Source organism: Arvicola amphibius, chromosome 14 (assembly GCF_903992535.2).
Source record: "Arvicola amphibius chromosome 14, mArvAmp1.2, whole genome shotgun sequence".
Classification (NCBI taxonomy): Eukaryota; Metazoa; Chordata; class Mammalia; order Rodentia; family Cricetidae; genus Arvicola; species Arvicola amphibius.
In genome coordinates this window covers 5,940,636-6,082,531 of record NC_052060.1, presented here as the reverse complement: position 1 = coordinate 6,082,531, position 141,896 = coordinate 5,940,636, and the positions used below count along the sequence as shown (strand labels likewise).

The 141,896-nt window shown below is 46.7% G+C and overlaps 4 protein-coding genes, 1 long non-coding RNA gene and 1 pseudogene across 14 annotated transcripts; 3 read left to right on the top strand and 3 right to left on the bottom strand.

Moving 5' to 3' along the window:
* The first annotated feature begins 1,735 nt into the window (after window positions 1–1,735).
* Window positions 1,736–2,132, top strand: LOC119801044 (annotated as a pseudogene).
* Window positions 2,133–27,458: 25,326 nt separating this feature from the next.
* Znf687 (zinc finger protein 687) lies at window positions 27,459–37,141 on the top strand. 4 transcript variants are annotated; one of them, XM_038311005.1, is made up of 10 exons: window positions 27,459–28,315; window positions 29,709–29,804; window positions 31,113–33,244; window positions 33,389–33,567; window positions 33,891–34,067; window positions 34,180–34,342; window positions 34,489–34,812; window positions 34,903–35,015; window positions 35,200–35,347; window positions 35,458–37,141. In XM_038311005.1, the coding sequence occupies exons 3-10, from the start codon at window positions 31,130–31,132 to the stop codon at window positions 35,950–35,952; spliced, it is 3,714 nt and encodes a 1,237-aa protein (XP_038166933.1). In that variant the 5' UTR covers window positions 27,459–28,315; window positions 29,709–29,804; window positions 31,113–31,129; the 3' UTR covers window positions 35,953–37,141. The 4 variants fall into 4 exon arrangements, with proteins under 4 accessions (XP_038166933.1, XP_038166935.1, XP_038166934.1 ...); XM_038311006.1 differs by lacking the exon at window positions 27,459–28,315 and adding an exon at window positions 28,404–28,520; XM_038311007.1 differs by lacking the exon at window positions 29,709–29,804.
* Window positions 36,782–73,146, bottom strand: Pi4kb (phosphatidylinositol 4-kinase beta). 4 transcript variants are annotated; one of them, XM_038311009.1, is made up of 13 exons: window positions 72,779–73,146; window positions 60,113–61,049; window positions 55,611–55,655; window positions 51,668–51,895; window positions 50,723–50,950; window positions 48,398–48,507; window positions 47,634–47,738; window positions 47,337–47,460; window positions 44,935–45,200; window positions 39,023–39,155; window positions 38,655–38,775; window positions 38,006–38,068; window positions 36,782–37,658 (listed from the first exon to the last, which is right to left on the bottom strand). In XM_038311009.1, exons 2-13 carry the CDS (start codon window positions 61,019–61,021, stop codon window positions 37,477–37,479), a joined length of 2,514 nt encoding a protein of 837 aa, XP_038166937.1. In that variant the 5' UTR covers window positions 61,022–61,049; window positions 72,779–73,146; the 3' UTR covers window positions 36,782–37,476. The 4 variants fall into 4 exon arrangements, with proteins under 4 accessions (XP_038166937.1, XP_038166939.1, XP_038166938.1 ...); XM_038311011.1 differs by lacking the exon at window positions 38,006–38,068; XM_038311010.1 differs by lacking the exon at window positions 55,611–55,655.
* Window positions 73,147–73,270: 124 nt separating this feature from the next.
* LOC119800772 lies at window positions 73,271–87,086 on the top strand. The gene is made up of 3 exons (XR_005283087.1): window positions 73,271–73,754; window positions 86,266–86,451; window positions 86,905–87,086. It is a non-coding gene; the product is annotated as an uncharacterized LOC119800772 (long non-coding RNA).
* Window positions 85,428–92,732, bottom strand: Rfx5 (regulatory factor X5). 4 transcript variants are annotated; one of them, XM_038311015.1, is made up of 11 exons: window positions 92,600–92,692; window positions 92,056–92,082; window positions 91,703–91,834; window positions 91,498–91,531; window positions 91,115–91,197; window positions 90,523–90,642; window positions 90,220–90,339; window positions 90,013–90,094; window positions 89,541–89,742; window positions 88,951–89,054; window positions 85,428–88,556 (listed from the first exon to the last, which is right to left on the bottom strand). In XM_038311015.1, exons 3-11 carry the CDS (start codon window positions 91,813–91,815, stop codon window positions 87,381–87,383), a joined length of 2,034 nt encoding a protein of 677 aa, XP_038166943.1. In that variant the 5' UTR covers window positions 91,816–91,834; window positions 92,056–92,082; window positions 92,600–92,692; the 3' UTR covers window positions 85,428–87,380. The 4 variants fall into 4 exon arrangements, with proteins under 4 accessions (XP_038166943.1, XP_038166942.1, XP_038166945.1 ...); XM_038311014.1 differs by lacking the exon at window positions 92,056–92,082 and having other exon boundaries at window positions 92,600–92,732; XM_038311017.1 differs by lacking the exon at window positions 92,600–92,692 and having other exon boundaries at window positions 91,498–91,527; window positions 91,703–92,592.
* A 16,133-nt stretch (window positions 92,733–108,865) lies between these two features.
* LOC119801192 (methanethiol oxidase) lies at window positions 108,866–118,169 on the bottom strand. Its single transcript, XM_038311673.2, has 11 exons — window positions 118,066–118,169; window positions 115,306–115,362; window positions 115,057–115,169; window positions 114,655–114,840; window positions 113,939–114,059; window positions 112,528–112,710; window positions 112,088–112,266; window positions 110,508–110,586; window positions 110,298–110,419; window positions 109,368–109,457; window positions 108,866–109,246 (listed from the first exon to the last, which is right to left on the bottom strand). The coding sequence occupies exons 1-11, from the start codon at window positions 118,067–118,069 to the stop codon at window positions 108,866–108,868; spliced, it is 1,515 nt and encodes a 504-aa protein (XP_038167601.2). The 5' UTR covers window positions 118,070–118,169.
* Between the last annotated feature and the right edge of the window lie 23,727 nt (window positions 118,170–141,896).

Here is a 141,896-nt window from a genome sequence, read left to right as displayed (position 1 = left end):
ATGGTTGAAAGTAAAGAACTTCCTTTGGGTGCTCTGTTTCTATTTAGCTTATCATGGCAGGCATCAACTTCCTACCTCCAGCTGTGGTAGCTCCCTGCTTGCAGCAGCTTGGCCAGCACCTGGCAATCTCCCCCTTGAGTTCCAGCTGGGGTCGTGCTTTCTCAAGGCTCTGCCCTCTGCACATTCCTGTGAGCTGTCCAGGTCTAGACCTCCGGTGTCAGCTCCCGCTGGAAGCTGACTGTTGTGAATGTTTGTACACTCTGTGAAGATGCATTGCTGTGATTGGTTTAATGAAGAGCGGCATGGCAAGAGAAAATAGGTGCGACTTGGGGGCAGGGGAAGAGGAATCGGGAAAGAAGAGTGGTTAAGATGCTAGCGAGACATTGAGGGAATTAGACATAGAGAATGGAAGAAAGGTGGGAAGACATTGGTAAACACAGCTGATTAACAGCAGGCTAATTTGAGCCTCAGGAGCTAAAGGCCAAGCTTGCATAACTAACAATGACTCTCCAGGCTGGGAAGTTTGATCTCAGCTGACTGTGCTAGAAGCACTAAGTCCCCTCTAGAAACCAGTAAATATGTCCATGTTGAACATGAGTCAAACTGGGTGTAGGTACATGTGCCTTGAATCACAGCACTCTGAGGCAGAAGCAGGTGGATCACTATGGGTTCAAGGCCAGGCTGGTCTACACAGTGAATTCCAGGCCCGCCAGAATTACAGTGACATCCTGTCTCGAAGCAAAGTATCAGAAGAAGGGAGTGGGGTGGATGGAGTGCTGACTCAGTGATTAAGAGCATTTGCTGGTTTTCCAGAGGACCTGAGTTCAATTCCCAGCACCTGTATAATGGTTCACAACCATTTATAACACCACGAGATTCGATGCCCTTTTCTGGCCTCCCTGGGTACACTGACATATATGCAGGCAAAATACCCATACACATAAAATAAATCAAAACAATCATGAAAGTCTGGTAGTACCTCCGTGGCTGGGCACAGAAAATGCATCAACTTTCTTACGAGGCTATAGATTCCATACTGGTATCTCCCCTAGGTATCCTGTTTCCAGGATCCTATGAGGCATCCAGGAAGGTGAACACTGAAAAAAGAAAAGGATTGGGACGTGCAGTTGAACGCCTGTGGTGGAAGAAAAGAAAAGGATTGGGGTGTGCGGTTGAACGCCTGTAGGTTGGTGTGTGTGGTTGAACGCCTGTAGGTTGGGATGTGTGGTTGAACACCTGTAGGTTGGGATGTGTGGTTGAACATCTGTGGATTGGGATGTGTGGCTGAACGCCTGCGGTGGAATAATTTGCTGGGCTGTGGTGATCTCCTGAGGGCTGAGGGGTACTGAAAAGTTTGGGGAAGTTTTAGGGGTGCAGTCATCTTGGTTTAGGCAACCACATGGTATGAACCAAGATGGCAATAAAGTCACAGAGCTCTTCCTACTTTGTTGATGTCATAGATCAAGATGGTGGCAAACCACATGGTTACTTTGGAGTGCTGTAAGCTCAGTTCCATATGAAAACAAGCCCATTCCCATCAGGGAACAGATCCCGCAGGATCCACGCATTTCAAAAATTCAATGTGGAAGTCAATACCTTTTTTTTTCTTTTCAAACAAACATCCAAGTTAGATTAGGATGGATATAACAAAAGAAATAACCCCTCTGACGGTGGCGGCATCCGGGACTGCGAGCAAGCGGGCCCCTCAGGAGAGGAAAGGCACAGAGCATGGAGAATGATGAACTTCCGTCAGCGGATGGGATGGATTGGAGTGGGACTGTATTTGCTGGCAAGTGCAGCAGCGTTTTACTATGTTTTTGAAATCAATGAGACTCACAACAGGTTGGCTTTGGAACACACTCAGCAGCACCCTGAGGAGCCTCGGGAAGGAACCACATGGACATACTCCTTGAAAGCTCGGTTACTCTCCCTGCCCTTTCGGTTGTGGACATTTATTTTTCTGATGCCATACTTACAGATGTTTTTGTTTCTTTATTCTTGTACAAGAACTGATCCCAAAACAGTGGGCTCCCTGTAACATACCCATATGCTTGGCAGTTCTCTGTAATCGCCACCAGGCATTCGTCAAGGCTTCTAATCAGATCAGCAGGCTACAACTGATTGACACCTAAAGCAGACACGGACTTCTCCTCCTGATGATCACAAGACTGCACTTTCCTCACAAATCTCAGGAGGTTGTGGTGGAACAGAGACTTAAAAAAATGTGACCAGAGGACTACTTTATCTGAATAATAATAATGACTTTTTAAGCCCGAGAAACTACTAAAGAATCATGTTGCTGACTTTAGATTTTGGAAGTGAAATAATGGCTTGTTATTTGCAGTCTTTAGAAACTTGAAAAAGTACCCGAATTTTTATTTCTAGGCTATGTGCAACATAGTATGATTCAGAAATTTTTTTCATTGGGGAAAACAATAATATTTCCATTGTGTTAAGTGTAAAAGGGTCTGGCTATGATCATAAAATTTAAATTTTATACATTCAAAAAAAAAGAAAAAGAAAGGAAAAAAAAGAAAGAAAAAGAAATAACCCTCCAGTAAGGCCAAAAATAACAAAGGAAAAAAAAATCAGAAAACCAGGTGATAGTGGTACACGCCTTTAATCCCATCACTGGGGAGGCAGGGGTAGGTGGATCTCTGTGAGTTCAAGGCCAGCCTGGTCTACAGAGCAAGTTCCAGGATAGCCAGGACTGCATGGAGAAACCCTGTCCCCAAAAATAATTAATCCTGATTTAAAACCTTAATAGCTATCTTGGTTTTCCATTGCTGTGAAGACACCATGACCAATACACCTTAGAGAACAAAGTTTCCTGGGTGAGTTTCAGAGGGTGAGTCTGTGATCATCATGGACGGAGCAAGGCAGCAGGCAGGCAGGCATGGTGCCCGAGCAGTAGCTGAGAACTTATACCTGACCCACAAGCACAAAACAGAGAGAGCTAACTAGGAATGACGGGACTGTGAAATCTCAAAGCCCACCCACCCCCACCGTGACACACCTCCTCCAACAAGGCTACTCCTAATCCTTCCCCCAAACAGTTCCACCAACTAGGGACCAAATGCTTAAACACATGAGCCTGTGGGACCATTATCATTCAAACCACCGCAGCAGCCTGTGGGATGCTTCTACACAGAGAAGCTATGACCATGGTCTAGAGCAGTGCTGAACTGAGCCACAGTAAATGGCTCTCTGTTCTCCCTTCCCCCACACCTGATCCAAAGCCTTCCAGTGTTCTCTGGGGGAACCTGGTGGAGGGGAAAGAAGGGAGACTCTCTGACACACAGTGAATATAGGGGACTAAACACAGGCTTTGGAAGTTTCATTCGCACTGTTCATGCTCTCTGAATTTAGGGCAGGAAAAGGCATACTGAATGGGATGGGAAGATGTTAGGTCAGCCAGGAGAGTGGGTTCCCCTTTCTATCTTGGGAAATTGTTTATTTTCTTTATTTTCCTTGACACTCATTTTGGCCTAACCATTTCCCATCCTGGTCAGAGTCAAATCCTCATCCTTGAGGAGGTTTCTGCACTACAAGACACTCATGCATTCAACCTGCAGAATGCCAACCACTAAGGAGTGATGCGGGATGTCTTCTGTATGTGTGTTGCTGTTATTGGTTGATGAATAAAGCTGTTTTGACCAATAGCTTAGCAGAGTAAAGACAGGTGGGAAATCAGAACAGAGATAGAGAGGGTAGGCAGAGTCAAGGAGATGTCATGTAGCTGCCAAAGGAAAAAGATGCAAGAATAGAATATTACTCAGTAAGCCATAGCCTTGTGGCAATATACACATTAACAGAAATGGGTTAATTTAATATGTAAGAGTTAATTAATAAGAAGCCTGAGCTAATAGGCCAAACAGTGTTGTAATTAATATAGTTTCAGTGTGATTATTTGGGTCTGGGAAACCAGGAATGAACAAGCAGTGTCCATTTACAAAGGAGTATTTTGTCATCCTCCACAGCAATTTTTAAAAACCTGTTCTATGCATAAAGTTGCATGGCCACCACAGAACTTTCTTTGATCCTTCCCCACACTGCCAAGAAACTCTCTTTTCTGGGATCATTACTGCTCAATCAAGACCTTGGGGGCCCCAACAGTAGGGCCATGGGACAAGTCTCCCCAAAGAGATGAGATAAAAAAAATCCCCCCAGATGGATTTGAAAACCCAGACAAGCCCCCAGTGTTGGAATAGTCTTGTACCACATGCGGAAACACAAACAAGGTGAAAATAACCTGGCAAGACAATTTCTTTGTGCAAAAAGGGTGTGCTATGATCCAAGCCAGGCTGCAGGACACTAGGGAAGAAAGTGAACTTAGTTTTTACTCTGATGCAGGTAGTAACTGTGGGAGCGAGACCTCACAATCTGACAGGACTGACTGGTTCATAGTTGGGGTAAAGGGGAAGCTGTGATAGCCAAGCCTCAGGATACCCAGAGACTGGACAGACAGGCACAGACACTAGGGACTCACAGGATGTGGGAGGTTCTCAGAACATTTCCCCTTGGTGAGCTAGCCACCTTTGACAGAAACAAAAAGTTCTCACAAGCCTGATACCCAGACAAATCACTTTAAACCATAACATTCCACTCCAGGACCATAAAGTCCAACGTGATCTCATAATACAGAATGCATGTTTACCTCTAAAACATCCTGAATTTCAATAGTGTTTTTATAATGTTAAAAATCCAAATTTAGAGTTGGGCATGGAATGCCAACACTCAGGAAGCTAAGGCAGGGGCATTTAAAGTCTTTTCTGAGTTCCGAAGTAAAAACAAGTTATATGTGTCACATACACAATGGCAAGGAACAAACATTTTCACTCCAAGAGAGAAGAGGAAGATTGCAATAAAAGATCTGACCAAAGTAAGAGCAAAGGCAGCCGGGAAGACACCAACCCCGAGTCCTATGTCTGTTGCCAAGAGCTCCAGGGCCCATGTGGCCTTGTCTGAGCTGCCACAGACATAGCCCCACCCTCACATTCTGTTACCTGTAGCACACATAGCTGCCCTCTTGGGTAGGCTCCACTCTGGGTTTACAGCTTCTCTTGGTAGATGATTCATGATCCTGGCACTGCTAACAAAACCTGGGGTTTGTCTTAGTCAGGGTCACTATTGCTGTGATAAAACACCATGACCACAGCAACACGGGGAGGAAGGGGTTAATTTTACCTACAGTTCCATTTAAGAGTTCATCATTGGGGCTGGAGATGTGGCTCAGAGGTTAAGAGCATTGGTTAAGAGTATTGATATATCATGTACAATGCAGGGATGGATCCAAGTAGCTCTCTTTGTTAGGCTAATCTATCGCTTTGGAGATAGTTTTTATTAATCTCTCCTAAAAAATTAGCACAAGTTCTTTGTCGGGGTTTATTGTTTTGCCATAATTTTTTAATTTCATCACTAGTAGAAAGTACTATTATCTCTGCTGGATTTATTCCTGGTAGTTTACGAAGTATCAATTTTCCTTTTATAATTAATTCATAGACTTTTTCCACATAAGATTTTAAATTTTTACTCAGTTTATGTGCTAAAAAAAAGAACATTCATTCTAAGCTAATATCTTCCCTCTGCATTAAAATTTCTGTAGGGTAAGTTCTGGAAGGCAGTATGACCAGAATGCACCAGAAACATGAGCTGGTTTATGGTCTGTTTCTGAGACTGCAGGAATGTTAATCTGGGTGCTCCATTGCAGCCACAAATCACAACCCCATAGAGCCAATGCTATATTAGCCCCATAAGGCCTCAGCCTTCCTCTCTGTCCTTCTGGTCCTATGCATTCAACCCATCTTGTGCTTTGTTTTACTTGAGATATGGTCCCAGTTCCTAGGAACTGAACATCTGTCTCCTGAAGAGGCCAATTCTGATGCCAAGATTCTGGCTAATGACAGTCACATCAGCACCCATGTCCTGTAAGCCTTCAATGACCATGTTATTTATTTGTACTCTCAGCTTTGGTCTTTGATCATTTTTTAGAAGTCTGCCAAAATATATGTTTCCTATTTTCTAATGGAATTTTTTTATTCATCTTTCATTTTTATTCCATCATCCAGAACAGTATGGTTTCGTTATTTTTTTCTTTTTACAATAGGCACTGGATTTTTTAATTTTCCTGGGGAGACAAGTCCTCTGCAGTGACTGGGAATGGCTAGACCTGGAGGCCTGTGAGGGGGACCCCCCCCCAGGAGTTTCCCAAAGGTAATGTGTTGCCTTGTTTGTCTTTTGTTGATCTACATTCACTGGTCCAATATCAGCCTTTGCCACATCTTTTTTGTTTTGTTTTGTTTTGTTTTGAGACAGGGTTTCTCAAGATAGCTTTGGAGCCTGTCCTGGAACTAGCTCTTGTAGGCCAGGCTGGCCTTGAACTCACCGAGATCTACCTGCCTCTGTCTCCTGAGATTAAAGAGAGCTGAGATTAAAGGCGTGCGCCACCACCGCCTGGCTTTTGTTACAACTTCTGCATAATCCAGAAGATTGAGACCTTCTATTTTTGTCATTCTGAGAGGAAACATTATTTCGAGGAACACCTTGTCTACAATCCCTTTTCAGATGTCCTATTCTACCACAATTAAAATATTTGGCATTTTGCTCCCTGGTACCACTTCTGTCTTTGACAGTGTTCTGTTGCTGTGAAGAGACACCGTGACCACAGCAACTTTTATAAAAGAAAGCATTTAATTGGGGCTGTCTGACATTTTCAGAGATTTAGTCCTTCATCCTCATGGTGGGGAGCATGGTGGCACTCAGATAGACATAAGGACTGAGAGTTCTACTTCCAGATCCAAAGGCAGCAAGAACAGACAGACACTGGGCCTGGCTTGAGCATTTGAAACCCCAAAGCCCATTCGCAGTGACCTACTTCCTCCAATAAGACCATACCTACTCCAACAAGGACATATTTCCTAATCTCTTTCAAGTATCCCCACCCCCTAATGAACACAAATTCAAATATATGAGCCTATGGGGCTATTCCTACTCAAACCACCACAGGTCTCCATTACAACTTAGGCTTCACCTTCACAGCTTCAACAAGATCATTTTAATTCTGTTTGGTTGCTTTGTTTTGTCTTCTACACAGGGTTTCTCTGTGTAGCCATAGCTGTCCTAGACTCACTCTGCAGACCAGGCTGGCCTTGAACTCCCAGAGATCCACCTGCTTCTGCTAAGCAGGTTCTGGGGTTAAAGGTGTGCACCACCACCTGGCTTGATTTTAAAATTTGTGTTTATTATTGTTTGTACCTATGATATGTGCATATGAGGGTAGATGTGTGAGTGTGTGTGTGTGTGCGTGTGCGTGAGTGTGTGTGTGTGTGTTTGTGCTTCTAAGTGCTGGTTCTCTCCTCTTGTGGTCCTGGGGATTGAGCTCAAGTTCTCAGGACTGCATGCTGCTTTTACCCCTTGAGCTGCCTTCACTGGCCCAGCTCAGTACCTCATGGAACCGCCTCTTGGGGTGTTCCTGCAGGGAATCCACCGTGCCACACACTGCCGGGCCTGGAGCAGCATTCTGAAACCCTGGTGCAAGGCACAATAACCCACAATCTTGTATTTAACATGTATGACAGAAAAGTACCACATGGGCAACAGAGTCACGTTCTTCTGGCAATCCTGGCATCTGAGGACACAGCTTGGCCATTTTTATCCCAGCTTTAGTGGCCTCTGGGTGCCCAGGTGGGAGGACCTGGGAAGATGTTCCACTAAGAAGTTGTAAGATGTTCCCACTATGAGTTGGGAACCCCTGCTGTGGCACAGAAGGTTAAGGCACTTTCCTTTGAAGTGATTTTGCATGTTCAAACCCTGCAACCTTCATGCCCTTAACGCTCCACTCCCATTATCCCAGGGCAGAAGGCAAGTTCTAGTCACGCTAATCTCTTTATCAAATGCCCGCCTGTCCACAACCTTTGCCTGCACTTGGAACTGGCCCACACCTCTCCTCAAGCCGCAAGTGAGCATTTCTCCCGTCTTCCTGTTCTGCTCTCCCGACCCCGCGCATAAGCATGGCTAAGAACACCGAGTAGTATCTGTAGCAAACAATACACCGTTTTGAAATTTCCTTCATCCAACATTTCGGTCCATTACTTTTGAATTCAGCCTCAGATTTTTAGGACGCGGGCTGGAACACAGCCAGATCCTATGGCCGAGAAAAATAAGAATGGCCTCTAACCTACTTCCTACAGAGGCTTTGTTCCCTCCAAAGTCTCAGGAGCACAGCCTTTACTGCCCACATTTTGACTGGCATTCTCTCTAGACCTGAACCCCATTAGAAGAGCCCATTAGCCCCTGCTTACAGCACTCCAGGGCTTCCCGAGCTCACAGCTCCAAACTCTTGTACAGTCCTCCACGAAACAGTTCTCAATGGAGCATACATACCTACCTACTGTGAGAGCCAAAGTTACATTTTAAGTTTTAATTATTATGCCTAAAAGATCCATGAAGCAAAAATGCCTCTGATCTGCAGCTCCTTGCCCAAGGACAGATAATTCCTGAAATGCTGGAGGCTGTCATTTATGGGAGATAACAAGTCACACGTTTTTCACTCCCCTAAATAAGTCTGTTTGACCCATCTGTACCGGATGTGCTTGATTACATGAGTACGGGATGGGGTGGGGGGGGAGATCTGTCGTGATGTGTCCTTGCCTCTGATTGAACCTCATGAGAAATGAGGTGAATTATGTTTTTGCCTTCTTAACCCCTGCAAAATGTGACTTGGGGCATTTCCTGGAAACTCAGGTATGGACCTGACCAGAGCCCATTTCCCTGACCAGTGTTTTATTAAAGCTTGTTTCAAATTTAGCTTTAAACTGTGGTGGTGGTCTTATCTCAACCAGTGGGATTAGGAATGCCACGAGGGCAGGAAGCCACACTAGAGACCCCATTCCCAGTACTAGTATTCTGTATTAGCTACTCTCTTGATGCTATAATGAAATACCTGACAAGAAGCAGTGCCTGTGGCTCAGGGCATGCAGCCCACCTTGGTGGGGAAGGCATGGGTGCAGAAGGCCATTGGCTCCTGTCTCAACAGAACGGAAAGCAGAGAAGGGGCAATGGTGGCGCTCAGTTGGCTTCTTTCTCCCTTTTTATTTGGTCCAGGACCCCATCCCCATGGCTGAGCCGAGGCTGCACCCTCAGTTCTCTCTGGAAGCTCCCATGCAGACACAGCCAAAGGACTGTAGCTCTGATGCCCTAGGGGTTTCTTAGTCTAGCTAAGCGACAGTCAAAGCAAGTGTCACTCTGTGCACATCCTGTTCAGTAGGACAGACTTGGGGACCTGTCACAGCAGAGAGGACGGAGACTCAGATGACTGGGGTCACATCTATGACACACTTGAGGAAAGACCTGCAGATAAAGTGCACGGAGAACTGGAAAAGTCACAGCTCAGTGCCAGACAAGCAAGCATTGCAAGCCAGGGCCTGACACACACCTGTATTCCCAGGGCTTGGGAAGCTGAGGCAGGAGGACGGTGAGCTCAAAACCCAAGACCACCCGTCCAGGGATGTGACCACCCACAAAGAGCTAGGTACTCCCAGACCAATCATTAAATCAAGAAAATATCTTACAGAGAGGCCCACAGTAGAGGTAATTCCCCAAGTGTGATAAATCCTCAACTGAGACCCCTTTTCCCAGGTAACTGTTGTTCTGGTCAAGGAGACAAAAATAACCAGAACAGCATGTGTGTGTGTACATGAGCAAATCCCATGGTTCAGGTACCTCCTCTATCTACCATATGGGTTCTGGGGTTTGAACTCAGTCTATCAGTCTTAGCAGGAGCTTTTTACCCACTAAACCATCTCACCAACCCAAGGGAATTACTTAGATTAAAAACACATACACACGGCCGGGCGGTGGTGGCGCACGCCTTTAATCCCAGCACTCGGGAGGCAGAGGCAGGCGGATCTCTGTGAGTTCGAGACCAGCCTGGTCTACAAGAGCTAGTTCCAGGACAGGCTCCAAAGTTACAGAGAAACCCTGTCTCGAAAAACCAAAAAAAAACCAAAAAAAAAAAAAAAAAAAAAAAAAAAACCACATACACACACACACACACAAAATCTTATTTGTGTGTGTATATAAGATAATTCTGATTATAAAACATCTTCAAAGGACAAAAATCATATAACCAGAGAACAGGTTAATGGTTGCCAGGGGTTAAATGTAACATTGGGTATCCTGTGGTGATTACTCTTCAGTCTTGCAATCTAAGTGGTGGTTATACAAATCTACAGAGTGATAAAATCGCAGAGATCTAAACACCTGTACACAAATGATCATGTGTAACACTGGGGGACTCTGATAAGCTTGGCTGATTGTATCAGAGCCAATTTCCTGGTTATTATATTATGCTATGCTTATATAAGTCATGCCGTTGACTAAAATGGGGTGAAGGGCACACGAAATCTTTTTGCAACTGTATATATGAACCTACAATTCTCTCCAAATAAAGACTAATGCAAGTGACAACTTGGAAGGGCATCCTCTGGAGCACTTTTGAGCATCAAGGGAGAGGGAGGGCTCAGTGGGTAAGGCCACCAAACATAACGACTGAGTTAGATTCAGGACCCATACAGTGAAAGGAAGAGCTGACTCCATGAGTCTCCTCTGACCTTCACACAGTGCTGTGACTTGGTGCTTGTGCTCACACTGTCTAAAAGAGAGAAAGGGTGATAATTATGTCTCTCCTGTGGCATACGGCTGTAGTCCCAGCACTTGGGTGATGTAGGCAGGAGATCAGAAGAACGCGGAGGTCTAGGTTAAACTGGGCTACATAAGACTCTATCTATCTTGGTGTTGGAGAAATGGCTCACAGGTTCCAGAGGTTCTGTGAGTTCAAGTCCCAGCAACCACAGGGTGGCTCATAATCATCTGTAATGAGATCTGGCGCCCTCTCCTGGCCTGCAGGTAGAACACTGTATATATAACAAATAAATCTTAAAAAAATCCTCTATCTCAAAATAAAAGAAAAATGTTTTGAAATTATAAAAGGAGAATAACCAGAGCTTATATATGTCCCAATAAAGATGCAATAGAAAGCACACAAAGCTACCTAAAATATCCTTGCTAGAAAAAGTAAGATCAGCTTGATAGCACTTCTAGATTTCAACTAGCTCAGGGAAAACACAAGAAGAACAAGTTTAAAAATACTTTGCATTCTATATTCCGTAGTGTCATTATCTGGTTCTGGTAACAAGGCCGCACGAGCCCCACAGAAGGAATTGAGTAGTATCCTTTCACCTTGTATTCCTGTTTGTTGTTTTGAGGAAAGGCGTCTCTATGCAGCTGTGACTGTCCTGGAACTCACTATGTAGACCAGGCTGCACCTCAAACTCACAGAGTTCTGCTTGCTTCTGTCTTCCACGTGCTAGGACTACAGGCGTGTGTCACCAAGCCCGGCTTTCACTTTCTGTCTTATGGAACAAGTTAAGAGGACTTGGTGGGAGGTCCTCCTTGGAAGGTTGATAAAAAAATCAGGGGGAGGAGGTGGAAATTTCTAATAAATAAATAATAAATCAGCAGTGAATCTGTTTGATATGGGGCTTTTCTGCAAGAAAGGTTTTATTCTATTTTATTTTAGTTTTTCTTTTTTCTTTTTTTAAAAGTTTTTCTAGGCATATGTACATAGCCCTGGCTGTCCTGGAACTCTCTGTAGACCAGGCTGGCCTCGAATTCACAAAAATCTACCTGTCTCTGCCTTCCAAGTTTTGGTATTAAAGGCACGTGCCTGGCTTGAGCAAAGGTTTTTATAAATAGCTTAATCTCACACTTGTAGGGTCTGTTTTGAGGGTTTTTTTTTTGTATCTTTAGGGCCTTAATCTTGGTAGATAGTATGAGTTGAGAAAATTTCCTGAGTTATCCAGCTTTTCAGAATCCAGTCTTTCATAGTAATTTCTAAGGATGCTCAGAATCATTGGAGGTCACTGTAGCAACACCCCTAGACCTCCAATTTTATTAACTTCTGTCTTCTCTTCTTGTCAGATTAGCTAAAAGTTGTCTATCTTACTAACTTTTTCAAAGGACCACCTCTCTGATTTTGTGTACTGTCCTTTTAATCCCAATTTCATTACCTTCTTCCCTAGTCTGCATTATTTCTTGCTGTCTACTATGTTTAGGGTTAGTAGCTTGCTTTCTGAAAGACTTGAGGGTTCATCATTACATTACTTCATGTCTCTTGGGGTTTTTTTTGTTTTGTCTTGTTTTTCTAGACAGGGTTTGTCCCTGTAGCTCTGGCTGTCCGGGAACTCACTCTATAGACCAGGTTGGCTTCGAACATACAGAGATCTGTTTCCCTCTGCTTCCCAAGTGCTGGGATTAAAGATATGTTCTACCACGGGCTATCTTTCGATTTTTAATTTGAGGATTTATTGCTATAAACTGTCCTCTTTGTACTTCCTTTGTTGCACCCCAGAGTTCTGAGAAGAGGTGCTTCATTTTTTATTTGTCTGTAGAATAGCATTTATTTGTACTTCCAGTCTATTATTGGAGAAAGAAATTAGAAAAAATTTTATTCAAATAACTCTGTTCCAAAACTAAGCATTTATGAATAATATATTTAACTGAATATTGAAAGAACTCAACAATGGGAACTCCAAGATAGTGAAAAAGTAAATCACAGAAGATATTATTTAAAGGGAAAATATTCCATATTCATAAATAAGCAAAATAAATAATGTGATGACATCTATAATAAAAATCAATATACAGAACAAATATAAAACCTATTAAAATTCCAGTGTCATATTTCATAGGTTAGAAAAAAACAATACAAGAACCATATGAAACTACAGAAGACCACAAATAGCTAAATTACTCCTAGGGATAACAACACTGCTGGCAGTATTACAACACCTGACTTCAAATTAAACCATTCAGCTGGAGTGATAAAGACAGCCTGGTCCTGGAACAGACAGATGATGTGGGATTCCCCACTGTATACTGTGAATATGTTTTATTACCTCTGGTTAATAAAGAAGATGCTTTGTCCTATGACAGGGCAGAATATTGCTAGGTGGGAAAACTAAATTGAACACAAGGAGAAAGAAGGCAGAGTCAGGCAGATACCATGTAGCTGCCTAAGGAAAAGGATTACCTTCTTACCAGTAAGCCACAGCCTCATGGCGATTAATAGAAATGGCTTAATTAAAGATGTAAGAGCTGGCTAGGAATATGCCTGAGTCATTGGCCAGCGTTGTAATTAATATAGCTTCTGTGTGATTATTCCAGTCTGGGTGGATGGGAAAAAAAGCGCAGTCTCCGTTTATAGACAGACAGACTACAGTAATGGATAGAGAGACCACAACTAAAATGACAAACTATGCTCACTTAATATTTGACAAAGAAGACAAAAACATGATTTGGAAAAAAGATAGCCTAGTCAACAAATGGAGCTGGCAAAACTGGCCTCACCTCTAATCCTAGCACTCAGGAGGCAGAGGCAGGCAGATTTCTTGTGAGTCTGAGGCCAGCCTGGTCTACATAGCAAGTTCCAGGACAGCCAGAGCTGTGCAGGCAGAACTCTTTTAAAATGACACCAGCAGTACAGGAACTAACCCCAAGTATCAACAAATGGAACTACAGAAGAATAAAGTTTATGTAAAGCAGAGGAAACAATTATCAGAATTAACAGATTGACAATCAGAATGGAAGAAAATCTTTACCAGCCACAGTTCAGACAAGGGGGCTGATTTCCAGAATTTACAAAGAATTGCAGAAATTAATTAACAAGGAAATAAAACTGCCAATCACTAAAGAGCAAATAGACAGTTTCCAAAAGGGAAATGCCAGCACGAATGGCCAGTACCTTAGAGATAAGGACTCACTGTGTAGCTTTGGCTAGAACTTACTATGTAGACTAAGCTGGTCATGAACTCACAGAGATTCATCTGCCTCAGCCTCACAAGTGTGTGCCACCATGCCTGGAAACCAAAAAACTATTTTTAAAAGTGTTCAATATCCCTAGCTATCAGGGAAACACAAATTAAACTACTCTGAGATACCAGCTCACCCCAGTGAGGATGACTGTCATCAAGAAATCTAACAACAAATGCTGGAGAAGCTGTGGACAGAGAGGAACCCTTATTTGCTGTTGGTGGGGCTGCAAATTAATACAGCCATTGTGGAAGTCAATCTGTAGATTCCTCGAAAAATGAAAAATAGAACTACCATATGACCCAGCTATTTCACTCCTGGGCACATATCCAGAGAAGTCTCTGCCTTACCATAGAGATATTGCACATTCATATTTATTGTTGCTTTATCAGTATTTCAAAAAAATCTGAATCAACCTGATTGTCAAGAGATGAATGGATAATGAAAATGTGGTATGAATACTACTCTGTTCTAAAGAAAAATGAAGTTGGGCTGGAGAGATGACTCAGAGGTTAAGTGTACTGGCTGCTCTTCCAGGGGTCATGAGTATAGTTCCTAGCAAGCACATGGTGGCTCACAACCATCTATAATGAGACCTGATGCCCTCTTTTGGTGTGCAAGCATACATGCAGGCAGAATATTGTACATAAATAAAGAAATCTTTTTTTTAAAAAAAAAAAAGAAAAATGAAGTTAAAAATTTTTAGGAAAATGGACCCAGACTGTATGATACTAAGCGAGATCACAATCTCAGAAATAAACAATCTAGCTGGGCAGTGGTGGCACACGTCTTTAATCCCAGCACTCGGGAGGCAGAGGCAGGTGTATTTCTGTGAGTTCGAGGCCAGCCTGGTCTACAAGAGCTAGTTCCAGGACAGGCGCCAAAGCTACAGAGAAACTCTGTTTCGAAAAACCAAATAAATAATTTCTCTCTCATATAAATAATGTTCTCTCTCATACTCAGAATCTAGCTGATGATGTGAGTATAGATGTAAATGAATGTGTATGTGGTTTCAGTATAACGTAAAAGAGAACAATAACAACAAAGAAACCCCTAAACATCAGGGGATGAGAGGGTCTGAGGGCAGGTAACGACAAGTCATAAGAGGACATAAAGCTAATTGTTTTTCTAGTTCTAATTGTGTCATGGATTTTTGGTTTGGGCGGGTGCAGCTGGACCCTAATGTCTTCCTCAGGGGAGGGATGAGAAGGTGTAACTCCAACCAACAGAGACACCAGGAGTCTGGCGGTGAGAGCGCCAGGGCAGACTCGTTTGTTAACAGAGGGAAAACACCTACACACCCTCCCAGCACCCGAGCGGCCATCAGTTGACATTGCATGGTTGCCCCTTATTGGCTAGGCATGAGCAGGACCTCTGACAGTGCCTGTTGCTAGGCCTTGACACACCTTAAAATAATATTCTACATTCCCCCCTCTTTGTCTAAAAAAAAAAAAAACACAAAAGGTTTTAACTTTAACATTATAAGACTGTACACAATAAGAATGATTATCAAATAAAGGTTACATTTACAATGTAATGAATTCCAGTTCATTTGTGCCTGGCAAATTAAAAGAAATGACTTCATTGTCTATCCTATCTTATTGAATCTAAAGTTTCATACCTAATTATTCTCTATCATAACAAAGTAAAACTACACCTGTCTGTTATCTGTTGTTGCCTTCTGTGTGATCCCCTGTTCCCGGGACACGTGTGTGTGTGTGTGTGTGTGTGTGTGTGTGTGTAGATGTGGAGGCAGGCTCCAGAAGTCTCCACTGCAGAAGCTCTTCATTATAAAAGGGTTGTGATTTGGTTTTGGTGTTAGGGAAATTAAGCTGCCACAGGAATGCCTCTGATTGGCTTCTTCTTGTGCTGGCAATCGGAGTTGGCGTGTTGTGATTGGCTAGGAGCGCGTGTCGTTAGTTACTGTGCTTTTGATCTGCTGACGGGTTGTCTTGGCCAATTTTGCTTATTCATTGTGAGTTTGCTTTTTTTCTGCCCTGTTTCAACCATCTAGCCTTCAGCTCCATCAAAGACCCCAGAAGGGTAATATTATTTGAGTAAACAAAAGGTACATTGCAAACAACTTCCAAAAAACTCTAGCAATGACAGAGACAGCTATCTGGCTGCCAGCATCCTTCTTCAGCCCACAGCCCCATAGCATCTGGCAGACTTTTCAGTGAAGCAGGAAATTTGAAAGACTATTCCATCACCTATATTAGGAGCTTGTCAGTCACTTTCCTCTGTGCCCTGCAGAATGTCTGGCAGTTTATTCTGTGAAGCAGAAACTTTGAAGGACTATCCTGCCTGTTTTGGGGGCAAAGTTCATAAGTCTGTGTGTCCTGCAAGTCCAATCTGCACAGCTCATTGTCAGTCAAAGGGAAAAGTTTCTTTGCCCAGTGGCTAACCTTGCCACAATAAAGCAAACCCCACAAAGAATTTCTTCAATGCCCATCATCTTTTCTGAAGTAAATTGGTATTACCAGTAGCAGATGAATCTCATTGTTATGAAATTTTTAAATTATCAAAACATTTTAAATGCCATATTCTATAGGCCTGTGAAGTACTTGAAGACCATCTATCTTAAATATATCTATTTAACCTAGGAAACATTCCTCGCATATCTCCAAATTTGATTGTTATAAATGACTAACTACTGACATATATTTCTTGATTGTCATATTTAGTTTGTAATAATAGTTTTCAAAAACTAGAATTTTACCTTACATATTTAAATGAGCTGCATAAGTACAATACCTTAAACAAGAGTAGAAACACATATACAATATCTGGTAACAGGGGTGGAGAGATGGCTCAGAGGTTAAGAGTACTGGCTACTCTTCCAGAGGTCCTGAGTTCAATTCCTCTGGCATGTTGGCATACACGAAGGCAGAATGTTTATACATAATAAACAAACAAACAAACCAATATCTGGTAACAAAACACCCTTAAATTTGTACCAATGTAGAAAAACCCTTTAGACAAGAGTAGAAACATATATACAGCATAATAAAATAACTTTAAACAAAAGTAGAAATATATACAGTGTGTTGTAATGAAATTGAACTTAAATTTGTATCAATCCTTACAAATACAAAATATTTGAGATCAATAGTTGTCCCTTGGTTTTAAATAGATTCAATAATCCACCCTATTATTTAAAGTAGATTCAACAATCTATCCTTTCGTTCTGAATCATTCCTATACACCCCCTCTCTTTCTTTTCTTTTTCCTCTCCTTTTTCAAAGAGGTCACTGAATGTAATATCATTTGCACAGTTTTCTCCCTTGCTAATACCAATAACAATAAACAGCTCCCATAAATGATGACAAACATCCATAATCCACCAACTGACTAAATTCCATTCTTCCCAACTCTTAGGAATGTGGGCATCATCCCCCAAATTACTTTCTGTTGTCTGGGGGGGCGATGAAACCCTGAAGAAACTGACATGTAGGCCAATGGCATTATTGTGATCCAAGTAGAATTGTTGTGGGCCCCATCATCCTTTTGGAGACTTCAGAGATTGCTGTTAGAAAAAATTATTATTCACTGTAGAAAACCTAAACATTATTAATATCAAAAGGGAAAGCTTAAATTTTAAGATAGTAAAATAAATTTAAGGGGAAAGAGATTTGTGACAGCAGTAGTCCCTAGATTCTGATTTTCTTTTGTCCCATACCAGGTGGCTCTTCTGTTATGACACAGAGACTCTGAATTGTCTTTTAACAACAGGCATATGATTATCTTAACTGTGGTCATACTCCCCACAGCAGGTCCATCGGGGCCTGAACTGTGTGTCTCACCTTTATCAGATGTAGAGGTCAGGCATGGAAGGGGTAGAAGTGAAGGAGAGGTTACCCATTTTGTAGAGGAAGACAATGGTCAACAGGGGTGGGAAAATGGGAAACTGTTTCTGACTTTTATGTCTTGTAATTAGTGGGGAACTCCTGTGGTTCTTTGGGTCACAGCTGTAGGCCCACATGGTGTCTCTGGACGAGGGATGGCATTTGGGAGTCGAGCCTTGGATCTGCCTCCTGTGGGATCAGCCCTTATATGGAGACACGGGGCAAACTGAAACAGAAAAAAAAGTGCCTTCCTAACCGGACGGGCAGACAAACATGACAGAGAGCACAGAGAGCACAGAAGATGGAAAGGCCGGGGATTTCACGCTTACCTGCGAAGGGACCAAGGGACCTTCACACAGACACCCCACTTTATTGGGGTGCTGTCCAGCACTGCGAGTGAGGAGAGGGAGCCGACCAGAATTGTTCCAGGATTCTAACCAGGCGAGCTCAAAACCTATGCTAGATGTCTCTGTCCTAGGTGCCGGATGAAGTTGTGCCCTAAGATCTTCCCCGGGGGAGGGGTGAGAAGGTATGACGCCAGCAAACACAGCCTCTGGGAGTCTGGTTAAAGGGAGAAAGCAGACTCCAGACTCATTTATTTAACAACGAAGTGTGGTATTGGGGGAGGGGGGTAGTCTGGCGGGGGCGGGGACTTATAAACCCTCCCAGCACCCAAGCATTCCAATCCATTGACATCGCATGGTTTCCCCTCATTGGCTAGCACAGTTAGGACCTTTAGCGCCTGTCGCTAGGCCCTCAAGCAGCATCACGTGGTTGCCCCTCATTGACTAGGCATGATCAGAACCTCCGACAGTGCCTGTTGCTGGCCCTAACAATCCAACAGGTGGTGGATGAGGGCATAAAACATACTTGATATTGAAAGTGTAAAATTTAATGTGAGGCTTCAGAGCTTCCATTCTGAGTGCCAATTCGAGTTCACTGAGTTCTACAGACTTGAGTTCTGGTTAATTTTGGTACATAGTGTTTTCCTTTATTTGCAAGTTTTTTAAATAATAAAGTTCATAAGATTAGAAAAGATAATAAAAACAAGGCTGGAGAGATGGCTCAGTAGTTAAGAACACTGGTTGCTCTTCCTGAGGACCCGGGTTCAACTCCCAGCACCCATGTGGCAGCTCACAGCTGTTTGTAACTTCAGTTGTGGAATCAGAGACCATCACACAGACATACATGCAGGCAACACACACACATACACACACACAAACCCACCCCATTAAATAACAAAGTAATCGATTAAAGAAAGACCACCATGAAGATGTGTGAGATCCAGTTTTCTGAGGAAGCCACATTCATCCTGTGGACTGCGTGGCCCCAGCTGACTAGACCATCACAGCTCTGGAGCATGGGGACTCATGCCTATAAACCAAACACCCAGAAGACTAAAGCAGGAGAATTGCAGTGAGTTCAGGGTGAACATGGGGTTCATGAAGGGTTCAAGGTCAGACTTTGCTAGAGTGAAACCATGTATTTAAAAAGAAAGGAAAAGACAAACAAAAATCACAGTTGTAAAAAATATGTCACCCAAATTATCTTGATCTATCTTAGGTCCTTAGGCCAATTACCTTCACTTTCTGTCTGACCTAACAATCTCCTGACTAATAAACCTCTCAAAATGTACCCACAGATCTAAGTTCAGCCTCTAGCACCCCTAAAGCTAAGAGTGGTGTAAATCACACTGTGAAAACCAAATAGAAAGCCTCCTGCCAGCAAATCCCACAGCACTTCTTTCCCCAGGACTAACAGAGTCTAGCAGTAGTGTTTAAAATGGGTCTGGGGGCTCAAGAAAATGGCCACATGTTCAGCTTGCTTTCTGCTGCTGTGTAGGACACTCTGACCAAAAGCACCTTGGAGAGGAAAAGGGCTTATTTCATCTTACCCTTTAGGTAACTATCTCTCTTATGAAAGCCAGGCCAAGAGCTTGAGGCAGGAGCAGAGCTGGAGCCATGCAGGGCAGGGGCGCACTTGTTGCCAGACTTTCTCTGACCTGCCAGCTCCCAAGTAACTACACAGAGACTTCTTGTTAATTATGAAAGGTCAGTCGATAGCTTAGGCTTGTTCCTAACTAGTTTTTATAACTTAAATTAACCAATTTCTCTTAATTTATGACCTGCAATGTGGCTCATGGCTGGTTACCGCATTTCCTACATGTTATGTTTTCTCCATGTCTCCTGGGGACTCTGCCCTTCTTCTTCCCAGCATCCCGTGTCTGGAAATTAAACCTAGCTATTGACTGCCCCAAACCAATCAGAGTGACACATCTTCACAGTGTACAAAAAGATTATTCTACAACATTCTCCCCTTTTGTCTAAATAAAAAAAGAAAAGGTTTTAACTCTAACATAAAAAACATATATATAGCCGGGCGGTGGTGGCGCACGCCTTTAATCCCAGCACTCGGGAGGCAGAGGCAGGTGGATCTCTGTGAGTTCGAGGCCAGCCTGGTCTACAAGAGCTAGTTCCAGGACAAGCTCTAAAAAAAAAAAGCTGCAGAGAAACCCTGTCTCAAAAAACCAAAACCAAAACAAAACAAAAAAAACACACACACAAAAAAACATATATATAGTAAGAACAATTATCAGGTAAGAATTACATTCACCATGTTAAGCCCATTTGTATTTGGCATATTCAGAGAAAATACTCTTATTATCTATCTTACCTTAATGAATTTAAAGTTTTATACCTAAACCATTTTTAATATAACTTGCATTACCATCCTAAAACTATCTTTTTTAAACCTCAAAACATGTTTTAGGCAAACAATTTAAGCTTTTATGTCTCCCAACCTTATAAACTTTACATCTTGTGAGGCAAGAGCACCAGAAGTTCAAGGCTAATCTTTTCTGTATATGAGACCTTGTCTGAGAGCAAAACCCCAGCCAAATCACTCATAATCAGTAAGAATAATAAAATCATGGGGAAAGACTTTAAAAAACACTTTGGAAATGAGGAGAACCAAATGGTTAATATAATGAGAGTCAGTCATAGTTAATTAATAAAAAATAAAGAAAACAGAAAAACGTAAAGTTGATTCACATAACATTAAAATTTCAGATTTATAGTTGGCAGTGGTGGCGCACACCTTTAATCCCACTACCTGGGAGGCAGAGGTAGCTGGATCTCTGAGTCTGAGGCCAGCCTGGTCTACAAAGTGAGTTCCAGGACAGCCAGGACTACACAGAAAAACTGTGACTCAAAAGAAACAAGCAAAAAATTAGATTTATTGGTTCAATGGTGTGTGTGTACATGTGCATGTGTGTGTTCTAGTGGCACATGGGAATGCCAGAGGTCAACATAAGGGAGTCAGTTCTCTCCCTCTAGTGTGTAGGTTTCATGGACCAAACTCACCTTTCCGGCTTGGCCTTAAGCTCCTTTACTTGCTGAGCCATCTCCCTGGTCCTTAACATAACTATAAATAAATCCAAATGAGATCCCCAAAATATCTTCTAGAAGATCTAAGTCTAAGAGTTCTAGTGAAAGTACCCAGTGTTGGTGTGGCTCCTGGAATTCATACAGGACACTGGTGGAGTGTCCACAGGAGTGCTAAAGCCAGTGCCACGTACTCACTTTGACTCAGCTACCTACCCAAGGGAAAGGAATGCCTTTTTCTATCAAAATAGACGTCTCACGTGTTGCTTACTCATAAAATTAAATATCCCACAGCAGTAACAACACGCTATTGTCAAGGAATTGTTAGCTCTCACAAATGGCGAAAGAGGCTAGATACACAAAAACCATACCTTTTATGATTCTTCATATGAAGCTCAAATGGTAAACAGTAGAGAGAATAGTGGCAACTACTGCCTGAGGGGAGGAAAAGGGACGCACACATGCACACCCCCCCATGCACGCACAGGAGGGGGTGTCATGCACACATGGCTATCTGTATATTCCCCCTCTTCTTCTTGATGCTGGGTTTCAAACCCTAAGCATGCACTCTATCACAAAACTATGATTTCAACACTGTTTTCTTAAACCACTGAGATAATAAAAATGAACAAAAAAATCAAAACACAATGGGGAGGAGGGGGTGCAGCCATGGCTTCCTTACCACACAGCCTTCGCTCTGTCTTCTCTCTAGTTATTGTTCATTTGTGAACTAGACCCATCCCTCACGTCCACCCATCCTTTATAAAAATAATTTACTTATTTTTATTTTATGTACATTGGTGTTTTGCCTGCATGTGTGTCTGTGTGAGGGTGTTGGATCCCCTGGAGGTGGAGTTACAGTTGTGAGCGCCTATGTGAGTGTTGGGAATTGAACCCAGGTCCCTTGGAAGAACAGCAAGTACTGTTAACTGCTGAGCTATCTCTCTATCCAGCCCAATCCTTTCTTTCTTTCATTTTTTCTTTTTTAAAGAACAAGGCACCAGGATCCTTTTTTTTTTTTTTTTTTTTTTTTTTTTTGACAGAGTCTAAAGCAGCACAGACCGCCTCAAACTTCCTATGTAACTATGAGGATGCCTTTAACTTCTGCTCTTCTTGTCTCCCTCTGAAATGCTGGGTTTACACACTGAGCCACCATGCCTGGCTTTATAGTGTTATAGTTTATAGTGTTCTAGGGCTCAAACCCATGGCTTCATGAATGCTCGGCAAGCATTCTACCTACTAAGTGAGCTATAACCCCAGGCTCAATTTCTTCATCTTAAAAGTCCTCCTCTCCCAGGTATGGTGGTCCAAGTCTGCCTGTAATTTCTGTGTTTGTGAGGCAGAAGCAGGGAGGATCACACATTCGAGGCCAATTTGGGATTCACAGGGGCGGGGAACCGCCTTGACCCCATCCCCCAACACACATACACACCAAGCTAGGGGCTGGAGTGATGGCTCAGCAGTTACTGGCTGAGGATCCTCTTCCAGAGGATCTGGGTCCTAGTCCCAGCATCTGGTGGCTCACAACCATCTGTAACTCCAGTCCCAGGGGATCTGGTGCCCTTTCCTGGTTTCCCATGGCACTGTATGCATGTGTAACACAGACATGTAGCACATGCAGGAGAAATATTTAGCTTATCGTGGCTGGCTCCTACATATACAAAATAAAATGAAACAAGTTATTTCTGGTGCTGGGGAGATGACCCAATTGGTAGTGGTTATTGCTCTTCCAGAGGACCTGTTTGGTTCCCAGCATCCATCTCACAACTGCCTGGTTAACTCTAGCTCTGGGGAATCCAACATTCTCTTCTGGCCCCAGAGCGCACTCTTTCACACAGTACACACACACACATAACTTTTTTAAAGTTATATTTTAGGCCGTGGATATAGCTCGGTGGTAAAGCGTATGCCTAATCTGTGGAGCTGAGCTCAGTCTCCAGCACTGCCAACAGCCCCACCCTCTCCGAAAGCTGCTTCTTCCATGTTTTCTCCTTTGGAGACCTGATCTCCCCTTTGAAATGGTTGCCTAGTCAACGTTCTCATCTGCTTCCTCCCTCCTCCTTCCTTTAAAAGTGTGTGTGTGTGTGTGTGTGTGTGTGTGTGTAAGCACGCATGTGCCACAGAGCACATGTGGTCAGAAGAGAATTCTTGGTTCTCTTCTGCCACCTTGTGGGATCACAGGGTCCATCAGAGTCATCTTGACAGCCCTTTCTCCATTTTTTGTTTTGTTTTGAGAAAGGGTCTCATGTACATCAGAATGGCTCAGCCTCACAAATACTGGGATTAAATGGTTACACTATCATGGTCTGGCATCCTACACACACACACACACACACACACACACACACACCCGGCCCCAAACCCACACCAGGGTTTCTTTGTGTGTAGCTCTGGCTGTCATGGAACTCACTCTCACTCTGTAGACCCGGCTGGCCTTGAATTCAAAGATCCACCTGCCTGTCTCCCAAGCCCTGGGATCAAAGGCAAGTGTCACCATTGCCCAGCCCCTTCTCCATTCTTTCTTCTTCTTTTTTTTTAATTAACATTTTTCCCTTTATTTTACATACCAACCAGTTTCCCCTCCCTCCTCTCCCATTCCCTTCCCTCAACTCCCATCTACAGCTCTCCGCATCCACCCCACTGCTCAGCCTCCATTCAGAAAGGGGCAGGTCTTCTATGGACTTGTACAAAGCATGGCACATCAAGTTTAGATAGGATTGAGCGCCTCCCTCGTATAAAGGCTGTGCAAGGTAATTTAGCATGGGGAACAGGCTCCCAAAAGTCACCTAAGCACTAGGGATGGATCCTGATCTCACTGCTAGGAGCCTTACAAACAGACTGAGCCACACAACTGTGGCCTACACATGCAGAGGGCCTAGGTCCCTCCTCCATTCTTATAAACTCATACTACGCAAGCTTTTGTCCCTGTTAACGTGCCATGTCTGTTCTCATCAAGATCACTAAAGACCTCTAATTTGCTTTATTGCATAGGGACAACTCTCATCCCACTAATGTGAATGGTACCTGTCAGTTACCACTTTCCTCCCCTCTCAGAACAGTGACTTTGGCTGTAACTTTTCAGAACTCTCTTGGTTCCCTCTTGCTCTTTTTGCTCTTCTTCCTCAGTCTCCTGGAAAGCTTGGAGCCCCTCTGGATGCTCCATGGACTTTACCTTCTTCCAATTTTCACATACACCCCGATTTTCTTCATTATCGTCTTCATCTGCTGAGACAAGGTCTCATGGAGACCAGGCTGTCCTGGATCATTTCTGATCCTCCTGCAGCCTCCTTCTATGTGCTGGGAAACTAGGTTACTATATTCAGCTCCCATTTCTTCCTGTTGTGCAGAATTGAAGCTAGGGCCTTACACATGTGTTGCAAATATGCGGGATGGTGAAATGAAGACTCAGAGACACTGAGACTGAACTTAGCCTCTGCGGCTGCAGGGGGCTCAGTCTCCATGAATTGAAGCTCCTTCCCTTCACCTCCCAGCATCTTTATTTTTTCCTATATTTACACTTTAGATGGTAGATTTCTATATCTCAAAACAAACTGACGGAAGCTTCTGACAATACAACGCCAGGTGCAAATACATGATTCATGAGGTGCCAGGGTTTTCCGGGTTTCTTCTAAACCAAGTTTTGCATAGGCTTTGTTTCCATGGGAAACTCTCAGTCAAGATTCACATGGGACAACAAAAGGTATTTGTAACACAAAGGAAGGCCTAGGGGCTGTGTGAAAACTCCGGAGTTGGGCCAGGTAAAACCCAGCGGGGGTTTCACGGCAGGCGGAGGTTGCTTTCTCTCCCTCTGGTGTCAGGCTAGAGGGACATTTTAATACACATCTCAGGAAAGCTACACTGCTGGGTTACATCCTCAGGCCAATCTGTCTCTGTGTGTCTCTTTTTTAAAATTTATTATTTTTGAGTGATGTCTGAACGTATGTAGGTGCACTGTGTGTGTGTCTGATGCATGAGGATAGAAGAGGGGGCTGGATCCCTCGGAGCTGGAGTTACAGACAGTTGTGAGTCACCATGTGGGTGCTGGGAACCAAACCTGGGTCTTCTACAAAAGCAGCAAGTGCTTTTAAACTTAGAGACCGGGTCTTACTGGATAGCCCAGGCTAGAATAAACTTGTGATCTTTCTGCTTCAGCCTTTCCAGTGGGCTTACAGATGTAATTTTGCCTTTTTTAAAATATACTTTAGACATATTTATATAGAAAATTTGGCAAAAAAAAGATAGTGCCATATATTTGTCTCTTTCTTCTTTCCTTCCTTTCTTTTTTTTCCCCTAAGTTTTTCCAGACAAGGGTTTCTTCTGTGTAGCCCTGGCCATCCTGGAACTCTCCTGGTAGATCAGACTGGTCTCAAACTCACAGAGATCTGCGTCTCTGGCAAGCAGGAAAGATCCTCTAAAGAGTCTTCAGATCACCCTCCTATCTACCGACCCCCCTCCCCCGCCAGCTCTTGACCCAGACAGCCGGCTCTTCTGGGACCCTTTAGCTGCAATCTTACCAGAGAAGTCTTCGCTCATCCACCCTATCTAAAACCACAGTCCTCACACACTTCCTGGCTTCCTTCCATGCTTTGAAATTTTGTTTTTGAATTTAAAAATATTCCTGGTTTTGAATTTCTTAAAAAATGGTTTATTGAGAAAGGATTTCTCTGTATAGCATTGGCCACCCAGGAACTTGCTCTGTAGACCAGGCTGGGTTCGAACTCAAGAGATGCATCTGTCTGTGCTTCTGGGATTAAAGGTGTGTGCCACCACTGCCTAGCTGAAATTTTGCTATTAAATATACTTTAGAGATGTTTATATTTATAGAAAAGTTGGGCAAAAAATAGTGCCCATATATTCCCTCTCACCAATTTCCCTTATTATATATATTTCTTATATATATTTCAGTTGATAAACTGATCAACCATATTGATGCATATAATGAATTATCTATTATATTATGCACATTGCGTTTCGTCTGCATGAATGTGTGTCAAGGTGTCAGATCCCCCGGCACTGGATTTATAGACAGTTGTGAGCAGTCATGTGGGTGCTGTGAATTGAACCTGGGTCCTCTGGAAGAGCTACTGAGTTATTTCTCCAGTCCCATATATCAATGCATTATTAACTAGAATTAACTAATTGATTTACATGATTTTTCACAAATGCAGGATGTCACGTGTCTATTATAGTGTTTCACCTAGAAGTTTCAGTGCATAAAGTCCCCTGTGCACTATCTACACTACCCATACGCCTACCTCCACCTCCCAAGTGCTGGGTCCTCAGCTCTCCAGTAAACTCTCAATTAGTTCTTCAGAGCGAGGAGCTGGGATCTGTGGCACCTGCCGAAAAGGACGGCAGGTGAGGTGGAGGCTGCATTCATCCGCTTGTTAGCATTTTATAAATAGCACTTCTGCACGCTACGCTTTTCATTCTTGCAAAACTAATCTTGGCAGGTGGATATTATGATTACCATTTTATTCATGAGACAATAGGTTCAGGGAGGTAGAACGACTTGCCTGACGCCATCATGTGGAATGTGGTGCTTCCAAGATTCCCATTTAGAGCTCGAATTCACACTTTGTGGTTGCAGCCTTAATAGTGAGTGACAAGTGACTCCTAGGCGGCGCCTGAGATTTCTGGGACCCAAGGGCAGGTAATAAGTCTCCTTTTAAAAGCTTTACCAAACTCTGGGCCTGGTGGCGCAGCAGTGTAACCCCAGTTACTATGCAGAAAGTGAAAGACAGGGTATGGATTTAGTAGTGTTGGCGCACTTGCCTAGCATGTGCGACTCTCTAGGTTCATTTCTCGGTGTCGCTAAAACAAAACAAAACAAAAATTGGACACGTTGCTAAGTTGGTGGATTGCTTGCCTGGAATGGGTGAAGCCCCGGGTTCCACTCCCAACAGCGCAAAATGTGAAAATAAACGCACAATCTTAAAAACAAAAACCAAAACCCCCTTGTTCGGAGCGGCTGCGTTCGCGGTGGGCGGCGGCGGCGCGCAGCCAGGCTGTAGCGTGTGAGCCAGGTGGCACACTGGGCTTGCAGATGGATCCTGCGAAAGCGTGCAGATGGGTGAGTGTCAAGGCAATTCATCGCCCCAGCAACCCCTCCCTTTTCCCCGCCTCCAGGGGGCGGGGCGTCAGAGCGCGGGAAAGCTCAACCTGGACCGAAACGCCAGCTCGTGCCGGGGGCGGGGAGAAAGCGCGCTCCGAACTGGGAAACAGGGCTGGCCTCCCTCCTCCGCTCGCGGAAGGGGCCTATCAGCAAACTACCTTGAGCTCTCGGGATGTGGCCCAGGCCACGCCAGCACTCCCGACATCACCTCCCCCACTTCCGGTCCGCAGCGCGTCTCAGGTCCCAGGTCCCGGGTTCCGGTTTCTTCTCTACTGAATCCCGCGGCCTGTCCGGCTCTCCCGCAGAGGGAGGAGCTGTGCGTGGTGCGTACGTCCAGAGGCTGACCCACGCGAGGACCGCATCCGTCTGGATGGTAGAGCAGTTTAGACACTGCGAGGATCGCGAGGGAACGGTCAGCCCGATGACGTAATGGTTGGGGGTGGCGCCCCGTTTTGTGACCCCGGCCCCGCATCCTTGCGACTGCGGCTTAGCCGGAGGAAACGGCACGAACACTTAGAACACGCAGGTTCCGCGGAGCCGACGAGATTCCCTCCGGCGTGCGCCGCACGGCTCGAGTTCCTAAGTTTACATACACGAGGCACAGCGTCCGGCTTCGAGCCACCTATAGCCAGGGGACGGCCACGCTTCGGGCTCGGCTCCCCTCGCGTCCCAGAGCGGAGACCGAGGCAGGCTTCCTGCTAAGCGACAGCGGCGCGGGCCAATGGCTATCGAGCTACGCAGATGGGGCAGGTGGACTCCGGAGCAGCCAATGAGGAGACGCTTCTCCACAGGGTCCAGGCCCTTCGTCCAATCACGGCGAGAAGATTATGAGGGGCCAGTTCCGAGGGGGGTCCGGAGGGCCAACCCCGTGCGGGGCTGGGTGGGGCTCAGGGCTGAACGACGGGGCCATTGGCCAATGGCGAGTATGAAAGCGGGCAGCCCGGACCAGGAGCGCGGAGGGAGCTGAGGGAGAGGGGAGGCCGAAGCGGAGAGAAGCAGGAAGTAGCGGCGGCCGCGGGGAGGGCGGCGGCGACGGCAGCAGCGGTGGCGGCTGGAACCGGGCGGAGGCCGCGGGGTCTCAGCCCGCACTAGGATCGGAACAAGTAAGCGTGCTCGCCACGAATACCCGCCCTTGGCTCCGCCCCCCGGGGGGGCGGGTAAATGCCCCTGCCCCTCCCCCACTTGGTCAACTACCCCCTTCTCCGCGCCGCCCCCTGGGGCGGCTGCTTGCCTGGCGGGGTCGCCGCCTCCGTGCCCGAGGACCGCTGGTGGGAACTCAAGACTGTTGAAAGCACTGCCCCTAGCCCGGTAACGTGGGAGGGGGGTCCGGGACCCCTAAGTCCTGGCTCTCCTAGACCGAGAGGCAGTCGGAGTGCGGCTGGGGGACTGGAGGCTGCGGGATGTCGCGACCTAAAATGGTGTCCGTGCCGGGCGGTGGGGGCGGGGGAGTTGGGCCCAGCCAGAGCGGAGCCTGCATCCCGACCGGGTGCAGGTCAGCGTCCGGGCCCCGGCAGGACTCGAGCTGGCGCTCCGAACCCGCTGCGCGCCTTGCAGTCACTCGAGTCTCGAGAGAGCCTCAGGGGATCGGAGCCGGGGCAGGCTGCGCGGTGCGCGGAGAAGGGGGACCAGGTTCGAGTTGGGTCTGACCTGGCTGCAGAGCCTCGAGTCACGCAGGGACCGCCCCCTCATGTGTCTCCACTCCCCTCATACCACTCCCCACTGCCGGGGAGTCCTGGCCCCCGACGTGCAGCGCCGCAGATCCTAAAGGGCTTGGCCTGGCCAAGGCCCTGCCGTGAGTTCTTAGCCGGTGAAAGTGAAAGAAGCACCACTCGCCTCAGTTTACCCTCCAGTTTTTGTTTTTTTTTTTTTTTTTAATGTACTTCTCGTCCCCTACCCGAAACCCCGGGCTTGCTTCCCGCTCCAGTCCCTGGCAGATGGCAGGGACTTAATGCTGCCCAGCTTGGCCGCAACCTAATCGCCCCCGGCCGGGCCCTGGTCCCTTGGCTTTGCTCTGCGCAGCAGGCCTTGGGCAAAGGGCAGTGGAGCCCCCACCCGACGCGGGTCTGTTCACCCTCTTCCTATTAGGCCCCTTCTTTCTGTTTTTGGGGGACAGAGGGAAAAGGGGGTAGGGAGATGGCAGCTCCAGAGGCCTGGCGGCTGAGTGGAGGATCTTCATCGGCCCTAAGCCACTCCGCTTGGCCCACTGTCTGCTCCAGGTGGCTATCGAATGACCTCCAAGTCACTTGCACGCCAGAGGGAGGTGGTTGGGAGAGGCCACTTAGCAGGTGTTTTCTTAGTTGGCTTTGTACTCCACTGACCCTCTCTGTTGGGAGCTTGAGTGGGAAGGTAGCCCAGGTCTCCCTACCTGAGGGAGCCGAACTGAAGAGGGACCTAGCGATTCATCTGGGCAGAACTAAGGGCTTTGGCTTTGTTAAACCCTGCGCGGAATTAAGTAAGGGGGTAAGGTGCAAGGAGGACTCCCCTTTCTTCCTCTAGTTGGTACCCTTGCCCCCCACCCCCACCTTGGTCCGTGCAATGCCAGCCGCCACCTGCTGGGACTATCTCCAGTTACAGTCTGAAGGCTGGAAAGAGGTGAGAGAATTGGCCCTGGGAAATGGCTTGCATCCTGGGCAGGGAACATATAAGGGGAGCGAATTTATCCTTTCTCCATTTCCTACAGAAATAGTTATGGTAAAGAACCGATGGAGGATAGAGCTTGGGTCTCCCATAGTCTCCGAGCTGGCCTCCTTGTTGCTTTAGTGACATAAATCTTATGGGACTTACCCCCCCCCCCCCATCCCTACTGGATCTGGTTAAGGTTGGGGGAGACTTCCTAGGCTATTGTTGCCCGAGAAGATGGAGTTTGAGTTAGGAGGTAGACTAGGTGAGGCTCGCAGAATAGCAATGACAGAGGGAAGGAGGAGCTTCCCCATTGTGGCAGCTGTGTGGATCAGCTTATACCCTGGAGTTTTAACCCTGAGAGAACAAGGTGGAGGAGGGAGGAGGAAAGACACTCTGGGGAAGGTAGGTGAGCAAGCAGCAGGTGTTTGTGACAAGAAAGGACACAGTAAGGACCTGTGTGACTCTGCCTCTCCCTTTCTTTGCCTCTTTCTGTGTCCTGTTCTTTTCCCTCTTGAATCTGTTTCTCCCTGCTGACCATGCTAGAGCTCCAGGTGCCAGGAGTGGCTCCAGGTCTTTCACAGATGACTTTAGATGACCCTTATCTCTGACCCTAGCCTTGTGTGGCCAGGGCATACTCCTTCTAGTGCAGTCAGCTTCTCTTTGACCTTACATGTGCTTAATTTGGCCCAGCTGCAATAATAAATTGTATTCTGGACTTGACACTCAAGCATCCAATCTTATGCTTCTAGAAGAACTTTGATAAGTGGGTTACTTGTCCCTCTTTGAAACAGCAAAAGTAAGGCAATGAAGTAACTTGTTGAACCACAGTGATAAAGCTAAAGGAAGAGCAATTTCAGTCTTAGCTTTGATCTCTGCTCCTTTGTGTAATGGTCTTCAGATCCCAAGCTGACACAAATAAGCCCAGAATCCTAGAGCATTTTGTATGTCATCCTCCTTAATATTCCTACTGTCTAATTGGTCCTGTGCCTGGAACAGATCTGGTTTCTGTGGAGATGTCTCTGAGAACCATTAACTTGTATTATCTTTGTATTTCTGAGACTCTCTTTCTGGTTTCCTCTGGGTTTTTATGCTGGCACTACCTGGTGTTTTCCCACTAACCTGACTTTAGTTACCTCCAACAGTTTTCCAGGATTCGCCATTCAGTGTGGTAGAGATTACCAAGCTGGAGGGGATAAATACAGAGTTACTGAGAGAGGGAGGTTCGAGGTCTCTATTTCAGACATCCCAGTTTCTCCTCAGTCTTACTGTTTCTATTAGGTCTGGGACCTGTCGCTATGGGGGACATGAAGACACCTGATTTTGATGACCTCCTTGCTGCTTTTGACATCCCTGACATTGATGCAAATGAAGCTATTCATTCTGGGCCAGAAGAAAACGAGGGACCAGGAGGCCAAGGGAAGCCAGAACCTAGTGTAGGAGGTGATTCTGAAGAGAGAGCGGTGGTGGCAGCTACTGCGGATGACCCTAAGAGTCTATCTGAGGCCTCTGACCATGGCCTTGCACAGCCACCAGATACCTCCACTGTTAGTGTCATTGTCAAGAACACAGTGTGTCCAGAGCAGGCTGAGACCCTGCCTGGGACTTCAGGAGAAGAGTCCACGGCTGGGGATATAACTAAGGAAGGACCTGTGGGGTCTTGTCTGATGCAGAATGGATTTGGGGGTCCTGAGCCATCCCTCTCAGAAACCCCCCATTCTCCAGCTGCTACCAGTGGGGATGCCTGGAAAGAAAAAGCTATGGAAGGCAAAACACCCCTGGACCTCTTTGCTCATTTTGGGTCTGAACCAGGGGACCACCCAGATCCCCAACCTCCTGAATCTTCCCCACCTCGGGATGGTGGCATGATCCCACCTCCTTTCTCCACTCCTTTTGTGCTGGCCCCAGAAAATGGCTCAGCCCTGCTGCCTCCTTGTTCTCTCCTGCCAGAAGGGGCCTTGAAACAGGAAAACTGCAGTCCCCACCATTCCCAGGGCCAAACTACTACAAGAAGCTCAGGTTCCAGCCCGGAGGCAGCAGGCATCCCTGCCAGTGCCTCACCTCCGCAGGTGGCTGGAATGTCCTTCAAGCAGTCTCCAGGACACCAGAGCCCTTCTGCTTCCCCTGAAAAGGCATCTAGCTGTAAACCTCTGAAGGAAGAAGATGAGGGAACAGTGGAGAAGTCTCCTCCAAGAAGTCCCCAGAGCCCCTCTAGTGGAGCTGAGGCTGCAGACGAGGACAGCAATGATTCCCCTACCTCTTCCAGCTCTTCTAGACCCCTCAAGGTGCGGATCAAGACTATTAAAACATCCTGTGGGAATATCACAAGAACTGTAACCCGGGTTCCCTCAGAACCTGATCCCCCCACCCCTTTGACTGAGGGAGCTTTCCTGGCTGAGGCTAGCTTCCTGAAACTGTCTCCTGTAACTACAGCCCCTGAGGGTCCAAAGGTGGTGAGTGTCCAACTGGGTGATGGCACGAGGCTGAAAGGCACAGTGCTGCCTGTGGCTACCATCCAAAATGCTAGCACTGCTATGTTAATGGCAGCTAGTGTTGCTCGCAAAGCTGTGGTTCTGCCAGGGGGGAATGCCACCAGCCCTAAGACTATGACTAAGAGTGTGTTAGGGCTGGTACCCCAAACTCTGCCCAAGGCTGAGGTGCGGACAGGGTTAGGCCTTGGGGGACAGAAGGTGAATGGTGCCTCAGTGGTGATGGTACAGCCTTCTAAGTCTGCTACCGGGCCAGGCATAGCAGGTGGCTCAGTGATCTCTCGGACCCAGTCCAGCCTGGTAGAGGCCTTCAACAAGATCCTCAACAGCAAGAATCTCCTGCCTGCTTATAGACCGAACCTGAGTCCACCAGCTGAGGCTGGGCTGGCCCTGCCTCCAACAGGCTACCGCTGCCTTGAGTGTGGGGATGCCTTCTCGCTGGAGAAGAGCCTGGCACGGCACTATGATCGCAGAAGCATGCGTATAGAGGTCACCTGTAACCACTGTGCCCGTCGCCTGGTCTTCTTCAACAAGTGTAGCCTACTCTTGCATGCCCGTGAACACAAGGACAAGGGGCTGGTCATGCAGTGCTCACATTTGGTCATGAGGCCTGTAGCCCTTGACCAGATGGTGGGCCAGCCAGACATCACTCCCCTGCTGCCTGTGGCTGTCCCACCTATTCCTGGACCTCTGACCTTGCCTGTTTTGGGCAAGGGGGAGGGGGCTGTCACCTCCTCAACCATTACTACAGTTGCCACTGAAGCCCCTGTGCTCCCACTCCCGACAGAACCACCTGCTCCCCCTGCTGCCTCTGTTTACACGTGCTTTCGCTGTCTGGAGTGCAAGGAGCAATGCCGGGACAAGGCTGGCATGGCAGCCCACTTCCAGCAGCTGGGCCCTCCTGCACTTGGGTCTACCAGCAATGTGAGTTGTCTATCATTTCTCTTGGGGAAGGGACAGCCAGACACTATCGAGATAAAATCCAGGAAGGTACTAAGAGCTTGCTTAAGCAAAATAATGGGGTACAGGGCACCCCTCATCAATTAACCTTGTTTAAACTCTTGACAGGTGTGCCCATCCTGCCCCATGATGCTCCCCAATCGTTGCAGCTACAGTGCCCACCAGCGCACACATAAGAATCGTCCCCCGCACGTCTGTCCTGAGTGTGGGGGCAACTTTCTTCAAGCCAATTTTCAGACCCATCTTCGAGAGGCCTGCCTGCACTTCTCCCGCCGTGTAGGATACAGGTGCCTCACACTCATCTCCCCGTAGGACTTTAAGTCTCCTTCTTACTGCAGCCTTTCCATGGTTTCTCAAGGAGAGCCGTTGTCTTTCCTGTCCCTGGGCTCTATTGTGTCATACTCTGCCTTCAGGTTATGCACCGTGAGAGCAGTGGAGAGCAGGGCTCCTGCTGGAGCTCCAGCTCGGCCACCTCAGACCTCTGAGGACAGTTGACCTCCTTCCTTTCTCTGCCTTGCTATGTCCTTCTGCAATCCACCTCATCCTCAGCAACAAGTGAGGTGCTGGAGATGCCCCTGCCTCACTGCACTTTCTCCCCTTCCTCTCTAAGGTGCCCCAGCTGTGCAGTGGTGTTTGGGGGTGTGAACTCCATCAAGTCCCACATACAGGCATCACACTGCGAAGTTTTCCACAAGTGCCCCATCTGCCCCATGGCCTTCAAGTCTGCACCCAGCGCCCATGCCCACCTCTACTCCCAGCATCCCAGCTTCCTCACCCAGCAAGCCAAGTGAGACCTGGGGAAGGAGCTTGAAAAGGAGGGGTGTGCTGGAGGGTGGGGTGCAGGGCAGGGCTCTGCTGCCCCATCGTGCTGTCTTACACTGCCTTTTCTGCTTCCACAGGCTGATCTATAAGTGTGCCATGTGTGACACAGTCTTCACTCACAAACCGCTTCTCTCCTCCCACTTTGACCAGCACTTGTTGCCCCAGCGTGTCAGTGTCTTTAAGTGTCCGTCTTGTCCTCTGCTTTTTGCCCAAAAAAGGACCATGCTGGAACATCTCAAGGTACAGGAGGAGCAGAGGGCTAGGGACCGGCTCCGTGGCTAGCTGTGCTGCATCACCCTCTGGAAGTGGGGAGTAGGGAGAAGCGAGGACTTTGGCAAAGCCAGGCTCTCCTCCACATAGCCACTCCTCTTGTCTTCCTCTTATAGAATACTCACCAGTCTGGATGCTTGGGGGAGGAGGCAGTTGGGAAAGGGGCTGGAGATGCCCTACTGACCCCCAAGACTGAGCCTGAGGAGCTGGCTGTGTCTCGGGCAGAGGCAGCCCCTGCTACTGAGGAATCCTCATCTGAAGAGGAACTGCCCAGCTCCCCTGAGCCTCCTCGCCCAACCAAACGACCCCGTCGGGACCTGGGAAGCAAAGGCATCAAAGGTGGGGGTGGTGGGCCTGGGGGCTGGACCTGTGGCCTTTGTCATTCCTGGTTTCCTGAGCGTGATGAGTATGTGACTCACATGAAGAAGGAACATGGCAAGGTGAGTTGGGTTTCCTCTGGGAAAGGTAGGCTGGAGGGTAACCTTGGGGTTGACCTGTGTGACTGAAATTTCCCACCCCTTGCTCTTTAGTCAGTGAAAAAGTTCCCCTGTCGCCTGTGTGAGCGCTCCTTCTGCTCTGCCCCCAGCCTGAGGCGCCATGTCAGGGTCAACCATGAGGGAATCAAGAGAGTTTACCCATGCAGGTAACCCTTACTCACCATTCCCTTTTCCTGCCTGGTAGATGACCCTTACTCCCAGAGTACCTGTTCACCTGCCTCCTTGAGGGAGCCAAAGGTTGAGGCCTCCGTCTGCTCTGGCAGCCTTCCTTCTCTCAGGAGCTCTGGGTTTTTGCCTCTGGTGCTAAGCTGCCCACTTTCCCTCTGCTAGGTACTGCACAGAGGGAAAGCGTACCTTCAGTAGTCGTCTGATCCTGGAGAAGCATGTCCAAGTCCGACATGGCTTGCCCCTTGGGACCCAGTCTCCTCCTAACAGAGGAGGAGGCACCCTGGTGCGAGGCTCTGGTGGCAGAGCTCAGGTAAGGCGAGGTCCTCCCTACGGTATGTTGTGGGAGTGAGAAACTGGTGAGGCCCTGGTCTCAGGAAGCCAGGGTGCTGGTGAGGCCCAGTTTCTTCCACTTTTCTCCAGGGCCCCGGACGGAAACGCCGCCAGTCTTCTGACTCATGCAGTGAGGAACCTGACAGTACAACGCCACCAGCCAAGTCCCTGCGGGGTGGCCCTGGGTCAGGAGGCCATGGGCCTCTGCGCTATAGGAGCAGTGGCTCAGCAGAACAGAGCGTTGTGGTGGGGCTGAAGGTGGATGGTGGCACGCAGCAGTGCCTTGACTGTGGCTTGTGCTTTGCTTCCCCAGGCTCCTTGAGCCGCCACCGATTTATTAGCCACAAGAAGAGACGGGCAGGGGGTAAAGCCAGTGCCCTGGGGGTAGGGGATGGGGAAGAAGAGGCTCCGCCATTACGCTCTGACCCAGAGGGTGGAGATTCACCTTTGCCTGCTTCTGGAGGCCCTCTGACTTGTAAGGTCTGTGGCAAGAGCTGTGATAGCCCTCTGAATCTCAAGACCCATTTCCGCACTCACGGCATGGCGTTCATCAGGGCCCGGCAGGGAGGCAGTGGGGACAACTAGGTCCCAGGCCTAGGATGGGCCTCTCCTCTTCCCTGAACTTTGGTTTCATTGCTGCTGTCTCCTCCCTGGGCTGGGAAGTTTAACATGTATTTTGTTTGATTCTTTTCGCCCCTGAGGAAAAGGCTTTTTGAGGATTCTATTAACTTGCACCCCCCTGCTCTTGGGTTTGGTCCCTGGGTTCTACTTAAGTGGACTCCCCTTTCTTCCTTTCTGAAGCCAACACTAATGTTCTGCTGCAGACCCCCAGTGTATAACTGGGTGGGAGGACAGGACCTTGGGAAGCCTGCTAGACAGGCACAGGGGAAACTGAAGGATGTACAGGGTCTAGCTTCTACCCCTCCGCTAGATTTCTTCCTCTGTGCTGGGTTCTGCCCTAGTATCCCCTCCTTTAACACTCATTGGCACTAACACCCCGCCCCAATCCCTGCAGTGCCTTCCATTTGTCTTTTCCCCCAGAAGTCTAGGGGTGGGGGGTTGGTGGGGATGAGTCCTGTCAAATGGGGTCCAGGGAGAGGAGAGGACAGGCTCTCAGGAATCCTTTATTCTTGTAGTAATAATACTAACTGGGAGAAATAAGAGGGAGAGAACCAGACTATTAAAACTGCTTGTGGTTTAATCCCCATCCAGGCTTTTCTTTTTCTGTGAGTTGGACAATGTGTACTGATAGGAGGGGTGAGTCCGAACTGGGGCAGCCCTTTTCAGGAAAGAGGGTATTGACCAAGACAGATGGAAAAAGTAGTCTTCATCTTGTGTGTTTGGTGCCTTTTGTATGCTGGATTTAGCCCCTTCCACCAACCCCAACCCCCAGAGGTAACTCAGACAATACACAGATGGCTAACTAAGGACTTTATTTCAAACAAAAATTAAAAATAAAAAAAATTGAGAGCTATTTCCCTGGGTGTGAGGAAAGGATCAGGGTAAGAAATTCCCCGTGGCTAGGCCAATACCCTCAGTACATTAGAGGGATTATGACAATTCCCTTCCTTAATCCCATGATGGGGAACCTCAGCAAGTGCAGGACCCTATGGCTAGAACCCACCGGCCAGGGGGAATGTGGGCTAGGGGTCAGCCCCTGGGAGGGGACAGAGTTGGGCAGCAGCATGGTCAAACAGGATTACATCCTTGGTACCAAGAACCCACTCCTCCCATCTTGATGAGACCCAGAGAAAATAAAAGTTTGCAGAAAGAACCTCTGAGACTCCGGAGAGGGGAAGAAGGGCCCCGTCCTCTTCATCTTCATCACCTCTGTTCTCTGGAGGGCAGTGAGTCCTGGAATCTTGTCAGGTGATAATACTGACAACAGCAGGAGGTGAGGGAGCCCCAGCAAGTCTGGACCCCGTGGTTGGCTCTCCTACCCTTTGGCAAGCTCTCATGGTTACCACATGATCCTTTGTATTTCTTGCCTTCCATTTCCCTTGGGTAGGTGGTTAGGTAGGTAGGGTTTTGTGATTTGGGGCTTCTTAGGCAAGCGTCCTCCTAGGAAGGGTGCCTTCAATCTCACCACTTCTGGGCCTGAGAAGGGTGTCACATGATGCCATTGGTGAGGTACTGGAAGCCGTCATAGAGTTTGGTGGTGATGGACCTCATGCTGCCATCCACCATCTGCTCCACCAGCAGCTGGAGCTGCTCCTCAGTCATGCTCATGTGGAATCTCTCTTTGAGATTGCGAATGGTGCTGGAGCCATGGAAGCAAGGAAGCTGTGAACCTGGGGGAAAGCAGTGACAATTAGGAAAGCAGGCTAGTAGTGGACAGGGAACAGAGCTACACGTATAATAAAGTACTCCTTCCCTCCCCACCACAGGGATTCCTGGTGGTACAGAACAACTCTGCTTGTGCAGAGAAAAGCATTGGGGAGGCCCTCCGTCCATTCTCATCCCATACGCCTTAGTTCCTCTATGTGGGCAGACCAGGGAAAGGCAAGCCCACAGTATCCCCCAATAAGCATTGGAGAGAAGTCTTAGGGCCCAGAGGGGAGGCTGGGAGAAATGTCTGGGAATGGGCCATGCACTTATCTGGTTGCAGGCCTCTGCCTATGCTAGGTCTGACACTCACAGATGACCTGGGCCACCGTCACCACGGGGCCAGACAGAGATGCTCCTGAGCAACGGCGGCAACCTGTGGGTTATGGGCAAGGATGGGGAGGAGACTGGCAGCTTAGCTGGGGTAAATATCTGCAAGGGTTTTTTTTTGGGGGGGGGGTAAGAGAGGGCCCAGAGGAATGGGGATAAGGGATCCTATGCAAATGACTGAGGGACTGGGGAAGCAGCAGAGTGAATGGTAAAAGATGAGAATCAGGAAGAACTCAGTTCAGAGTAGGACAGGTTTTAAGAAAAGGAAGGTAGCTTGAAGTGGTGGCTGAGGCCAGGGCAGTTATGTCAAGTGTGATGGGAGGTCAGTGGGTAGAAGCACCAGAATTAGCAGAGAAGGAGACAGAAATACAGTTGAATCTGAGGAAGACTGGAAATACCAGGAGGACAAAGATGGGTGTTTTCTCAATGAGAGCTTTCTGCTGTTCCTTTCCTCTTGCATCCCCCTCCCCCGCCCTTCCGCTAGGGTGAAGAAGAGTGTTCTAAAGGGGAAATGGAAACCCCTGAGAAGCCCTCCCCCACCTGAGTCTTGAGGTGGGATCAACTTCCTAAAATTCTAACTTCCAGGCAACTCAACCTGGGGCAGTCCAGGCCCTGGGCTCCCCCAGTCGCACCTTGCTGCATGATCTCCACAATCTGCACCACCTTGTCCATATGCTTCCGAGCAGCAATCAGCCCTTGCAGCATTAGCATCTTGTAGTAGTTGAACATGTCTCCATTCAGGCCGCCCATTACCTGGAAGTAGGATGAGTGTGTGCACAGAGGAATTCTGGTGGGTCCTTTCCCATGGGCCTCCCACAACTTCCTTAAGGCAATCATGGTAGATTTCACTATTTTCAGAAAAAAGCTCCCAGGAAATACTGCCTCATCCTGACTTACTGCCATTTCTGTTCTATTCCTTCCTGATTTGGGGGAGCCCATCAGCTCATCCTCACAGGAAGAACACAGTGAGCCATGGAGGCACCTCTCTTTTTTGACTCACATCTACAAACTCAGTGGTCAGCTTAAAGGCTGATGTCTCAAAGCCCAGGTTTCGGGGTGAGCTGGAGAGGATGAAGCCAAAGTCGATGTGGATGATGTGACCTTCTGCGTCGAGAAGAATGTTCCCATTGTGCCTGAGGAAGGGGAGGAGGAAGAGGCAGCAGTAAGTTTGGCTTGGGTGGGTCTCGAGCTGCAACACTGGCCTCACCATATCAGACCGCCGTGCTTCTGGTTCGGTCAATTTCTCAGGACCTAAAACTAGCAATGAAAAGAAGTCTCAAAACTACAAAGACTGGGGCATAAAATTCAATTATCAGCTTAATAAAAATAGTTTTAAGATTGTCACAGGGCTGAGGATGTAGCTCGGTTAGTGGAGTGTTTGCCTATCGTATAGGAAGCCCTGGGTTTCTAGCTTTGTACCCTAACACAGCATAAGCGGAATGTAAATAATGGCTCTTGCCTATAATCCTAGCACTTGGGAGGTAGAGGCTAGAAGATCTAAATTAATGGTCATTCTCAACTACAAAGAGTTTTAGGCCAGACTGCAATACATGCTAATTTCCCAAAAACTGCACTTCTAGTACCCAAATTTGAGCTAGATTTAGTAGTAAACACGGATTTAAGGGAAGAAGACCTCTGAATATCCAATAGCTAGCTGTCTAAATGAGGAGAGGCCCTCATTCATCAATTTACTTCTTTTATTTTATTTTTATTTTAGGTAGGGTTTCACTTAGCCCCAGCTGATCTGGTGGTACTTACTATGTCGACTAAATTGGCCTCAAACTCAGAGTCACCTGCCTCTGCCGCCTGAGTGCATGGATTTTAATTTTTAATCATCCCACTGTAGAACAAAAGCCCCATCAGTACAGAACAATTAGAAGCAAGCAGACTGAAGACAATTTATTATTTTGTATTTGTGTGTGTCCATGTTCATGTGGGTCTACATTCATGCACTCGTGTGGAGGCCAGAGTTCACCTTAAGTCATTGTTCCTAAGAAGCCATCTACAATTTTTTTTTTTTTTTTTTTTTTGAGACAGGGTCTTACTATGTAGTCCTGCCTGGCTGGTCTGCACTCACTAAATTGGCCTCAGACTTTTCAGAGATCCATCTACCTCGGCCTCTTGAATATTGGGGTTCCTAGAGCAGCTTGCCACCACATCTGGCTTTTTAATGTGGGTTCTGGGGATTAAACTCAGGTCCTCATGATTTTAAAGCAATAACTTCATGGACTGAACTACCTCCCCAACTTCCCCTCCCCCCCCCTTTCTTTTAAAGATATATTACACTGTAGCTTAGGCTGGCCTGGAACTTAATGTGGCCCAAGTCAGCCTCAAAGTCATGGCAGTCCTTCTGCCCTAGCCTCTCAAGTGCCAGGATTATACAAATGAGCCACATGTCTGTTTGAGAAGAGTTAAAGGCCATCTACAACAGTAGGGCAAATCACGTACATACAAACCTTAGGAGAGGTATACTACAGGCCAGCTGTAGAGGAAGAAGAGTTAACGGGAGATAAATCCCAGGTCTTGGTGAGTAGCACATTATGGCCAGGAAGAACAATTAACATGCTAAGCATGTGAGACCTGGCCTTTCAGTACAGCCAGCTCTCTCACTGGTGCTCCATCTGAGGGCCACCTTGTCTGAGCCAGGCTGGCTGAAAGAGGTGGGGTGGAAACCCACCTGAGTCCTTCCAGCTGTGGAGATGCACTAACAAAGAAACAGTGTCCACACAATCTAGAGAGCCAGCGCAAACAAATGACACTCCTACCCCCGCCCAGACTCCCAAAGCCAGTACAGGCACTTGTATTCTGTTAACTACCAGAGATAGCTTCTACCTGCAAAGTTGCCTTAAGACTCTCTTTTAAAGGAAGGATTTTGTTTTGTTTTTATTTGTCCTAATTTACTGTTTTCTTGTTTGTCTTGACAGTGACATTTTGGGGGATACACTTTACAATGTATTCATATTTCACCTTTTAAAACTCAGAACATAACAAATTCCACTTACTGGAAATTCATACTATTAGAAATCCCTGAAGTACACTTAATAAAAGGAGGTGAGTTTCTTGGTTGCACCAGAGCAATGGACAGCTTTCCCCCACAAGTGACAGTTTTGTCACTTTCCCTCCAAACCTGCTAAGATCTTAATGCAAGGATAACAGAGTGAACATTTTCTAGAAATAAAAGGAAGAAGTGAATTTTAACATTGGATCTGTCCAAGTAATGATATATAAAAATTATTATTTTGGTCCATCTTTGTTAACTCTTCCCTGATACACAGAGAAAACCCACAACAGTGCACAGGTGCCAAAAACTGGTTACCCTTTCGTAGCCTTAGCTATGAACGAAAAAAACTTTCCACAATCAAACTGTGAATATGGAATATGTGACATGAAAAATGAGTCCATATGCCTTTGATGTTATTTTTTTATTCTAAGACAGTCTCATGTACCCCAAGCTGGCCTGGAACATATGAAGATGGCCTTGAGCTTCTGATATTCCTCCAAGTGTGTGCCAGTATGCCCGGTCTTTTTTTTTTTTTTAATATTTATTTATTTATTTTAAGTATACAATATTCTGTCTGCATATATGCCTGCAGGCCAGAAGAGGGCACCAGATCTCATTACAAGATGGTTGTGAGCCACCATGTGGTTGCTGGGAATTGAACTCAGGACCTTCGGAAGAGCAGGCAATGCTCTTAACCACTGAGCCATCTCGCCAGCCCCAGTATGCCTAGTCTTAAGAGACACTGGAGACTGAACCCTGGCCTTTGTGCATTCTAGATACACACCACCACCTGAGCTACATCCTCTATATCCTCGGCCTTCCCCATTGGGGAGATGGGGAGATGAATAGTAAAGAATACTGGCTGCTCTTCCAAAGGACAAAGGTTTGGTTCTCAGCACCCACATGGCAGTTTACTGTAACTCCAATTTTAGGGTATCGGTCACTCTCTTCTGGCCTTCGTGGACACCAGGCACAAACATGGTGTGCAGACATACTTGCAAGCAAACATACATGGAAAATAAAAATGCAGTAGAAAATAAGCTCTGGCAAATTCCATTTAAACATCTGAAAGGTTTGCTCTTCCTGGGCTTGTTCTGGCAGGCTTGTGTTGATGCTCAAACCACCTGACTGGTGACAGTGCACACTCTAGCATATTCTGCATGCTAGGCCCGATTTGAAGTGACAGGCAACAGTTTTGGCCAACATGGCATTCTTCTTTATTTCAGACTTGCTTAAAGCAGGATAGTTGTTAGTGAGGATGACCAGTTTTGGTTTGCTTTATGTGACCATGTTGAGTATGTGTTACCTGTTTGGTTTTCGAGACGGTTTCTCTGTGTAACAGCTCTAGCTGTCCCGGAACTCCCTTTGTAAACCAGGCTGGCCTCAAGTTCACAGAGATGTGCTTACTTCTGCATCCCGAGTGCTGGCATTACTGGTGTGCAACACCACCACCCGGGGAGTGTGTGTGATTTTATAACAAGCTGAAGCCTAGACCTACAGTTGATCAAGTTGATCAACACCAATAACTTTCTTTTCTTTGTAACCACTATCTTGTGAGATGCTTCCCAGAAATTTTAAAAATGCTAGGATAATCTTGCACTTACTGCCTCTACCTCCCAGTGTTAATGGGGATCAAACCCAGAGCATTGTGCATGCTAAGCAAAGCACTCTTCAACCTGAGCTACATCACCAGCTCACATCTATTTTTTTTAGGTTATTAGGAATAATTCATCAGGGGCTGGAGAGATGGTTCGGCAGTAAAAAACACTGGCTGCTCTTCCAAAGGACCCAGGTTCAATTCCCAGCACCCACATAGTGGCTAAGAACCATCTGTAACTCTATTCCCAAGGGACCTGATGCTATCTGGCTCTGTTGGGCACACTATGCAGGTGGTGCACCGAAATATATGCAAGTAAAAACTCATACATTAATAAAAAAAAAATTGGTTATCAGCTCCCTGCTACACCAAAGGGAAAGACTTTCATCTTCCAAAAGTTTTCTTTTGGTGGTTTTATTTATTATTTATTTTATTATTTTTACATATCAGTTTCTAAAATGAAATTCCTGAGGTCTAACTAGTGCTAGTTTCTGCTGTAGGAAATCCTACAGTTAGTTACCTGGCCACTTGGGCGTGGCCTCATATACTATTTATGCTGATGTAAAGCGTACATCTGCTCTCTATCTCTGGCGGAGGATCCATGGCATCTCTCCGACTCCATCCTTCTTTTTCACAGCATTCAGCTGAGAACCTTAGGCAGAACTTTGGTAGGTAAGTTCTGCCTTGCTATAGGTCCAAAACAGTTCTTTATTCATTAACCAATAAAAGCAACACATAGACAGAAGGACCTCCCACACCCTGTTCTCACTTATTCAATCTTGTAGCTGAGCCCTGGGCTTCAAAAATCCTGGGTTCAAAATCCCAAAGCTCAGGGATAGTCTAAAACTTGCAATCCAGAGCCTACAGCTCTCTCACCCCAAGCCTTTGCTTGCTTGGGAGGCTAGCAGGGTGGAATGACTATAGTCTCCCAAAGCTACTACTGACCCTTATCTACCTCACGAGGTTGATGAGGTTCTCAGTTGATGTAATGAGGCCATGGTATTCTTATGTGGTATACAGTCACCAAATCAGTCTAGGGACTGATGCTAGTTTCTGAGAAGCTGCTCGACTGACTAATGTTAATTGGGTGCCATGTCATTGGGAGCCCTGGAAGCATAGGCTATCATTTCTTTTTAAAATTTATTTTTTTAGTGTTACTATGTGTGTATATGTCTATCTGTGCATATGCTACAGCTCCTGCCAGGGTGTGTGTGTATGGAGGTCAGATGACAACTTTGGAATTGGTTCTAGGGACTGAGCAATAGCTTTAATTCACTGAGCCAACATGCGAGGCCCCAGCCACGGTATTCTCAGGGAGAGGTACAACCAAAAGGAGCATTTAGGCCACAAACCTCAAATCACTTGAAGATATTCTTAAGACTGCAGAGCATAGGTATTATCAATGCTTCACCTATGTGAAATTAGGCCTCAGAAAAATCATGTGATATTGAGAGAAGTGACAGTCCAGACAAAACAAAGATGCTTAAAATTGTGGAAATTGGGGACTGGAGAGAGGACTCACTTTTAAGAGTACATGTACTCCCCTCTATGGCCTCCACTGGCACTAGGCATACACAGATATACATGCAGGGAAAATACCCATACACATAAAAGTTTGGGAAATCATGTTGGGATGAGAAGAAAGGAAAGTTTTTACTAGGAATTTCAAGCTTATCTCCATGGTATTTCCCATCCATTTCCTTTCTGTTTTCAGTCACTGACACTACCTTTGTGCCAGGTTCTAGTATCTTTTGCTTTCTTGCTAAGGACCCTGACCTTCACCCTACAGCATCATATGGCATCTACAGATCAGAACATATCATTCCTATCTTGCACAATAAAATTCTTGCTGATTGTGGTGACAAAGGCCTTTAATCCCAACACTCAGGAAGCAGAGGCAGGAAGATGTCTATGAGTTCAAGACCAGCCTCAAGTTCCAGGACAGCTAAGGTCACATAGTAAGACCCTGTCTCAAAAAACAACAAAATTCCCCAAACTCTTTAGTCGTATAATGAAAGACAAATGTCACTCCTTGCTACCCAAGGCTTGACCCCAATGAACATTTCCTCATCTTGTCTCCACAGTCCTCTGTCCTCGTTCTCCCTTACCCTCCGCTCTACCCACTCAAATCTCCCTTGCATCCTCTTGTTTCTTTTCTCTTTTCCTCCAGCACTTGTTAGTCTGCCTCTTTGGCTTAATGTCACACAAACAAATCTTTCCTAAAAATATGTTTTGCTTCATCAACTGAGGACTATATGTGAAGGGACAGAGAAGACCCTTGTGAAAGGGTAGGATGAGGGCACAAGTCACTTACCTGTCCTTGACTTGCAATAGATAGCAGACCAAGCAGTAGCCAGCACAACTTTGTACAAAATTGCGCTGGGCACTGAGGAATGCCTCAGTGGTATAACTGCCATGTTCCTGTAGGAAGTAATCGAGCAAGGAGAGCTGTGACTGTTTCTTCACCTGATGGATGGACACAGCATTGACTACTGGTTCAATCATGCCACTGTCGGCTGAAATCACAAGAATCTTATATGGCTTGATCCAAAGAGGCACTCGCTCCTGCTCCCAAATTGACTGTGAGGAGACACAAAGGTACCAAGAGTGGTTCATCTTTCTCCAAACTAGAGAATAATAATGTTTTCTTCTCAACCTCTCTCCCTTGATATCTTGGATTGAATGGCATTAAATAAGCAAAACTCACTGACCTACTAAGAACCAGGAAGTTTTTTGTTTGAGACAAGAGACTTATGTAGCCCAGGCTAGTCTTGGATTCATGATCCCTGTCTCCACTTTACACATTCTAAGATTACAGGTGTACACTACCACAAATAACAGAACCAGGAAGTTTGAAAAGGAAGTCCAGGGCCTGGCAAAGGGAGGAGACTACACATAGAGGTAGAAAACACAGAGAGAACAGGAAATCCCACTGTCACTCCTAAATAAGAGTAGGAGCTATTAATATAAGTTTGAATAATAATAATACGGGATTTAAGGGCAAAGAAAGCATCTCTAGAAAATGAAAATATGGGGCTGGAGACACGGCTCAGTGGTTGAGAGCACTGTCTGTTCTCCCAGAGGACCTGGGCTCAATTCCCAGCACCCACATGATAGTTCACACCTGTCTGTAACTCTATTTCCAGAGCTTCTGACACCCTCACACAGACATATATGCAGGCAAAAACACCAATGTACATAAAATAAAAATAAATTATAAAAATGAAAATACTACTGGATGTGGTGGCATAAGCCTGTGTTCCAAGCATGTGGAAGGCAGAGGCAGGAGGCTCAGGTGTTTGAGGTCAACATATTTATAAGTGAGAGTCAGAGGTCAGCCTGAGCTACACAAGATCCTGTCTCAAAAGCAAAACAAAATGCAAGCACTTAAGCCATGTGTCACTTACTATAACCCTAGTACTTGGGAAGCTGAGGTAGGAGGTAGGTGGGTGTGTCACAAGGACATACTGACATTTGCTGAGCGTAAAGAGGGTACAAAGCAAGTAACATTGTGCTGAGGCTATGAGATCCTTTCTAAAAACAAAACCAAAAATCAGGAGAAAGTGAAGGCCACCTCCAGTACTCAAAACACCTGCAAACAAGTCAGGCAGTGGTGTCGCACGCCTTTGATCCCAGCACTCGGGAGGCAGAGGCAGTGGATCTCTGAGTCTGAGGCCAGCCTGGTCTACAGAGTGAGTTCCAGGACAGCCAGGGCTACACTGAGAAACCCTGTCTGGAAAAAGAAAAACAAACAAAAACCAAAGAAAAACTACAAACAAGTATTATAAAGCACTGGATTGAACAGGTGAAGCCTTTTGCAGGTCACCAACCCAGGAGACCCAGTGATCTCAACACAGTGTAGCCAGGCACAGTAGTTTACACCTGTAATCCTAGTACTCAAGCGAAGGCATGAGGACTGTCATGAACTCAAGGCCAGCCTGAACTACTTCATGAGATCCAGGTAAACCTGAACTACAGAGTGAGACCCTGTCTCAAAAAGACAAAGCAAAGGCTAGAGAGATGGTCCAGGGGTTAAGAGCACTTACTTCCTATTCTTACATGGATTTGGGTTCCGTTTCTAGTACCCAGTTGGCTTTTCACAACTGTAACTCCAGTTCCGGGGGGATCTGATACCCTGCTCTGGCCTCTATGGACACTATACAGATACATGCATAGAAAACATCCATATACATAAATAAAAATGAACAGATCTTTAAAAAAAAGACAAAACAAAACCCAAATACCTCAGCACACAGTAAATGCATCCATCCCAGATAGATCATTTGGGAAGTTCTGATTTTAAAGACAAGCCTGGTGGTGCACACATATAATCCTAGCACTTGGGAGGTGAGGGCAGAAGAATTAAGAGTGCAAGGCTGCCTTTGGCTATAACTGGGTTTGAGGCTAGCTTGAACTATATAAGTCCCTATGTGAAATCACACTCTCAAAAAAAAGACAAACGTGGCACATTCAGTGGTCAGAGAGGGCAGATGTAGTTCTAGAAAACACCAGCAGAGGCCACCATAGAGCTGTTCATCATATGGCTGCGCTCTGGAGAAAGAAACCAGTTTGAGTTTAATCTTCCCATTCAGCCTGGGTAGAAGCAGGTGCTCAGCAGAGCTCCCTGAGAAAGCCTGTGTGGTCCTCAAGAGTGCTGGAGTTGCACTGAGTCTTTCCTTTCATTGCCCTTCCCCTGTGTTTTTTTCCTTTCCTTACCTGCAGTTGCTTCAACACCTGGAAAGCCAGCAGCTCCTGCCGAAGGTCATCTCCACACTTGACAATGACTGACAGGAGCCGCCAATTGGGAAGATGACCATACGGGGAGCCTTCTCTGATCCTCCTATGAAGACAGAAGTCACAGGGTGATGCCAGGGTAAGGACTCAGCCCGCAGTAAAGTCTGATGGAGTGTTTAGAGGTGGAAAGGCGCTGGAGAGGATGACGTGAGCACCTGAAGATGCCTTGGAGCACTGAGAGGAGTACCAAGACCACCTTCCACCCTCTACCCTCCTCACCGCACTTTCTCCTGCCAGGGCTCTTTGAGGGCAACTGCAGAAGGGTCTTCAGGGTCTCGTTTGAAGGCTGTGGGAGTGTGAGCCAGCTGTTCTGAAAGGCGCCGTCTAGTAGGAAGAAAATATATACACAATTTATTTGGAAGAGTTATCTCAGAGCTGCAATGCCTTTGCCCCTGTTTCCTTGCCACTGTTCCTAGACTCTGGGCACACAGAGGGGAACCTTGGCACTAGGAAATCCAGAAGAAGTATAATCAACAGCATTAGTTTGCTAACCTGGTGGCTTATGATCATGCAGAGAACCTGGGTTTCCTCATTATTCTACCCCAATACTGACTCAGAATGGGTGTGACTCCAGAATCTGAACCTTCAACAGGGCTCCTCTCTCCCCTCAAAGTTAAGGATACAATTTTGAGACCTCACTTTGATTCTTGGTTTTGGGTTTTCTCATGGTGCTGGGAACTGAACCCAGGGTCTGCACATGCTAGTCAAGGGCAACTTCAAGAGTGATGCTCAAATGCCCTCTGAGGCACTCGCTTCTTTTTGGAACTCTCTTAAAATGTCATTTCTTTTTGTAGTAGCTAAAGCAATGCCACTATTGCACCTTCATTGACTCAGGTATAGTGGCTTCAGGACAAGGACAGAGTAATGAGACAAAGGAGAAAGTTACAGGCTGACAGCTGGTGAGTAAACAAGGAAAGGGATAAAGAGACAAGCGGAGTGTGGAAGAAAAGGTGAAAATGAGGGATGATGGGATCTGGCCATACCGGATGTCTCCTGCTGCAATGAACACAGGCTCCTTGCTCTCCTGGCTGGTGATGCTGTCCACAGAGAACTGGGAGATGTTGTCACAGCTGTTGGTGTGGACTTCAGGGAGCTGGGAAGAGCAGGTCAGAGATGCTAAACACAGATCTCCCTCTTGCCCCCTGCTCACTTGGCATGCGGTTTTACCACTCCATTCCAGACTGCTCCCAAAGCCACCATGGTTCACACCATTATGGCCTTCTTGAGTTATGGATCCCACAGTGATGTTCTCAAAGTGTGAACTACTCCATCTGAATTCATGGAGATGCATAGGAAATGCAGCTTCTCAGACCCCAACAGCAGTCTAAACCGGAACTGCTGGGAATGAAATCTAGAAACTAGATTTTTAGCAAATTCTCCAGATTACCCTCACACCCACAACTTTTGCAGAAATCTGAATCTACAACCTTATACTGAAAGCCCCCTATGATTGGGGATGTAGTATTCTCCCCTAGATCCTTCCAGACTAGATTTCTTTGACTAGTCTTCAACTTTTTGTTTTGTTTGAGAAAGGGTTTCTCTGTGTGTAACCCTGGCTGTCCTGGTATTTGCTCTGTGAACCAGGCTGGCCTGTAACTCTGGTGTAGACTAGGCAAGCCTCAAACTCACAGATTTGCCTGTCTTTGCCTCCCAAGTGCTGGAATTAAAGGTGTGTACCATAACCACCTGGCTTCTTTCTTTTCTTTTTGAGACAGGAACTCTTGTATCTTAGCCTGGCCTCAAACTTACTATGTAACTGAGAATGGCCTCAAATTCCTACTCTCCCTGCTTCCAGGGATGTGCTGGGACATAGGTGAGCTGCCACAGCCAGCTTCATCTCTTCATCTAACCTCACTTGTTACTACAGCGCACCCTGTCAGCCCCAAGAGGTCTCCTGTCCTCCCTTGTAGCAGAGCGATCTCAGCTCCAGCCAATGCACAGTGACTTGTGCATCTTCATTTTTCTTCCTAAATGGCTATGTCTAACCTCAGCTTGACTGTAAAAAAGACAGAGATCTGTCTTTGTCACCAAATGTGCTACATAAAACGTTGCCCTGCTTACCTTCCTATAGCCTCAAACTAAAGCTTGAGTTTCTTCCCGTAGCTACCAGGACTGAATGAGTACATAGCTTGTCGGGTTGTGCTAACCTCTCCAGCCTCATTTGTCACTCACTGCCTCTTACCTCATACTACATATACAACGCATACTACTTTCTTCCAGTTCCTGTCATGGCCATGCTCCATTTTCTCCTCCAGTCTCTGGACACATTCCTCTATCTGAATGTTCTTTGTTCTGCCATTCCAAACATGCTTCAGGCCTCAGCTGAAAGGCTGCTGTCTCCTGGAAATCCTTTGACTCCCACCCCAAGTGTGGAGTAAGTACCAGCTCTGGGTGCTTCCATGATGTCTCATGTTCCTCACTACAGTGCAGGCCACACCACACTGCAACTACCAGTTGTCTGCTCTGATTCTGTTAAGTCATAAATTCCTTGCAGGTATAAGCTAACTCTTGTTCACTAGTGTACAGTACTCAGGTGTGGCACACAGAAAGCTCTCCATAAACATTTTTTTTTTAAAGTTTTTCAAGAAAGGTACAGACTGACCTCAAATTCGCTATGTAGCTGAGGCTGGCCTTGTGGCCTTGAACACCAAATCCTTTCAAAACACTCAACCTTTCAGCTGGAATTATAGCTGTGAGTCACTACATGCCAATATTAATATTTCTCTCTTTTTAAAATATTGATTTTATGCCTGCATGTGCATCATGAATGTGCAATGTCCACAGAGGCCAGAAGAGGGCAGCAGGTCTCTCTGGAACTAGAGTTAAGACAGTTGTGTGAGCCACAGCAAAGGAGCTGGGGACTGAACCCCGTCTCTATAAAAGCAGCAGAGCTCTTACTACTCACAGAGATCCCTTGGCTCTGCCCTGAGTGCTGGGATTAAAGGCCTGCACCACCACGGCCTAGCTCCCTTTATATATTTGACTGAATGCAGGTATGGCTTGTCAGTCTCTGCTGTCCTAAATCAACTTTATATAGTGGGTGTTCCATGAATATTTTATTACATTTCCCTCCTCCCCTAGTCTAGATGTTCCTTTTTATTTCCAATCTGAATTCCTGCTGCAGGAGAACAAGCGTGAGCCTATTCCAACCAGCTGTTCAGTGCTTTTCCTTCTCACACCCCTTACTACCTGCAACATTCATCTGGGCGCTTGTGCCATCTGCTAACAGGTGTGTTATTCCAAATGTATTAAAAGCTCCTAGAAAACAGATGTTGTACCCCCAGTATTGTCTCCTTGGTGCCCCTCACCTCCACCTGTAGCTCGCCTATATCATCCACCGACCAGGCTTCGTCATCATTGTCGTAATTGGGCACCGTGCTGAAGCTGCCAGCTCGCTGCTCATGAGTGATACCACATTCAGGCAGGTTCTCTACGGACCGTGTGCTGCGAATTCGGTTCTCAGGGATCCGAGCAGGAACACTAGTTGTGTCGAAGTTCTCACATTCCAGAACTTCCACGTAGATCAGGTAGGGAGCCTGGGGGAGTGGGGGGGGAATGACAGCATTTGCCACTACCGCCCATCTAAGTTCCATTGACACAGTTCTTTCTGTCCCAACCCTCAGCAGAGTCCCTTGTGACTGTGAGCATCATGCACAGGTAGGAACTTGTGCTATCACCTGCATAAAACATTGGGGAAAGGGCGCGAGGGCTCAAATGCATGTGTGCAGTCGGGAAAAATTGTTTCAACTATCAATGGCAGTTGAAGCTCGGTGGGCTTATGCTAAAGTCAGGGCCCAGGGAAGTAGATAGAAAAACTGGATAAAGCAACATGTGTCCCAAGGAGAATCCTAATTTTCAATCCTTCCTCTGAGAGGAGACTCATTCCTATAAGTAGACAAACACAGCTTGTTTTCTCTGGAATGAATGGGCATATTTCTTTCCTTTCTGCCCACTTTGATCAAAAAGAAATCTTACACTTCTGTCCCTTCACCCACAGGGGCTGTGCTCGGACAGCCTGAGAGCTGGAGAAGGCGAAGGCTACTCAAGGAGGGCAAGGGATGGGTGGAAGGCAAGCGGTAAACTGAAAATATGAGGCTGCTCTGGCCTATAAAACCAAAGCCCAACAAGTCTGGCAGGAGGGATCTGAGGTTCTGGGCACACACTACAAGGTCTCCAGCATGCAGGTAGGGAACAAGCCTGAGTAGTCACGGGTGGTCTGATGAGGGGAAGGGTCTAGGCCAGAGCCCACTTACCTTGTCCTTGGAATTGAGGACAACAGCTTGTGTATGGGGCACACGGACCACGTGGTGGTCAAAGCCAGCAGTGGGCAGCCAGACTCGGGCAGGGAGTTTATGGTTCAGCAGAGAGAGCTCTGAGATCAGCCTTTGTGTTTTCTGCTCTTTAGTGGGGAGTGTGGCCAGCCGTTTTCCGATTGCCATCAAGGATTTGATGAATTCTCGTTCAGGGGCCAGCCGGACAGGCTACAGACGGTTGGGATGAAACAAAAGATGGTGAAGAAGACATTGAAGAAAGTAGCCTTATTTGCTCCTGGCCAGGGCCCCAGTATTTAAAGAACCCCAGGAAAGGGGTTACTTTTGGCCATGGTAGGAATTTTCACCCTACTTCTCCAGCTTGAAAGGGGGAGAACACATCCCTTCTCTGAAAGCTACTTTCAGGGGGCTCAAGATGGCCTGAGCTCAGCTCACTGAGAAAGAATCCTTTTTTTTTTTTTTTCTTGGACTTGAGTTCCTCAAAGACTGCCCCAAGCCTTTAGTACAGGCAAGGGGACAAGGTCTAGAAAGGCCATCCAGGACCTCAGACAGAAGAGCTCACACTTGAAGTGCTTTACTCATCTCAAGAACAGGGTCATCCCTTCTCCCACTGGGCCCTCGGGCTGGCTCTGTGCTAAGAGGCTCTGGCCAGGCCTCATAGGACTAGGGAAATGGGGCCTGAATCAGTATTTCCCCTTTCAAAGAAGGAGATGCTCTTCATCCCTAAACTTTTGTTGTTCTCCATGGCACAAACCCCAACTACCCCCTAAGGGCTAAGTACACAAGCAGGGATGAGAAGAGAATGCGCAAACTGTGTTAATGAGGTCTAACCACTGGGAAAGAAAAGGCGGGTGGAGTGGTACTCATAGGTGGATGGAGTAAGCAATAGCTCCTGTTAGCCCTTGGTGGCCCTTCTGAAGGCCTGTCTCTAGCAATTCCTCCCTGGGTTCACAGACTTGACCCCCCAATTTTAGTTCCCTGTGGTAAGCTTGGTTCTTCATGCCAGCTATTTCAGCAGTTCCCAGAAAGGGCAAGGTAGAGTGGGGAGAAGATGGACTCAGACAGACATGATGAAGAGCTCTACTGGTCTAAGCCTGTCTACCACAGGGACCTTTGCTCAAGACAGCCACAATGCTTAGCAGAGAGGTGCACGACTCTAATCCGAGCACCTTGAAAGTCACGGCAAGGAAGATCACAAGATGGAGGCCAGCTTGGGCTATAACAAAGAACCTGACTCAAACAAACAAAACCCCATATGCTGGGCATGGTGAGTCACATTCTAGCACTTGGGAGGCTGAGGCAGGAGGATTGCCACAAATTTCAGGTTAGCCTAGATTAGACCATGAAAAATAGATATTTACTACACAATTCCATATCTTATCATGTCTCCTCAGCTATAGAACAATCTCTCTTCTTATTCTTTCTGCTCTTCTGATTGGAATAGTATTTCATTTACCAGACTTTTCTCTACACCCCCCTCCTTTTCTTTTTTTGGTTTTTCGAGACAGGGTGTAACAACCGACCTCAAACTCCCCCTCTGACTTCTAAGTGCTGGGACTAAAGGTGACCACCACTACCTGGCTTCTCCCCCCGGCCTTTTTTTGAGACAGGGTCTTTCTATGTAGCCCTGTTGGCCTGGAGCTCAAGCTATATAGATCAAGCTAGCTAGCCTTTAGCTCATAGAAATCCTCCTGCTTATACCTTCTCAGTGCTGGGATTAAAGATGTGCACCACTATACCAAGTCTGCTTATTTTTCTGATCGAGAATTTCTACCCTTACTGCTCATACATACTACATGAAAAAAAACAAAGAAGAACATCTTTTGTTTCCTTTTTTTGAGATTAAGAACAAACTTTATTCAAGACTTTTGTTAATGAAAAAATTTGTTTTGAAAATTTCATATGAGTTCACTGTATTTATATCATTTCCACCCTTCCCATATCCCCCCTACTCCCTTTTGAATTCATGATCTATAATAAAAATTATTTTTTTAAAAAGTATTCAGAGTTTGGATATACTGGAAGCAGAAAGAGCCACTTTCTTTCCACCTTTTCTGTAATAGTGTTACAACATTATAAAAAAGATGAAACTACTGGGCATGGATTTTTTTTTTTTTTTTTTTTTTTGGAGACAGGGTCTATGTAGCTTTAGCTGGCCTAGAGATTGCTATGTAGTCCAGGCTGGTCTCAAAATCACAGAGATCTGCCTGTATTTGCCTCCCAAATGCTGGTATTGAAGTCACATGCCACCAAACATAGATAATTTTTTTAAAAAATTATTTTATGTGTATGGATGTTCTAGCTACATATCTTTATATCTATGTGTGTAGTGCCCATGGAGTTACAGGTGGTTGTGAGCAATCATGTGAGTGTTGGGAATCAAAACCAAGTCCTCTGGAAAAGCAACCAGTATTCTTAACCATTAAGCTGTTTTTCCAGCTTTTATTTTGTTTTATACTTCTTTTACTAAGTCCAACTAGTGCTATGCATATGTGAAAGTTTTTATGACTGATCATTTAGGATTAGGAAACCTATCATGGGGTTCATTCCTGGAGAAAACTGATTCTCTCTCCCCCAGCAGCTACTGATGGCTGTGGCATTTCATCTAGGGGTGGACCTTGGTAAGTTTCCCCCATCCAGAAGCTTCTCCTGAGAACTGGATTCATCTGCATATGTGAGATAAGAGTCAGTGTGCAAAGGAACCACATAGCCTCTCCCCCATGATGGGAAGAGGTATGTTGGTTTAGAGCCCTGCACAGCAACAAAGAAGGGAAACTTTAGGGACGGGGTTGAAGGAAAAAAGAAAATAAAATGGAATTGGACTTCAAGGATCCTAGAAATATCCTGGGGGCCTAACACAGAAAAAAAAAAAAAGAAAGAAAAAAAAGAATGAGGCCCTGGGTTCCACCTGAGAAAAACGGGGTGGGGGGGGCTGAGACCTGAAGACTCATGCCTCTATCCTGATCCCTGAATCCATCACTCAGTGGCCAAGGGTCAGTGTCCACAGGACCCTCGACCCCAACCAATTCATTCATCTCATTAGAAAAGGCAGAATGCTTTTCCATCCTCAAGCCAGCCTTTCAGCTGTAGACCCCTGTGTTACCTAACCACACTGGATATGACCCCCAGGCCTCCAAAAAAGAGGCTCTGCCACATGAGAGGAGATGGGATCATGATTAAAAGGGGATCAGCACAGAAAATAGAAAACAGAGTGGGTAGACAAAGAATAAAATGTTAAAAAAAAAAAAATCCAAACTCCCAGAGGGTCCAGCATTTCCTCTCACGTCTTTGCCCAGGAACAAGGTCCAAGACCCTGTAGGACCAGGGGGTCATGGGTTAGTTCAGAGGGAGTAAGAAAGGAGAACAGGGATTAAGGGACATCCTGGGCAGTGGGCTGGGGAAAGGGAAGAACTCAGACCTGGAAGAAATGAAGTTAAAAAGGAAAACCAGTTATGGGAAGGTAAAACTTTCCCTCAGGCCAATTTGTTTTTGGAGTTGGCTCGGATAGCACAGAGCCTAACGCTTAGAAAACTGAATAAATATTTGATAGGCTGATGACAGAAGTCATGGGGAAAGGGTTCTTAGTGGGAGAAATGGGATCCTGGAGGTTTCTGCCAAGCAGTCCATGGCTCTAATCCAGGAATAAATTCTACCTGTCCCAGCTGTTTGCTCCAGAGACCTAGGGGCAGCATGACATTCCAGCTGCAGTCTTGGAGCAAAGGATCAGCTGAGCCTGACTGGGCTTGGGCTCAGGGCATTGGCAGCAAAGCTCAGGGGGAATGCCACCAGGTCTGGGAAGCCTGGCAGGGAGATGCTAATCTCCTGGAATTAAAGGGGCCTTCACTGGTCATAGACAACATGGGACGGAGAGGAAATGCGGCCACGTTGGGAGCCTGCCACCCAGTCCCAGCCTGGCCCCACTTACGGAACTGAATGAATTATCAACACTCTCGGTGCTGGAGGAGAGCTCCTGGGAAAGGGCCGGAGGGCAGGGGGAGGGGAGGTTGGGGAGGAAAGAGACAAAGGCAAAGAATTTAGCGCCAACTTGGATCATAACTGCTTCTTTTGTGCAGCTATATATTTCTGCTTTAGTGAAAGACTGCCAGCTTGGAAACACTACTTGCCCAGAGTCTAGATATTTGTGGAATGTTGAAAGGCTAGCTCAGACCTTGAGATCAAGAGCTGAAGGCCAAATACCTTATTTTCTATTTCATCTTTCATTCTTTCCTGAACACACCTTCCTTTTAGATCAGAACCCTGGAGCTGGATCCCTAGTGCAATGACTGCCTGGCCAAGGCTTATTTCTTTCATATAACCCACTCACATGCTTTCAACTAACCCCTTCTCCACCGGGACAGCCACCAACTGCACGAGCCTGTATTAGAAAGTTGATGTTCCTCTACCTTCTTGGCTTACCTTTCAGTACATATCCCCTCTTAGTCAGCCTCACGATCACCTTAGGAAGCCTAATCCCAGCCTTGAACCTATATGACAAAGGGCGCCCCAGATCCATGGACCGGAAACCTATGGCTGGATGGTCATACATGTGTCAGTCTCATACCCGCCCAGCTTCCTGTCAGGTACTGCGCATGACACTGAGTACTTCACAGTTTTGAACTGATGTTGGACAATGAGGTCCTAGCTAAAACCACCCGAGAAAGCTAATTAGCAGGGCAGTAGTCATCTGAATCCCAGTCCAAAGTCTAGACCTTAATAATCTAAACACCCCAGCTGAATGAAGTGGCACACACCTGTAATTTCAGTACTTGGGAGGCCGAGGCAGAAGGATCAAGAGTTCAAGGTTAGCCCAGGCTACATACTGAGAGTCATTCTTAGGAAACAAACAAAAAATTGAAAAAATAAACACCTTCCCCCTCCTTTGTTTGGCTGAAATCTGGGAACAAAGTGAGGAGCAGCTCACTCAGTAGTTGTGGAGTAGTACCATGCCCTGGGCCATCCTGGGTTCTGTCCACCGCTGTCTACTAGGACAGGCAGCAGGCACAGAATGCGTTCATTAAGGCAGGAGGGGAGGGGACTGGACTAAGAGGCAGAGTCTTTAGAGTTCCCAGAGCAAGAAGGCAGTAGGCAGAGTACTTCTCTATGGTCAGCATTTCAAGCATCTACTTAATTCAATTCTATGGCTGAAGTTCTCGATTGAGATACTAGGTTTTGGTTTTCCTTTATGAAACTGGGCAGGAGAGCATTTACAGGGTGTAGCCACTCTTGGAAACACCCTGCTAAGGCTGCAACTCGTCTACTTTGGGAAGAAGTGGGAGGAAGGATTGAGACAGTGAGGATGGCAGAATGTGTTAGAACCTACTGGTTCAATTTCTACACCTAAGCTAGTTGGGAAATAGTAATAGGCAGGAGATTGGCTCTAGCTGATACTCTCCCAGACGGAACCCAGTGGACTCATTAATGTCCACAGCGGACAGGAGGATATCATGATCTGTTCCTCTCCCACTTCCGAGGCCTGAGTCACTTGTACTGAGTCAGCTTCAGGGAGTAAAGCTGAAGCCAAGAGCTGACATCACACCCTTATCAAGCTGGAAGGACTTCCAGTGTGACATGCAGCAGATCTCTCTGTACAAAGGTTACAGTCCTGAAAAGACAAAGCTATCTAATTGGAGTGTCCGTATGTAGGAAGGATGGAACTAGGGGGTGGTACCTAATCACTCTTTGATCCTTGTGCAGCCCCCACCCCCAGCTCTATGCCAAAATATTTATCATTTGGCTACAAATAGAAAGGAAAATTGAGGCCAATTAAGAACTGCTTTGAAGGTTGGGCTTGGGTGTGTGTGTGTGTGTAGCAAATAGATATGAGAAACCAATGCTAGAACTCTCTGTGGGAGCATGAAGGAATCCTCTGAAGATAATGGAAACTTCTGAGATCTGGCCAGTGAAGAAGAGCTTTGTAGGGAGTTCCAGGCTGAAAGTAGCCCCAGGCCTCTTCCCTGAGGCCCCATCTCACTTCTCTAGAGCTTCTCCACAGTGCGAGAAACATGGGATTAGCCAGTACCCAAAGGAAAACTAACACTGTTATCAGAGAGTGTCAGTCCCACGCAGAGAGTGCAGAAGATCTTGCTTGACTCATTTTAATAAGATACAGATTTACCTACTGCTTCTGGAAACATTTCAAGACAGACACACACTGACTAGCTCCTCACACTGGGGCTTTGGTATTAGACTTTATGGGTTCTAGTCCAAAAGCAGAATTTTATCCTCCATCCTCTGCTGCCTTTGGGACAGAACTCTGCACACTGTACAAGCAACTAGTTGTTTAGTGGATCAGTGTTTCATGACAAGGAAGGAAGAAATGGAAGACCACTTCCCTTGGCACCTCAAACACAAAAGCTTTGATAGACATATCCTCAAAATGTCAAAAGGACTGGCAGAAACCCCTGAGTTTGGCTCCATGCCTATAAACCTAGTGGCATTTATGTTTGTGTTCTGTTTCTCTTTCATGCTCTCAAATTTCCCAAGGAGCCTCAGTGGATTCAAGTGTCTCACTCTGCCAGCATCAGACAGATAACCCAGGAGGACCTAGGGAAGTGCTACCTTCTTCCTTCTCTGGATCCAGTAACCCACGAATAGCCAGGTGGGGAAGAATGGCAACTGGAAAACCCATCCTAGAGATTTAAACACTCATAGAGTACCTGCCTCTCAGAGCCATCCATAATCCTGCAGGATAGAAGTTAGATGCATGGAAGAAGGACCCCAGACCAGCACAGGGTAAGAAAAACCCTAAGGCCTCTGCTTTTCTGGTCCTAAGATGCAGACTAAAAAATAGATACAGGGAAAAGTCAAGCTGGACAAGAGGCACCCATGAATTCCCTCCCAGCTGCGCACACTCCAACCAGATCTGATCTTAGATGAGGCAGCTCTCTCAGATAATCTCAAACCCTTCAGGATCTCAGTTCCACCAAGATCTGGAGGATTCTTCTTGCTCTGCAACAACCTCCCTTCCTAGACCCTCAACTGCTGCGACACTCAAACAGAAATGAAAACAGTCCACTCTAGTTCCCATCATAGCCTGGGCTTTGACTGTCCATGGATGTGGAAGTGTGAATTGTCACATCCTGGGCTCTTCTTCCCCAATGACCTCTTACAGCTGGGATCTGGGGAAGTAGATGCTGAGGAATAACCATGGCAGCTCAGCTGAGTGACTATGAGCATGAACTATGGACTGGGTTCCTGGTCTAACAGTAACTAGTTGAATGACCTTAGTGAAGCCATTTAACGTCTCTGAGCCCTGTTCCTCACTGGTAAAATAACACCAGTTTGAACTGTGAGGATCCACATACATTATCTGGCATGCTGCCTAGTATATCAGTGATCAATAAACACTGGCACATTTGGCTTCAATATTATTAAAATATCATAATGAAATACATTGCTAGGGAAAGCAGGCTATGAATCTCCCTTGCCGACTGCTTTTCTTTCTCTAACTACCCTGACTTCCCTCTACTTGAAAGAAACTTTACTGTATCAAAACTGTGGGTGGTTTACACCCCACAGAGACAGATGCCAGGGCCATAGGCATATGCATTCCAACAGTGTGTATTCTTCATTTTTTTCTTTTCTTTTTAAAAATTCCTTCTTTTCTAGGCTCATCTGGCAGCCAAGATGGGAGCCTGCCAACAAAGATGAAGACTGGAGCACCAATAGTCTGGCTGGGACACCTGGCCACTGAACTGGTTATCCATTGGGCATCTTTCCTCACTATCTGTCCAGATATATAGTAGATGGTGGTGCTAAGCTGCCAACCGCTTACCTCCTGCTCTGTCAACGTTAGATAGCCTGTTGCTGCCAAGCTTCCTTTTCTCAACCTCGGCTCCTCAACCAGCATTACACTTACTTTGCCACGGTTATGTCTCTCTTCCCTTTTTGTTATCTCAAATGAAGGCAGGACATTCTGTTGAGGCCCCACTGGTAGAGAATAAACTTTACCCTATGTTAACAAAAAGTAGGGTCTTTGGGGAGCGAGGAAAAGGATTTATGAGGAATGGAGGAGAAGCTGATGGGCTAGTTAGCATCCTTTCCTTTCCCTTGTGTGGCTGCTGTGATCTCACGTAGGCCAGGTTCCAACAGGGTGCATCAGGCCTGCGTCACAGTTCTTAGTATGTGATTAATGGAGTGACAGCTCAGTTTAGTGAAAGCCAACTCTGGACAATGTCAAGAGTATCAGCCTTGCCATTAGCTAGACGATCTGAGGCCAGTCACTTTATCTCTCTAGTCTCCCAATTGTTCCTCTGTAAAATGAGGCCACTGGAATACATGAATTCTAAGGTCTTTTTCCATTCTAACATTCCATGCTTCTATCAGTGACATGAGACAGAAGGGAGGACAGAAACAGAGTAACCCCATGTAAGACATCCTGTCTCCATGCAACCTTCACTTTGCCCATCAGTCTCTCCCCCAATTTACCTCATCCTCATTCTCCACTTTAGGGTTGCTGGCTGTTCGCTTCAGGTTGCTGCTGAGACTTATGCTGGCTGTAGCATCTGACTTAGAGCGCTGGTGAGTCCTTTTAGAGGGAGACAGCCCTGTGTCGGGGGCTGGGCTCAAAGATGGCAGCTCCCTCTTTCGGTGAGCTGGCTTCAGCTCATCTGAGAGGATCAGCTTCCGTAACTTGGTCCCTCGGGAGTGTCGTTGAGTGGAAATGTGCATGTCTGAAGAGTAGGCCCCAAGCAACAGGGCACACTGCAGGGAAAAGTTGATGCTCTGCCGACATCGGTGGACTATGTAGGGTTTAATGGCATCGCCCACATCCTCATCCATGTGAATATACATGTTAAGCAACTGGGGCAAATAGAAGTCCACATCCTCATTGCGAAAGCAGAAGAGGCGGTTGCCAATGTAGGCTTGCACTCCAGGCTCCTTGGAGTTATACAAGTATGAAATGGCCATAGAGATGTCAAATAGTTTTGACTCAAACAGTCTCAGGAGCCAAGACTGTTTGGCTGAGTTGTTCTGTCGCCGTCTTCTTGCTCCTTTGGCTGTGCCAGAGGCCACAGTGGCCCCCATCTCATCTTCTTCTTCCCTGATCTGGGCAGGTGGGTCATCTAGGCAACGGATCTCATTGTCCACACCATCCCCATTAACCAACTCCAGAGGGTTGTCTTTGCTAGAGACAGCTACACCTCCATGCAAAAGCTTGACTTTTTCCAGCACCTCCTGGCAGGCCTTCTGGGCCACCTCAGGGTCAATCACTGACAGTTCCCCGACCCCCTCTGTGATGACGCTTAGCAAGGAGCCCCCGTTATTCCCTGATGGGCTAGGAGTAGACTCAGAAGTTGGCTTCAGGGTAGCAGGCTCCACTACCATGTCTCCCATGGCTACAGCCAGACTTGGAGCGTCCAAGCTAAAGGAGGGAGGGAGACAAGAAAAGAAAGAGACATACACACGCTTGTTAGTGGTGTCACAGTCAGGGCTTTCCTTTACCATGAAGCTTGCCCAAGTACCTCCTCCTCTGTCTTCCTGCATCCTTCAACATCAGAAAAGTCATCTCAACAGAAATCTGTCCTCACTACCTCTACTTCTGGCCACTGCATAACCTTCATTCCTTCTGTACTTACCTTGGTTCTTTGCTTGGATGTGCGAAATGTTCTTTACATGTCGTATGGTCTTACAAATTTTTCAGTATGCTGGGGAGCAACTCGGGTCTTATTCTCTTTTCTTTAAGTCTAAATACTTTTTTCTTGTTCTTCCTGTGTCACCTTCAAATGCCTATGTGACACTTTTCCTACCTAAACTATTATCTCCTTATTCATAACATATTTCACACACAAGTTCTCTGCCTCTCTCTTTATTTAGTATCAAAGCTGTTACTGTCTTCTGAGACTATTATACTATAATCCGGGCTGGCCTAAAACCTACAGCAATTCTCCTGCCTCAGGCTTCTAAGCACTGGACTTATAGGTACTAGCTACCACTCTTGACTTTGCAGAAACTTTTCCTTCCCAACACATTAGTGTCAGGGAATAAGAGCCAGCAACTACTACTCTAAGCTTCACATAGTGGAGAGCATCTCTCAAACAGCCACTGTCAACCTTGCAGAAGCTGTACCATTTTTCTCTGTGTGTGGCTTCCTGATAACATACCCTCGCTCTATGTTTATAAGCCATAAAAACCCAAACACACCATGTATCTTCTGTTTCAGTTTCTTCAACTGCAAATTGAGAAAAAAAATTATTTCACATTGATGCTATATATAAGAAAGACATAAACTTATGTGGATGAAATGATTTAACATAATTCCTGGCATGAGGTAGTATTCAATAATGCTAGCTAAATTCTAACCCTGTAAAAGGTTAATAAACAGTGTGTGCATATATACTATTATTTTTATAAGGGGTGTGAATTGCCTTAGTCATTTGTGATCCTTTGAAAATGTATGGTCCCTACCCCTTACTACCTTCCCCACTATTATGTACTAACTCTAGGAACTGGAACGGTTGTATGAAAACAAAAAGAAATCAGGACTCATGGGTCTACAACTTCTAAAAAAAAAACAGGGATACACAAGAGTTGAAACTTGGATCTCTCTGGATGGGCTTGTAGAAGTAGTCAGAGAACACTGCTGGTGAAAGCCACTGCTTCCAAGAGCAGCCTTCAGAGCATCATCAAACCAGATCAGGAAAGTCTGCAAAAAGCAAGAAGGGAATATCAGAGTGGTCCAGATCAGAAGAATAAGTCTAGAATATTTTGTCAGATAATTATAACTTCAGAATCTGGATATTGGCCTCTTCCCAAATAAAGAGAGCATCTAATGTACACGTTAGAAAAAGGGAGAGGCTTCTGCAGAGCTAGAAAGGAAGTAATTTCTAGCTGGGTATGGTGGCGCACACCTTTGATCCCAGCACTCGGGAGGCAGAAGCAGGAGGATCTTTCTGAGTTCAAGGCCAGCCTGGTCTACAGAGGGAGTTCCAAATAGCCAGGGCTACACAGAGAAACCCCGTCTCCAAAAACCAAACCAAACCAAAACAAAAAAATAAATAAAATAAAGTAAGTAATTTCTAAGTGTTTAGAACATTATTCTTTTTTTCTAATGAGGCTGGGGTACCGATACCTTGAATGAATAGAAAAGAGGTGCTCAGTGTATGTTTTTCTGGTCACTCTGAAGAACTTTTATTTATTTTTTTCCCCAGACAGGAGTCTCATGAATTTCAGGCTGGCCTTGAACTCATTATATAGCTAAGGACGATCTTAAACTTCTGATATTTTTGCCTTCATTTCCCAGGTGCTAGCGTTAGAGACATGGACCACTATGCCTGGCTTGATTGAACCCAGGGCTTCATACATGTTAGGCGTGCATTCTACCAACTAAGCTACATCTCCAGCTGCAGAAGCCCTACTTTCTAACACCTTCCTTCCATTGTGCTTCTTTTACCTCTGAAGTGTTAAGTGGCAAGGTTACTTTCATTTGCCCAATATCACACAGTCCAGCTCTCTGCCTCCCAGCAGTTAGTACCAGAGCTTTCCAGAAAGACTGATGGGAAACTCTTCAACTCTCAGATACCAACAAAAAGGAATACTTGTTCATCTTTCTTCCAACTCTGTCAAGCAAGAAAAGTATCCCTGTCAAGAAACATACCTAAACATAATAAAGGCAATATACAGCAAGCTGACAGCCAGCATCAAACTAAATGGAGAGAAACTCAGTGATTCCACTAAAATCAGGAACAAGACAAGGTTGTCTACTCTCTCCTTATCTATTCAATACAGTTCTTGAGGTCCTAGCTAGAGCAATGAAACACCAAAGGGAGATCAAGGGGATACAAATAGGAAAATAAGAAGTCAAACTCTTACTATTTGCTGATGATATGATAGTTTATATACGTGACCCCAAAAATTCTACCAAAGAACTTCTACAACTCATAAACACTTTCTGTAATGTAGGATACAAGATTAACTCAAAAAAAAAATTCAGTAGCCCTCCTGTACACAGATGATAAATAGGCTGAGAAAGAAATCAGAGAAAAATCACCCTTCACAATAACCACAAATAGCATAAAATATCTTAGAGTAACTCTAACCAAACAAGAGGAAGATTTGTATAATGAGAACTTTAAATCTTTGAAGAAAAAAAATTGAAGAGGACACCAGAAAGTGGAAAGATCTCCCATGCTCTTGGGTAGGTAGAATTAACATAGTAAAAATGGCAATCTTACCAAAAGCAATCTACAGATTCAATGCAATGCCCATCAAAATCACAGAAAAATTCTTCACAGACTTTGAGAGAATGATACTCAACTTCATATGGAAAAGCAAAAAACCCAGGAAAGCCAAAACAATCCTGGGCAATAAAAGAACTTCTGGAGGCATCACAATCCCTGACTTCAAACTCTGCTACAGAGCTACAGTACTGAAAACAGCCTGGTAGGGCTAGAGAGATAGCTCAGAGGTTAAGAGCATTGCCTGCTCTTCCAAAGGTCTTGAGTTCAATTCCCAGCAACCACATGGTAGCTCACAACCTCTTCTGGCCTACAGGCATACACACAGACAGAATATTGTATACTAAATAAATAAATATTTAAAAAAAAAACAGCCTGAAGCCGGGTGGTGGTGGCGCACGCCTTTAATCCCAGCACTCGGGAGGCAGAGGCAGGCGGATCTCTGTGAGTTCGAGACCAGCCTGGTCTACAAGAGCTAGTTCCAGGACAGGCTCCAAAGCTACAGAGAAACCCTGTCTCGAAAAACAAAAAACAAAACAAAACAAAACAAAAAAACATAAAAACAGACAGGAGGACCAATGGAACTGAATCGAAGACACCGATATTAATCAACACACCTGATTTTTGGCAAAGAAGCAAAAAATACAAAATGGAAAAAAGAAAGCATATTTAACAAACGGTGCTGGCATAACTAGATATCAACATGTAGAAGAATGAAAATAGAGCCATATCTATCACTATGCACAAAAGTCAAGTCCAAATGGATCAAAGACCTCAACATAAAGCCAGCCACACTGAACCTCATAGAAGAGAAAGTGGGAAGTACACTTGAACGCATTGGCACAGGAGACCACTTCCTAAATATAACGCCAGCAACACAGACACTGAGAGAAACAATTAATAAATGGGACCTCCAGAAACTGAGAAGCTTCTGTAAAGCAAAGGACATGGTCAACAAGACAAAACACCAGCCTACATAGGATGGAAAAAGATCTTCACTAACCCCTCATCAGACAGAGATCTGATCTCCAAAATATACAAAGAACTCAAGAAATTGGTTATCAAAAGAACAAATAATCTGATAAAAAAAAATGGAATTCAGACCTAAACAGAGAACTCTCAACAGAGGAATCAAATGGCTGAAAGACACTTAAGGAAATGCTCAACATCCTTAGTCATCAGAGAAATGCAAATTAAAACAACTCTGAAATTCCATCTTACACCTGAAAGAATGGCCAAGATCAAAAACACTGATGACAACTTATGCTGGAGAGAATGGTGGGAAAAGGGAACACTTCTGCATTGCTGGTGGGAGTGAAAGCTGGTACAACCCCTTTGGATGTCAGTGTGGCGATTTCTCAGAAAATTCGGAAATAACCTTCCTCAAGACTCTGCAATACCACTTTTGGGTATATATCCAAAGGATGCTCAGTCGTGCCACAAGGACATGTGCTCAACTATGCTCATAGCAGCTTTGTCTGTCATAGCCAGAACCTAGAAACAACCCAAATATCCCTCGACTGAAGAATGGATAAGGAAAATGTGCTACATTTACACTACACAGCAGAAAAAAATAACAGTATCTTGAAATTTGCAGGCAAATGGATAGAGCTAGAAAACATTGTTTTGAGTGAGGTAACCCAGACACAGAAAGACAATTATCACATGTACTCACTCATAAGTGGTTTTTAAACATAAAGCAAAGAAAACTAGCCTACAAATCACAATCCCAGAGAACCTAGACAACAATGAGTACTCTAGGAGACATACATGGATCTAATCTACAGGGGAAGTATAAAAAGACAAGATCTGAGTAAATTGGGAGCATGGGAACCTTGGGAGTGGGTTGATGGGGAGGGGTGAGGTAGGGAGGGGAGCAGAGAAAAATGTAAAGCTCAATAAAAATCAATAAAAAAGTATTACTTTACTTCCTGATGAAGTCTGGACTTGGTATGAAGAAGGTGGCTCCTTTCACTACACTCTCCAGAGTTAGGCAGTGCCTCTGAGCAGTAGAACCAGCATGGCTGCCTATGTGGACCTGCCTCTAATCCATCCAACTGTGGGTTGCACAGGAATAATAAGGCAGCTTGAATCACTGCCTGCCACCCTTTGTAGGACACTCTCATGGTCTACCTTGATCAGCCCTGTCAACTGACCTACCCCAGTATCTGTATCCTTGGCTTGTCCTTTTCTACCCAGAGACTTCTAAATCACAAAGCTCCTAAGTCTGCTTTTCAAAATCTTAAAGCGGATATGGTATGGGGTGCAGAACTGTAATTCCTGAGAGTCGGAAGCAGGATGATCAAGAACACAAGGTCAACCTCAATTATACAGCAAGTTCAAGGCCCAGATTACATGGGATAATCTAAAAACAAAGCAAAACATTTTAAAGGGGTATTGGGAGTAAAGTTTAGGAGCAGAGTGCTTGTCTAACAGATACAAAGCCCTGTGTTTGATCCCCAGCACCATAAAAACAAAAGCAACCACCAGGCTATGGTGGCTCACACCCTTAATCTCAGCACTCCAGAGGTAGGCAGATTTGTGAGTTCAAGGCCAGCCTGGTCTACAAAGCAAGTTTCAGGGCAGTCAGAGCTGTTACACAGAGAAATCCTGTCTCAAAAACCAAAGTAACACAAAACAAAACAAAACAAAACAAAAAAAAACAACAAAACAAAAACAACCACCCCCAAACTTCCAAGGGAAATAAAGTTCAGTCATCCTCACATACAAGAGTGTCTTAGACTTCATAGGAAATTAATTTTCCTGTCCCAATTAATTAGAATTTTGCTTATTACTGGCACCAGGAAGGCAGGGAAAGATACCATTATTCTTTTATCCTGTAGGCAAAAGAAGAATCTCCCAGGGTTCAGCCCGGGATCCACAGTGACCAGACTTCCTAACCTGCCCAAGAACTGGATGATATCAACAGGTGCAGAAAAGGCAGGCACAGGGCAGGTGACATAGGCTGAGTAATGCAAGCACTTGTAATGCAAGCACTTGTAATGCAAGCTTGGTGGCCCAGCTTCCATCCCTTGAGCCCAAGGCAGAAGGAAACAATCAAATCATGAAAGGTTTCTTCTCACCTTCACATGCATGGTGTGGCATGTGTGTACCTGTGTGTAAACACACATGCACACACATACACACATACATGAGATACATAATTTTGTTAAAAAGTAGGGCATGGTGGTATATGCCTGTAATCTTAGCATTTGAATAGTAGAGGCAGGAGGATCAAGAGTTCAAGGTCATCTTCAGATACTTAGTGAGTAGAGCCTAGCATGGGGTACAAGAGACTACTGTCAAAACAAAACTGAAACTAAAATCAAAACATATAAAAAAAAAAACCCAAAACCAAACCAAACCAAAAAAAGTAAGGCAGATAAGCCCAACTTCTCTTTTATATAAGCATCTCTAACTGGCTATACAAGCATACCACCAGGCTTTTAGAAAAAGTTGACGGTCAGCATCTGATGAACAACCTCAAGTTGGGTTCTGCCCTCCACATGTATGCACGCAAACACTAATTAACATATATGGGCACACACACACATACACGAATAACAGAAATAAGGAATTCTCAAAAATCTAATTCAAATATGGTCTTCAACAGTAATTTCTTCATCTTTAAATGCAATGAAAAATAACCCTTGGAGCACAAACTATTCTAAAGAAAATAAAAGGATGAAAACGCAGTGACAAAAAGAGGAGGAAACAAGCCTTGCGTTTGCCACTCTTCCTCCTACAAACCGTGGCATCCACACAGCTGAGGATCAACACCACGCTGGGAGTCTAAACTCCTTCAGACAGACTGGAGGGAAAAAGAAGAGGCCTCCTTGTTTGAGCCTGGCAGCTTGACTACCAGGAAAGGACGGGGCTGGGAAAAGATCAGAGCTTAAAGTGTTGATAATTGTGCCCCATGAAACCAGGCAAGGCAGGCATGATCTTAAATCAACTTTATAGAATTTAGAGTCACCATGGAAATAAACTTCTGTATGCATGTCTGTGAGGGATTGTCTAGACTAGGTTAACTGAGGTGGGAAAACCCAAAATACTGGAGGCTCCAATCCATGGGGTGGGGACCCAGACTGAATCAAAAGGAGACAGTACGGTATGACCATTTACGGCTCTCTCGGTCCTTACTGCAGACGCAAAGTAACCAGCTGCCTCACTCCTGACATCACGCTCTGCCCACTGTGATGGACTGTAAGCAGAAACACTCTCCTTAAGTTGCTTTTGTCAGGTTTTGTGGTAGCAATGAGAAAAACACCTAATATAGCAGAGAAAGTCTGTGAATCAGGGTCGATCCAGGTTATGGTAGTACAGAGCAGTTTCTGCAGAGCAGAGAAGGTGGCCACATGTGTTCTGTATAAGGAACGGTGGGCTGTGTCCCGCCACCTGGCTAGCTTTACCCAAAATAATTACACGGAAACTGTATTCATTTAAACACTGCCTGGCCCATTAGTTCTAGCCTCATATCGGCTAATTCTCATATCTTGCTTAACCCATATTTAGTAATCTGTGTAGCACCATGAGGTGGTCGCTTACCAGGAGAGATCTTAACTTGCGTCTGTCTTGGAGAGGCATGGCGACTGACTATGGCGACTGCCTAAAGCGTCTGCCCGACTCTGCTTTCTCTCTCCCACAATTCTGCTCTGTCTACTCCGCTTACCTAATTTTCTGTCCTATTAAAGGGCCAAGGCAGTTTCTTTATTAACCAATAAAAGTAACTTATAGACAGATGACCCTCCTCCATCAGTATTTCATGGGCCTAAGCAGTTATGTCTACTCTGGAGGGAATGATAAATCTTTAATTAGGCTCTCTTCAACTGAGCACCTCAAAAATTCTGTGCAAGCAAAGTCACCTGCACAGAATTTTATGTAAACAGTCTTCATGAAAAGACTTACTAGACTGGACTGGACTTTCAGGAAAGACAGCAGCGTCCCAAATCAACGCCCTTTCCCAATCACCATTATTACTTCTCCAAATCTTTTACCATGCTTGATAAATATGAACTGGTTCACACCAGTCCTGATGCTTTAACATGCTCCTGCATTTTCACAGAATGACTTGTTTTGTTTTGTTTCGTTTGAGACAGGGTTTCTTCTCTGTTTAACAGCTTTGGCTGTCCTGGAACTGGGCTGGTCACAGAGATCCACCTGCCTCTGTCTCCCAAGTGCTGGGATTAAAGGTGTGTGTCACCATGCCTGGCACACAGAATGACGTCTTAGGAATCATCTGACCTAGGGCTCTTCCAAGCAGGCAGGCCAGCTCACTTTCCTCTCTTTGAAGGATCCTGTGAGATGAGTCACAAGAAGTGGAAACAAAGATAAAGGAGCCAGCATCTCACAGTATGAGGTGCAGCTAAAGTTTATGGAAAAGGCAGTCAAGGGTGTCGTGCACCAAGGGTCCAGTGCAGTGGTAGAGGGTTTACCTAACAGGAGCAAGGCTCTGACTTTCAATCCCCAGCAAAACCCAATCCATGTTAATGGAAAAGAAAGGCTCAGATGGAAACAAGAATAATGTCATAATTACCTAAACAAGTATGAATCCTCTATACTCAAACCCTCTTTTGCAACAAAGGGTCAAGAAACAAGCATTTAAGAGAAGCTACAGTAATAAGCTTTGGATAGAACTTTCTACTGAGATAACTGAAGAGGCTAGCTCTGATTTGAGGGAGTATAAGTACAGATGAAGGGAAAGGGGCTGTTAGTTTTGATCATGAATTCCTACAATACTATTGAATATTACCAAAGTCTGGAGAGATGGCTCAGTGGTTAAGAGCACTGCCTGCTCTTCCAAAGGTCCTGAGTTCCCAGCAACCACATGATGGCTCACAGCCATTTGTAATGAGATCTGGTGCCCTCTTGAGGAAGAGCCCTGGTCCGTTGCCCTCATCAACTTAGACCATGAAACCCAATATGGACAAGTTCAACACAACAGAACCGCCATATACAGGCTGCCCATGCATGCTTCAGTATTGCCAGGGCATACATTTCATTCATTTCAATTTGAAGTACATGTACTTTGACAGCAATTTTTAAAAATAAGCTGCTCTTCATAAGGGACTCTCTCTCATCCTAGACTGCTTGTTTTGCTGTTTAAGTTCCTTGCTGGGGCTGGAGAGATGGCTCAGCAGTTATGAGCACTACCTGCTCTTCCACAGGACCTGGGTTCAATTCCCAGCACCCACCTGGTGGCTTACAAACATCTTTAACCCCAGTTCCAAGGGAACAAACATCCTCTTCTGGTCTTTGCAGGCATAGGCACATCTGTGACCCATGGACATACAAGTAGGCAAAACATCCATGCACATAAAATTTTTCCTTAAAAAAGAAGTTCCTTTTCATGTTTTAAGGTCTATTACAAATCTTTAAGAACTCATCTTTCCCCTTTGACCTTAATAGTAAAGGAAAAATGATTTCTACATTTTTCCCTGTAGAGACTCTGAACTGAGCAGTCTAGCAAGCTCAAGCCCCACCAGGAACCAAGTAAGCTTGCCCAAGGTCTCAAAGGATGGTGGCATCAGGGAAGAGGGCATTCTCAGCTACAGCCTTGGGGAAAGGGCAGTGGTCTCACAGTAGTTAGGTCAATATTGATCAAGCTGAGAACTCTGTGCAAAGCCATGTATAAGCAGATTCCAGCCAGACAGCCCAAGCCTGCTGCAGGAGCCTGACGTGACTGGCAGATGGCAAAGACAGCAACCTGCACTGCTCCCCTTTCTCTGAACTAGTCCTCCTTGTTCAAGTCTAGCTGTGCTTAGACGAGACTCTCTTTGTCCCAAGCTGACTACTGAAGGGATCCTCCCAAACCTCTTCCCCACACCAAAGCAGCCCAGTTTGCTACCTTAGTGTTCAGCAGGCGTTCTTACGCAGTGTGACCCCATAGGAGAAGCAAGGACAACTAGGGGTATCATTTTTGGTTAAGGGTGAATCTAAGGAGGGAAGGTCTCTCATAAATGGATTACTAGATTGTACTCTGAGTAACTTCGAAGTAAGAAGTGGGCCAAATTGGCATAACTATTTTCTCTTTCTTTCTTTCTTTCTTTCTTTCTTTGGGGGGGGGGGGGGGGGACAATTTGAGACAGTTTTGGCTGTCCTAGAACTCCATCCATTTGTAGACCAGGCTGACCACGAACTCAGAGATCCGAATTCTGCCTCCCCAGTGCTGGGATTAAAGATGTTCACCACTACCGCCCCACTTGTGTAACTGAACGCCACTTGTGCGCCTTCCTCACTGGCTCAGGCCGAGAGAGGTGTGGAAGACAAAGCAGCATCTAGTCAGCGGCTGAGTCCAGCTGCTCCCGCTTCCCCAAGAGCTCTTCCGGAAACACATTTTCTGACTATAGAATCTGGAGTTACGGATCAGGTGGTGGAAGAGAAGAAGGCAGGCCAGGAGTCTCTGTGTCAAACTGACTTTATGCTCACAGTTAGAAACCAGAGAAATCAAAATATCAAGATAGAGGGAAATTCCCAAGATGATAAAATCACTAGCAATAAATTCCTTTTGCCTGAGAACCTGCAGTGTTTTATAAATTAAAAAAAGTATAATTCTTCTCTCAGCAGACATCCTGCTACTAGCTTATTACTGCAATACTGCTTACAGAATGAGCCATTTTCCTCACAAGAGCATTCTCAGGTTCAAGGGAGGAAGTTGCAAGCTGAACCAAGGGTCCTGATTCTGAATAGGCCACCTCTTCACATCATCTCATGTTCCTTTTCCCAGTCACACACAACTTCACCCCTTAGGCCCAAGTGCTTGTAAAACTAGCCAACATTATTCCACCGTGCTTCCGTCTGGACGGGAGTAGGAGACCCTATCCTGTGACCTAACAAAGTCCCAAATAAATAACCTGAAGCACAATTTCTCACAACCGCATTCAGTTTCCATGCAGGCCTGCTCATCCCTCCTAGTAGTTGCTTCGGAACAGTCAACGAGATGTAATGTGATTGACGGGGACTTCTTTAAAAGTCGCTCCATCCTTCAGAAACACACATCTGTCCAGAAAAGCCCAAGACAGCCGAGGCTCCCCTCCTCCCAACACATTTTCTTCTTCGTTCAAGGTTTAACAGATCTGAAATAGTGATGTGTGGGAGATAAAGTGTGACAGAGAACACTTAAAAGTTACCACAGGGAAGACAACCGAGGGAGTCAAAGATCGGCAAAATCCTGGAAACAGGGGTTGTGTGTATGTGTGTGTGAAAAGTTGGAAAGCACTAATCCGAAGGGGTGTTCACAGCAGAACTTTCTCCTTCAGGGACAGTCCAGGTATCCTCAGGCACCCCAGACAAGGGTTAAGCACTAAGGTCAAAGTAGATGGGATCTTGGGCATGATAACAACAACAACGGTCTGAGATCCTTTAAGAAGGCAATAGGCAATTCTTGGAAGCCAGGAGCTGGAGGAGTGGGTTACGGTGAGGTAATGGAATCAGAGGAGAAGAGAGGGATACGATCTTGAGCTGAGGGAAATGGGAACTCTGTGCTGAGGTTGCACAGACTTACGGAGGAGTTGGGCGAAATAGAAAACGGGATAAAGGCGGAGTCCATGGAAAAGGTTAGGGAGCAGAAACACAAACGGCGAGGAAGGGCAAACAAGGATGAACATTGTAGAAGGGGTCTAATGTGGAAAAGGTTCACGGCTTAGAGGGACAGAGGCAACAGGGGGAGTAAGTGTGTGGTGTGGGGGGGAGGTGGAATCCACGGGGCAGAGGGAGGGGCTAAACAGAAGAGGAAACCAGAAAGCAGAGAAAACGACCCCGGGCCCGAGGGAAAGGGTGAAGGACCTCAGGGTGCAGCTCCCACCAGGAAGGCAGTTTTGTAGTCGAACCCAGGTCGCGGTAGGCAGTGCGGGACAGGGTGGCAGAAGGACCCCCCTCCCCCGCGGCAAAGGCGACTCATGCGGGAGGAGTCGCTTACCTCCGGGGGACCCTCGCGGAGAGGGTGCAGGCGGTCGGGGTCGGACTGCCGACACCGCCGCCTCAGCAGCAGCGGCCGCTCCCGGGTTCCATTGGCCGCCCGTGCTTCCCTGACAGCGGCCGCGGCGGCTGCACCAGGCCCCGGCTGCGGGGCTGCCCGCGGCGCCGCCTGAAGGGGCCTTCACGCTGCCTCAAGTTGGCCCGGACCTCACACGCAGGACCCGAAATAACAATTCCTCTGCGGGCTTCGAGGTCAGAGTCTCCTGGGCCAGAGCTCTTCTTCCCGGGACTGGCCTTCCGGCTTCCCGGGCTGTCAGGACACTACCGATCCCATAGTAATCAGAGAGCGGTGAGCTGCCCGAGTCACGCCTGTTCAGAAATAAAAAGGGGGCGGGGAAGAGCTATTTGGAAGCTGGGGAAGGGGCGGGGGAGCAGGGAGGAGCTTACCGTGGAAGGAGGGCCCTGTGCTGGAGGGCGGGCCTGAGAGGCAGACTTTACTAAGGAAGCCGAGAGGGAAATACTGGAGGCTGGATACTCGGCGGGATGGGGATGTACTGAAGTTTTATGTACTTCCACGAGTACACCAGCATGCAAATTATATGTAAATAATTCCTTTGTATAAGCCACTGAGTTACTGTAATTGCCATCAGTGGTTTTTTTCCTCCTCCTTATCCTACAGGATTCCCTTCGTTTATCAGCCGGCGGGACCCATGCTGGATGAGAAAGAGAAGGGACCAGAGAGGAGGGCAGTCACCCTCACTTCCCTTTTCCGACTCATCTTTAAGGACGATGCCAAGAGTATGCCCCTGTAGCTTCAGGAATGGCGCAGTCCAACCGCCTCAATCTTTCACCGTTAGCAGCACTACTCTGGGCCAAGGTTCTGCTTCCGAGGTCACCCCCAGCTTGGGTAGCCTTTGGCCTCCAGCGTCCAGCTGCATAGACCTCAAACAGAGGCTGGACAAGCCCGGTTAGGAGAGGTGAGTGAACCGACAAAAGCTTAGAGGACATGCCACTTTTTCCAAACCAAACAAAATCATTTGAGACTAAACGGACATAAGCAGGCCCTGGAGACAGGCTTCTGGTGTTGGGTTTGTGATATTTGTTTGTTACATTATTGAAAGCCCTCCCCTTCCTCACAACAACTGCCCCAGTGCCTTTCTAGGACTTTTCTTAGTATCTGAGGCCCCTTGTAGGGGAAGGATCTTAATATCCTGCTGGAAGCTGGTTGAACTAGATCTTGGATGCCATCTTCACTGTGCTTACAAGTTGATTTGAGATCATTCGGTTTTCTTTTTCTTTCTTTCCTTCCCTTTCCCCTTTTCTTTCTTTACCCGCTCCCCCCCCCCCCCAACACCTTTCCCCTTTTTGGAGACAGTCTATTTTTCCCAGGCTCTTATTATATTCCTTGGTTTAAGCCACTGGCCTGTGGAGTAGCTAGGAATATATCCACATGTCCTCATTCTAGACTAAACTTCAGCTTCTGTATAATAATGACAATATTATTATAACAATATAGTAACAACAATATATGATGTAATAACATTTTCCAAGGTTGGGGGATTGGAGAATATGAAGAAAATACTACATGTCTGTTACTGGAACATTAATACAAGTGATGAATGTCCCAGCTTCAGTATTTAATTGGGAGGCAGATAAAGAGCTATAGCTTGAGCGGGCTGAAAAGATAGCTCATGGTTTAGACCGCTTATTACTCTTCAGAGGACCAACCTGGGCTCAATTCTCAGCACCCACAGGGTGGTTCACAACCATCCATAAGCCCACTTCCAAAGGGTTCAATACCTTCTTCTGATCCCTGTGGGCACCAGATACATACATACATACGTACGTACGTACATACATACATACATACATACATACATGGAGGCAAAACATTCATACAGATAAAATTAGAGCTGTAGCTTGAAATGCCTGCTCAACCTGCAGCAGGTACACAAGTGGAACAAATGGAGTTCTTACTTAGAACCTTGTTAAACTGGCACGAAGGCCTGGCCGCATGGGACATGGTACACAAATGGAAGGCTCTTAGGACTACTGCAAGGCAGAACTTAGGAGCGATATCAGATAGTATCCAGTGGGATTAAAAAAGAAAGAACATTCTGAGGGTAAAAAAATTATGTGCTGAACAATAGAGATGGGAATTTTTTCAGGTCATGAAAACAGGACAAACAGATAAAGGAGGCTAAAGGGGGAGCACAGAAATGGAAGGGAATCAAGGAGCAGCAGGGTGCCAGAGACACTTTACTGCTGTTACTGTGGTGGGCCATCACCATTCCTCCTGTCAGGACCCACAGTGCTCGGCAAGCTTCCAGTCATCAGCTCAAGAGGTTGGGGAGCCTGTGGTGGCCTAGAGTTTAAACTGTTACACATTCCTTAAAGACTAGGACTCCACGGGGGCCACAAAACTTTATTTTATTAGTCTTTATTTTATTTGGCTTTTGGAGGCATAAGCCCTGGCTATCCTGGAACTATGTAAACCAGGCTGGCCCCAAACTCAGAGATTTGCCAGTCTTGGTCTCCTTCGTGCTTGGATTAAAGGATGTGCCATCATGCTGGGCTCAAACTAGTCTTTAAATATTGTACAAAGAGATATGACAGGTTGGACATATTAAAAGAAACAACACAAAATGAGAATGAAAAAGCCCCTTTTGATTTTTGTTGTTTTTCAAGACAGGGTTTCTCTGTGTATCTCTAGCTGTCCTGGAACTCGATTTGTAGATCAGGCTGGCCGCAAACTCATAGACATCCACCTGCCTCTGCCTCCCAAATGCTGGGATTAAAGGTGTGCACCATCACTGCCTGGCTGAAAGCCCTTTTAATAGTAGGGTTTGTGTTCATTTGTGTTTGCTTTCTGAAATGGGGTCTCACTATAGCCCAAGTTAGTCTTTAACTATGTAACTCAGGTTAACTCTAAACTTGCATCAACTCAGCCTTCCAAATGCTAGTATTATAGGCCTGAGTCAGTACTTTTGGCAGGACAAAAATTTAAAGATAGGTCTCACTATGTAGCACTGCATGGCCTGGAACTCACTGTGTAGACCAGGACAGTCTCAGCTCACAGAAGTTGATCTTCATCTGCCTCCCAAATGCTGGCATTAAAGGTGTGCACCACCCTGCATAGGTAAGCTGAGTTTGCTTTTGGTAATATATTTGTTACATCTTAGTATACAAAATAATGGGTTTTATTTATGACATTTTAGTTTTGTTGGTTTTTTTGTTTGTTTGTTTCTTTGAGACAGGGTTTCTCTATGTAACCCTGGCTGTCCTGGAACTTGCACTGTAGACCAGGCTGGCCTCAAACTCACAGAGTACTGACTCTGCCTCCCAAGTACTGGAACTAAAGGTGTGCACCACCACCACCCGGCCCAGGCTACATATATACTGATCCCCCCTCCTCAACCTCCTGGGATTTTTTTCCATTGGCAGAAAAACAAGACTTCAGGGATAGAATATCTCTGTTCCAACTGAGGATTTTATTTCAAAGGTAGCAACTTTTTGGAGCTGGTGAGATGGCTCAGAGGGTAAAGGGCTTGCTTGCTACCAACGATGACTGAGTGTGATCCCCTACCTATATAGTGGAAGGACAGAACCGACTCCTGCAAACTGTTCTCGGACCTCCGTATGCACTCTGTAGCAGATGTGCATGTGTGTGCACACACACATAAATGTAAAAAGAGGTAGCATTTTTTATAGCTATAGTCAGTGGTAAATTCTTAACCAAATGAGGCCATTCCTTAATGTAACATAATCACATAGAATTAAGTCATAAGTAGAAAGTATACTTCAAGTTTTCTGTTTAGCTCTATGGCTCAGAGGTGTAAATGCTTTTGCGTTTATAGCTTTGTCTTTCTGCTTTTATCTGGAGAGTTTGGGGTTTTTGTTTTGTTTACTCTCTGCTACATACATTCCAGCCTTGTTCCTACTTATATTTTGACATTTTAATTTATTTATACGGTACTGGAGATTGAATCTAGAGCTCTTGCATGCTAAGAGAGTGCTCTACCACTGGGATGTCTCCCTTTTTGAGCTAGGTTTTCAATAAGTTGCCAGGCAGGCACTGAACCTGCAACCGCATTTCAGCCACCCAAGCAGCTAGGATTACAGGCCTAATTTTTAACCGGTCTTAGTCCTGTCAGGTCTGCGCTCCCATGGCAGTGACTCTCCACGCCCTTTAACACAGCTCCTCGTGCGGTGGTGACCCCGGCCATTGAGTTATTTTTGCTGCTACTTCATTACTATAATTTTGCTACTGTTATGAATCGTAGTGTACTTACTTTTGGAGACAGAAGTTTGCCTAAGAGATCATGACCCACAGGCTGAGAAGTGCTGTCCTAAAGGAAGAAAAGGATTTATCTTTGCATTCTAAGAATCCATAGGAAAAAGTTGTATTTGTTGCTACAGCATCAAGTTGAATGTAGAAGCAGATATGAGATTTAGTGGGGCATAAAGAAGATTTGTAAAATTGTAAGACAATGTGAATTATTTCACTGACGTTTTATTTAGGAATATCTATTTTTCAAAAGTGAATAATTTAAAATATTTTAAATCCATAGGTTTTACTAAATTAATTTTTCTATATTTCCTTTTTCCTTTATTTTTTTAAGCCTTAGTCCTATTTTGTTTTGTTTGGGAAAACAAACAAACAAAACAGGATTTAAGTTGGGTATGATGACTTCCCAGCAGAGGCTTTGTGAGTTCAAAGTTAGCCTGGTCTACATAGTGAGTTTTAGGATAGGTAGAGTTACATAAAGAGACCCTGTCTCAACAAAACAGGATCTCCCTGTGTAACCTAGCCTGGCCTCCTACCCTCATCTCCTGAATGCTGGGATCACGTGCCGGTTTCTTAGCTTCCCTTCAGTCTCTGTGTCAATCATAAAACCCTGAAAAGCACAGCACATTACATTTAAATCTGATTTTCAAATAGCAAAACCATGAGAAGTGTATCCAACATTGAAGTATAATATTTGCACTATTCTCTAAATTCCTCACCAGTGAACCTCTTTTTATGTGTATGTGCATGCATTTGCTGGTGTGCAAGTATGTGTGCGCACACACACACAGCTTGTGGAGGCTAGAGGATAACTTCCGGTGGTATTCCCTCAGGTGCCATACACTTTGGGCTTGTTGTTTTTTTGAGAGGTCTCAGGGACCCTCTGATCTTCGCCTCCCCAGTGTTGGGTTATAAGCAATACCACTGCACCTGAATTTTTATCATTTCTTTTTATAAGATTTATTTATTTATTTATTATGCACACAGTGTTCTGCCGGCATATATGTCTGCACACCAGAAGAGGATACCAGATCTCATTACAGATGTTTGTGCATCATTATGTGGGTGCTGGGAATTGAACTCTTACCACTGAGCCATCTCTCACCTAGCTTTTAAAATGTAGATTCTGGAGCTGGAGAGATGGCTCAGTGGTTAAGAGCACTCGTTGCTCTTGGAAAGGACCAAAGTTCAATTCCCATTATCCACATAGTGGCACACAACCATTCTAGTGCCAGAGGATCTGATGCTGTCTTCTGGGACCTGCACAGACATGATACACATAAGTACATGCAGGCAAAACACAAATACACATTTAAAAACAATCTCATTTAAAACGCCAATGCATTTTATACTGTGATCACTGAAAAAATAAATGAGCATATTTAATATGAAATAAGAGTTTCATGAACTAATATCTGTTTGCAGCATTCTCATACTTTGGGGCTTATTTTATTTCCCTTTTAGAAGCAATGTTTTGCATTCTTCTGAATAGATTTCATAGTTCACTAATGGGTTGCAATATAGAATTTCAAAAACTAGACAATAACTGTTGAGAATCATGTGGTGGAGCTAGACAGCTGGCCCAGCAGTTGAGAGCACAGGCCCTCAGCTCAGCTCCCAGCATTGGCAGCTCACGAGTTTTCATAACCCCAGTTCCAGGGGATTCAATGCCTTCTGACCTCTACAGGCAACAGTATGCACACTGTGCACAGACTTAGAGAGGCACAACATTCATAGACACAAAACAACATAAACAAAACAAAAACAACCGTATGGTGAGGATCTGGGGACAGCTCAGTGGTTCAGAGTGCTTGCTGTTCTTATGGAGGACCAGAGTTCAGTTCTTAGCGCCGACTTCAGGTGTTAGGTGGCTTAAAACCACATGTAACTTCAGCTCCAGAGGGAATCTGACACCCTTTTCTTGCATCCACAGGCACCCGCGCACACACACACAAATACACACACACACACAGACACGGTAAGTGGTAAACCTAAGGTTGGCATTCATGATCTTTCCAGTAAACAAATATCTCATCTTTACTAAGTCAATCTATATTTGTACATGTATGTTTGAGAATGTGTTTGAGACAGGTCTAACTAGACTGGTCAAACTTACTTTGTAGACCAGGCTGGTCTCAAACTCAGAGATCCACCTGTCTCTGTTTCCAAAGTGCTAGAATTAAAAGTTCATCACCATATGTAATTGATACATACGTACATACATACATACATACATACATACAGAGAGAGAGAAAGAGAGCACATTTATGTAAGTCCTAGAACTCACTTAGTAGTATTCTGGTACTTTTGTAGGAACTTCTCTATACTGATTTACATAGTGGGTAGCTTTCCTCTTCTCCTTTTGTGAGGGATTAGGGTCTGAACCCGAGGCTTTGTGCATGCTATGCAAGTGCTCTGCCCCTAACTGTATCCCCAGCCCTGTCCTCTATCCTTAAGAGATATTGTTAGCTCAGCCCTGTAGAAGGAGCAGCGGGATGCATTCCACCCGGATCCCGCTTTACACCCGAAATAACAACACACAAATTGTATTCATTTAAACACTGCCTGGCCCGTTAGTTTCAGCCTCTTATTGGCTAAATCTCACATCTTGCTTTAACCCATATTTAGTAATCTGTGTAGCACCACAAGGTGGTGGCTTACCAGAAAAGATCCTAACCTGCGTCTGTCTCGGAGAGGAGAGTCATGGCGACTGTCTGAGGCATCTGCCTGAGGCGTCTGTCTGACTCTGCCTTCTTCCCAGCACTCTGTTTACTCCACCTACCTAATTTTCTGTTCTATCAAAGGGACAAGGCAGTTTCTTTATTAACCAATGAAAGTAACACATAGACAGATGACCCTCCTCCATCACAGCCCTAACTGGGCTTCTTTTCCCTCAGAGCTCGGGGCTCCATGCTGAGGAGATAAGTGACTTTCAGGAACCTGTTTCCATAGCAGACACACAGACAGACTCAGAGGCTGTGACGGCACACACGAGACCTGCACGTTGGGAGAGGTGGGAATGTGGGCACAAAGTCTCACTCCTCACCAAGAAGCCATTCTCAAGTGACAGATGGCGGCTGGTAGAGGGAGACTCCTTCCTTCAGAGGAGTGGCACTGGTTCTACCAGCCACGCTCTGGGCAGGCCCCATTTTCAGCAGTGATCAGTCAAACTGGACTCCATGTGCTTTTAGCTTCAGAGAGAAAGAACATGAAATTGGGTGGTTATCAAGGTGGGGGAGGAGTTGAGGGCAAAGAATACAATATATTGTATAAAATTCTCAAAGAATAAATAAAACCATTATTGTTTTTGAAAAGATAAAGCTGGTCAGTGGTGTTGCACACCTTTAATCCCAGCACTCCAGAGGCAGAGGCAGGTGGATCTCTGTGAGTTTGAGGTCAGCCTGGTCTACAAAGCAAGTTCTAGGACAGCCAGAACTGTTACATAGAGAAACCCTGTCTCAAAAAGCCAAAAAATATAAATAAATAAATACAAATAAATAAATAAATAAATAAATGACAAAAGGGCTGGGGAGGGGGAGGGGGAGGCAGTGCAAATCTATAATCCAAGCATTTGGGATGCAGGCAAGGCCAACCTAGTCTACAAAGTGAGTTCAAGGACAACTGGGGTTACACAGAGAAACCCTGTCTCAAAAACACAAAAAACAAAAACAAACCAAAGGCAAAAAATTGTCATGCCACAAGATGGTTCAGAAGGCAGAGGCACTTGACACTGACCACTGAGTTGGACTCTTAGGACCCACATGGCGAAAGGGCAGAACTGATTCCCACGCTGTCCCCGACCTGTGCTCACACACTGCGGTATGTGTGCACTGACACAATTAAACATAAGCTGGTGGTGGTGGCGCATGCCTTTACTCCTAGCACTCAGGAGGCAGGGGCAGCCTGGTTGGTCTACAAGAGCTAGATGGATGGCAGAAGTCTGATTGCTTTCCATCTTTCAGATGCTCATCGATCCAGCTAGGCTGTTAGCCAGTGAGCTTCAGGGATCCCCCAGCTGTGAGGTTAGAGGTGTGCTACACTGCCTGGCTTTTAGGTGGGTGCCAGGGATCTAAGCACAGGCCCTTATGCTTCTAAAGGGTACTTAACTGGCTGAGCCATCTCTCCAGACCCCAGGGTACATCTGACAATAGGATAGACAAAGCAATTTTTAATAATCCATGCAAATCAGGCTAGTAAAATGGTTCAGCGGGCAAAGGCACTTGCCACCAAGCCTAACGACCTTAATTCACACATACATCTCTGTCCCCCCATGCCACGTGCCCTTGCTTCTACTGGAAGCTTCTGCTGTCTTCACCTTTATAGGTTTGACTAGCGCATGCTCGCTCGCTCCTTCATCGCTGCCTCTTCAGATCACCCAGTCCACTTGTCCTATATCTACCATCAGGAGCTTGCTTTCTGGTCCCTCTATGCCCCATGCTGTCCCCACTCTGTAAGTCAGCAGGGCTTCCCACTGCATCCTGCTTACTTCCTCTAGGAAGTCCTTGCTGATCCCCATCTGATCTGCATGCTGCCCCTTGGGCTGCGGGGGCTCTGTGCTCACCACTCAGAAAACTGACACTGTAGACATAATTGCTTGTCGGCCTTCCCAACTGGAATGGCTGAAGACAGAGTCTAAACAGACCAGTGCTAAGTGCCCAGCACTTCAAGAAACAAGGGGAGATACCAGAGTCACATTCACAGACACATACATGACAGCACAGGTAAAATCAAGAGCTCTCTCTCACCTAAGTTTAGCATGATGCCAAGTTCATTAGAAAGCAAGGGAGAGCACTAGAGGAGGAAAGTGTAAGACATTATGCTGAAAGCTACGCAAAAGGTGAGCGACAGCAACAAGGAGTGGCATGTAGGAGAACCAGGTTCCCAAGGACACCCACATGAGCTCTGTCAACAGCCAAAACCATAGGTCTAGTTAAATCCTGGGACTACTAATAAGCCTGGACTTCAACTCACTTCAACCCTGAGCCTCCCACATGGTGGGCATTCTGTACCACCAAGCTACAGCCCACTAACTCTGGTTTCTCGAAAGTGCCAGCTTGTGTCTAGGTTGGTGCATGCCCTGGTTCCTGGGAGAAGCCAATGGAGAATTATCTCTAGTTTAGGTCCTTAGGATTCCTGGAAACTGACAAAATATGCATCCCAAACCCCAAAGTACAAAATGTATGAGTAAATGAGCTATCTCGGACAAGGAAGCATCACAGATTTAGATACCCAGAGTAAGTCAGAAAACATAAAAATCCCAACAAATTTAAAAGAATTGGTACCAAAGACACTTTCTGTGTGTGTTTGTAGGTTTGTGAAGAAGAGGCTGTGTTTTAAAAAATATGTATCAGAGGACAGGAGAGATGGCTCGGTGGTCAAGAGCACTGGCTGCTCTTCCAGAGGACCCAAGTTCAATTCCCAGCACCCACATGGCAGCTCACAACTGTCTGTAACCCCAGCTTCAGGGGATCTGACACCTTTATACCAATGCATATAAAATAAAGTTAAGTAAATTATTTAAAAATATGTATCAGATTATTCTACCTATTAAAAATTCTTAAAAGTTATTTTGTGTGTGTGCACATGTGCAGGTACCTAAAGAGCCTGGAGATGTAGGATCCTCTGGAGCTGGAATTTAGGCAGTTGTGAGCCACAAAAGTGGGCGGCAGGAACTAACATGCTCCTGAACCATCTCTCTGTCCCCTCCTACTGCACCCTGCCCAACTCTTGCTTTGTGTGTATTTGAGACAGGGTCTCACATAGCTCTGACTAGCCTAAAATTCACTATGTAACTAAGGCTGGCCTTAAACTTCTGATCTTCCTGTATCTACCTCCTAAGCATGGGATTGCAGGCATGGACCCACACCTTGCTTTGTTTGGTTAATTTCTGAAATCGTCTCACACTTACAATATATAGCCCAGGCTGTCTTCAATCTTGTAATCCTTGCCTCAGCCTTCCAAGCACTGGAATTACAGGCATGAAGGCACCATATTCTCCTTCAGAGACATTATTTGAACATTAATGATAAAGTTGAAAATCAGTATCAAAATGTAAATTTTGGGTATTTGGAAATTTATAAACTTTTTGAAGTAACTCATAAAGCACTAGGGCCATAGCCAGCGGTAGAGCACTCGTGAAGCCCTAGGTGCGCTCACCCCACCACATACACCAAGAAACAAGTCATGAGGGGGCTGTGGAGATGGCAGCAGTGGGTAAAGTGCTTGCTTGTGTGTGAGAACTGGAGCAATCACTGGATGCTCTTCCGGAGGTCCTGAGTTCAATTCCCAGCAACCACATGGTTGCTTACAACCATCTATAGTGAGATCTGGTGCCTTCTTCTGGTCTGTGCAGAACACTGTATGCATAACAGGTAAAATTAAAACAGAGAGAGAGAGAGAGAGAGAGAGAGAGAGAGAGAGAGAGAGAACTGGAGCAATCAAAGCTTGGCGGGCATGAAAGCCTGCCTGTAATCCCAGCATGAAGGAGGCAGAATCAGGGATTCCCAGACTAGCTCAAAACAGGGAATGCTGGGCTCAACAGATATTCTCCCTTGTTATGTAGGGTGAGAGCCACTGAGGAAGACACCTAATTTCAAGCTCAGCCTTTTACATGTGTGCACATATATGTAATATACATACATACACAAAGTTATGAAGGTAATTTAAATATTTGAAAAATTAAATCGGAATGAAGGTATTATACAGCACAGAAAGCCTCATCAGTTGTGGGAAGTGGAGTTTTAAAATAGCTGGGTATGTGACACATACCCACAATCCCAGCCCTGTGGAAACTGAGGCAGGAGGATCACAAGTTAGGGGCTGGTCTAGGTTACACAGACTTCCAACATCATCCTGAGATATATACTATGCCCAGAACGTGTCTCAAAACAAAACAAAGCCTGAGTATGTACAGTATGTACCTCAGTGCTCTGAGTGCTTTGCATACCATGTGACCTCAGCCTTAGCTAAGGGTGGAGGTTCATAACACAGAAGAGCCTGAAAGCAGCATGACGGGGACAGCTGTAATTTCAGCACTCAAGACTGTCATGAGTTCTCTCCAAAAAGCCAAGCCAAACCAAAACAAAAAGCTATCCTGCAACCATAACAAGTTGTCTACATTAAGATATTATAAAAAAGGGGGCAGGGTATATATGTAGCTCAGTTGGTAGAGTTTGCCTAGCATGCATGGAGCCCTGGTTCCAGCCCAGTATTGCGTAAGTGGGCATAGTGGCACATGTCTGTAATCCTAGCACCTGTAAAGTAGTGGCAGATGGATCAAAAGGCCAAGGTGATCTTCAGCTACATAGTAATTTAGAGGTAGCCTGGTGTAGGAGGTCCTTCCGTTTGTGTGTTGCTTTCACTGGTTAACGAATAAAGAAACTGCCTTGGCCTAGTTGATAGGGCAGAACTTAGGTAGGCGGGGAAAACAGAACTGAATGCTGGGAGGAAGAAGAGCAGAGTCAGGGAGAAGCCATGGATCCTCCGCCTGAGATGGACGCAGGTTAGAATCTCTGGTAAGCCACTGCCACGTGGCGATACACAGACTAATGGAGATGGGTTAAACTAATATGTAAGAGTTAGCCAATAAGAAGTTAGAGCTAATGGCCAAGCAGTGTTTTAATTAATACAGTTTCTGTGTGGTTATTTCGGGTGTAAACTAGCTAGATGGCCAGGACAAACAAGCAGCCTCTCCATGTAACAGTAGCCTGGGCTACAAAAACAAAAATCCAAATGTGTCTTTAAAAAAAAGAGGATAATAACTATATGGAAACATAAAATTAAACTTTAAAAAATAGGAAACTATGGATAATTAGCAAAATGGAAAAATAAATGATAGGATCAACAGAGCCCATAGTAGCATCTGAAAATTTACAAGAAAACTCTCAGTTGATCATGGGTAGGGTGGGGCAATGACACAAGCAAACAGCACCAGTGGAAAGGAAACTAGAACACATTAACTGCATGTTTGACAAGAACAATAAGCTGGGCATGGTGAGGCACTCTGGAGAAAGAGGTGGAGGATCTCTGAGTTTGAGGCCAACCTTATCAGGCCAGCCAGGGCTGTATAGTGAGATTCTGTTTCAAAGAAAAGGAAAAAGAAAAAAATATAAAATGCGCACCAAAATGGAAAAATGACTCAGGAGGCAAAGTAGTTTATAGTTTTTAAGTAATTGGAACCAGTAGTTAAAATTATGTCTACAAAGAGCTGGGCACAGTGGTGAACACCTTTAACCTCAACACTTTGGAGACAGAGGCAGATGGAGCCACACAGTGAGGACTGCAGGGCTGCACCGTGGACTCTGGCATGAAACAAAACAAAACAAAGTAAAAAAATTATTCCCACAAAGAAACAAGGCTCAGATGGCATTATAAGTGAGTTTTATCAAACATTCAAGAACAGTTCATTTCAATATGATGTAAACTCTTCCATAAAGTAAGACAAGAGGCAACGGTCCCCAACACAGGGTACACAGACCAAAAGGACCGTCTAGGACCATCTTAGAAACCTCTTTAGAAATCTTACTAAAAACAAAGGCACTCATATACAAGAATGTTCATAGCAGCATCGTGTATAATAACAAAAACTTGGAAACAGCCCAAATGTTATTCAGTAGGTGAATGGTTAAGTTGTGTTCTATGTGCTTGCTGTGGTATTATACAGATGAAAATGAATGAATCATAGCTATTACAGCGTAGATGAATCTTAGAAACAATTTTAAGTGCAAAAGAGCAAACTTCAAGGGACTAAAAGAGTACAACTTTTTGTAAAGCTAAAATACAAGCAAAACAAAATAATAATACATTCTTAAAGAATATATACACACATGGCCAATATACATAAACAAGTGATTAATGAGAATAAAATTAAAGACAGTGGTTATCTCTAAGAAGAGGCCGGGAAGAGGGGCATAAACCTAATAGTATGTTTAATGTTTCAATGTATAAGTTGAATGACGGGTCATAGGTACTCATTTCATTTCATAATTTATAGTACATATTTCTTTATAGATATCAAATATTATTATAATTTTAAAAATCTGCTCTTGTGGAAATAAATGGACAGATGAATGATATCTCCCTGAAAGAAAATCTGTATTTCTTGGGGAAAAAAAAACCAAGATTCCCTGACAAGAAGCTATCCTGTGGAGAAGACAGAGTAGGTCCTCAATCACCATGGGCTGGCTTCTTGCTGTTCCCAGGATGCTCTGCAGTGTCTGGATCCTTCCCTGGTGCTCCCTGATTTGCAGAATTGGTACCACCTCCTCTGTTAACCTAGCCTAACCTGACAGTCCTGGCTAGGACCTGACACATGGATGACAAGAGACTGACACCTGGTGGATGAAGACTTGTCCTCGAGAACGTGACACCAGACTGGTGGGTGGGAGGTAGGACTGAGAACATAAAATACAGACCATAAAGGAGCGCTGCCTGTGAGGCAGAGGGGAAACGCTGTCATGTGAGAACGAAGAGACTCTGAAGAGAATGGCTTCCTCTCTGTCCTTCCCAGACTACAGTGAGATAGGAGTTACGGTGAGAGAAATGTAAGACTCGCAAAAGCAGCAGTCTAGCTCACCTCAGCCTAGCAAGCTAAAAGACACTCCCAGCAACTCTCCACCCCACCCTGTCTCCATCTGGAGAGTCTGTGGTGTGAGAAGGCCTATTCCACCCTTTTCTCCAAAGCTCGTCCATGATGTATAATAAACACATTAGCATAAATATCTTCCTGACCACACTAGTTGGTCAAGTATAGACCTGACCCAGGTTGGTTTAATCATGGTAAATCTTTGGGTTTTTGCTGGGATTCCTGACACAGTAATACCCTTTTTTTTTCTGCTTAGATATAATGGTCAAACACAACCCTTGGAGTGCTGGCAGCGGTTAAGTGGTCTGAACTAAGAATGATTTTACATTAGGTGAAGCAATGAGAAACATACTGAGCAACAAGATCAAGCCTCACCTGGAGCCAGTACCGCCTCTTGACTTTCCAATTTCATAAACCAATAAATAGCTTTTATCTTGAGTTCTGAGTTTTCTATGATTAGAAGCCAGGGTATCTCTACCCTACACTCACATTTACCCTCTCTCTATTGCCCCCAGGAGAGCACAGGGATCTAGGTGAGAAGGTCATTACAGATTTACTGCTTGTGCTAAAGTCAAGGACTGAGCCGGGAAGGTCTGAAGCAGCCACCAGGCACTACACAAGCCAGGCCAATGGGCTCCTTTAGGGAAAGACTAGTAGCTGAATGAGAAGCAGGTGCTGAAAAGGGTCTCCACCAGGCAGGCATGAACATAGCCATTCTTCCCCACACACCTGTCATGGGGGTGTTGCTTTGGGGTCTTTATGCTCATGGGTTAGGGAACTTTGAAGTACAGGACCCTTTAACCCTTTGTTAACCTGTGCTGCAGGGTCAGCCTCTCCCTTTATCAACGGGAGAGCATCCTTTTGAATTCTGCCTCTGATAACACTCACTTTTGAGGTGATGAGAGGCATCTTATCTCCTGCGTCTTTGGCTGGCTGGGCACTCAGGCTCCTCTCTCCTTTGGACACAGTGCCATCTTCCTGACCTCGAGGAGGCACTGCTTCCTTCTCAGCTTCACCCACTGGCCCTGGTCTTTCTTGTCTCCCAACTAAGTTGTTTTCCCCCTTTGAGCCCCACATCTCCCAGAGTGACCTTGGTGTTCGGGGAGAGTTCACAGCAGCTGCAGCTGGAGGCTTCTCCGGAGCAGGAGCAGCGTGTCTCTCCCCATTCCCAGCTGGCTTTTTCCGAGGGCGTCCCCGCTTCCTTTTCGCTTCACTTACTGTGTCCTCTGTCTCTTGCTTCACTTCTTTAACTGGCGGGTCCTGTCCACTGGCTTCCCTCAGAGGCACTTCAGCTGTCCTTTTGACACCCTTGTCATGGGGTCGTGTGTCACCACTTATGCCTCCCTCCCTGTTCTCTGTGCCTCGAGGCAGAATGAGTGCCCTAGGTGGAACTCGCCCAGCCCCAGCCCCAGGTCCAGGTCCAGGCGCAGGCCCAGCTCCGAGCCCGGGCCCAGCTCCGAGCCCAGGCCCAGCTCCGAGCCCAGGCGCAGCTCCGAGCCCAGGCGCAGCTCCAGGTCCAGGCCCGGGTCCGGGTCCAGATCCGGGTCCAGGTCCAGGCCCAGGCCCAGGCCCGGGCCCAGGCCCAGGCCCAAGTCCAGCCCCAGCACCTGATAAAGCAGGAACAGGTGGTAAGATCATGTTAATGATGGGCACCCCTGCCTGGGGTCCCCCAACTCCAGTGGGCAGAGGCAATGTAGCTACTTTGAGAGTGCCTGAAGGAAGCTTAGAAGCCAGGAAGGGTGTGATAAGTGATTGTGGTGCTCGGGGAAGGAGCACAGGCAGTCGGGCCACAAGGGCATTAACTTGAGGCTTACTGGCTGCTGGAGCTGAGCTGTCAATTACACTCTTCTTCCGTTCTCCACGTCCTGGGGCTTCAGTCCCAGCTCGGGCCTCTAGCTCCTTAGGAGGCTACCATGCAAACAGAATCGCAAGAAGTTATAAGGATTGTGGCAAATGCAGGGGCTGGAGAGATGGCTCGGGGCGAAGAGGATTTGTTGTTCCTGCAGGGGATCCAGATTCAAGTCCCTCACCCACAGAGTGGCCCACAACAGTAACTCTAGTTCCAGGGGCCCTGACACCCTCTTCTCCCCTCAGGCACCAGGCACACATGTGGTGCACATACATGCATGCAAGCAAAACATTCATGCACATAAAATAAATAAATCTAAAATTCACTAATAAAACAAACGCTGAATACAGAAGAAAAGGAAGGAGCTTGGTGTACTAGCCGTGAAAGGAGGTTCACGTTGGGAAGGGTACACTAAAACCCTAGGCCACAAAGTCAGAGGCATCAGCCGCTTACCTGGGCTGGTCTCTCTGGCTTCTTAGGACCTCCACCTTCCTGGTTCTCTACACCATTCTTGGATTTGCATGACGACCGTTCTCGAGGGGCTCTTTCATCCTCTTCTGCAGAGGCAGCCGATGGAGGTAAAGCAAGCGTGAGGAGAAAACTAAGGTATGGAAGTGAACCTGACTGCCTGGGACAGGTGGGGAAAGCGGCTTAAAGGATGTCTTAAGAAGCAGCTCCAGGAGGGGCGGGGCTGATAGTTCAACTGGTTACACACTGGCGTCGTAAGCATGACTGGATGCCACCTGGCCTGCACACCTATCCACCACATAAAAGGGATCCCCCGGAAGAGAAGGCAATCCACGCTGTGTCTACCAATGTATTCAGGAAGGCCTTCAGGGCTGAAAATGGTATCACTGTACAATGGTGTGTGCCTGTTCAGAGGTTGAGGCAGGACTGTTAGAGCCCGGGAGTTCTAGTCCATCTTTGGCAACAGTGAGACTCTGCACCACCCACCTCCGGAAAATTTAAAAAAAAAAAAAAAAAAAAAAAAAAAAAAGCTCAAAGTGGCTGAAGACTTTTCTGACAAAAGAGGGCCCACCCACCAGTGAGCCCGCCGGCCTTAAGCACATGAGCGTGTGCAGATCGGGCAGAGATGAGATGCTGCTGCAGCAGGTAGCGGGCAACCTGAACGATGGAACTGAAGGACCGTTTCAGGATCCGCTCTGCCCAGTCACATGTCAGGGCACAGGCTGCCTCGACCAGTTCATCCCGAGGTGCCGGGGTCACTTCTGGGCCCATTTCTGGCTGGGGTGGAGAAAGACATGCTCAGTTAAATAACCAAGCAAATGACTTGTCCCTTCCCTGGCCACTGACGAGAGCAGAACAACTGAGGTCACAAGTAGCTCCCACCTGTTCAGACCTAGAAACCCAAGCTCTCTTCCTCCCATGCTTCCGCCACAGGGAAGGTACACGGTCCCCCAGAAGCAATGCACAAATGACTGTGGTTTTCCCAGCCATCAAAACACGTCCTAAAGCCCCCGGTCTTTTACCTGGGAGGGAGAAGTCATTACTTACACCTTCAGAGCCCTTTAAGTCAAGTCCAGGCAATGGGGGCATAGATACCAAGGTCTTCCTTCGGATGCCACTGTAGCAATATCTGATGCAAGTTAAGGAGCAAACAAAACTGGGGGCTCTTCAAGCCTCTGAGGCAAGTTAGGCTGCTTCTGTGTCGCACCTTTCCCTCCCCAGGTCCTTCAGTCTTAATCTCTCAGTCAAGGATACTTGGATTGGCCGCGACCGCCGAGTCTTCGGGCCTTGATGTCTGGGAAGATCTCTCTGATGATTTTACCAAAGTTGGCTGTGCTGAGTGGGCGACAACAGGCAAGACTCTCACAGTACTTTCTGAGTGAGGAGGGGTAGAGTGAGAAGATATTCAGAGAAGGCTACTGGTGGGCTCCAGAGGGTTCCTAGGGACCAAGTGTGGGGAACCCTTTAAGAGCTCACACTCCAGTAAGGCAGGAGGAGCTTCTGGGGTAAGGGTCTAGTCCTGTGCCCAACAAGCCAGGCACCACCTTCTGTACGCACCGGTAGGCATCATAGACGCTCTGCTTTGGCAGACAGGTGTCCATGTGCTCTTCCAGGTGGTTGCGGATCCACCTATAGGCGTACATATACTCCTCATTGCTAAGTATACTTGGTTCTGAACTGTAGGACAGAGAAAGGGACATGCACACTTCAGTGATGCTGGACCAAATCAGCTAGTCCCAAATCCACCTCTCTCTGCTAAACCAGTCCAGGGCAGGACACCGGCTATGCATCTCCTACTTTCTTATTTTTTTTTTTAAAGATCATTGTATGTGTATGAGTGGTTTTTTTTTTTTGTATGTTTGTTTTGTTTTCGTTTGTTTTGGCCTGCATGTATATGTGTGTGTGCCACATACGTGCCTGATGCTCATGGAGGTTAGAAAGTGGTATCAAGATTCCCAGAAACTGGAGTTATGGATGGTTGTGAGCTACCATGTGGGTGCTGGGAAATGAACCTAGGTCTTATTCACATTAACAACCAGTGCTCTTAACCCCTGAGCCATCTCTCCAACCCCACGCCTACTTTTTGACTCATCACAGTGAGACTCAAAATCAGACCCTGTGACATTTAAAACACTAACACCCTGATTACCTTTTGTCTCCAGCGCTGGGCCCTGAAGGCAGCTGGAGGTAGAGGTACAGCTTGTCGTTGTCAGAGAACTTCTGTACTTCTTGCTGAGACAGAGGGAACAGAGGCGGGAGAGGTGAAGGACCCAGTGAGTAATCTTCTGACGTTGACCATAAAGTCCAGCGACTCTTAAGGTCAGGTTGTCAGAATAAGAAGGGACCCGAGAAATGCCTTACGGAAAGGCAGCCGAGGGGAGGGGGCGGGGTGTGATCTGACCTGCCTACAGAGGTCGCAGAAGAAGGAGGTCTGAATCTCAATGGTGGACAGCGCCTCCCCACATCATTGCCACCATCCCCACCACCACCCTCAGCAATTCTGCCTCCATTGCCCTTTCCCAACTTGCTTACCAGAATTCCCTCTACTTTGTTCTGCACGGCCTTGCTGTGGGGAAGAAGAAAAACTGGAGGTCACAAGCTTTTCCCATCCCTTTGATTGCTAGAGACAGAAAAAAGAACCCAACTGCTACCAAGACCACAGACCTTGCCTGAGGGAGGAGTGAAGGCTCACAAGGACCTACAGCTGGGTCTGAACAGGATTTGGAGGGTTACTTACGAAATGGTACCTCGGAGCCTCTGAAGAAGGGTGGTCGGTTCCCCAGTTTCAGCACCACCTTGGGGCCTTGCCCCGGTCTTGGGGCTCTTAGCATCAGGTTTATCTTCTGCCATTCCAGCATGAGGACTAACGCTGGGGGAAGACAAGACCTGAGAATTTAACTCCCACCAAGCTTCCTTTCCCCTGAACCCCAGGGCAATCCTGTTTCTACCCAGAAATGCAAACAGAAGCAAAGCTTCCCCCAGTGGTTTTCCTCACCACTTGCCCTCTCTAAAATTAGAATTATTCCGTTACTTTGTCAGACCCTTCTAGACCCAAAGAGATCTCTGACATCTCCATGCTATATGCCCCACCTTTTGAAGCCTCTCAAATCTGGCAAACTGTTATGGGAAGAGATAGGAGTGGGGGAATCCACATTAGAAAGAAATCTTATAATTTCTCTCAGTGCTGCAACCGTCCCCCCCCCCACGCCCCCGAGGGGGTTAACAATAACGACAAACCAAAGTTCTCCGAGATTAGACTCTTCGCCATTGATTTTGCCTGGGAGGTCAGAAGGGATACGAACATACTCGGCCCTTGCAGGTTTGAAAAAAACTGGGCCCAAGTTCTCATTACTGAGTCTCGCCACGGCTTCCCCCGCTGCCCCCCTCGCCGCGGCGCGGACCCTACGTCATCCCACGACATCCCACCCCGTGGCGTCCGTACTCCCCTCGAGCCCCTCCACCCCATCCCCTGGTGCTGGTCCGGGCGCGGGAGGGGGTCTCGGTCTCCGAACTCTCGAGACGCGGCGCAGGAAACCCTGCGGGGAACCGGGTCCCAGATTCGGGCACGTGCGCACGGGTGAGGAGCTGCGGAAAGCTGGTCCTGCTGGCACCCAAGTCCTGTCGCCCCTCCTACCTCGGAACTGTCACCTTCCAGCACGGACATTAGATAGGTGAGAGAGAAAGAGAAACTAGTCCCTTGGCTACCTCCGCTCCAGCCCAGCCCCACGGTGCCCGGCTGGCGGGCTCGTGCGTTGCTTTTATTTTCCTTTTTCTGAATGGTTGTGCCAGCCGCGATCTGCCTGGATACTCGCGCGGCCTATTCTGTGATTGGTCGTTGCTGCCACCAAGACGAAGGCAGTGAAAGTCTGCCTGGTAACAGAATCTGATTGGTCGAGAGGGGAGGGAAATCCAAAGTTAGTCTTATTTGAGTCAAGAGGGGGAAGTCCAGGGTTAGGTTTCGGTTATTAAAACTGGGGTCGGTTAGGCCTGCGGGTCCGGAGAGGGTTCCTTTCTTAAAGGGACCGCAGGATGAAAGCCCGAGTGCCCTCTGTCTCTGGAGCGTCTGCTCTTGTGCCCTCTGATCCTGCGCTGTAAGGTCATCGAGAAGACGGATAAGGGAACGAGCGAGGGCTTTACTCGGGAAAAGACCTGCGTAGAGGGTCCCAGAACCGCGGAAGGGAGTTACGGGGTAGGAAAGTGGTTGGCTAGGGGTAGCTGGGGAAAAGGTGAGTTTAAAATGTTCAGGAGGTTGGTAAAGATCCTCATTACTGGAGGGTCGTTAGGACACGGAGGGTAAGAATCTAGAAAAACAAGTTACTTTGGTTGTGCGAACCGAATTTCTTTGGTTCAGGAATTGACATTGTTACGCTAAAATTGGGGAGCTTTACAAAATGGAGTGCCCACAGCTACCATGTTTAATTTTTGCTTTTGGTGGTTAGAGCTGCCCAAAGGAAAGAATCACTGGGTGATTTTGTTTGTTTGTTTTTTGTTTAAAGCGTTGCTAGAAAATGATGACTAGTGACGGCAATTCATCATAAAATCCTGAAACTCCTTTTGGGTCGAAAACCAGGTGAACCGTTCTGTTTACCCCTCTTATTTTTCATTCCCTGTGGCGGACAACCTCAAACAGCAGGCTTCCTCCCTTCCACAGGGAAGCTTCAAACCCGTAGCAGCTGTACCACATTAAGTGAAAATGCTTTCTCTATTGTTAGTCATGCTCATGCCGTTTTCATAAAGCACCTCCATTTTAGTTAAGCAATGACAACTCCCAGAATTAAAGTAACTTACTGCCAATTCATCTCCCAGTTTCTTGCCTTTGTCCTCCTTTTTACCCAGTAGCCCACAAGAGATGTTTACTGGTGGCCTGACTCACCCACTACACACCCTCCTTCCCTAGTAACTGCTGACCACTAGCCACAGAAGGAAATTGTGTAGGCTCTTCCTCCTTTCCCTTCTCTGCCCTATAACCAGCCGGTTCAGGCCCTTACACTAACGACACCCCACCCCACCCCTTTGCAGTTCTTTTCCAGAACAAAGCCTGTCTGTTGAGCCTCTCTTTAGTCTACACTCCACACTCACCTCCTTCCTGGGAGTCGCAGTTCCCTAGTTGGTGAGCACTGGAACTTTGATTATGCCCCACATGAAGAAATTTAGTACTGTGGCACCTTTCCCTTCAGAGAAGACTGTGTGTGATAGCTCATGGGTCTTCAACCTCTGAGGGTCTGCCAGGATCCTGATGAAAAGAGGCACATGCCGAGTTTTGCACCTATCTTACGTGGTCACGCACACCATCCACATCAACAGTCTCTTAAATGAATGCATTTTGTTCTGCAGCAGAGATGGGACATCCCAAGTCCTTTTGTAAAGGAGGTAGTTCTTGTGATTCATTCCCCGCAGCCTGGGGCCCATTTCCTCACTGTAGAAAATGGGGATGAAATATTTTTTGGTTTTTCAAGACAGGGTTTGTCTTTGTAGCTTTGGAGCCTGTCCTGAAACTCGCTCCGTAGACCAGGCTGGCCTCGATCTCACAGAGACCCACCTGCCCTTTCTATGGAAGAGTTCATGAGAATGAGTAAATTCTATCTTTAAAGGAATTGGTAAAGATGTCATCAGATAGAACCCCCTCCCAATCAGTATTTTCCTAAGACTGAAGTAATGTGTTCAAAGCTGCTTTCTTTGTTAAGGTCAGTTCGGGTGCTGTGCTAGGGAGTTGCACTTTGCTACTTAACTGTGCTTCCAGCCGCTAAGTCCTCGAGGTGGCCTTCTGAGCACTCAGAATGGGCACAGCCTCTTTAGGAATAAACGCCTAACAGTGCTCTCCGTGTGCAGTGTGCTCACTTAAAAATGGCTACGCCCCTGTTTGCGGGAGTGAAGCCTCTTGTCTTGCTCAGACACTTTGGAGTGTGCGGTTTCCTAGTTAGACTTAGCTGTCAGTTTGACACCACCTAGAGGTATTTGAGGGAGTTTCAGTTGAGATTGGTCTGTGGGGCATTTTCTTGATTGCTAGTTGATGCCGAGCTCAGCCCTCTGTAGACAGTGCTTTCTCTAGGTTGGGGGGCCTGGGCCCTCTGAGAAAGGCAGAGAAAGTTAGGTAGGGGAGCAAGCCAGTGCGCCCCTACCCTGCATGGCTCCAGCTCTGCTCCTGCCTCAAGCTCCTGGCCTGGCTTTCATCAGAGAGACTGTTACCTAAAGTGTGAGATGAAATAAGCCCTTTTCCTCTCCAAGGTGCTTTTGGTCAGAGTGTCCTACACAGCAGGAGAAAGCAAGCTGAACATGTGGCCATTTTCTTGAGCCCCCAGACCCATTTTAAACACTACTGCTAGACTCTGTTAGTCCTGGGGAAAGAAGTGCTGTGGGATTTGCTGGCAGGAGGCTTTCTATTTGGTTTTCACAGTGTGATTTACACCACTCTTAGCTTTAGGGGTGCTAGAGGCTGGACTTAGATCTGTGGGTACATTTTGAGAAGTTTATTAGTCAGGAGATTGTTATGTCAGACAGAAAGTGAAGGTAATTGGCCTAAGGACCTATGATAGATCAAGATAATTTGGGTGACACATTGTTTACAACTGTGATTTTTGTTTGTCTTTCCTCCTTTCTTTTTAAATACCTGGTTTCACTCTAGCAAAGTCTGACCTTGACACCCTTCATGAACCCCATGTTCACCCTGAACTCCACTGCAATTCTCCTGCTTAGTCTTCTGGGTGTTTGGTTTATAGGCATGAGTCCCCATGCTCCAGAGCTGTGATGGTCTAGTCAGCTGGGGCCACGCTAGTCCACAGGATTGAATGTGGCTTCCTCAGAGAACTGGATCTCACACAACTTCATGGTGGTCTTTCTTTAATCGATTACTTTGTTATTTAATTTGTGTGTTGTGTGTTGCTGCATGTATTCTGTGTGATAGTGTCTGATTCCACAACTGAAGTTACAAACAGCTGTGAGCTGCCAACATGGGTGCTGGGAGTTGAACCCGGGTCCTCAGGAAGAGCAACCAGTGTTCTTAACTACTGAGCCATCTCTCCAGCCTTGTTTTTATTATCTTTTCTAATCTTATGAACTTTATTATTTAAAAAACTTGCAAATAAAGGAAAACACTATGTACCAAAATTAACCAGACCTGAAGTCTGTAAGACTCAGTGCCACTTGAATTGGCACTCAGAATGGAAGCTCTGAAGCCTCACATTAACTTTTACACTTTCAATATCAAATATGACAGAATTAGAACTAGAAAAACAGTTAGCTTTATGTCTTCTTATAACTTGTGATTATTATCTGTAGGTGGAGACTGCTCGTTCGTTTCCCAGCTGCCCAGACTCTAAATTAATCACACAGAAACTGTATTAATTAAAACACTGTTTTGGCCTATTGCTTAGGCTTCTTATTAACTAACTCTTACATCTTAAATTAACCCATCCTATTATTTATATTTTTACCATGAGTCTCATGGTTTACCCGTAAGGTTCCTGGGCATCTGTCTCCTTCAGTGGCTACATGGCATCGGCATTCTCTCTGACTCCACCTTCTCTTCTCTATATTTCCCTCTTCCAGCCTGGCTATATCTTCGCTCTGCTATAGGCCACCAATGGAGGTAAACATTCATAGCATTACATTACTGCCCCTTTTCTGTCTAAATAAAAGGAAGGTTTTAACTTTAACATAGCAAGGTTACATTATACAAGCAAAGAATTATAGTTACATGTTTATATCTACTTTGTCTTTTATTGTACTAGGAAAGCTATGATTATAACTATTCTTCAACTCCATCAAAAACTCCAAAAGGATATAATATACCTAAGTAACAGGAAGTGCATTTTAAGCAATTTCCAAAACCTAGAACTGACAGAGACATCTCGCTGGCCTGGACAGCCCCCAGAGTTCCTCTGCAACCGCTGCGGCCACCCATCTTCAGCCTGCAGGCCCCACATTATCCAGCAGACTTTTCCACGAAGCAGGAAATTTGGAGATCTCTATGCCTTATACTGGCAAGTCATCAGTTGCTTTCTTCTGTGCCTGGAAAATGTCTGGCAGTTCTCTCATGAAGCAGGAACCCTGAGGACTGTCTCACCTCTTTAGGCAACTTCAGCCGTCATTTCTCTGTGGGTCCCTGCATGTCCAGTTCATATAGCATACATCAAGCAGTAAAGGCAAGAGCAGTTTCTTGTCCAAATGACTAACCAATGCCATAAGGAACCTCTTCCAGCCACCATGCTCTGAAGTAGATTGGTGCTGCCAGGAGCAGATGTGTCTTATTGTCGAGAAAAGTCCTATTTCTTAAAAACATTTTAAATTGCATATTCTGTTAGTCTTTGAACGGTTTGAAGAATACAATCCATCTGAAATATATCTCTGTACATCTAGAAAACCTAACATGACTACAAGCTTGACTATTACAGATGACTATTAACCTATATTCTTAATTATACATTACATTTTAAATGATCTACACAAGCAAATACATTAATCAAGAGTAGAAAAAATACATATAACAAAATTGACCTTAAATTTGTATTATGAATTCAAAGCCCATACCAATGCAACTATTAATCTTTATATAATAGCTCTTCCCTCCTTTAAATGTAACCAAACATTTTATACACGATATTTGGGAATTTGGGCATAGTTCTCTATAAACGCTTCCTGCTTTTTGTTGGGTGAAGTATTTTTGGGTGTTCATGGCAGTCTTTCAGTCGGGGGGGGGGGGTCTTGTTCCATTCAAACCACATTAGTCTGGAAGGAATCCACAGGTTCTCATCCTCTGTGGAAACAAAAGCAGAACCTCTTTTCTAAAGCAACATATCCTTAGACCCAAATTTGAAGTCAAGATACCTTTAGCTTAGCAGCCAGTACAATGAAATGTCTCTCTGTACTTAGCTCATTTATAGTCAAAAAATTCAAAGATAACAACAATAATATATATAACCAGACTCTGTATATTTTCCATCTTTATGTGACTTATTTTTCTTTACTCCTTTAATCTGTGACTGTCTGTACTCTTTTTTTTTTCTTTTTTTTTTTTTTTTTTTGGTTTTTTTCAAGACAGGGGTTCTCTGCAGCTTTTTAGAGGCCTGTCCTGGACCTAGCACTTGTAGACCAGGCTGGCCTCGAACTCACAGAGATCCGCCTGCCTCTGCCTCCCGAAGTACCTGGGATTAAAAGGCGTGCGCCACCACCGCCCGGCTTGTACTCTTTTATATTACATTTATGTCTCTTTAAAGACTTTGCTTCTTTTTATAATTGTCTGTGCTCTTCTTCTCTCTCCCAAGCCTATGCACATTTTTTAAAACACATTGTGTCTCGTTTAGAGGTCTTTTATGTTTGAAATCTGTCCCATTGTGTATCTGTAATCCTTTTCTGTCTAGGAGCACTTCTTAAAATGCTAGCGGTGTGGCTAAGACTAAGGCTGCTTTACCTTTTGACTCTGCCCATTCCCAACATGGTGGAAGTCTGTTCACTGCCTCTAGACTTCTGGGTGGGAGCTGTCCTCACCACCTCAAACTCTGGGTAGCTGGTGCAGCATATAAACCCTTTCTATCTGAGTAAAGGCTAAATCTGCCTGCAGCACACTGCACAGCCTGGAAATATCTCTGTGTATGGCAGCAGAATTCACCATGCTCTTCTGCCTGTGCACGCCTAACAGACCCGATCCCACTCTCTGCCCTGGTGGGGAGTGCTAAGTGTGGGAATGGTCTCAGCTACTTTCCTCTGGACCCTGAGTGGGCACACAAGCACCCAGACCCCAAGTGGGTGGCAGGCATCAGTCCCAAAAGTTTGGGTTCCAATTTTAGGCAGAGGCTGCTCGTTTGTCCTGACTGCCCAGACCCTAAATAATCACACAGAAACTGTATTAATTGTAACACTGTTTGGCCACTAGCTTAAGTGTATTTCTAGATATCTCTTACATCTTGCTTAACCCATTTCTATTATTTTATATTTTTAACCACCGAGGCATGTGGTTACTGGTAAGGTTCCTGGGTATCTGTTTCCTTTGATGGCTATATGGCCTCTCTCTGACTCCACCTACTTCTCTCTCTCTCTCTTCTCTATAGATATTATATATATATCTGTATCTATATATATATATATGTGGTGGTGTGTGTGTGTGTGTGTGTGTGTGTGTGTGTGTGTGTAATTCCAGCCCTGGCTATATTCTGCCACTGCTATAAGGCTCCACATGAGTAGTAAAACATATAGCATACATGAGGGGAATCCCACGTCAATTACCTGCCCTCAGACCTCTCATCCCTGATGGTTAGCCTTTTTTGTTCTTTTTTTCTGTTCTACTGAACTTATATATACATTCATTTATATTGTATACATATATCATTGCTAGATTCTGAGTATGCGAAACATGTAGATAGTTTCTTTCTGAGATTGTGATTCTTGCTTAGAATCATACAGCCTGGGTCCATTTTCCTGGACTGTTTTTTAACTCCTTTTTTTTTTTTTTTCGAATGGAGTAGTCGTCTTTCATACCACATTTTTCATTATCCATTCATCTCTTGCCAACCAGGTTGATTCAGATTTTTTGATATTACTGATAAAGCAACAATAAACATGAATGTGCAATATCTCTATGGTAAGGCACAGGACTTCTCTGGGTATGTGCCAGGAGTGAAATAGCTAGGTCATATGATAGTTCTATTTTTCATTTTTCGAGGACAATCTACAGACTGGACATCCAACAATGGCTGTATTAATTTGCAGCCCCACCAACAGTAAATAAGGGTCTCCTCTCTGTCCACAGCCTCCCCAGCATCTGTTGTCAGCTTTATGATTGACAGCCATTCTCCACTGGGGTGAGCTGGTATCTCAGAGTAGTTTAAATTTGTGTTTCCTGATAGCTAGGGATATTGAACACTTTTAAAAATAGTTTTTTTTGTTTCCAGACATGGTGGCACACACCTTTAATCCCAGCAATGGGGAGGCTGAAGCAGGTGAATCTCTGTGAGTTCACGACCAGCTTGGTCTACATGGTAAGTTCCAGCCAAAGCTACACAGTGAGCCCTTGTCTCTAAGGTACTGGCCATTCGTGCTGGCATTTCCCTTTTGGAAACTGTCTATTTGCTCTTTAGTGATTGGCAGTTTTATTTTCTTATTAATTAATTTCTGCAACTCTTTGTAAATTCTGGCCTGAACTGTGACTGGTAAGTGCGGTGATGAGGTGAAATGGAGTAGGAGGGCCGTCTGTCTGTGTGTTACTTTCGTTGGTCAAATAAAGAAACTGCCTTGGCCTCTTGATAGGACAGCAGCTTAGATAGGCGGGGTAGACCAAACAGAATAATGGGAGAAAGAAAGCAGAGTCAAGCAGACGCTATGAAGCTCCGGCCTGAGATGGATGTAGGTTAGAATCTTCCTGGTAAACTATGACATCGTGATGATACACAGATTACTAGATATGGGTTAATTAAGATGTGAGAGTTAGCCAAGAAGAGGCTGGAGCTAATGGGCCAGGCAGTGTTTAAATGAATACAGTTTCCGTGTAATTATTTCGGGGTATAAGCTTGCTAGCCAGGCGGCTGGGAGCGGGGCTGTGGGAGCATAGCGCCACCGTTCCCTCTACTGGTAAGGAATTTTTCTTCCATTCTGAAGGTTGTCTGTTAGTTCTGATAATTGTTTCCTCTGCTCTACATGAACGTTATTTTCCTGTAGTTCTGTTTGTTGTACTTGGGGTTAGTTCCTGTACTGCTGGTATCATTTTTAAAAAAGCTCTGAGCTGGGCAATGATGGCGCACAGCTTTAATCCCAGCACTTGGGAGGCAGAGGCAGGTGGTTTGAAGCCAGCCTAGTCTACAGAATGAGTTCCAGGACAGGCTCCAAAAAGCTACACAGAGAAACCCTATCTCTAAAATAAAAATGATAAAATAAATAAAAATTTTTAAAGCTCTGGCTGTACAGCCCTGACTGTCCTGGAACTTGTTATGTAGACCAGGCTGGCCTCAAAACTCACAAGATATCTGCCTGCTTACTATATCTGGGATTAGAAGCATGGCCAGTTTTGCCAGCTCCATTTGTTGACTAGGCTATCTTTTTTTTTCCAAATTGTGTTTTTGTCTTCTTTGTCAAATGTTAAGTGAGCATAGTTTTGCCACTATCCCCATTTCATCTGTCTGTCTGTTTCATTCCAGGACCAGCCTGTCTTTATCACTCTAGCTCTTATGGCATAATTGAAGTCAGGTGTTGTTATACCTCCAGCAGGTATGTTCTCACTCCCTAGGAGTACTTTAAACTAATTTGTAGTCTTCCATGGTCCCATGTGGCTCTTATATTGTTTTCTCTAGCCCATGAAGTATGACATGGGAATTTTGATATGTATTGCATTCATCCTATGTATTAATTTTTCAGTATATATCATTAAAATATTGATTATACCTATCAGAAATATGGAATGTTTCCCCTTTATTTAATATCTTCGGTGATTTCCTTTCTCAGTATCTTGAATTTTTAGGGTAGAGTTTCTTTCGTTTTTTTTTAAAAACTCATTTATTTATTTGTGTGTGTGTGTGTGTGTGTGTGTGTGTGTGTGTGTGTGTGTGTATGAGTACTCTGTCATGTACACCAGAAGAAGGAATCTGATCCCATTGTGAATGGTTGTGAGTCACCATTTGGTTGCTAGGAACTGAACTCAGGACCTGTGGCAGAGCAATTGAGAGCTCTTGATTACTGAGCCACTCTCTAGCCCCTGATGTAGGGGGTCTTCTGTCTATGTTACTTTCATTGGTTAATAAATAAACTACCTTGGCCTTTGATAGGCCAGCCCTCTAGGAGGGTGGAGTAGACAGAACTGAATTCTGGGAGGAAGAAGGCAGTGAGGCAGATGCCATAGCTCTCCTTTCCGAGATGGACGTAGGTTAGAATCTTCCCTGTAAGCCACCACCTTGTGGTGCTACACACATTAATAAAATGGGTTAATCAAGATGTGAGAGTTAGCCAGTAAGAGGTTAGAACTAATGGGCCAAGCAGTGTTTAAATGAATATAATTTGTGTGTTGTTATTTTTGGGTATAAAGCTAGCTGTGCGGGAGCTGGCAGGAACGCAGCCTGCCGCTCCTTCTACAAGCCTCAAGGTCTTTCACTCTTCAGCTAATATTCCTAAATACTTAATTTGGGGCAGAGATACTTTGAATGGGATTTCCCCCTAGTTTCTTTCTCTGAGGGTAGACAGACTGTTAGTGCAGATGAGCGTTGCTCTAGAGACAAGTGGAAAAACAAGAAGCAGGAGCTCGGGGACGCAGCCATGCAGTTTATAAGCAATGCGTCCTCAATTATAGTCTGAGAGACAGGGCTGGAGAGATGGCTCAGCGGTTTAAGAGCACTGACTGCTCTTCAGAGGAATTGGGTTCAATTCCCAGCACCCACATGGCAGCTCCTTGCTGTCTAGTACTCCAGTTCTAGGAGACCTGACACTCTCACATAGACAAACATGCAGGCAGAACACCAATACACATAAAATAATAAAAGTAAATTTAAAAATTCTGAGAGAAGGGGTTGGAGAGATGGCTCAGAGGTTAAGAGCATTGCCTGCTCTTCCAAAGGTCCTGAGTTCAATTCCCAGCAACCACATGGTGGCCCACAACCATCTGTAATGGGGTCTGGTGCCCTCTTCTGGCCTGCAGGCATACACACAGACAGAATATTGTATACATAATAAATAAATAAATATTAAAAAAATTCTGAGAGAAAGCTGATGCACACTCTTAATGCCAGCTAATCCTAGCACTTGGGAGTATGGAGCAGGTAGTTCTCTGTGGTTTTGAGGCCATCCTAGTCTACAGAACTAGTTCCAGGACAGCCATAGCTACAGGAACAAACCCTGTCTAGAAAAACAAAACAAACAAGAACCCCCCCAAGATATATGAAGTAATGTAATGATGAACCCTCAAGGCTTTCAGAAAACAAGCTACTAACCCTACACATAGTAGACAGCAAGAAATAATGCAGACTAGGGAAGAAGGTAATGAAATTGGGATTAAAAGGACAGTACACAAAATCAAAGAGGTGGTCCTTTGAAAAAGTTAGTAAGATAGACAACTTTTAGCTAATCTGACAAGAAGAGAAGTCAGAAGTTAATAAAATTGGAGGTCAAGGGTTGTCGCTACAGTGACCTCCAATGATTCCGAGCATCCTTAGAAATTACTGTGAGGGCTGGAGAAATGGCTCAGAGGTTAAGAGCATTGACGGATCTTCCAGAGGTCCTGAGTTCAATTCCCAGCAACCACATGGTGGCTAACAGCCATCTATAATGAGATCTGGTGCCCTCTTCTGGTGTGTGGGCACACATGGAAGCAGAATGTTGTATACATAATAAATAAATAAATTTAAAAAAGAAAGAAATTACTGTGAAAGACTGGACTCTGAAAAGCTGGATAACTAAGGAAATTTTCTCAACTCATATTATCTACGTAGATTAAGCCCTAAAGTTACAAAAAAAAAAACCTCAAAACAGAGCCGGGCGATTGTGGTGCACGCCTTTAATCCCAGCACTCGGGAGGCAGAGGCAGGCGGATCTCTTTGAGTTCGAGGCCAACCTGGGCTACAAGAGCTAGTTCCGGGACAGTCTCTAAAAGCTACAGAAGAAACCCTATTTCAACCCCCCCCCAAAAAAAACCCTCAAAACAGACCCTACAAGTGTGAGATTAAGCTGTTTATAAAAGCCTTTGCTCACAGGAAAGCCCAGGATCAGACAGATTCACTGCTGATTATTTATTTATTAGAAATTTCCACCTCCTCCCCCTGATTTTTATCAACCTTCCAAGGAGGACCTCCCACCAAGTCCTCTTAACTTGTTCCATAAGACAGAAAGTGAAAGCCGGGCTTGGTGACATACGCCTGTAGTCCTAGCACGTGGAAGACAGAAGCAAGCAGAACTCTGAGTTGGAGGTGCAGCCTGGTCTACATAGTGAGTTCCAGGACAGTCACAGCTGCATAGAGACGCCTTTCCTCAAAACAACAAACAGGAATACAAGGTGAAAGGATACTACTCAATTCCTTCTGTGGAGCTCGTGCGGCCTTGTTACCAGAACCAGATAACGACACTACGGAATATAGAATGCAAAGTATTTTTAAACTTGTTCTTCCTGTGTTTTCCCTGAGCTAGTTGAAATCTAGAAGTGCTATCAAGCTGATCTTACTTTTTCTAGCAAGGATATTTTAGATAGCTTTGTGTGTTTTCTATTGCATCTTTATTGGGACACATATAAGCTCTGGTTATTCTCCTTTTATAATTTAAAAACATTTTTCTTCTAATTTGAGATAGGTTTTTTTTTTTTTTTTTTTTTTTTTTTTTGGTTTTTCGAGACAGGGTTTCACTGTAGTTTTAGAGCCTGTCCTGGAACTAGCTCTTGTAGACCAGGCTGGCCTCGAACTTGCAGAGATCCGCCTGCCTCTGCCTCCCAAGTGCTGGGATTAAAGGCGTGCACCACCACCGCCCGGCTGAGATAGGTTTTTTTTTAAGATTTGTTATATATACCATGTTCTTCTGCCTGGCTGCAGGCCAGAAGAGGGCGACCAGATCATCATTACAGATGATTATGAAGCCACCTGTGGGTGCTGGGACTTGAACTCACCAGAACATCTGGAACGTGAGTCATCCTCAACTCCCGAGATAGAGTCTTATGTATATGCCCAGTTTAACCCTAAGAACTCCGCATTCCTCCTGATCTCTCCTGCCTACATCACCCAAGTGCTGGGACTACCAGCCGTATGCACAGGAGAACCCCGAGACACACCATAATTATCACCCTCATTGACCTCTCTCTTTTAGAACCAACCGTGTGAGCACAAGCACCAAGTCACAGCACTGTGTGAAGGTCAGAGGAGACTCATGGAGTCAGCTCTTCCTTTCACCATATGGGTCCTGAATCTAACTCAGTCGTTATGCTTGGTGGCCTTACCCACTGAGCCCTCCCTCTCCCTTGATGCTCAAAAGTGCTCCAGAGATACCCTTCCAAGTTGTCACTTGCATTAGTGTTTATCCTCCTGCCTCAGCTTCCCAAGCCCTGGGAATACAGGTGTGTGTCAGGCCCTGGCTTGCAATGCTTGCTTGTCTGGCACTGAGCTGTGACTTTTCCAGTTCTCCATGCACTTTATCTGCAGGTCTTTCCTCAAGTGTGTCATAGATGTGACCCCAGTCATCTGAGTCTCCGTCCTCTCTGCTGTGACAGGTCCCCAAGTCTGTCCTACTGAACAGGATGTGCAACTTGCTTTGACTGTCGCTTAGCTAGACTAAGAAACCCCTAGGGCATCAGAGCTACAGTCCTTTGGCTGTGTCTGCATGGGAGCTTCCAGAGAGAGCTGAGGGTGCAGTCTCGGCTCAGCCATGGGGGTGGGGTCCTGGACCAAATAAAAAGGGAGAAAGAAGCCAACTGAGCGCCACCATTGCCCCTTCTCTGCTTTCCGTTCTGTTGAGACAGGAGCCAATGGCCTTCTGCACCCATGCCTTCCCCACCAAGGTGGGCTGCATGCCCTGAGCCACAGGCACTGCTTCTTGTCAGGTATTTCATTATAGCATCAAGGGAGTAAGCTAATACAGAATACTAGTACCTGGGAAATGGGGTCTCTAGTGTGGCTTCCTGACCTGTGGCATTCCTAATCCCACTGGTTGAGATTAAGCACCACCCACCACAGTTTTAAAGCTAAATTTTGAAGCAAGCTTTAATAAAACACTGGTCGGGGGATGGATTCGGTCCAGGTCCATTACCTGGCGTTTCCCAGGAAATGGCCCAAGTCACATGAGTTGTTTTGCAGGGGTTAAGGAAGGCCAAACCCATCAATTTTCACCGGCATTGTCTCATGAGGTTCAATCAAGAGGCAAGAAGGGACACATCATGACAGATTTCCCTGCCCCCCCCCCACATCCTTTTTACTTCATTAATTCAAGGGCACATTCTCCGGTGGCAGATGGGGTTCAAAACAAGACTTATTTAGGGGCGGTTCTCTCCTGCCTTCCCAGTTCCCAAATAAACCACTCTGAGGGGCTTAATATTAATTAAAAACTATTTGGCCTATTGCTACAGGCTTATTTTTTAACTAGCTTCTACAACTGAAAAGGTAATATACTTCCATTATTCTATATTTTACCACAAGGCTTGTGGCTTGTTGCTTCACATCTTGCTTCCCCAGTGACTGCTGTCATCTCCCTGACTCTGCCTTCTTTTTCCCTTTGTCTTTGTTTGAATTTTTCACCTGGCTGTATTCTGCCTGGCTATTGGACAAATTAGCTTCTTTATTATCCAATAGTAATAAACCATATTTACACCATACAGAAGGGGATCCCACATCAGTACATAAGGTATCTAAAAGATAAGGCTTTATGTATATGATATTGAAATTTCTAAGATCAAAGATAAAAACACTGAAAGCAAACTGTGTTAAATCCGGGGAGTTGATTTTTGTTGTTTGTTTTGTTTTTGAGACAGGGCTATTCTGTGTAACCCTGGTTGTCCTGGAACTTACTGTAGATCAAGCTGGCCTCAAACTCACAGAGTTCCATCTGCTTCTGCCTCCTGGGCTCAAAGGCGTGTGCCGTTATACCCTGCCCTGGAGTTGGTCTTCATGGCTGAGAGCTGGGGATGCCCCTTGGTGTTTCTCTGTATGATTGTGTTCCATTCCGCTCTGATATAAATAATGCTGGTTTTTGAAAGAAAAAGAAATCAACAGAGTTCCTGGCTGCTCTTTATACAAGGACTGGCTTAAAGAACAAAATTGTATGTCTAATCAGGTTTTATTTAAGAGTGTTCAGCTTTTACTCAAGTTTTATGTAAATAATACACAGTAATTAAAAATACCAGACTGGTGGAAATGACCTGCTGTGTCTTCAGTAACCATAGTTGGAGGCCTCTATGGATATGGCCAGAGATATCCTCTTAAAATGTCCACTAAGTTCCAGGGGACTGTGGGGGCATCTCCTGAATTGTCCTATAACTGTGAGGAGGCACCTGTTCCCTTGTTCTGAGAGGGCATGGAGACCTCCTCCAGTGAACTATAACCTGTGCACGGTCTACAAAGAGGAGCATCAAGACAGGGAAATATTCCTCAATGCTTCTAAGAAGCACGGGCTTCTCCTCACATAGATGGAAAAACTGGGAAAGGAAGGTTAGCGCAGCAGAGGGTCCTCTCGAGTCTAAGTGACCCCTGAGGACAGATTCTAGCGGACCTGACAGAGTGTATTAGTTACTGTTCTGTTGCTGTGATAAGACACCATAACCAAGGCAACGTACAGAAAGGAGAATTTACTTGGAGCTTACAGTTCCAGAGGGAGAGGAGCCGTCACCACCACGGTGGGAAAACATGGCAGGCACCAGGCAAGCCTTGTCCATGTGTCTCTTGACAGCAATAGAACAATAGCCAGGACACTCTTGGTTCATAATAAACACTTGGTTAACTTGTCTATCAAGACGTACTTTATGCTGATATTCAGCTGTGCTGGGAATTAAGAAGTTTCTATTCAAAACAACCCCAAAGTATTCTTCCTTTAGGACCCTCCCACCCTCAGGAGGTTTCACTTTTCTGTAAGAAATCTGTCCACGCAAGCTCAGAATGGTGGCTTGGTGATGAGGTCAGTTCAGGCAGCTGGGGGCAGTAAGGGTCTCTCGCGGGAGGAGATGCTGCAGAGGAAGTGCTGGGTGGTAGAGGCGAAGGGGAGTCAGAGCTGCGCTGGGGTGGGTTGTTCAAGGTAAATGTCTGAAGACTTTAAAGGGAAAGAAGGCATGATGCATGAGATTGTTTCATGGGGAAAATCATGTGCTAGATGATACAGCACAGCACAGACCGAGGAACATACAAAACAGAACATAGCCCTGGGGAGACGCTTGGAGGGTAAAGTGTTTGCCCCGTGTGAGGACCCGTGTTCTAGTGGGGGGGTGGCCTGCCTGTGAGCCCAACACATGGGAAATGGAGACAGAATCCCTGGAGTGAGCTGGCTTGTCATCCTAGCTGCAACAGCAAGCTCCAGCTCCAGCCAGAGAACCTGTCTTCATATATAGGGTGAAGAGTGAACAGGGAAGAGACCCAGGATCAGTCTGGGCCTTACATGTATGTACACACACATGTACACATGCTTGAACACGCACACACATATACACACCACACTCATGTGCTTGAACATGCAGAATACACACACACATATATATATACACACCACACATATGCTTGATATGCACACATATACACACTACATGTACACATATGCCCAAAAACATTGACATATCTCAGGTTCCCTGTGGTAATACTTAGGTTTCCATGGCCATAAAGGGGGAGATGTTGGACATCACGGGCATCATGTTGGGATCACTGGCACAGACTAGTCACTACGACGTCCTGGAGTCTACTTCAGCCTTCTGCATGCAGAAAGTGGCAGAGGCTGAGGACTCGACCCCTCCTCCTCCATGACAGTGCTCTGAGGAGGACTCCACCCCTCCTCCTCCATGACAGTGCTCTGAGGAGGACTCCACCCTTCCTCCTCCTCCATGACAGTGCTCTGAGGAGGACTCCACCCTTCCTCCTCCTCCATGACAGTGCTCTGAGGAGGACTCCACCCCTCCTCCTCCATGACAGTGCTCTGAGGATAGGCGCAGCATTTTATTTCTTGGGGCTTCAAGAGCTCATTTAGGAAGAGCACAGTGACAACGAGCAACAGTCGTGAGATGCTACTCAGCAGATCTCACTAGTCTCAGTGTGGCCTTGGAGAGTGGGGGCCAAGCGAGCAGAGTGAAGCCAAGCTCCTCAGAGAGGGCTCAGAACATAGAGGAGGGGCTTTGGGGCGAGCCTTCAGATCCAGATGTCAGAACTGCAGTCACCCCCTGGGTACCGAAGCTCATGAGCCAGTGCTGGACCAAGGGGCTACCTTCCCGAAGTCCACCAGGAAAGTTGGGGTTCAACTTGAGCCCTCCATTTTTACAGTGTCTACATCAATTTGCAGCATCACGGAAGCTTCCCTGGAAGAGGAGGAAAGGGTGAGAGGTGACAATGTGACCAGCACCCCCACCCCAAGATTTGGTGAGGATAATGGGTTCCTGGGAGGGGCAGGGCCCACATGGGCCATCTGTCTGGTAGGGCACAGGTGGAGTTCTGAGGTTGTCTTCAGAGGCCACGCGATCCTTCTGGAGGCCTGGTGGAGAGGTGACGCTTGGACACTGCCGCCTCACCTGATGAGGTCGGGGTAAAACTGCTTGTCCCAGGCGCTGTACAGTGACGATGGGGTGACGTACAGACGCTTCCCATCCAAGCTGAGCTGGATCATCTGAGGGGCCTCCAGGGACCTCGTTTTCCCTGGGAAACAAGAGGTCAGACTCCAAGGGACACACGGATTGACTAAGGGGCTGGCACATCGCCTGGGTCCCAGCGCATCCCCCCCAGATTCTCCTGGAGCATGGATCTGAGGGGCCAGTGAGGCCAGGGCGATGTTCTCACCTTAACCACTAGGGGCTCCGCTGACTCTTTAACTCTTGGTCCTCCAGCACCTCCACAGGGCCTCCTTGACAATGCTGCCCCAAGGAAGATCTGGGTTCAGGGTGCAGAGGACAAAAGGGGGCAACAGTGAGAGATACAGTGACGATTAATGTCCACATCAACCTCACAGGTCTTGGAATCAGCGAGGACACACATGCCCTGGAGTAGTGTCTGTCTGTGGGCATTTCAGAGAGCTCTAATTAGGAGGGAAGATGCACCCTGAGCAGGAGTTGGGTCAGATTCCAGAGCAAATAAAGGGGGAAGACAAGCTGAGTCCCCGCATCCAACTCTCCCCCTCTGTGACCGCACTGTGATGTGACCAGCTGCCTCCCGTGCTGCCGCCGCAACCTTCTGGACTACGATGGACTCTGCCCCTGCTCAGAGGCCTGAGCTGGGATAAACCTCTCCTTCCTTTGTTTCTGCGGGATATTTCATCACAGAAGAGTAACTCATACAGGTGTGGACATTACAGAAGAGCTGTTTCTCCTTGACTTAGAATCGTGTGTGTGTGTGTGTTGTGTCTGTTGTATGTGATAGCATGTGTGTGAGTATGTGTGTGTGTCCTGTGTGTGATAGCGTGTGTGTGTGTGATAGCGTGTGTGTGTTGTGTGTTAGCAGCTCACCATGGAACTCTGGCTTCCCTGAAACTCACTATGTAGACCAGGCTGGCCTCAAACTCACATCCACTTCCTTCTGTCTCAAAGGTGTGCTCCTCCACACCCAGCTAGCATCCCTTTAGTTTCAGACTCGTTCCCTGTGCTCAGCCAGGACTCTACAGTCCTGAGCCTGTACTTTGGCTCACATTTTTGCTTTTCCTGCTCCTCCCTTATCTCCCCAGAGAACCTTCCCATCCTCTCCACCTTGCCCAGACTCCTCCACTAGTGCCCCTACCTGCCCAGCAAGGCGTGGTTTCTGTGGGTTAGAGATGTCATACTGGCGAATGTCCCCATGCAGCCAGTTGCTGAAGTAGAGGAAGCGGTCATCCAGGGACAGCAGGATGTCAGTGATCAAACCTAAGGAGTGGGTGGAGGGGCTTTTAAGGAGTCTCCTCTCCCCAGGCCAGGACCCCACCTGCTGACTCCACCCTCTCCCGGAACTCACCTGGCATTTCGGGCAGCAGCCAGCCCTTCACTTTCTTGGAGGGCACCTGGATCACCTTCTCCACTGACCAGGTGCCTCCCTACATTGGGGAAGGGAGGCAGGAAGTGGGCTGAGAACTGTGGACAGGGAGGGAGCAGACACTGGGCCTTGTGGCTAGGGTCTCCTTCTCTGCAAGCCCCTAACGCAAGGAGCATGACTGCTTCACCATGGCCCTGCCATTGCTTGTCAGAGTGCCTGACAGAGATGCTCACTATGTACACTTTTTTGTTTTGCTTTTTGAGACAGTCCCATGTAGTCCACGCTGGCCTCAACACCTGTTCCCCCGGCCTCCACTTTCCAAGTGCTGGGGTCACGTGTGTGCCACAGGACCACCTTAGGTTTTGAATGAATGTATCTATATGGCCACTGATGCTTCAAGCGTCCCTATCAAAAGTCATGCTGAAATGTAATTACCATTGTGAGGAATTAAGAGGTGGAACCTTAACTGGGTTTTTGAGAAAAGGTCTCACTATGTAGAAGAGGCTGGCCTTGAACCTGCAATCTTTCTGCCACCACATCCCAAGTGCTGGAGTTACAGGTGTGAGCCATTCTGACTGGCTAGGTGGGACCTTTTGGTATTGTTTATTGCTTTATTTAGCTTTTATTTTGTTTTATACGTATGAGTGTTTTGCCTGCATGTATGTCTGTGTACCACACGTGTTCATGGTACCTTTGGAGGCCAGAAAAGAACTTGTGTCCCTGAAACTGAGTAAGTAACAGGCAGTTGTGAGCTGCCACGTGGTTGCTGGGAATTTAACCCAGGTCTTCTGGAAGAATGGCGAATGCTCTGAACTGCTGAGCCGTCTCTTTGGCCCCTGTTTATTTAATGAGACAGGGTTTCACTACATGGCCTTGACTGTCCTTGAACTTGCTACATAGACCAGGCTGGCTGCCGCTTCAGAGATCTGTCTGCCTCTGCCTCTGCCTCTGCCTCCCAAGTGGGGGGATAAAAGCATGTGCCACCACCTGGGGACAAGTGGGACCTTGAAGTGATTAAGTCAGAGCTCACGGAGGATGGGTTCACCTATGAGAGTATCATGGTTATCTTGAAAATGTGTTCATTTATAAAGTCCATTTGTCTCTTGCATAGGGCTCTCTCATCCCGAACCACAAGGAAACCTTTCCCAGAAGCCATTCCTCAACCCTGGAAGGCCTAACTTGAGTCCTATGAGCTATCTATTCCTCATCACTGTCCCGCCTGTGATACTCAGTTGCTCAGTTATAGCAACAGAAAACAGACTTAGGCAAGGTGGAAATCAGTCTGGCCCAGAGAGAAGAGAGGCCAGCCACATATCAGCATTTCTTCCTGGGAAGCCTTAGGCTGGTGGGACCAACAAATGTGGACGCTGAAGACTGGGAGGAAGTCCTGAGGAGACTCGTATGTGTGTGTGTGTGCGTGTGTGTGTGGGGGGGATGTTTGGGAGGAAGTCCTGAGGAGACTCGTGTGTGTGTGTGTGTGTGTGTGCGTGTGGGGGGGGGGATGTTTGGGAGGAGGTCCTGAGGAGACTCCTGTGTGTGTGGTGGGGGGGACTCAGACTTACCTCATTCTTGTAGAACCGCTGGATGTTGGAGCTGAGGGTGCAACCTACAAAGCCCTGGGTGGCATCTGGGTCATGCAGGAAGCGGACCTCCAGGGGGATGAGCCCATCCTTCATTTTTAGGGTCTGGATAACCTCACGACGCTGCCAGTCCCACACATGTAAGTGGCTCCCATACAACCCTGAGATGGGAGGGGACAGGGACCAGAGGCTGGGGTCAGAAAGGATGCGAGGGCACAGGGAGAGGCAGGGCACCGACTAGGATGGAGAGCTGGAAGTGGGCACCGAGGACGCTTGAGCTGGGTGAGCACTCTGCACCTGGCATGACTTAGCCTGTTAAGAGTTGGCCCTGGTGCTGGTTAGAGACCTGAAAGCTGGCGGGGGTGGGGATGGGGTGGGGGGCGGTGAGCCAATGCTCCTGACAGACGAAAGAGTATTCTCACCGGCCTCCACGTGAGCAGGGTTGAAACCATCTTTGAAGACGTTGGGAGCGGCCCACTCAGAGCTGATCATGACATTGTGTCGTGGTTGGTACCAGAAGTCATAACCCATAGGAGCAGCCCCTCCAGGCTTCTCCCACGTGCCTTTCACCTCGAAGGTCTCCCCATCAAGCAGCACAAAACCCCCTGAGCAGGGAATAAAAAGAGAAAGGGAACTTGGGTAGAGGCGGTGAGCTATTGCTGTCTTTCCCACCCAGCTGGCCAGATCCTTGAATTCAGATGCCCGCGTGTCTGTTTCAGAGATGGCAGGTGTGAGGTAGGGCCCCTTACTCTGTGTGCTCCCTCTTAGCAACGTTTGCTTCCCTTAGAACTCTGGGGAAATGTCCTCCCCCTGGACAGAGAGCTCTGGGACTTGGCCCCTTAAGCATCATTTGCCCAGGCTGCCACAGCTCCAGTGGTGTTCTCCCCACAGGCTAAGTGTCCTCGTCAGGGGAAGAGTCCCAGGCAGCCACAGGTGGAGCTCCAGTCACGGACGCCAGCTGTGCTCTGTGGGCTCAGTACTTTTTCTCCCGCCCTTCCTCCTCTCCTCCTCTCTTTCCCTTGGCCCCCCTCTCTCTCCTCTCTTTCTTGTGACAGGTTTTTTTCTCTATGTAGTCTTGGCTGTCCTAAAACTCACTATGCAGTCCCACGCTAGCCTCAAACTCGCAGAGATCTTACTGCCTCTGCCTCCCTAGTTCTATGATTAAAGGTGTACATCACTGTGTTCACATATATTTTTCTAAAATCTTACACACACACACACACACACACACACACACACACCCCAAGCCAAATACTGTGAGGTTTGCTCATGAATTCACAAAGGCAGGCAGGCATTACATGATGTATTTGCTAGGTTTGTGTGTGTGTTCATATTTTCATGGCTATAAAGATATGACTATGCCTTCTAGCAAACTCGGCAGTCACAGCTCATCTTGTGTGAGTGTCTGTGTGTTGTGAATGTAAGTGTGTGCATGTGTGATTGATTGTACTGGGGGTTGAACCTGAGACCTCAATGATAGGCAAGTGCTCTATCACTGGGGTGTTTCTCCAGCTTCTTATTTGTATTTTGAGACAGGTCTTGCTAAGATTCCCAGACAGGCCTTGAGCTTGTGATCTTTCTACCACAGCCTAAAGTATCTGGCATTATCTCCTGCATCAGCAGATCCAGCTGAGCCTCGTCCCTGTAGGAATAGTCGAGACAACTGATATCACTTGCTGACGTTTTAGACACTGGGTGGGACTCAGCCAGCCAGTTCTCCCTGGCCCCTCACTCCATTGCTCCCCGGGCTTTGGACATGATCCTACACAGACAGATGTTTCCCATGCCTCTTATCTGCTATGGTTTTGCCAAGTCCACAGTGCCAGCAGGTACCTTTAGCATTACCCTGGGGGTCCCCCAAGGTGCTGATCATCACCTCTCCGCTGGCCAGGCAGTGGCTGGTGTGCAGATTGCCCACGTTGCACTTGGAGTGGATTTCACTGGGTTCAATGACCTGGAGAAGGTGAGGAGTGGGGTCTGACTTTACAGAGCCAGGAGTCTCCACCCCCTCCTCCCATTCTCCCTGCTTTGTCTGTGAACCCTGTTTTCTTTTCTTCTCCCTGAGGGAAGACAGCAGGGATTCAATCTGGTAACTCAGAGAGCAGCAACAGAAAGGCAGGAAAGCCATCACTAAATCCTCAGTCAGAGAACATCAACCTTCCCCATCTCTTGAAGGCACTCCAGCACCTGGGGCCCCTCCCATGCTAGTGTTAGCTCTGCATCCTCAGCAGCCAGCTGTGAGCATCTGGTGCAGAGGGCTTGTCCAATGCAGTGTTGAGAGGAAGGCCTGGAGCTCCTGCCTGAGGAAGCCTTGAGCTCCTAGCTGGGTGGGGGAAGACGGGTCTCTCCTCCCCCTCAAGAAGAAGCCTCCTCTTCTGGCACCCAGTCCACACTGCTGGATGGTGCCAGCCCAGCAGGCTCGGGTAACTTCTGAGGTCTCCCCTCCCTGCTGCTGAGCCAGACCCCGTATAAGAGCTGGAGGCAGCTGGTCCAGAGACTGGTGGGCCAGCAGGTGCAAGGGTCTCCAGCCACAAGGACAGAGCACTTGCCTTGTGCAACTTCGGGGCACGAGGGTCAGAACCCACGTCCACCACGTAGACTCGGGAGGAGATGAGACTGGGTAGCATGAGCTTGGTGCGGGACTTGGTGTTGTCCCCAAAGCAGCTACTGCAAGTGTTCCATCCCGAGTGGTGCAGCTCATCCTTCAGGTAGGGCATGGGCAGCCTGTGGATGACCTGGGTGCAGAGGGGCAGGAAGTGCTGCTTACCCAGGCTGTGCCTCTCTAGACTCCCTTTGGGCTTGGAGCCCAGCACAGGCCGGGTTCCAGCTCAGCACCCTGGGCAGTGAAGAGCTTCCAATGCCATTCCAAGGGGGGATAAAGAAGGGTGGAGTTAGGGAACCAGAGCTGCACTGGGAGTCTTAGGGGAGCCAGCGACCATACCTCACCTCACCTGACTGTAATGGGGAGACTTTGGGTCAACATCCACAGTGGCCAAATAATCTGGGGCCTCGATGCCAGTGTTTCGGTAAATACAGGGCAGGTAGACAATCTCCTCCCGGGGTCCTGGGGAGTTGAGAGGGGGTTATGGTAATGAGCTGGGCAGAGGCAGCCCGGGGTGAGCTAAAGGGCTAAGGCTAGGCCTGAAGTCCTCAACCCTACCATAGAGTCAGCAGAGGATGCTGGCTCACACACACGTTACCTTTCATGGCCTCACCAGGGGTAGGGTAGCCTGGGCCACACTTTCCGCATTTTGTGGCTGTGGAAACAATGGGAGTGTGTTAGCTGGAGCCTTTCTGGAGCGTGCAGTCTCCCTCTCTCCAGCTGTGACGCACACCTGGCATACGAGGGCCGACCCACTGTGGCCTGGATCCTCTCTCCAGCCTCACCACGTTGGCCTTTCCATCCCCATCCCCCAGCTCTGATGGGTGTGAAGCTGTGGTGAGAGAGTGGAGTCACATGACTTGGACGTGGACAGACACTCTGGCAGGGTGGCAAGCATTTGGACAGTGGCTGTGTGCCTAAGAGTTATGACATTGACTTTCATTCCATCTCAGCCCTCCTGGCTGGTCATAGGAATGTGGGAAAATTATCTAACTCAGTGTCGACTTCATCTGTGAAAAGCAGGTAACGAGAGGCACAGTGGGCTGGGCATTGTGACCACAACTATAGGAGCAAAAGCTGGAGGGACAGGAGTTCAAGACTAGCCTTGATATACAGCAGAAAACTGAGTAGGGGCGCATGCCTTTAACCCCAGTATTGGGGAGGTAGAGGCAAGCGGATCTCTTTGAGTTCAAGGCCAGCCTGGTCCACCTAGTTTTGGGACAGCCAGGGATACGCAGAGAGACCCTTTCTTAAAACAACAAACAAGCAAAACTGAATTAGGGCAGCTGGAGAAATGGCTCAACGGTTAAGTCCCCACCAGGCCACTCACATTCACCTGGACGGTCAGCTCTAGGGAGGTCAGATGCCTCTGACCCCTGTGCACAGCTTTACTCAACAGCAGCCCACAACAGAGAACCAGCTGCCTGTCCTTGGGCACTGGCCTAGCCACCACAGCTGCAGGGTGAGGCCCTCCTGACCCTCCAGTTACCAGGTTCACAGGACAGCCACCAGGATTCCAGCCAGAGAGCCTGGGCCAGACCTTGGAGGACTGGAATTGGGAAGGGGCTGATGTAGATGGAAAGAAATCCTGGCCTGGAGTTCACAAGAGCTGGGCTCTCCCTCCTGCCCTGACCCAGGGCCTCAAGGGAGGCAGGAGAGGGGTTGGAGAGATGGCTCAGCGGTTAAGAGCAATGGCTGCTCCCAGAGAACCCAGATTTGAGTCCCAGCACCCACGTGGTACCTAAGAACTGTCTATAACTGCAGCTCCAGGGCATCTGGCACCCTCTTCTGGCCTCCTCGGGCATATGGTATACATGTGTGTACACAGACGCCAGCCACACATCCAGACACACAAAATCAAAACACTAAGAAAACAGTAAGAAGCAGTCAAGTCCAAAGCAAAGCCTGCTGCTGCCTGGGAGCCCCATGTCTGGAGAGCACAGAAGTAGGGAGGCAGCGACAGCCCTGTAGAATCCAGAAACCTGGCTTCATCTGGAAATTCTTACCATGTAGCTCAGGTTGGCCTCCAACTCACCAAGATCCTTCTGCCTCAGCCTCCTGAGTACTGGGTTATGCCCATGAGCCACCACCCATATTTGGGGAAGGTGAAGAGAATCAATAAAAAGCATATTTGAAGCCCAGCACTCCTGAGGCATAGGCAGGAGGATTTCTCTGAGTTCAAGGTCAGCCTGATCTACATAATGAATTCCATACTCAAAAAAACCACACACAGAAACAAAACCCCAACAAAACAACAACAACAAAATAGGGGAGCTCATTTGGGGACTGGACAGGTGGCTCAGGGGTTAAGAGCATTTGCTGTTCTTGCAGAGGACCATATGGTTCTTAGCACCCACATGGCACTCACAGCTGTCTGACACCTGGCCTCCATGGTCCCGGGACACGTCTGTGCCGCACATATATACACATAGGCAAACACTCATAAAATAACAACATCTTTAAAAGAGGAAAGACATGGAGGAGGGTTGTCCCGCTATCCCAGGGTTTGGCTCCAGGCTGCTAGGTTGTCTTTCTTTGTAGGGTATCCTCCAGTCCTAAGCATCTCCAGCAAGGTCTCTGGCATTCTGAGTTTGGGGAACTCAGGGAAAGTTCAAGTGGGTTTCCTCTGCCAGGCTGGCCATTGGGAAGGGCCAGCTGCAGGGGACCTCAGCATTCCCTCCCAAACCCGAGCCTCAGCCTGACTGCAGGAGCTCACAGGCAAAAGGATGAGAGCTGTGGGACTCAGGAGGGGCTGAAGCAGCTCCTCAGTGGGCTCCTGTGGCCGCCCTGACCTCCCAATGCACTGGTGATATGGAGCAGCTTGAGAGGTCTGGGCTGTGAGGCTGTTCTGTGCCTCCCCAACAAGAGACAGACCCAGTGTCTGTTTGCTAAGGTGACAGATATTGTCACAGAGATATTGGGGCTCTTCCCAAGAATCCCCACTCCCCTTAGAGTTTCTCAGTTAGAAAGAGGCTCCTCTGCCCCGTCCCTTGCTCTCTACCCCTGCTCCTGTCCACCTCTCCTGTCCACTGCCCTTGCCCCTGCCTCTGTCTCCTGCCCCTGCCACCTACCCCTACCCTGTCTGCTGCCCCCGCCCCCAGCCCCTCTCTGCAGAGGCTGGGCAGGATTCCCAAGGACCACTTCTGCAGTTCCTCCCTGCTCCTTCCTCAGAACTTGAGCTGGACTGAGAAGCAGGAATGCCTGAGTGTGAGCTGCGTATGCGCATGCCTGCAGGGTAGAGAGAGAGTCCAGTTCTTTCTTCACTGCCCTCTCCAGTTTTGAGTCATTTCCTGGAGGAAGAAGGACCCTCTAATCTTGGGGTGAACTAGCCACGGCTTTGAGAAGCCCCTTTTCTTACCCATGCTGTTGGCTGACACTCTGGTCCTGCAGGATTTGCCAGGAATGGGCAGAGCTTGCCAGAGACCAATGCTGGCGCTGGAGGCAGACTGCACAGGGAAGGGGCAAAGGGAGGGAATTTATGCAACCAATTGGGGGAGAGGTGGGGCAAGGGGAGGGACCTGGCTGCCGTCCAGGGTACACTATACAGGGCTGCTGGCCAGGATGCTATCAAGTGGCCTGGCCATTCAAGTTACAGGGTGTGTGGTGTGTGAGTGTGAGTGTGTGTATGTGTGTGTGTACACACGTAAATACATCCGTGCCGTTAGTGGGTACCTATGTATGTATTAAGTTTGTGTGCCTGTGTAACATTCTCCTGTGGGTTCCCACGCATGTACCTTTATGTTGGTGTCTGCGTGGGTGTGAGTTGGTGTGTGCCTGTGTCTGGATGTGTACATGCTTGTGTGTGTCCACGTGAGCAGATACCATGTGAGGGATGTGTTTATATGTCTGCAGTCACATGTTCCTGTACTTTCAAATGCTCATCTATGTGTTTGGCCCTGTCTGTGGACATTTTGGGGTACCCAGGGCTGTGGACCTGTTTGTTCCTACTTCTACATCCAAGGCCAGCTTTCTCTTAAGATCGTCCTCTTTGTCCAGACTTCCGTGCTCCAAAAGGCACATTCTTGCTCACCCAGACCCCTCGCCCATGTCTTCCCGCAGCAGCTGCCCAACAGAGCCAAGGTGAGAGAGGGAGCCTAGGTTCCACTTTTCCCAGGGCTGCTTCTGAGACTTGAGCTTAGCAGTGGGAGAAAGCCCAGTGGCTGTTATAACTGCCAATTACCCTCATAACCTCAGGAGGTGAGAGTGGACTTCCTCCCACCAGTCTGAGGATAGGTCCTCTGAGGGCTGCATGCAGGGTCAGAAAGAGGTCACCAGATGCTGCTGTCCCCAACTGGCCTGTGACAGAAAACACTCTGGGGCACTGCCTGTCGTGGGGTGGGTCCTCTAGCTTGAAGTGCAAGTGTCTCCTCAGGTAGTTAACCCTGTGGCTGTGACATGCAAGGGACAGGCACCCCACCACTGCTTGCTGAGAAACTCTTAATGGCTCCTCAAAGCAGCCTTGAGGCCTGACCCTGTTACCCCTTCTGGGACTGCCCTCCATCCTAGAAAGCTGGTGTCTGAAGGACTACAGCAGAGAGGTCCAAGTGGTCTCCACTATGGAGCCAGGGGCTCCGTCTCTCCTCAGCATGAGCTGTCTGCGCAGGGAAACCCCTGTCCACACACTTCAGGGAATCTGGTATCTGCAGAGGCCACTTTCATCTTAGATGAAAGCTGTGGGGTGAGGTGACATTTGGACTCAGGGTCACCAGCAGAGATAGCTGTAGGGACAGTTAGAAGGGAAGACAGCCTCTATGGGGAGGACCAGAGCTGAGGTGACGGAGGCCTTGTAAGCCATCTTTCACTTCTGAAGGAAGAAGCTAGAGTCCAACTGAGAGGCCTGAGAGGAATTTCTCTGGACTAATTCACCATGCATATGTATGGGATGTAAATCCATGGCATGGAAGGAAAGGGGGAGAGGAAGGAAGCGGGTGGGGTGGGTCAAATAGGCTCAGTGCACCAGTGCACTCCCATCTGTCCTTCGGATTCTTAGCAGAAAGTTTATGTACCCACCAAGAATGTTCCTCTGACTAACTGTGGCATTGTACAACTGTAATCCCAACAAGAAGTCAGAGGCCAACCTGGTCTACATAGTAAGTACCAGGCTAGACCTTCTGTGCCTTCAAGGCATAAGCTTCCAAACCTGGACTTTCCAAAAGTTAATTTAAAAAGATTTAAGTAGGAGCTGGGGATATAATTAAGTATTTGAGATCACTTGCTGCTCTTGCAGAGGAGGTTCAGTTCCCAGCAACCCACAATGGATGACTCACAACCACCTTTAACTCAAATTCCAGGGATCCAAATGCTCTCTACTGGCCTCCACAGGCACATGATGCACACATATACATAAAGTAAATACGTAAATATTTTTCAAAATGACTTAAGGGGGTGAAGAATATCAACACAAACGTCACTGAACCCCTCTTGGCTCTCTGTCCTGTCGTCTTTACCATTCACAACCAGACAGACAGACAGCAAAGCTGGCCTAGTGTGTGCACCTTCCCCGGGGCTGCTTCCATGCTTTTGCCAACTCTCTGCCCTCCACACTCCTCTACGAGGCCTGCCTCCTCTTCCTGAGGATTCTCTCACTTCCTCTTTACTCTCCAAGCTGGAGAGTAAACAGTTTTCCTGCTGCTGGCAGCAGATCCCAGGAACTGCTTCTCAGGGGCGGAAGGGCTCCGTCCCCAATCTCTAGCCCAGCCAGTCTGCTGGAGCAAGCAGTAGTCACCGCGAGTGGTGGTGTCTAGAGGTAGCGCAGGTCTTCAAGACAGAGGATCCCCACCCTGGTCCTCCCCAGTCAATAATTCCAAAAGAGGCACTAGGGATTGTTTGTCCTTGAGTCTGTTTTGACAACAGTTCTTTCAAAGCCCTGCACTCCGACCTGGCTGCTCTTGGCAGTGTCTCCATGGCACCACTAACGTCTGCCTTCTGTTTCTCATTGACCTCTTACTTGAGAGCTGAGGAGTTGTTTTAGAGGAAGTTGTCCCAGTCCAGGGAGAGGCAGTCAAGGGAGAGAAGCCAGCTGCTAACAGGACTATCCCGGGCTTCCGGAGTTGGGATGGAACGACCTTTTCCGGGGCTGCAGGGCCTACTAATTTTGCTCTTCAGGAACTGAAAAGCTACCTCCCCTGTCTGGTTGCCCTTCTGTAACCAGAAGCTAACCAGACTGATTGAGTCTTCATAGCGAATGGTGGTGGCTAGGGGGTGCCCAAAGCTGACCTGTATGCGGCCACCACGCCAGTGCCCCGTCCCACAGTAGTGTGCACGGAAGGCCAGGGGATGGGCCAGCATTTGTGTCTGTTGATTCCAACCCCAGGCCATGGCAGCTTTGGAGGACGCAGAGGGTGTAGCTAATACTGCTCACGTTCTTTGGCCCTGGGTTGGGAGAACAGGAAGTGGAGGCCCTGACTTGGGGGCACTCTGCAGGAGGTCAGGCTGCTCTTGGTGCACCCCTTCCCACCCATCTTCAGCCAGATTCTTTGGGCCCATTAAACAGGCCTCAAGATCTCTGATGGCTGAGATGGGAAAATGTTGAAAAACAAAACCAAGTTAAACCCAGTGAAGGGAAGGGAGAGAATGCTGCTCTCGCCTGGGTGCAGACCTGCAGGCTCACGAGTGCTGAGGATCATGAGTTAGGGTCTGGAAAGGATGGTGGCTGTTCTCAGTTGTCAACTTGACTACTTCTGCAGTTAACTAAAGTCCAAAAGTGGAGGGGCACACCTGTGAGGGACTTTTACTAAATTTGAAGCAGGCAGATTCACTTATAATCCAGATGTTTGCGGTGGAAAGACCTGCCTTTAATCTAGATTTTTTTGAGGTGGGAAGACCCACCACTAATCTGGGCCAAGCTTTTAGCTGAAAGTTCATAGAAGGATAGGGAAGAAGGAGCTTTGTTTCTTTGCTTATTCGCTCTCTTTTGGGTCCTAGACTGCATTAAAATGGAGAAAGCTAGAGGCCAAACCTTCATTGCTGTCTTCTTCCTAAACACAAGTGCAATGTGACAAATTATCTCAAACGTCTGTCACCTTGACTTCCCTGCCATATTTCTTTATTTTTTTAAAGATTTATGTTATGTGTATGAATATTTATCTGCATATATTATATGTGGTAGTTTGAAAGAAAATGATCCTCCAAAGGGAGTGGCATTGTTAGGAGGTGTGGCTTCATTGGTATAGGTATGGCCTTGGAGGAAGTGTGTCACTGTGGAGGTGGGCTTTGAGGTCTCTTTTGCTCAAACTATACCTAGTGAGACAATTCACTTCCTATTGCTTATGGATCAAAATGTATTTCTGGTTGTCCTGGAACTTGCTTTGTAGACCATGCTGGCCTCAAATTCAGAGATCCACCTGTCTCTGCCTCCCAACTGCAGGACTTAAAGGCATGCACCATTGCACCTAGGCCTCTCTTTCCCTTTAAGTAAATTAACTAGTTAATTAATTAATTTCTGAGGCAGGGTTTCTCAGAAATCTCAGAACTTACCATGTAGACCAGGCTGGCTTTGAACTCAGAGATCTGCTTGCCTCTGTCTGCCAAGTACCGGGGTTAAAGGCAAGTGCTACCACCACCCAGCTTGATTGATTTATTTCTATTTCATGTGCATTGGTGTTTTGCCTGCATGTATGTCTGAGTGAAAGTCTTAATTCCCTGGCACTGGAATTACAGACAGTTGTGGGCTTCCATGTGGGCGCTGGGAATTAAATCTGGTCCTCTGACGTGCAGCCATTGCTCTTCATCACTGAATCGTCTTTCTAGACCAAACCTTCCATTCTCAAGCTGCCTTTGGCAGAGTATTTGTCGTAACAGGAGAGTAAGTAAGGCACCTTGTAAGAGTGAGGGTCTGAGTTTGCTCCCCAGCACTGAAAAAAAAGCCAACATCAAGCTGTACCTTCATACAAAGGTGCACACATATGACCACACGTACACATGAACACTCACACATGCAACAGGATACAGGGAGAAAAAGGACTAATTGGCTTGCATCAGCCCATTTAGTCTTTGCTATAGCGTGTAGATAATCTTAACATTGTCTGTGAGGAATATAAGGCCCCTGACAGGGTCAAGGTCATGGGCAGATTGCTGAGCAGGATAGCCACCAGCTTCTCTGACCCCGGGGCCACACAGTTCTTGCAGCCGGACATGCTGTGTTTCCTTCGCTTCATTGGTTTGGGGGGAGCAGAAGAGTGGGAGGTGGGAGATCCTGAAAGAATACTAGAACCACACGGGTTTGTTTCTTTCTCTGTCCCAGGACAGATAGCCTGATACACCAAGAGGGGACAGAAGTGAAGAAGCAGTTGTGTACAGGACTGAGAAAGGAGACTCTCCTCATGGGTGGAGCAGTGAGGCCCAGGGACACACGGACACACACACACACACACACACACACTAGGAGAGAAACTAGAAGGATTCACAGCCAGGATAAGGGCATCTGTGCTGGCTAGTTTTATGTCAGCTTGACCCAAGCCAAAGTCACTGGAGAGGAGGTAATTGCCTCCTTAAAACTGTGCTGGGGGCAAGCCTGTAGGGCATTTTCTTAATTAGTGATTGATGGGGAAGGGCCCTGCCCATTGTGGGTGGTGCCATCCCTGGGCAGGGGGTCCTGGGTGCTATAAGAAAGCAGGTTGGGCAACCCATGAGCAGCAAGCAAACAAGCAGGAATCTTCCATGGCCAGTACATCAGCTCCTGCCTCCAGGATCCTGCCCTGTTTGAGTTCCTATCTTGGCTTCACTGGATGGACTGTAATTCAGGATAGTAGGCCAAATAAGCCCTTTTCTCTCCAGCTTGCTTTTGGTCACGGTGTTTCATTACAGCAATAGTGACTGTATCTAAGACAGCGTCAGAGCACCACGTCTGTAGGGTTGCCTACTGTGTAAACTGAGCAGAGTGCACACCAGTGTATGCAGAATGTAGAGGCTTGAGGCAGGCCTGGCTGGACAGGTGATCTTCCCCAGCTAAGCAGGTCTTGGGGCTCCATCCCCTTCATTTTTCCTCATATTGACAGACCGAGGACACACCCTCAGAGGAAGGGAGCAGTGGGACCAAACCTGTTCCCCCATGTGCTCAAGCACAGAAACTCGGTGGAAGACAGCATTTTTTTTAAATATTTATTTACTTATTTATTTTTTGACCTTACATTGACCTTGTTTTACCAGTTCACTCAGCTGTTCACATTCACCTTGTTTTTTTTCCTGAACAACAATGAGTTCATACCCTGGTGCTCAGAATAATACATAGGCTCAGAGAAAAGGAATAAAATTTCAAATGCTGCCCTCCTTCAGGCTCCCGTGAAAAGCGGGAACTCAGAAATGTCATCCCATCTGGCTATTACTGGCTCTTAAAACTCACCGTGTCCAGCGTCTTTCCTTGCTTTTAGGGCAGCCTCCTTTGCCCTCTGGGCTGAAGGCTTACTTCTGGGGTAGTAAATCTTCCAATTCCTAGTAGCGCACCGTGGCTTGGTTTATGCACTGAGCAGGGACTGTGGCCAAATGACTAAGGATGTGTTGTGAAAATCAATTGTTGGTGTGGGGAGATCGGCCAATCTGGTTAAACCCTTGTCATGCAAGTGAGGACCTGGTTTTGAATCTCTAGAACTTAGGTGAAGCTAGGAACCGTGATGCGTATCTTCAGTTCCAGTGCTTCTGAGGGGAGACGGGAGTGGAGCCTGGGCTGTTCTCAGAGGAGACGGGGCCCTAGGCTGTTCCTCAGGCAGTACCGAGGCACAAGAGACCCTTTCATAGGAGGTAGGTGAGCTTGTCCCTAGATTGTCTTCCAACTTCCAAAAAGGTTGACACACAAACACCCAAGTTCACACACATGAAATGTGGGCACACACACACACACACACACACACACACATACTCCTCATACACAAAAAACTAAGTAGAAGCAATTATTGGCCAGTATAACCCTGTGGTAGGTATATTATGTCTGAGGCACTGAGTTCAGTTCCCAGCACAGCACAAAACAGGGGTGAGAAAAGTTGTTTATTGGTGACCATTTCACCTCTACCCACAAATAAAGAGTTGTCATAAATGTTTATTTTTCATGTGTCAGTCATAATTTATAACATGACAGAAATTGTCATGAGGCTGTCACCCTGCTTATATTTAGATAGCCATATGAAGATTAATCTAGAGCCAGGTGCGGTGACTCAGGCCTGTCTAATTGAGGGACTGGAGAAGAGCAAGAGTCCTGGGTTAGCCTCATCTACAAAGGGTTTTTTTGTTTTGTGTTGTGTTTGTTTTCAAGACAGGGTTTCACTGTAGTTCTGGCTGTCCTGGAACTCACTTTGTAGAACAGGCTGGCTTTGAACTCAGAGCTCCACCTGCTTTTGCCTCCCGAGTGCTGGGATTAAAGCCCTGTGCAGTTTACACAGGGATTTTAAGACTAGCCCAGGCTACGTGAGACCCATCTTAAAAACAAACACACAAAACTCCTCAAACAAACAACAAAGATTAATCAGAACTGTATTTTGATATAGTAAGTGGAAAAATGTTCACTGTCTCTTTAATTATATATAGTCCTGCCTTTCTTTCTTTTTTCTTTTTCTTTTTTTTTTTTTTTTTTTTTTTTTTTTTTTTTTTTGTCTGTAACCGTAGCTGAAGATGACCTTAAACTTTTGATTCTCCTGCCTCCACTTCCCGAGTACTGGGATCATGATTGCGCTCAGATTTATTCACTGCTGGGGTGAAAACCAGGGCTTCCTGCATACCAGGCAAGCATTTCACACCTGAGCTACACCCCAGTGCTACAGATCTCATTTCAGTGGCAGTAAAGCATTGAAGGAATGCCACAGAAATGACTAAAGATTGTGTGCTAGGGTCTGATGTGCACAGACAAATGTGATAAATACCTTAAATGTCCTAGGCAGTGCCACAGAACAAATAGAAACCGCATGAAATGGGTTTAGTACCGTGTAACTCCACCTTTGATACTGGGCGGTCTTGCTCTTCATTGTCTTACCATTCAGGAGCTTGGGAAGTCAGTTACCAAATAATCTTACCAAGCAGGAGGCTTTGGACATCAGAACCTTTTATAGGAAGTCTAGCAATTATCTGGTCGTGGTGGAGAGTGACTGAGACCCCAGCACTTGGGAGGCAGAGGCAGGAGGCGTACTTCAAGATCGCTCTTGGGCACACGGTAAGTCCAGTCTGAGCTACACAAGACCCCATCTAAAAGCATAAAAGAGTTGGGTCTGGTGGCACAGACCTGTAATAATCTTAGTTGTTTGGGAGGCTGAGGCCAAGGATTGTGAATTCAAGATGAGCCTGGGCTACAGGATGAGTTCAAGGCTATCCTGGGCAACTTAGTAAAACCATGTCTTGAAATAAAAGTGAAAAAGAGGACCAGAGATACAGCTCAGTGGAATATACAAGGCTCTAGCCTCCCCAGTACCATCAGAAGAAGAAGGAAGAAAGAAGGAGTAGAAGAAGGAAGGAAGGAGGAGAAGGAAAGGAGAAGAAAAGAAGAGGAGGAGGAGGAGAAGAAAAGCTGGCAAGATGGCTCCTCAAACAAAGGTGCTCGCCACCCAAGACTCGTTTTTAGTTCAATCCCAGAAAAGACGGAAGGAGACCAAGGCCACAAAGTCCCCTCCGATTTTCACATCTGCACCCACACACATATTATGTACACACACAATACTGAATAGACACGTAAGGTTAACATCAGAATTCTAACACTGATCATCTACTCCCAGTCTTAGCGGTCAGAGTAGTACCAGGAAGGAAAAGTCAAATTCAGTGTTTGCTTTTAATTTTTTTATTTGAGCACATTATTTCTTGTGTAAATATTTTGGATTATGTCTCTTCAAGATAAAACTCTTGCCTCAGGGTGTAGCTCAATTGGAAGAATGTCTGTGTACAATTCCCAGTAACTCCCCTGGTATAGTGGGTGCTTACCTGAATTCCAGTACTTGAGAGTTCAAGGAGAAGGGTCAGGAGTTCAAGTTCATCCTCTGCTTCCTAGTGAGTTTGAGGCTAGCCTCAGCTATATGAGACCCTAGAGAGGAGGAGAATTCTTTTTTTGTTAGGCATGGTGTCTCATGCCTATAATCTCAATGCTCAGGAGGCTGAAGCAGGAGGCTTGCCCACGTGTTCAAGGCCAGCCTTGGCTACACAGTGAGAACCTGTCTCAAAAATACAACAACAAAAATACCCATTCTTTCAAAATCACAATACTGGGATTCTCAGCGTTCCGAGTCCCCCGCTGCTCTGCAGAGGGTCTTTATCTCTGTGTGCCTGTTGCATGTGTGTTTCCCCAAGTCCAATGAATGCTTTTCTTTAACTGTTAAAAAATTAGTAATAAATAAAATAAAATCATTCTTATCTAAACGAATACATTTTCCCTATGTTGTAGTAAGGAGGTCCGCCACCCGGCTAGCTTAACCCCCGAAATAACCATATGGAAATTGTATTAATTAGATTACTGCCTGGCCCATTATATCTAGCCTCTTTTTGGCTAATTTTTACATCTTGATTCAACCCATATCTAATAATCTGTGTAGAACCACGAGGCCGTGGCTTACCCAGAAAGATTCAGCATGTCTGACCCTGGTGACTTCATGGCGGCTCTCCCTCTGCTTGCCTTCTTCTTCCCAGAATTCTGCTCTGTCTACTCCACCCACCTAAGGGCTGCCCTATCAAAAGGCCAAGGCAGTTTCTTTATTCAACCAATGAAAGCAACACAAATAGAGAAGAACCTCCTACACCATCCCTACTGTGAGATATTCACTCTATCACTTGGTAAATCTCCTAAGACCCTGCTTTACTGTTTAAGTAAAGAGGGCGGGACTAACCCAGAAGTCAGTTCTGGGGCTCTACTTCTAGTGGGGGAGAAAGAGGGCATGCAGCGGTGCAGCCCAGGAGAGGAAGAGGTGCTTCAGACCGCAGGGACGCAAGCCTCAGGTAACCCAGGGTACCCTCCCTCCGACTCTCTTCCGGTGCCAATCCTGGCTCCAGAAGAGTTGAGACAAAGCAATAAAACAGCTTTTATGCAACAGTTTCTGGCTTCAGAGGAGCCCTTGGCTAGCACCCTCACAGTCAAGAGCACTTGGAGCGAAGAAATCTGTCTCCGGTAATGGTTAAATTAAGCCATCAAACTCCCCAATAAAGCTTCCATCTTGAACATGTTTCCAAGCTTAAAATATCCAAAGGAAAATAAAAACTCTTCTCTTTGGGACTGGGAAAACCTGTATTCCTGGAGTCCCGTGTATGCTGAGTCATTGTTTTCTGCTAAGCCTCAGGACGGGCAGGAACAAATCCCCTGCCCTCTGAGGATCCCTGGGCACCCTTCCTCACCTTGGCACCTACGCACTGCCTGAGAAGAGGGCAGGGATCCCTCTCCCAGTGTCCCGGGAAGACAGGACTCTACAGACTCGGGGATTTAAGCTCAGTTCTGTTGGAATCAGATGGAACGCGGGACTCAAGCCTTGTCACCTGGCCTGGGTTTGTCCCATCTATCTGGCTACATTCCCATTAAGTTCTCCTGGGGTCCCATCTGTATGCTGCAGCAAAGCTGAAGGCATTCTCTGAGGCTGACAGTGTGAGACATGGGAGCCCCAGACTTCCTGCCCAACTGACCAAGGCTGTCCAGAAACCAAACTTGTTGGGGCTTTTTTTTTAAAAAAAAAATTATTTATTATGTATACAATATTCTGTCTGTGTGTATGTCTGCAGGCCAGAAGAGGGCACCAGACCTCATTACAGATGGTTGTGAACCACCATGTGGTTGCTGGGAATTGAACTCAGAACCTCTGGAAGAGCAGGCAATGCTCTTAACCTCTGAGCCATCTCTTCAGCCCTGGGGCTTTTTAATATAATTTTTTATCCTTTGAGAATTTTATACATGAATACAAAGCAAGATGATTGTAATCACACCCACATTTCCCTTCAACCACTTCCGCGCCATCCAGCATCTACCTTTCAACCCAAAGCCATCTTCTTCCTCCTCTTCCTTTTCTGCCTCTAGATAACCCAGCAAGTCCAGTTCCTGCACATGAGCAGGGTGTGGGCACCCACTGGGGCATGGGAATCCTACCAGTGGCCACTTCCTCAAAGAATACTTTAATCCGGGTTTCAAAAGACTTAAAATGGCTGTTCTGAATAGAGTCGCCAACAAACCTGCTGGGAAAAGGACAAGCAAGGCAAGTAGCTGTGTGACTCCTGAGGCATGGGTTGGAGTGATTTAACACTGAGCCAAGGAGAGCCTGGCAAGAGCTGCTAAGGCTCTTCCCCAGAAGCATCAGAGGGAGCTTGGCCTGCAGACATCTTAATGGGAGTACCTTCTTGTCTTCACAGCTGGAAGAGAAGAACATATTTCTGTTGTTAAGAAGGAAGGAGGAAGAAGGGAAGGAAATGAAAACCCAATGATTGACAAGCACAAAGCATGAAACGGATTGCATCAGGGATTAGAGAAAGCCTTGTTACGGTGCCGCAGAGCACGCATGTCAATAATAAAAAGTTATCTGGGTAGGTGGTAAATCCTGTCACCCCAGCACTTCGGCTGAACAAGGAGAATTCAAGGCCAGCCTGAGCTACATAGGGAGACCTGTCTTAATGATTTATTAATAATAATAACAACGCTAGTAAAAAGCTGAGGAGCCACTGGGCAAAGGCACTTACCGCCAAGGCTGGTGTGACCTGCATTCCATCCCTGGGTCCCAAAGGTGGAAGGAGAGGACACCCCCCAGTTGTCCTCTAATCGGCACACAGGTGCTATGACACCACACACCCACTCTCTAATAAATAAAGAGATCATTTAAAAGTTGATAATATTCAAGGTTGGGGTGGGTGGAGATAGACATTTCCATTTTACTGTGGAGAACATAAAATGGTGGGGTGGTTTAGAACTGCACACATCTAGCAAATGGGAGTCTGTTTCTGGAAATCTGTAGGGGAACAGGCAAGCTGGGACAGTGGGATCCCTGCAGCAGGGCAGCCAGCGCCGAGCTGACAGTGATATTGCCCCATTGTTACAGCCCCTCAGTAAACGTGCAGTGTAAAGCCATCATGAAGCAGTTTGTGTGCGGATGCTAAGGCGGAGGGCAGCGAGGTAATGCAGCAAGGGTGCTCACTTCAGCAGCGCATGTAATAGGCATGATCCCAGGGTTAGCATGGACCTCTATGGAAGGGGACACAATCTGTGAAGTGTTCTGTGTGAGGTAAAGAAATGCAACTCAGGTGGAGAAGGAAAGAACTAGAGTTCAATTAAAACTATTTACAGCCGGGCAGTGGTGGTGGAGCCTTTAATCCCAGCACTTGGGAGGCAGAAGCTAGAAGATCTCTGAGAGTTCAAGGCCAGCCTTGTCTACAAAACAAGTTCCATTCTGGACAGTCAGGGCTATTAGACAGAGAAACCCAGTCTCGAAAAACAACAACAGCAAAAACCTAAAACAAACAAACAACCCAAAAGCAACTATGTATAAAGTATCTAATAAGATAGACTAATTAATTAAATAGCATATGCATTTATGTACGTATAGGAAATAATTTGTAAAAATAAACCTTTTTCATAAATGTATAACTAACAGTAGTCACTTTTTTTGAGTGTCTGTGTTGAGGTAAGCTTGCCTCAAGCTTACTATACTCTGCTGGGTGCAGGAATTACCTGGTTTGTGTGTGCAGGGGATTGAACCCAGGACCTAGTGCATGCCAAGCCAGCTCTCTACCAACTGAGCAACCCTCCACTCACACTTTTGTGTCTGTTTTTGAGACAGATTCTCTCATAGGTACCCCTGGATGGAGGCAATCCCCCTGCCTACATCTCTCTAGTGCTGGTATCACAGCCCTCTGCACCACATCTGGTCACCAGAGGTTAATTTTGAAAACTTGGAATTTTAGAGATTCTTACTTTTCAAATTGTTTATCAATTTAACACTTTTTTAACCTTTTTTTTTAATGTGGAGGATTGATGATTATATGTTTCTAAGTTATATATTGAGCTTAAAATATATGGATAATTTAAGACCTGAAATAGTAGCTGGACAGTGGTGGCTCATGCCTTTAATCCCAGCACTCGGGAGCAGAGGCAGGTGGATCTCTGTGAGTTCAAGGCCAGCCTGGTCTACAGAGTGAGTTCCAGGACAGGATCCAAAGCTACACAGAGAAACTCGGTCTTGAAAAAAGAAAAAGAGAAAAGAAAAGGAATTAAAATAGTGAAAGAATATGATGATGTTGCCCCATTAGATGAGCAAAAATCTTGAAGATCAAAACCCAGCAGAGCTAAGAAATGGCTCTGCAGTTATGAGTGCATAATTGCTCTTATATTCGGTTGCAAGTTTGGTTCCCAGGCAGTTTACAACTGCCTGTAATGCTAGCTCCAGGGGATCAGATGCCTTCGGCCTCTGTGGGCACCTACACACACCCACAAAGGGACACACACAAGCACACATAAGTAAAAAAGAAATAAATCTTCAAAACAAACTCAGCATTGGAGAGAATATGTGGGAAGGGCACACTCTTCAGAACTGGTGAATGGGTTAATGGGAGCCCAGCGGAGATGCTTTCGCCAAAGCCCTTCAAAAGGAAAACAGCCATACTGAGCAACGTGGGAATTCCAGCCTCACAGACGTACCTGGACAAGCAGGCAAAATTGAGGCAATAATAACAGTTATCATTGGTTAAGTAAGCCCTCAGGGACAGAAGGATGAGCCACACCCACTCACCCACAGGCTGACTGACACTAACTTCTCTAAGCTCTTTATGTGGTCCATCTTAATCACCAACAACTCCACAAAGCCGGTACTCCCATTAGGTCCAATTACAAATAAGGAAGTGACCGCTGAAAAGGGGCACACAGCAGAGCCCAGGGTTTGATTCCTGGTTTGGCTTCAGATTCTTGTACCTGTCCTCTTCACCACTGCCGCTAAATAACCCAGTCCCGTGGTAGCCTTTGACTCTGGGTGAGGAGTCAAATCTCTTGGAGGGCAGGCCCCGTGCATTCGGCCCTTTTTGTTAATAGTGTTTGGAGAGAAGCAGAGTTCAGCGTCTCCAGCAGGAACAAGGGCGCGACTGCTCTGGGTGGAGAAGCTGCTCTTACAGTGGGCTTTGGCTGAGCAGGGAAGGCAGATGAGGGCAGGGAGGGGGGCAGACATTGCCCTGCAGAAGCCCCCGAGGTCCAAAGCTGCCAGGGTTTCACCAAGAACTTGGGGAGCAGAGGCAGTGACCTCTGAGTGGGACAGGAAAGGCTCTCTGGCTGCTTCCAGAAGTTCAGTCCCATCTGCTGCCTGGGCCGTGACTCAGCAGATCCAATGTTTAGCAAACCCATCCCAGACAGCAAGTCCAGGGCAGTGGCTCCGGCAACCTGGAGGTTTGTAACAAGCCCTGTTCTCCAAGTCCTAGCTCTTCCCTTGAAAAATAACCAACCACTTGGGGGCTTCTGGTATCAACAAACCCCAATGATTCATCCCTCCTCCCAAACCAGGGATTAACCGATTTACCCAGAGTACATGGAGGGCCAAGGCAGGCTGCAGATCCCTGGTTTGCCCCAGCTTGGCAATAACTTCTTCCGCCCACCGCATGGGATTCCAGAGTACTCATGCGTGGCAGGTACAGAGAACCGCATTCCAGCCTTAGGGAGCGGGGAGGGGTTGGGTTCCTCACCGCACAGCAGCAGCTCAGAGACCCATTATTTAGGGACAAACCACAGAGCTTTTAGAACTACACTACCTGTGCTTGTGCTCAGGCCTCTCCCTCCCGTTACTGGGTACGAACTGGAGCACATGATTCAACCTGAATCATCTCTGCAAGACCGACAGAATAACTTGTTTGGAAAATTCAGTAAGAAAACATGCAAAAAAGCACCCAGAACCCCCTGTGTGCTAAATATGACTGCAGTTGTTGCAGTAGTAAAGCCCTCCCTATCCTGCCCTATCCCTCTCCTCCCCAGTCCATCCCTCCCCTCCCCTTTCCACTCCATCCCTCCCCTCTCCTCCCCAGTCCATCCCTCCCCTCCTCTTCCCACTCCATCCTTCCCCTCCCTTTCCCATGCCACCTCTCCCCTCCCTTTGCCACTCCACCCCTTCCCTCCCCCATCCCTCCCTAACCCCCGACCCCACCCATAGACACTTTTATTTTTGAGACAGGGTCTCACTGTGCAACTCTGGCTAGCCTGGACTCGATGTGTAGACCAGGCTGGCCTTGACCTCACAGAGATCCTCATTCACCTGAGTGCTGGGGTTAAGGCGCGCATCCTTTGAGATTGCTTACTGGAGACCTGTGTGTGGTCACAGCCGTGAGTCTGTGCATAGCTTCACTGAGCTTGAGATGCCAGCGATGGGGCCAGCAAGATGGCTCAGCAGTGAAGGCACTGGATGCTTTTCCAGAGGGCCCAGGTTCAGTTCCCAGCGCCATCTGTAACTCCAGTCCCAGGGGTCCAAGTGGTACTGCATGCACATGGTCCGCAGACACACACGCACGCAAGACACACACACACACACACACACACAAAACCAAAAGCCCAGAAGGCTGGTGATACACATTTATCCCTTTAACCATAACAAAAATGTTATAAAACATACAATTTTAAACAGATTTAATTTTTTTAATTCACATTTTTTAACTTATTTTTGTGTGCATGTGGGGCCATGTGTGTCTCGCGGTGTGCATGAGGAAGTCACAGGACAACTTTTGGGAGGGGGTTCTCTCCTTCTACTATGTGGGTTCTGGGGACTGAGCTTGGTATTGCCTTTACCTGCAAAATCATTCTGCCAGCCAAGTATGTAAATTTATAATTCAGATATTCACTTTCAAGAATTAGTACCCTTGGCCTACACACACACACACACACACACACTCATACACACACACGTGCACGCGTGATTTGCACAAGGTCTCATATATACACATACAGGCACACAATAAACAAAATGTAATTTAAGGTAATTTAAAAGGTATTTTCAAACCTAGAAAATCAGTGGTCTTTTCATTAAATTGCAAATAATGAGTAAGTGCTTCATTACTAAAAAAATAAATAGGGGACTAGAGGGATGGCTCCAGGTTGGGAGTACTTGCTGGTCTTTCTTGTAGAGGACCTGGGTTCAGCTCCCAGAATCCTTACTGAGTGGTTTATAGCTCACCTGTGATCCCGCTCTAGAGAATCTGATGTCCTTCTCTGACGCATGCACACATACACACACACACACACACACACAGAGAGAGAGAGAGAGAGAGAGAGAGAGAGAGAGAGAGAGACATAAACAAAAATAAACTAGATACATTCTCTGAGGGATGGTCTTGGAAGTCAGTGAAGAAGGAAAATCCTCAGGAGGGCAAATGGAAGTCTGAGTGTCTTCACCAGGGCTGTGGGCCCTGGGGGTTTCACAGGCCGAGCAAATGCTTCGGCCAGGTACAAAGACTGGGTAGGGCGAGATCAGAGGCCCTGGAATTGGGTCTGGGAAGGGCCTCTAAATGGACTCCTGGAAAAGCCAGGCTATGGAGCGTCTTCCCATCAGCCCTTCTCCCAGAAGTGGCTGCTGATGAGCAGGCCAGGCACAGCTGTTTCAAGGATGCCATTCGTTTCCTTCCCAGACTTCCATGCTGCCGATACCCTTTACGGCATGGACCACCCCTTACCAAGTCAGACCCAGCCGGGGCTGAAGGTCCGCTTGGCACACAGAAATGACCAAACCAGCTCGCCACCTCTGAAAGGCTGCTTACACTGGCTCTCTTCCAGCAGGGAGGGTGTAGAAATGTGTTCTCTCTACAAGGAATTCAAGGGTTTAGTTTATTTGCTTGCCTTGCTCCATGCACCTGCCACTGCTACTCCCTGCGGGCATCTGGGGTGTTTCACATGCAGCCATGGTGCCCACGCTCCGGTTCCTCGTTCAGATGCTGGCTTAGTTTGCTTTCTATTGCTGTGGTAAAACCGTATTACCGAAAGCAGCCTGGGGAGGAAGGGGTTTATTTGGCTTGCAGGTTACAGTCCATCTTCAGGGCAAGTGAAGACAGGAAGTGAAGCAGAGGCCACGGAGGAGTGGTGACCGCTGACTGCTCAGTCTGCTTTCTTATGCCATCCAGGACCACTAGGGGCTGAAGGGGGTGACACCGCCCACAGTGGGTTCCCCACATCAATCATCCATCAAGAAAGTGCTCCGGTCACCTGTAGAAGCTCTTTCTCACTCGGGGTTCCTCTTTCCAGACAACTCTAGCTTGTGTCACGTTGGCAAACAAACCAGCCAGGACAGACGTCCAGCACACAGAGCACTCTGCGCACAGCTACAGTCAGAGCTATAGGCCACATTTCAGATACGGACTTGAGTCGCAGACAGGCTTTCGTAAGTTGTCCAAAGGCAGTGGCAGGTAAGTGAATAGTGATACCCATTTTTCAAACCCAGCCGTTTCAGCTCTGGGGTACATCGTAACTACTCTATGAAGATCCATGGGGTGGATTCGAGACTCAGAAGAGGCTGGCCTTGTAGAAACCCGGCTATGGCAAACCTTCAGAGGCTGGAGTGCCTGCCACAGAACACAGGGCCTGAACCATGACCCTTCTATCTCTCTGATGAGGCCAGGCCCTCAGATGGAGGAGGGAAGGCTGGAGTGGAGCCTCCTATTATTACATTTATGACAGCCTGGTTTGTGCTCCATGACTCAGGAGCCTACTGGTTTACAGGTTGGTAACTGCCATGGGTTGTTTTCTTGGTCAAGTCATCTGGGAAGAGGGAGCCTCACCTGAGAAAATGTCTTCACCATATGGGCCTGTGGGCCTTCTCCTGATAGTGATTGATGTGGAAAGGCCCAGATCACTGTGGGCAGTTCCAGCCTTGGGCAAGCGATCCTGGAAGGAATAAGTTAGCCGAATGTGAGTCTGGAGAGCAAGTCAGGGAGCAGCATCCCCCATGGTCTCTGCTTGAGTTCCTCTCTCCACGCTCCGGCCCTGCTTGAGCTCTGGCCTTGGCTTCCCTCAGTGAGGGACCGTGATCTGACTTGATCCTTCCCAAGTTGCTTCTGGCCATGGTGTTTATCACAGCAATAGAAAGCAGACTAGAACAGCCCTCCAAAAAGACTGGCTTCATATCAGTGCCTCAGTGGGACAGCTGCCTGGCTTTGTGAGCTCTTTAAGCCATTGGATTACCAGGTAGAAAGGCGAACAGATGCTAAATGAAGGGACTTAAGACTTTAAGGAAATGGTGTTGCCATTACGTAACGGGGTCAGGGAGCAGGGCAGATACTCTGCCGGGCAACGCTCAGGGCACCTTGGACCACTGTGTCCAGTAGTTAAAGTGAACAGAAGCCACAGCAGCAGAGACAAACAGCTACAAGTGTAGATCCTCCAGGATCCTCCATAGGAAAGAGCCTGGGCCAACTGGAGTCTGGCTGTGTACAACAGACAGTGAGGCGGTAACCCCAGCTCAAAGCCGACTGCTCATGCGCGCTGACTGTGTGCCTCTCTCGTCGTGATTCCCACATCTGCTCTGTGGGGAAGACAGTAACGCATACCTGACACAGTAATTGTGAGAATTAAATGAGGCCCGTAAAGTCCTTAGAACAGGGCCCGGCATGTAAGAAACATTATAAAAGTGGGCGATTAACAAAGTGAAGGAAGGAGACACAAAAAGGCAGCCGTAAATACCACCTTAGCCTTGGGACCAGGGGTAAAACTGAGACCAGCGCACACAAAATTCTGTGCAGAGATGCTTATGAGTTTTATTTGGAATAGGAAAAAGCTGGAAAGGAAACAAACGCAGATGCCCTTGAAGCTAATGAATGATTACACAGGCTATAGCAATCCACACCACCATGTATTTACTACTCAGCAGTAAACAGAACTCTTGATGCGCAGGACAACCTGAGGGAGTCTCCAGAAAACCACGCCCAGTGACAAAAGCCAGTTGTAGAAGGTTACACAGGGCATGACCGTGTACAGAACATTCCTGAACTGACAGCCTCATAGGGATAAGCTAACTGGTTGACGCGAGGAGTTAAGAGGCTGTGGTGGAGGGGAGAACGTGAGCCTGGCACCTGAGGGACGTTGGTGGTGACGGAAATGTTCGGTATGTTTACATGGTGGCACATGACTGTTATCCAGCCCTTGGGAGCTTGAGGCGGGAGGATGATGGTGAGTTTGAAGCCAGCATAGGGCGGGGAATGACGAAAAGATAAATCTTCTTCATATTGGCGGTATCGATGTCTACGCCCTGGCTGAAGTATTTTACTAGAACTTTGCGGGTGTTGTTACTGAGGAAGTGTGTAAAAGGACCCTGCTGCTATTTTGTTTCTCACAACCATAGTTATAACAATGAACAAAGTTTAATTAAAATATGGTGCCCAGGTGTGGTGGCACACACCTGTAATCCTGGCACCTGGCAGGCAGAGGCAGGCAGATCTCTGGGAGTTTGAGGCTGGCCTACTCTACATAGCAGGTTCCAGGCCAGCCAGGGCTGCATAGTGAGACCCTGTATCGGGGTGCAGGGAATGGGGAGAGTATAGCTGAGTGGTAAAGTCAATTATGTATGAGTACTCGATTCAATACTCAGTACTCTGACCCCTTCAGAATGGGTGGGGTACAAGTTGAGGGTGTAGCTCAGGTGACAGACTCCTTGGCTGGCAGGTACAGAGTCCTGGCTTTGATCCTCAGCACTACCCAAAGAGTATAGGGGTGCATGCTTGTGACTCAGAGCTCTGGAGGTAGAGGCAGGGGGATCTGCAGTGTTGTGTCACACTTTGGTTGCATGACATAGAGAAATCAAGTTGGAACTGGCCTGGAAATGTCTTTCCTAGTGGCTAGCTTTTGTAGCCAAAAGATACCATGCAAGTCCCTCCTGGGATGAGGTGGACTCATCTGGTGGTGAATGTCATAGCCACAGTACGAAGCTGCCTGGCAAGATGTGCCCACAGGCACAGCAGTGGCATGGCTGGTCTGGGCTACAGCTGCTCTTTGATGGGATTTGAGGCCTGCTCCACAGGAATGAATTAATGTCTGCATGGCTCACAACCATCTGGAGTGAGATCTGGGGCCTTCTTGGGGAAGAGACCTGGTCAGTCATCCTCATCAACTTAGACCGTGAAACCCAATATGGAAGAGTTCAACAGAACCACCATATACGGGCTGCCCACGCATGCTTCAGCATTGCCAGGGCATAAATTTCATTTCATTTGCTTTAAATCTGGTTAAAAACCCATGGCTGGAAAGGTCATAGGTGTGGTCATAGAGCTGGAGAGGTGTGTGGGTGGGTGGGGGGGGACTGTTGTTTTGCTAAATGGACATGTCAAATGTCTTCTAAATATTGCTGTTTATGTTGATAGATTAATGCTGCTTTCAGCATTAGTCAGAAAAAAATGTTTTGCAGTGGGCAGTAGTCAATACAGAGACTCATAACTTCCAAAGTTCTCAGAGTACGTGGCTGCTGCACACTCAGCTCAAAATGGAGCATCTGTGTCAGCCTGTAACAAAGTAGGGAAGATTGCAAAGGAGAAGGACGATGGATGAGCCAGAAGACTGGAGCATGCTGGGAAATTCCGCATACCTGTTCTGGTTGTCGTGCCCACTATTCAGAGTACTAAAGTGGCTCTGTGAGTGGCAGCAAAAACCCTGTGGAAAAGGGAATATTTTAACTATGCCTGTTTCCTGAAGGCCATTGCTCCTATTGAGAAAACTTGGGGCAGGACTGGAGAGATGGCTCAGTGTTTAAGAGCTCTGGCTGCTCGTCTAGAAGACAAGGGTTTGCTTCTCAGCACACATGTGACAACTAACCACTGTCTGTAACTGCCACCCAGGGGATGCAACACACGCTTCTGGCTTTGCTGTGCATGGGCACACACATGGTGACAGACATGCTATAGGCAAAAGACACATAGAATTTAAAAAGAAAGGAAGCTTGGGGTGGGGGGGGTGGGCTGCAGCGATGGCCCAGAGGTTAAGAGCACTTCCTGCTCTTCCAGAGAACCAGAGTTTGGTTGTCTGCACCCCTATCAGGCAGCTCACAGTTGCCTGTAACTGCAGCTCCAGGGGATCACACACCCTCTTCTGGCTTCTCTGGGCATCCACACACATGGCATATGCACATATACCACACACACACACACACACACACACACACACACACGGCATATGCACACACAGATACACACACACATGATGTAGGTGGGTCTTCTATCTATCTGTTGCTTTTATTGGTTAATTAATAAAGAAAACTGCTTGGCTGGGGCTGGAGAGGTGGCTCAGAGGTTAAGAGCATTGCCTGCTCTTCCAAAGGTCCTGAGTTCAATTCCTGGCAACCACATGGTGGCTCACAACCATCTGTAATGGGGTCTGGTGCCCTCTTCTGGCCTGCAAGCATACACACAGACAGAATATTGTATACATAATAAATAAATACTTAAAAAAAAGAAAAGAAAACTGCTTGGCCTGATAGGTCAGAACATAGGTGGGTGGGGAAGACAGAACAGAATGCTGGGAGGAAGAAGGCAGTGAGACAGTCGCCATGAAGCTAGCTACCAGGTCAGACATGCTGAATCTTTCCCAGTAAGCCACCACCTTATGGTGCTACACAGATTATTAGAAATGGGTTAAGCAATATGTGAGAGGTAGCCAATAAGAGGCTGAAACTAATGGGCCAGGCAGTATTTAAAAGAATACAGTTTCCGTGTAATTATTTTGGGTGTAAAGCTAGCCATGTGGGATCTGGGCAGGATGAAAAGCAGGCCTGCTCATCTCATCACTACACACACACACACACACACACACACACAGCATATGCACACACAGATACACACATACATGACATATGCACACACAGATACATACACACATGGCGTATGCACACACAGATACACATTGTCTTAGCTAGGGTTTCTATTGCTGTGAAGAGACACCATGATCATGGCAACTCTTATAAAGGAAAATATTTGATTCGGGTGGCTTACAGTTCAGTTTCAGTCCATGATCATCATGGTGGAACATGACTACTTGCAGTCAGACATGGTAATGAAGAAGGAGCCAAGTGTCCTGCATCTTGACGCACAGGCAACAGGAAGTGAACTGAAGTACTTGGTGTGGCTTGGGCATATATGCGACCTCGAAGCCCACTTGGGGTGACAGACTTCCTTCAACAAGGCCACAACTACTCCAGTAAAGCCACACCTCATAATAGTAGCGCTCCCTATGAGCTTATGGGGACCAGTTACACTCAGATCACCACACACAGAGAGAAAGTAAATCTTTCTTTTCTTTTTTTAAATATTTCTTTTTTAAATATTTATTTATTATGTATACAATATTCTGTCTGTGTGTCTGCCTGCAGGCCAGAAGAGGACACCAGACCCCATTACAGATGGTTGTGAGCCACCATGTGGTTGCTGGGAATTGAACTCAGGACCTCTGGAAGAGCAGGCAATGCTCTTAACCTCTGAGCCATCTCTCCAGCCCCAAATCTTTCTTTTCTTAAGAAAAGAATTTGGAGAGCCAGCAAGCCAAGAACACTGCATCCCATTGTTTACAAAGACCATTTAAGCTCAGGTCTCAAGCTCCTTTAACCTCAGGTAAGGTAGAACGATGGGAAGAGCTGGTGGCTGGAGACTGAGGTGGTTCAGAATGGGCATTGTGAGCCCAGCAGCTGGTCCACAAGGTCACCATGCACGGCGGGGGGGGGGGGGCAGATTACACAAACCCAAGGCAAACCCATGTTGAACCACCATCCATAAGAACATTCACTAAATGCCCAAGTGTCTGCGGGCAGAGCTGAGCAGGATATGACTGTGGGGAGGGTCTTGGTTGTCAGTCTCACAGTATCCGGAATTTACTGACCCAAGCTGAGACATCCAGGCTCATGAACTGAATAACTACTGGATTCTTGGACCTTCCTTTGGTAGACAGACAGCCATTGTCGGATTAGCTGGACCACAGCCTGAAAAACAATCTAATAAATCCCATATATACATACATATATATGTATGTGTGCATATTCATATACATATATGTGTGTGTGTGTCTCTGTGTGTGTACTCATTTTATAAGTTCTATTTCTCCAGAGAACCCTGACTAACTAATACAAATTTTGGCACCAGAAGTGGTTCTAGACAATAGAAATATAAGAATGAATCTTTTAAATATCTGGAATAGGATGCCCAATTTGTACCTACAGTTTCTGAAGCCCTCCAGTTACGAAGCCTCTCCTAGAAGCTCAGAGAGTCCTGAAGGCCTATGGTGTGAACTGAATGCCTGTGGTGCGAACACTGAGTGCCTATGGTGTAAACATCCAATGCCTATGGTGTGGACACTGAACACCTGTGGTGTGAACATCCAATGCCTGTGATATGAACATCCAATACCTGTGATGTGAACATCCAGTACCTGTGGTGTGAACACTGAATGCCTGTGGTGTGAACTATGCAAAGAAGACAAATGCTTTTGATTATCCCGATTCACCAACTGTGAGAGGCAATGAATTTGGTGGAAATAAGGAAAGTGACGCGGCTGGTTGGTTGTTCCTAGCGTCTGAATAAATTGAAAAAGGAAGAGCCAGGCAGTGGTGGTGCATGCTTTTAATCCTGGCAGTTGGGAGGCAGAGACTGAGTTCGAGGCCAACCTGTTCTACAGAGTAAGTTCCAGGACAGCCAGGGCTATTTCTCCCCTTCCGCAAAAGCCCAAAGTTTCTTCCAAGGCTCATGACAATCTCTTAATTGTAATCCCTGTAAATTCAAAAGAAAAAATTACACACTTCCAATATACAAGGCATGGTATTATACATTACTGCTCCAAAAGGAAGGATAGTAAGGAAGTACTGGACCAAAACAAGACTGAAACCAGCTGTACAAACTCCAGTCTCTGCATCTCCATGATATCAAAGGCCTCTTCCGATCTCCAACTCCTTTCAGATTTATTGACTGTCAGGGTCCAGCCTCGACAGGGTTAGCACGTTCCAGGGTAGGAACATGTAGATTAGAAAACCTAGGCAGATAGAACAGAGATACAAAAGAAGATGACAGAGACACGGAATTAGAACCAGGTGGGCAATCCAGTGAACACTGAATTCACCCACATTTATTTTCCATACTTATATACCCCAATCCAAAAAGGGGGCAGGAGAAGGCAAAAAACTGCCTTAACATGATATAAAGAATAAACAGAGCAATCACCTCTTTAATACCTAAAGTATACCCTGAGTTAAGTATTCTGTTTGTTTAGGCAGGATGTGCATCCTGTAGGCAGTCACTCTCTAGGTCAAACCTCCTGTCTTATCCTTGTAGGAGCAGGAGTAG

Bases quoted from the DNA above. Each gene is read 5' to 3' on its own strand.
- Znf687 (XM_038311007.1), top strand. From the start codon at position 31,130: ATGGGGGACATGAAGACACCTGATTTTGATGACCTCCTTGCTGCTTTT. The intron at 33,568-33,890 runs GTGCCTCACACT...TTCCTCTCTAAG, and splicing joins TCCCGCCGTGTAGGATACAG to GTGCCCCAGCTGTGCAGTGG. The intron at 34,068-34,179 runs GTGAGACCTGGG...CTGCTTCCACAG, and splicing joins TTCCTCACCCAGCAAGCCAA to GCTGATCTATAAGTGTGCCA.
- Pi4kb (XM_038311009.1), bottom strand. From the start codon at position 61,021: ATGGGAGACATGGTAGTGGAGCCTGCTACCCTGAAGCCAACTTCTGAG. The intron at 55,656-60,112 runs GTAAATTGGGGG...GCCCTTTCCCAG, and splicing joins AAGTGGAGAATGAGGATGAG to GAGCTCTCCTCCAGCACCGA. The intron at 51,896-55,610 runs GTAAGTGGGGCC...AACCGTCTGTAG, and splicing joins TTGATAATTCATTCAGTTCC to CCTGTCCGGCTGGCCCCTGA.
- Rfx5 (XM_038311014.1), bottom strand. From the start codon at position 91,815: ATGGCAGAAGATAAACCTGATGCTAAGAGCCCCAAGACCGGGGCAAGG. The intron at 90,340-90,522 runs GTGCGTACAGAA...CTCCTCACTCAG, and splicing joins AGCGTCTATGATGCCTACCG to AAAGTACTGTGAGAGTCTTG. The intron at 88,557-88,950 runs GTAAGCGGCTGA...TTTGCATGGTAG, and splicing joins AGCCAGAGAGACCAGCCCAG to CCTCCTAAGGAGCTAGAGGC.
- LOC119801192 (XM_038311673.2), bottom strand. The intron at 115,170-115,305 runs GTAACGTGTGTG...TCAACTCCCCAG, and splicing joins CCCTGGTGAGGCCATGAAAG to GACCCCGGGAGGAGATTGTC. The intron at 114,841-115,056 runs GTGAGGTGAGGT...CTCTGCACCCAG, and splicing joins AGTCTCCCCATTACAGTCAG to GTCATCCACAGGCTGCCCAT.